The sequence below is a fragment of the Caloenas nicobarica genome, chromosome 3 (assembly GCF_036013445.1).
Source record: "Caloenas nicobarica isolate bCalNic1 chromosome 3, bCalNic1.hap1, whole genome shotgun sequence".
NCBI classification, from domain to species: Eukaryota; Metazoa; Chordata; class Aves; order Columbiformes; family Columbidae; genus Caloenas; species Caloenas nicobarica.
Window position 1 is genome coordinate 93,912,032 of NC_088247.1, and position 126,576 is coordinate 94,038,607.

The window sequence follows — 126,576 nt, forward strand, 5'->3', positions numbered from 1 at the left end:
CACTGATGGGATAACAGTTAATACATTTTATAAAGGAACTTTTACATTTATGACCAATTTCTTCTCTCATTTAGATATATGATCTTGAAGTAACTTTTCTGTCTTTGATATGTTTGAAGTTATAGCAATCACCAGAATTTGGTTGTGTGTAGCTATGACAGTTAGATCAAAATATACAAAATGAGTGGTCTATATGAGAACTACATATAAAACTAACAACACATTGGTCTCAAATAATTTTAAAAAATCTAATTTGAAAAAAAAACCCACCTCATATAGCATTAAGCTGATCATTATTTTATAACATCAGGCAGGTTTTCCTGCCCATGTTTATGCATTTGCCAGAGAAATTAAAAGAAAGATGTGGCAATTTTTTTCTTTGTCTTTTAGCGTTTTATTTCAGACCACTGAAAGATAAATTAAGCTGGTGGAAAAAGAGTTAACATAATGATGTCGTCTTTTATTTGACTGAATGTTTAAGCATGGTGCTACGGCTGATGGCAGCTTGTTTAATAATGCAGTACATCGCTTCCTAAGGGGACAGGGCTTGATCTGAAAACTGAATATGGTGCACTCTAAATTCTCTTCCCTGAGGAAGGCTGACTAACTGATAAGTGCCATGAGCTAGCACAGGGACTGATTCTGTCAAATCAAGCTCAAATGGAAGGCACAATGTAGACTCTTCTCAAGTCTTAGTGAAGTAATTTGAGCAGACATTTGTGACATTAGACAGTGCATCAACTATGGAATGCTGTAAAAGTTCACTGTCTTACTACAAGGTGGTCTTTAGATGACAGGATAAAGAAATCAGTGCAAATTTGTTAATGTAACAACTTGGAAAAGCATGCTAAAAATGTCACCCTATTGGGATATGTGATAAAATGTATAGGGAAGTGACTGCCAGTTGGGTTTCCTTGTGAATCCTTCATTAGAATTCATGTAAAAGACACAAAAATAGGGAAATGCAATGAATATAAAATTGTATTAGGTGCTATCAACTAAAATTCTGTCTTCCCTGAACTAAAAAATTCCAATTGACAGCTGAAGCAAGCAAGCAAGAAAATCCATTGTTCAGCTGTTTATTTCTCACTTCGGGATTATAAAGAGATTCTTTTAGTTAAGTCATTAAATTCAAACTTGCAGTACTGAAGTCCTTGAACATCTTGTCTAAATGGGCAGTGAAGAATAACAGTCTTTAAAGTCAGGAAGAAAATTGTACAGGCTAAGAAGGAGATAAAACCTGTTAATGAGACATAAATAATATGATAGCGTGCAAGGACTAACTTTCAGCAAAACAGCAAGAAAGACTGGAAACAAATGGAAATTCCTCAATAAATAGAATAGAAAATGGCAGAAAAAATTTAATTTCTCACTGGTCATTCATGTCTGCCTAACCTTGTTTTTTTCTTCAAGTAAATAATGGTTTCTGCCCATAAGAGCTGAGGAAAATCTCTGCCAGGTTTCCAGTGAAAAATTTGACAAATTGCTACCTGGGAAAATTGAGGATGAAATTAGTAAAGGAAAACATGGTACTTAAGGAACCGATCAAAGACGGCATAATAGCAAACAATGTCAAAAATAAGCATTTCAAGCTGGAGAGAGGTTATTAGTGGGTATCTTCCAGGATAATTTTAAAAAAACTTTGTCAAAAGTTCTGTGACCTTAACACAGAAACGACAGAGTGCTGATGAGATGGGTTGACAATGCTCAGCTAAAAGGTACAGCAGTACAAGAAGAGTCAGCAAGTCTTAGAGAAAGACCTGATGACTGCAATAATAAAACTGTGAAGAAATGGTACTTCACAAAATGCAAGAATGCACATTTGGAGATTAATAACAAAATCTTTGTTGTAAGGGGAAAAATCCATCACCTGGATAAGGAGAAAGATTCTGGTGTAATGAGTGATCACAGGAGGAGTTGCAGGTGACAACCTGATGACACCGTGAGAAAGGCAAGTGACACCAAGCTGGTATCAGATGAGATTTTTCTGTTGAAGAACCACTAATATCATTGTGCAACATAGCCGGTGAGACCCTACCTGGAAGCTTTAGGTGACATCTTACTATGAAGCTTTCAGGTCACCTGGTTCAGGAAAGAACTCCTCAAACTGGAACAGTCCTGCCAGAAGAAGCTATCTGATAAGATAATATGAGAAGAGAATGACCTGTTGAGGCTGATTACAGATATCACTTTCTTTTAAGAAATACATCGATTGGGTGCAGAAGGAAAAGACTTTCCATTTAACCACCATGACAGGCCAATGAATGACTGGCTGCACGCAAGCCAAGGGGCTGATGGAGAGAGAAAGCTCCTGTGGAAGTCCAGTTCTGGAATGCAGCTTCTCATCTGAGTGGTGGAAGCAAAAGGGCTGTTTCCCAGCATGATGAGTTTTGACAAGATCAGGAAAATAATGATGTCATGTGGTACTTCTGGTCATGTTTGATGTGAAGACATAGGAGGTCCTTTGCTTACATTATCTTGGGCTGTATGGAGCTCTACAGCACCATTTTTATCAGTAGTATGCTCAAAGGTACAATTTAGGCCAGTGTCTGAGAAGTGTCCTCAGCCCAAAGTACTATACAAGTAAATACATTAATAGACCTGTACTAATGGACCATGGGGAGAATTTTAAAAGGCATTCGGCACCTGTAGAACTTTACAACCACTGATATTAATGGCATTAAATAAAATAATTTGAAAGAGGGATCCTCAGCCACCTTGTTCTGCAGAGACGGAGTAAAGATTCAAGCATGCTTCCAATGCAGGTGACACTGACAACTTTTATAACGAACTCCTATTCAAGCTTTAAATCTTGGAATTCTACATCTTTAGTGTGCAAAACCATCTGGTTTTAACCACTCTGGTGATCCTAACCACTTTGAATCCAGGGAAGACTCAGTAAATCATAAAACCTTTTAGGAAAAAGAGAGATCTATAGTAAATCTAGCCTTTCCATTGATAGTAGAAATCACCTGACTATAGAACCATGTGTGTATGGATACACTGAGAGGTGGGGAGACAGACTGAGGGAGGGATGATCCGCCTGTTGAGTCTAATTATTAAAGGTCTAACTCAAAGCACCTACAATTAGTGATACTCATAAATGGTAAACTAGAATGCAATAGTTTAATTAATATAGATAGTAAGTCACATGAGACAGGGAAAGCTTTGTTTCTGCATTGTATTGTAGAATAGTTACTAATATATATTTCATAAATTAATGGAATACATATACACTCATTACACTAATTTTATTTTGTGAAAACAGTTCAACTATACAGCACTTTTGAGACTTCCATAGATGCACCAGGTAGTATGATCAGATTAGCCTGGCTAATCTTCTGAAGGGAGTTGCCCTACAAAAACTTTAAATAATTATTTTCGGAATAAGCATTTATATTAAAATTGATCAAGTTTTCATTGCACTCAAAGCCTTCCCATCAATGAGTCTGAAGGGACAAATATTGAAATCAATAGCCTTTAAAAAAACCACCAAAACTCCCCTATCAAGCATTCATGTGGACACCTGAAAACCAATTTGATTAAGTAACTTTACTATGGGGCTCAAACTCTGCTGCTCAGCTTTTACTTTAATGCCTTCTTCTTCTTAGGTCATCAACCCAATGGAACCGAGTTCTGTTCAGCCAGACTGGAGGATACTCAGTAATAGCTTATTTAGGAAGCTAAGGGAAAAACAAACAAGCAAACAAACAAACACAAGCAGCTTTCCAGTTAACCAGGAAAAGATGAGGAAAATGCAGTACTATCCAATTGGAGGAACAACAAGGTGGGAAAAAGACATTCTGGTTTTTCAGGGACTGAGGTGGTGTCTCTGTGAAGCAATATGAACCAGCTTGTATTCCACATCTTGAGGTTCTGAAGCAGGATTCACTGGAACTGTTTTCGCTGTTTCATGGGTCACATCTGTCCTGCAAGACCCACTAGCATTTGCAGCATGGTCTTAGTATGAAAAGAATAAAATAACCCTCAAATGCCAAACATTTAAGATAGTAAGCTTTCATACCCCAAAAAGCTGACAGACCAATTAATTACATTGACACAGAGGTATTTTTAAGACAGACCACTGATAGACATGAGATTTAAATAAAGCAGAATTAGTTGTACACAGACCCCTGCTTTCTGTCTTCATTAATTCATTTACTTAATTCTGTTCATTCCTTGAGACACAGCATTATCAGTGCCAATGCTCAAAAGTAAATGGTCAGTTTCAGGTAGAGCACTGACTCACATCTGCAGCAAGGTGCTTGAGTGCTGCAAAATGAACCGTAAGTTACCCTGTTACCCAGCGTCAGGATTTCCAAGGATTTTTCAATTACATTTGGAAGTACCTACATGGCAACTGGTATTAGTTGAGATCAAACTTTGGATGCATCTATGGGCTACAGTTATAAAGGGGTCTAGTGTATGGTTCTAAATGCTTATTATTCATCAAGACTGCAAAATCTTTTAACATCTCATGCAACATCCCTCCTTTGGCTTTTTGCTTATGAAATATGACTTTTCCTCTTGCACTAGCAAAACTGAGTATCTGCAGCAACAAGGAGAACTTTTCTCTGCCTTTCTGTTTGTAATATTGTGTTGGAGGTACAAGGATATGGGCATTTTAAAATATTTATCTGTCTACTTAAGATAAATGTTTTTAAATGCATATCTAGAAATTTGGAATGGCTTTATCATCAAAATATAAAATGTTCATCATTTATTTTAGAAAGTCATCCCAAAGTTAAGTTCACCTACAATTGTACATTATTACAAATTACAAGGGTCATAACATTTCATGCACCACATTATGCAAGAAGTCTGATGATGTTCACCACAGCCTCTTGCAGCTAATGTGACGTGATTTTCTTTGAAATCCTGAACATCCTCCTAGACCACCAGTCGTCTTCCAAGGAAGAACAGTGCAGAAGTGATGACAGCATCATAAAACTTTTTCCTTACACTTTCATGAGTTTGATAATGCAGTGTCTGATAGTGTAGTGTCATTGGCTTTTGCTGAAAGAAAATGGAAGCATCCCAAAGTAATGCCAGTGGCTACGCTTGAGGCATTTTGCTTTCTCTATGCCTCAGTTTTCCTATTTAAAAAAATGTTCATAATATTCATTCACACCAGCAGGGTGTTGTAAAGCTAAATGTATTATTGTTTATAAAATGCTTTTAGAGCATCCAAGTGGAAGAATGATAGATATGCAAACCAGAACCTCTTGTAGCTATTATTCTCAGACAATTTCTGTTGAATTTATATAAAAGGAATACTGATTATTCTCAGACAATTATTTTCAAACAATTTGTTTTGAATTTATATAAAATAGAATATTATTTTTAACAATATAAACTTGGTCATTAATCATTAAAATAGAATGATGCCCTCAGATTTTTTTTTGCAAATAAGCAATAATAAATTAAATTGAAAATACATCAGATACACTTAGCCTCTGTTAAGATGTAGGTGCACGGAACATCCACGTCATACTGACGTGTTACACGAACACAGGCCTGCAGTCATCCTTGCCACTTCTTGTCAGTGGAACATGTACAAAGCTTTCTAAATGTGTGTTTGCTTTTGATGTGCAACTTTCAGCTAAGGAGAAATACATGATACTGCCCACTAGTTTTTATTTCTGGTACTTGTCTGTGAATCCTGCCAAATTCACACTTTAAAAGGAGCATCTTAATATAATTTTCAGAGCATGAGGAGACCCTCACTTCTCATTCCAGTTACATTCAAATCAAATTAGAAGAGGCAAGCGTGCTCTGGTCTGTGGGACTGGAAGTCAAACCAAGTCTGTGCTTAGCACTGCCATATATTCACTTTACAAATTTAGTCACAAAACTTTGAATTTTCATTCCAATGACCACAAATTTACTGCTACAGTTCTTGTAAGACAGATCAACCTCCTCCCATACAAAATAACAGTCCATCCCTCCCCCCAGATGTTGACATTTAGGGTACTGTAAATCAGCCAGCACCTGGGTTCTGCTTTTTGATCACTTGCACCATCCAATCCTTTCCACTCCCAGTTCGCACAAGCCCAGAATGGCTGCAGTTTGACCCAAATCAGAATTTATATTGAAGTTTTTAGTTCCTTGTAGGCCAATGTCTAAACAGATCAGGAAAATATACAATATAAACGATTAGCAACATTCAGAGTAACACAAGAGTTTCTGTAAGGTCTTACCTGGATCAGAGCTACTGGCTACTATAACACACATGAACAAAAGTGAGCTCCTCAAGATCAGATGATTAGGGGTCTGGAGCACCTTTCTTATGAGAAGAAACTGAGAGGGTTGGGTCTGTTCAGCCTGGAGAAGAGAAGCTGAGACGGGATCTCATCAATGTTTATAAATATCTCAAGGGTGGGTGTCAAGAGGATGGGATCAGACTCCTTTCAGTGGTGCCCAATGATAGGTTGAGGGGCAACGGGCACAGACTGAAGCACAGGAGGTTCCATCTGAATATGAGGAGAAACTTCTTTACCTTGAGGGTGCCAGAGCCCTGGAACAGGCTGCCCAGAGAGGTTGTGGAGTCTCCTTCTCTGGAGACATTTAAAACCCGCCTGGACACATTCCTGTGCCATCTGCTCTGGGTGAACCTGCTTTAGCAGGTGGGTTGGACAAGATGATCTGCAGAGGTGTCTTCCAACACTAACCATTCTGTGATTCTGAGTTGCGATGTTTTCAAGAAATCTGAGTGTAGAAACACCTGAATAGCCTTATATTTATCGAAAAATGTAATAATTAATGTAAAAATAAATGGGTGAACAGGACAGTTTGTTGGTTTTTTTTTTCAACCGATACACCACGATCCCACTACCTGCAGATCTGAAGATCTGGATGGGCTTTGTTCAAAACCACAACCCTTCTGGGACTCTTCATACACTTCATTAGCGATTTAGTTCTAAAAATCACCAAATCAGCTGGGCAGCAGTAATTATAATGTGCTCCAGGATTACCCTTCCGTTCAAGCTCTCAGATGAAGCCATCCCCACATGGGTGGACGTGGGCACACGTGCGCAGACAACTCTTCCCGCTCCATTCGGAAAGACCCAAGTCTGACCCTGGTGGAACGAGTGGGCAGGAACCTGTGCCATGGAGACCCTCTCCCCTTGGAGCTGGAGAGAATAACCCCCTGCAGAGTTCTTAATTTAAAGAAGTTTAAGGGGAAACCAGTAATGAATCAGAAGTAAACTAAGAGAGGAGCTGTATTTCTTAGTCCCCAGCCTTTTTATGTATTTACACAGCAGGGATGGGCAGTGACGGCTGTGAAACCTTGTGATCCACCCCAGGCACTAGTGACTTGGCACCATATTACTTAGTTTTCCCTAAGACCAAATGAAATGCCTAAAAATAGCAATGCTTGCCAAAATGTTTAAGTTTTTAGCTTCGCTCGGTTGTCTCCACATTCAGACCTCTTTTCTTCTTCTGCCCTATCCCTCTGATTAGATTACATTCCTCTTGGTTGTGGGAGCGGGGATTACGCCTGAGCTGGGAACTGGAGGGAATACAGTAAAGCAGTCTAAAGGGGAAGGGGGAATAATTCTGACGTTTCTCCCAGTGAAAGCAAGCAGCAATTGACCAAACACGCTGTACATCTACACTTGGTGCTTACACGCTGGGTGAAAGGGTCAGCCCTTGATCTCTCTGTGTTGCCTTATTGCATTTCCCGCAAGGCATTACCTTTGTTGACAGATTCCGTCCTTCTCATCAATGAGGACTGTCATCTGGTCCCTCAGGCTACGCTCTTGACTACTTCAATTGATCGTTTAGTTTGCTTTTATTTCTGGATGCCATGTTATCACTGTAGCCAGGATTTTGTATGTGCATATGAGTATTATAAGAAGTCTAAATCATAGCTCCTCAATTTCAAAAAATAAACACAAATAATTTAAAAAATAAAGTTGTCCAAAGTCCTCTAGCTTTTCTTTCGATTGTGTTAAATGTTTCTAAACATTACATCCTTCATTCTCTTCATTCTGCTCCCCTCTCCCCTGTCATCAAGTAGCTCTGAATGACTTTCAACCTCACTGCCAACTACTGTAAAAAGAATAAATCAGGTAGCAACTGGTTTCAGCCGAAGTCTACAGTGATTCTTACTGGCATTGCAAAGCTTACTTGAATTCACAGGGGGCTTAAAAAGCACTGAGATGGCAGAGATTGTTGTGGCAGAAGCAACTGGAAAATGTCCTGAGATTGAAACACAGACATATTAACATCACCCTTGTGGACGCTAATGACTTGCACTTTAAAATGCCAGAGGCTCATACTGCCAGCTAAAACAAAGAAAAAACACATTTTCAGTCTCCAAAGACTTTAGATCTTCCCAAACTCTGAGGGCAAATTCAGCCATAATGTATTTTTGCAGTAGAGCAGGGCAGCTCATGCATGCCACTGGGGGAATCATTGCCTGGAGTTGCTGTAGGCACTGTAGTCGGTATAGCTAAATAAAACAGCAGCTGAAAACCTTCGAGAGGTTAAACTAGTAATGAAGCATTCTATAATGCAATGCAATCAAATCTAAACAGTTTGAAGGCATATCTTGCTGACACTCGCAACCCTTGTCTTTCTCACTGAGATATATTTAAGGAAACGACCACCAAACACATGGATTTCTGTGAGGGCTTTACAACTGAAATTGACACATAATTAGAAAAATATTTTAATCTTTTGATGAAATAACCATGTCTTACTTAAAAGAATTCCTCATCTAGAAATGTCTAAGAGCTTACTAGTAATGGCAGATTGGAAACATTCCGAAACTGTAAATGTTTAAAGAGCTCTACTCGAAGAAATGGAAAGGTAACAGGAAAGGAAGACAAACAGATGCTGACAATAAGAAGAAGACTAGGAAAACGCTTAGAAGCAAATATTTGGAATAAAACGTAAAAAAAGGACCGGTTTGAGCGGGAAAATACATGTAGGATAGGAAAAATACAGAGGCCAAATTCATTCTCAGTATACATCTAATGATGAACCAAGCCCAAGAAACTTTGAGTGGGCTGGAGAAAAGTAACTTTCATTCTTTTTTGATGCTTTTTAATATGTAAAAGAAAAAAAATGCAAGTTTTATTTGCTTATATTAGAAATGCAAGCCACATGTGCTTTTTTCTTCACAGATTCCATGGACGGCTAAACAAGCAGGGCAAGATTTGTGTGCTATATGAATTGCATTAAACCTGAGTAACTGAGAAAGTAATTTATACCTTGCCTAACTGAAGAGCTTCTTCTTAAGGACAAAAAACACCAATCAACTAATGTTACAGTGTTTTCTTAGGGTCCTATTGCTACGTCCAAAAATTAAACAAAACATCTTCTTTTATAAATTTTATGATAAAGCAAAAGAACTAAAATAAAAGGGCTTTCTTTTATTTTCAAATTCCATTTAAAGTAATTCCTATAATAAAGTAAGTCTGAAAAAAATAATGGTTTGTCAAAGTCAAGTGAGAAATTATTATAGAAGAGGTGAAAATGCATGAAGATATAGAAGGAAAACTTTGTATTGTTGTCCATGTATCAACTATTCATAACGGAATTTGGTGTTGATAAGGGAAACATGTTTGCTCAATGAACTTCTGGGTCTGCACACCACAAATGTTTAGGCACATCACTATCCTCACATACATCTCAATAATTATATGCCTCAGGTACATTAAAGCCAGTGGCTGGAGTTGTCAAGTGAGTAGTTAAAAAGGCGAAAGTAAAATGTCAAATTGTGAAGCTTATAGGTGAAAATTAAAACAAAAACAAAACCCAGACAAAAACAACTAAATTCCTCCTAAAAATGAGGAAATAAAGTGTAATTCAGGGATAAAAAAGTAACATACACACAACTACAGTGCAGAAGAAAACACTTAAATTCTGATGGCTAATATCGGGGAAAAAAAGAAAAGTAAGAAATGAACTTGCCAAGACCCTTAACATGAGGGACCAGCTCCATTCCTCTTTTCACATTTCTTGCCAATAGGCAAAACCTTTACTGCTGGAGTCCTCGCGCATTCCAACTGTGCTGCTTCTAAATTCAGATTCCAACAAGTGTTGGAAGTGGTCTTCTAGGTTAAAAAATTAAGATTCCATTTGTTCTTGTAAAAATCTTTTTTAAATGCTTGAGCTTGAATTTTGTCACATAGAGATAACCTTTGCTAAAAACTCTGGGAAGATGGAGACTCTTGACCAAATAATGAGTTTTAGCTGTAAATGAACCTGCAGGAAAGCGGGCATGCTGTAATTCTAGTTGGTCTTTAAACTAGGAATGAACAAATTATCCATGATTCGAATACAACCTTGCCAGAAAAATGTATAGTAGTACTGAACTGAAGCAAGTGAAGTATTTTAAACAAATATAAATGCTACTGAGTTGATCCATAAGTCCTTGCATGCCCTAAAATGCCAGTCCTTACACTGAAGTTCTACAAGGACCAGAAACAAAACTTTGGGCCATAACCACACAGATTTCTTTCTATGTTTAAACTTTTTGTCAGAACAGAGGATGTAAATTTAAAGCACTGTATGTATCACCAATTAAATCTTTGTGGAGTTCCCTTTATTCTGTACAAAGAATGTTTCTACTCTCAGTTTAAGCTTTATATACTTCAAGGAATTCTTCCTCCAAAATGAAAGTTTAAAAATGTTGATAAACGATATCAAGCTTATCTCCAGAATTGCATTCAATGCTGAAAGGAAGCACAGTAAGAACTACTAAGAAAGATCATTCCGTGTAGCCAGGGAATATCTAACACAGGAACCCAGGGTACGGATAGCTAACAGTCAGCAGCAAGATCCTTCTCTTCAGTTGCCCTTCCAGTCCCCAGCTAAGAATCATGAAAATGTTCTACTTGGCCTGAGCTTTATAAAGCACTGGAACTTGTCAGCAGTATTAGCAGCAGTTTTAGTATTGTTCTACTAAAATTTGCTCTTAAATAAGAACTGATATATCACTAGATCACATTTTAAATACTGAATTTAATATCTAACTTTAGTTTCATGAGCACTTCAAGACAGGATAAAATAACATCATTGCTAAAACAAAACATCCAGCCACCATCAGTCTCTTTGCTTTCCATTTCTGTGTAGGCTCACTCCTTGTCATCACCTTGTGTTGGCACAAACATTTGTGTGGCTGTGCAGTGTGAAGGACTGGGGAGATGATCTGGCTTAAAACTAACCCAGACTGATACACCCACCTGGTTCATCAAGCAGCTACATAAACATTTGTGTCAGCACAAAAGGATAGTACGGGTGAGGACTCAGAAGCAACATACAGGTCAAGGGAAATATTTCTAATATATCCTTCTTGCTACCTGTCTCAGAGGGTTTCTCAGCTCTTAGTGAGAGATTGATTCCCCCCCAGATACCAGACATCATTCACACAATAGTCTCACTCTTTGATACATAGTCCACTGCCGCAAACAGAACAACCATTTTTCTATGTATAAAGATCAGCCTAAGCTTATTTATTTGATTAAGAGACAGGAGCTAATACATGCACACATCGAGTTGATCACAGCACATGAAGGTGTTCTCAGCACCAGCAACATTCTTCCCACCACCTAGTGCTGTCCTGACCCACATGGAGAACATTCTCAGGCAGGTCCCACAAAGGGAACTCCACATCTCCAGGGAGGGTGCCCTTCTGAGAGAGTCCTCTTGAGCAGTGACCACTCATTCCAACACATCTGAATTTACGTGTGCTGAAATAATTTGGTTATTGTTCATCTATACCAGCTGACAACACGATCCAAATAATTTTGTAGAAATGAGCTATTTTCATCACCTACTGCTGCCTTATTTTTCTCACTAATTCAGAGAGGGATTTTTCCTTTACATTTTGTCCTAAGCTGAGAATGATCTCTATATAACCTCACTAGATTATAATTTATTTTGGTAGCTATTCCTAGCAGATGCATTTTGAGTCTTACTAGCTAACCCATTCTGAATTTACTGCTGTCGAATAGCAATCATTTTTGAATTGGTGTCACTAAGTCAAACGCTTTACAAAAGTGGGCCAACACAGCAGTCACTTTTATCAACTAGATCCTGTCAGAACAATATCAATCTATTTGACAAGGCCTAATTTCTGTGAAATCACGCTGGTCAACATTAACTGTATTCTCAGCATTTAATTCTCTATTGAAGTCCATCATCAGTTGACCTGTTACTTTCTTGAAACTCCATGCCTAAATACCTGCCCTATATTTCATTTCCTGACTCAATCATCTTATCACATTCAACACCAGCAGAACATTCTCCTGGTTCTCTGGAATTTCACAGATTTTCATTTAAAATCAACATCATTAGTCTGGACAGGTTTGTTAAGAACCTCTCAAGACTATCTGTTTCAACCCACTTACATTAAAATATCGAACGCTAAAAAGTAGTCGTTTTATCTTCTTCACTGTGGGGCAAAAAGTTTTATTGTTCATATATATGGAGGCATCCAGGTTTGTTGTAAATTCCAACCACAACATCATTAAATACTTCAACATTTTCTGCACTGTAGAAAATTCTGCCTTTTCTGCTGAGAAACTGGCCTTTTGCTAACAGAAATGCTCTTTTTTCTGTCATGGAAAAATTCCTTTTCTGTGCTTCTAGGCTTAATGAGAACAGTCTCTGGGATAAGAGTTTTAATATAATGACTGGATCTCAGCCATCAGATTGTACAAGCAACCTGAAACCTTTTGACTAGTTAAAACAGAGAAATGTCTTCATTTTCAAGTATAGGTTGTTGAACATCTTTCAAAATCCATGTTTAAACCAGACAGATACGTTGCTAGCACTAGACAGCAGTAAACATACTTTTCTGCCTTTTGTTTGCAAATGTTGACTACAGAGTACCTGCATAACAAGAAGGCATCACATCAGGGGTTGGGCCACTGACAAAATCTGAATAACTGAAGATTTATACAGAGTGCCTAAACTTCAAAAAGGATTCATGCATGATTTTCACCCAATCCGCAAACCTTGCACAGTGTGCATTGTAGAGACATCTGGTCTCTTGGATGGAAGAGACATTTTCCAGTGATCAGATGTAGCCAGAAGCTCCTTTGCATAAAGCAGAAAAGTGGAAAGAAGCCTTTAGTCTCAGTTTGTCCTGTAAGTTTATAAAGCTAGACATACCATTTAAGAATTGATTATTTGGGGTTTCTTTCTTTGCTAACATCTATTCAGCTCAAATATTACAAATATGTGGGAAGAAATTCTCGCTGAGGAAGATGCAATACGCTCTTCCCTCTGAAAATACGCAACTTTTACTGGTACTTTCCAAAGAAGAGCAACAATCAAGAAACAAAACAAATGAGGACAAAGCTCTTTTTAAAATTTTATTTTAAGGCCAGCGTACAAAATCAGATTTAGTGGAGCACGAAATTCTTGTCCGAGTCACTGATTTAGTAAAATAATCAAAAAGTGTTTCGTGGCTTCATCAGAACATGTATTTGCAGAATGAATCCATGATTGTAATATTTCTTTCCACACTGCTAAAAATACCATCTCTTTTGCATGTTTCTGATTAATGCCTTTAAACACAAGTTTACAGAAATACACAAATACTTTTATGCCACAAAGTAATTTATTAGACAAGTTAGGGAAAATTAAAAGGGATTTTTTTTCAGAGAAGATATGTTTAAAAAGTTTTTTTTTTCCTTTCTTTGCAGGAATCACTGGTGCTGCACCTTGGATAGCCCAATATATCTGACTGCTATCTTATCTTGATTTATGCAGACAGTATCTGCCCTATGGGAAATAATTGAACCTTCCAGGCTTCACAGACTGCAGCTATGGGAAAATACCAGCAACACAACCCATGTTGCTGAAACTGGTTACTCTCTCCAGTTAAATGATACCAATTCCAGTCATACTAATTGAAGTTTATGAAAATAAAATCTGTTCAATAGAGTCTGCAGTATTTAATGATAAACATTTATTTTGGGTAGTATAAAAGCTGAGTAGTTAGGAAAATATAAGGTACTCAGAAACCACAAAGAGATTTCAAGCTGTTTGTTAAGCAAATTTGCAATTCACACTTGGATTTGACTCTCATTACTGAAAATTGTATCTCAATTGAGCTGACATTTTGTCCGCAATTCACTGTGCCCACACACAGGTCTAGCTAGAAAGATGTTTCACTATGAATGTGCATGTCTTGAGAAAAAATCGATTTTTTTCATGACACAATATAAAAAAATATATAAAACCTATTCAAGGGCCTAAAGAAAACATGGAAAAGGTCAGCACTGAACCTTACTTATGTTAGGTGTATCTATCGTTTTTCAAACTCAGCAGCTCTGGAGTTCAGGAGGAAATTCTTTTAGAAAACAATTAAAGACAGGGAAACAATACAAATTTTCTACATGACTAATTGACACTTGAGTTATAAGCTTTATCTTGTAGCACAATCAGTAGTTGTGCTACTGTAAAAAAAATGTAAAATGTAAAAAATGTAAAATGTAAAAAAATGTAAAAAAATGATTGTTTCTGTCCTGCCTTCACCATTGGAAGTATTACTCCTCAGTTAGAACACAGCCATACCAACATTTGATTTGGCATTTGACTAAACCAGTGGGGCAGAAATGTCCAGCAGGGATGACGGAAAAATTACCAAGAGAAAAAAACAACCCCTCTCAACGCAGATCAGCTGCCAAAAAATTTTAAAACTTTTTCTATCAGTGACTGATCTGTTTTAAAAGACACGTGCTCTCTGCCCTTCCAAATACTTGTTTACACCTCTCCAGACATTTCTGACTTCTCGGTCAGTCATGTTTGCGGCCTTACTCTGAGGGAAGATAAACAAACAGAAAAATGGGAGCTTTCAACACAATAAAAGATAATTTGACTATTGTTCATAAAAATAATAATAACATAGCTATCATTTTAGACAGCCATATCATATTTGAATAAGCTGAATGAAACTAAGTTAAATGTTGTTCAGACAAATGAGGTATTAGCATTTGTTTTAATGTTAGGGGATTAGGTTTTGCAGATTCTAAGTAGATTAACCCTTCTAGAACACACATGACTAATTGCCCAACTCCTAAAAAATATTCAGTAACCGTTAAGATAAATCAGAACGCATGTAAGAAAACCTCAAATACTTTGTACTAAAGCAGAAGCCTAGGCTTTAGGTGCTCTCACTTGATCTGTCTTATATCCAGAATTACAAATCTTTTCATTGTTTGGGGTAGGAGGAGATATGGCAGAAAGAATCAGCCAGCGTGCCCACTGATATAAAAACAGCATAAGGATTCTTATTCTCAAGTAAACCCTTTAAGCTTATGAATCATGTTTTATTATAATTTCCCAGTCCAGCTAGCAATCTGTGTGATCTCTGAATCATTCCATTCTTGTTTCCAACCAGAAGTTAAAGCATGCATCAAAATCTGAAAACGGTTTGTTACGTACTAGAGCTACAGGCAGCTGAAATAGTTTTACCATTCCTGAAATTGTCTTCTATTTTCTCCCCTCCAACACTCCTAACAGATAAACCCTGGGACATGACATTCTTTGCAACAGAGTGTGCCCACAACTAAACATGTTAAACAAAGGCAATGACAGAAGAAACACGATATGTGATGCACATGCATATCCATCCTAATTCTTACTTTGTTGTTATTTAAAAGCAACAGATTTAAGATACGAAAGGACTACTAAACAGTTACAGATTCATGACTGTTTTGCAGTTTTCAGTAACAGTACAATATGCAAATCTCTCAACTATGTGATTCACTACAGCTTTAAGAATACATCTTCTGACAAAAGCTGCTACCTCAACTTCTCATTTTATGCAGCTTATAGAAAAATTTCAGATGTGACCCAGTTATGTCACAACCATTTTCAAATTGTGATCCTCTGAAAAGTAACTATATAAAAAAAGCACCTTCTTACTCATCATATCTACTCCCCATAGATAGCCAGGATAAGATCTGCTGACTTGGTTACAAAAATAAAGGTTCTACTACTTATTAAAATTTCTACTAACCTTGCAAAACTAACATAGCTGAGGAGAACAGGGAGCTAAATTATTTTATATCTTCAGTGGAAATATTAATAACTATTTTACACTGCAATACAGCTCTAAAATAACTCATCAAAGATTTTGAGTGGGATCAAATAGCAGCAAAGGCATACTTCTGCCTGCAGAAACATTTTAACAGATACACACAATAAAGAATTAATTTAGCATTTTGTTAGAGATTAAATCACCATTGGCCTTTGGAAAGGAACTGTTTTACATGAAAACCGAGCATGATCTATGAAAATGAATGGGACTCTCAGGAAGCAATTTTCCATGCAAGTTGTTTAGTATCCATCTTTCTCCAGTTCTTCAGTTTACCGTCTAATTTGTCATTTTAATAAGACTCTTGGATATTATCCTACAAATCCTAAGATTTGGCGCACTGATTTTTTTCCTTGCTACTACTTGTTCCTGTTCCCGTACCTCAGTTTGATTTTATCACCCTACCAGACCCAGAACACAGCAAAACAACACATAATACCATCAAAACCATGCAGTCAGGCTTCTATAAATTCTGAGATTGGCTTAAACTTAAGCAAATTTACAGCATGGATAAGGGGAGCTTTTTTTTTGATGAGGGGAAGAGAGGAAACACTTGACTCCTGAGAGACAAACAGCTCCCAAAGGCACCTGAAAAATAAAATTTAACCTTAAAAGTCCATGAAAAAAACACCTGTATCTTCCCAGTATGTTCCTGAAAGTGAGCTGTTCTTACTTTCACCTTCTTTCTGGGACGTGGACAGCAATCGCTTTTCCATCCACAGTCAGCAGCCTTACCAGTTACTCAGTTACTGTCATCTCACAGATTTCTCCTTCCTTTCTGTCAAACTACTCTGTTGTCATCCTTCTCCACCTTCCTTCTGAACGTGTTCATCTGTACCGCCCCCATCTCACTTCTATAGCTCTTGAACTTCCTACTTCATTTTCATTCTCTCAAAATAAAACCTGACTAGTTCAGAAAACTTGTTGACTTGAATTTTATATGCAACTACAGATTTTTTATGGAGAACCTGCTTTGCTGTATGTTAGGCAACACTGGCCAAATTACAAGACCTGAAAGACACTTATGTGTTAAAAGCTGGAGGCGATTTGAGATCCTCAAAAATATTACAGAGAAGTAAATTTCGTTATTATCAGCATTAAGCAACTCGAACTCTAAAAAATCACAAATTTGTTTTAAGAAACACTCTTTTAAAAAATATGTTTTCTCTACATTTATCAGATGTTCTCAGGTTTAAGGTTTTTTTTTCTTGTTTTTTTTGAAATGAAGCTGAAATATGCATTTTCACATAATCTGAGAAGTATTAATAAATTCAATAGAAAAATGTGAGGGTTTACAATAACAATCCTGTGAGTATTTTAAGCTGATCCCACTTTCTCCTCACAGAACAAAATGGAAATGAGATATTAAAAGTGCACAAAAACGTCAGCAAGCGTGAATTTAGACTTAGATTTTCATTAATGACACAGAAGAGTATCTGTATATAGATATATCTGTATCCAGATATACATGTAAACATGCAGAGAACCACATTATTTGTTATCCTTCTGGCTTTTACTGTCTGGAGAGTCATCTGTCGCAGAGGCTCTATTTCTTCAGCCTGAATTGCATGCCTGAGGCAAGAGGCTTAAGCCAACACTTGCAGTCAGGTTTGGAGAACAAGCCACAGGCAGGTGTCGCGGTTGAGACGGACAAACGACACAGACCAAGTTCTTCCAGGATGAAAGTAGCAGATGCCATTTATTGCCGCAAGTGCATTTTTATACAGTTTTACCAATTCATGTGTCTTTTCACTATTGGTTACAAGTTACAGCAATAACATCTCATTGGCTAATTTTGCTATCATCAGTGTTACTCTTCCACTCCCTTCTCTCTCACAGGTACATTCCTTCTCTCTCATGGGTACACCTTAATATCTCTGGATGCTCCTTTACTCCCATCTTTCTCACAAGTAGGCCTTAATATCTTCAAGGCTGATCTCTGTCCCCATGCCCTCCGTCAGGGAATCCACGGACCCACCGTAGTCCCCCACAGGCAGGAAAGGTCACTTTTTGGTTTCTTTGTCATGTTCCCTCAAGACATATTAAAAATGTATATTCTTCATACCAGAACCTCTTCAGTCTGAAATCTAAGGTTTCCTTACTCAGACATCAGAAATAAATTGATATTATTGATATTAACAATACAAATATATATGTATCTCACCATCTTCAGTCCCAAGGCCTACCTTCCCCCAGACCTCAGGTAAACATTCCAACCTAACCTCTTCATGGAAAACCTTCCTGACAGTCGATTTCCCAAGATGAACAGAGCCCCTAAATGAATGTTGGGAACTATGTTGCCTGTCCCCATTGCATGACACAGAACACGCACCTTGCTGGATTGTGACCTTGGTAGGAGGATGGATGTTCCTGTCTTACTGCACTGGTGCCATCCGCACAGAGCTGCCTCTAGTGGAGGCCATGTTAATTTAGGGAATGGGGGACTCTGGGGGATGCATTTATATCGTGATTTTAACTTCGGAGTTTAAGATCATCCAAAGTCAAGTGTGGAATAAGCTACTTTTTTAAGCTATTTTGTGCACTAGGGGTTTTATTTGAAAGACAGGAGAGTGAATAAAAAGAGTTTTAATTACTGCATGGCATTCTACCTCTTGCTTTCGTAATTTCCATGTCACACTTCAATTAAGTTTTAAAAATTATTGAGAAGTGTTTATGATAAACTCTCTATGAAATGAAACCTTACAAGTTCCAGAAAAGGTAGTATGCATGTAGGCTACATCCATCTATTACCTTAAACAACCAGAACCATCCTGTGGCCTTCAAGCCAACTGGAAGAGTTTGGCCAGAGTCCTTACTTTCAAATCCTCCTGCTCGCCAGAACTGCGTGGCCATCACCAGACTGTCTACTGGCAACAGCCCCAAGCTGTCTGGTGCTAGCTCCTCAAACTGTGCCAGGCAATTGTCTGGCACAGGCTGAAATTGTTGTAGAAAATAGGAATTCAATAGCAGAGACACAGCTCCAGAGCCCAGGAGCATAACCTGACACTGCTTAAATATTATCACTATGGACAGGCTACTGGGAATTATTGACAATGGGAATAAATTGCCTGGGCAGAGTGAATCCAGCCCAGAAACCTGGAGGATGTGGCCTGTTTAGAGAGGGTAAAAACCAAGAAGTCGGCAGAGGATTTCTTTTGCCAGTGTGGAGCTTTCTGTTAACTATTTACTTTGGTTGCAAGACCAACAAACCATGTTTCCTTGGACTGCTTCCTTTTCCTGGTCCCTTGTCTGCCGCACATTTTTTCTTCCCATCTCAACCTGGACTCATTCACATCTCATTTCTCAGTTGTCCCTTATGCAGCTGACCACAGCTTTTCCTCTGTGGCTTCTACAACTGCTTCCTTTCCCTAGAGCATCTTTTGCAATCCTCCTACTTGGATGAGTATCTTCATATTCCTCTTTGGGTATGTTTGTGCTTTTGGTCTTTTCTGTATCTTTGGACCTGCATCTCTCATCTGTGGCTAATCTTTCTACAAACACAGCATAGCTACTGCACTGAGGACTCACAGATCTATCGCAAGCTTTTTGTCCATACTGAAATCCTGGTCGCTCATTCACATCCTATATACGACTCAACTCAAACCTGGCATGGTTAAAATAAAGCTTTCACTCTTCAGCTAATAACCCCTCCTGTTTTTCAGCTACTACTAGTGACATTATCAAACGATGCTTTCTCTAGATTTTCGCATATGAACAGCAATAATTTTTCTCCATGAATAGCATACCTGATACACATTTCCTTCACCCAGAGAACTACAACTCTCACCTAGACTCCGTTGATGTGTGATCTAGACCCCCCCATCCATGCAGAGAACTTCAGCAAATACAATTTCTTAAGTCTACTGCTTCAGGTATGTCACATTTTGAATTAATTCCTTGGGACCTCCTTTCCTTTTCACATCAAACAGCTGCCTTTACAAAATCCTATCTGCAACCCCTCAGTCAGCACTGAAAAGACAACTCCTCTCTGAGCAGCCCATCACTTCAGATCCTGTTATCTACTTACTAGGTTTCCAAACACCTTTGCATTTTCTTTGTCCTTTGGAGGAATTCCCAGTCAGCATCTATTCTAGCGTTCTCCTTCAAAACACTTCTTAAAATTGTTCTTTACTGATTAAGTAGCAGTAAAGCCTCAGCAACAAGAACCTACTATTATGCTGACCAATGTAATCTCATTGCTTTCCTTTGCTCTTTCCAGTCATTTGCTTCATCATTTCTGGTCCTTATTGTAAGCAGTGTAGACTTTTTTGCATTGTGTCTTCAGAATGAGCTCCCAGGTGCTCTACTCCATAATCAAGTTTGGTAAGCACATACCTAAGCCAGCCTAATAATTACCATGAATGCTACTAAGTTTGTACTTGAGTTAAAAAGATCTTGGTCTTCCTTATTAAGACTGAAATCTGTATGCAGCAAAACACGGTAACACTGTGAAACAGCAGAAGCAATGATAACCAGTAACACTGCAAATATTGTCTTACTAGCTGCAGCTCATGCCTTACAGCTCAAATAAGAAGTCTTGAGCATCCAGAACTTTCATATAAAGCGCAGAAGTGAGTGTTCCTAACTTTTAAAAACAGGGCACTTTGCATCTTGATGAGGAAACTTCACAAGTCTTACCAAGTAAAGCGTAATAGGAAATAGCCGATTGCAATCCATCTGATAAAAATCATTCTCTTTTGATTAATAAACTGCCCCCTGGAGTAATTATTTGCCATCTATGGTAAAAATAATTACATGGGTTTTGTATGGAAATATGTGCTTACAAGTGCCTAATTTAGTGTTTTATGTCGTGGGAACCACTTTTAACGTGGAATGCCAAAACGAAACACCAATGCAGACGGCATCTTAGTAAGCATAGCCACGCTCAGGCAGAGATTTACCATTAAAAAGTTTTTAATTGAGGTTCTTCCCTCTGCTCTCACTCCCATTTTGTTCCCGGCAGGGAGGGAAGCGGCGGATGACGCCATTTCAGAGGCCCCTGTCAGGGCTGACCGCCAACCGCGGCTGCCCCAACGCAGCCACGCCGGCATTGCTTCCTTCGGGCAACAGGTCAAGGCAGAGCCTGCCCGATTACCGACGAGAACACACTGAGAGGTTTTTCTACCGCGTTCGCTCGCCGCCTGCCGCGTTTTCAGGGGTGCGTGGGACACCGCTCCGCGCGCGGCCGCTCCGTCCCGCCTGCACCCTGCGGGAGCGCGAGCCGCCGCGGGCGCCTCGCCACCCACGTGACGTCCTGCCGCGAGCAAGGCCGAGCCGGTGTCCGCCACCCGCGAGACCGCCCAACACCACCGCCACCTCTGGCAGCACCGAACAGAAAGCGCGCAAAGCCACGTCAGCTCCCGGGAGTGCCCGTGCTTCCCCCCGCGCCCACACCTTCTTCCCCGAACAGCTAAGAGAACCCTCCCGACCGCCTTCCGCTGGAGCAACTCCGGGTTGGTTGCCGACCGACCCAATCCAAGGTTGCGGCTGCGCCGCCGACCTTGCGTGGAATGTCCCATCGGTGGCACGGGGTGGACTTGAAAGCGCGCTGGTGCCTGAGCGGGCCCATTCCGAGAGCGGAGCCAGCGACGGCCCCTGTGGGGAATGGTTCCGCCCGATACGTCACCGCCGGCGGCGGAGCGTCGGCGCCTGCCGTCCCCTCGTGCGCATGCGCGGTAGGGGGGCGCCCGCCTCACGTGCTCCTTCGCGTCTGGCGCGCGCGGCGGTCATGGCCGCGCTGCTGAGCTCCGCCGGGCGCCTTCGGGCGCTCTGCCCGCGCCTCCTGCCCCTCCTCCGCCAGCCCGCGGCCGCCGCCGCCCGCCCGCCGGCCCCCTCCAGGTGAGACCCTGCGCCGCGGGGCTGGCCGGCAGGCCGCTGGGGCGGTGGGGAGCGCGGCGGGGCCGGCCGAGGCGGCGGTCCTTGTGGCCAAGGGCGCTGCTGGCTGGGCCGCCGCGCGCGCCCGCAGCCGTCGCCTCGCGGGCGCGGGCCCTTGCGCGCCGTCCTGCGGGGCTGCCGGCGGGAACCCGGCGGCCCGGCCCGGCCCCTGGCCTGCGCCGCAGGGACAGCTCAGGGGCAAAGGCCGCGTCCCTCCGCACGGGTCGTGGGTCGGCGAGGGCGGCCCGCTGCTGCCGGAGCGCCGCTCCGCAACGGTGCCTCGTCGGGGTGAAGCGCAAGCAGAGCGCTTTTCTCTGTGTGGAGAGCGAGGGGCACTGGCCGCTGGAGGTTACTGCTGTTGTAGGAAAAACTGTGCAGAGGGGGAGTCGAGGAGGAGGGTGATAAGCAGTGATTGACAGTGGGTAACCCCACAGTTGGAATCTGGGCTCCTTCCCCGTGTCTGTCAAGACTCCGCTGGGCCTGTTATCAGGAGGAATCTCTTAATTCCTTTGCTCTGGTTCCCCATCTTCCATCATGCAGGTAGGGTGGAAAACTCACCCTCACTGTGTACATGCCTGTTGCTGCTTTGACCATGCTAACATGTGGTTGGTGCCCTGTAGGAAGTTTGGAGAGACATCCCTTCCTTAACATGAGTACTCTTTTTTTTTTTTTTTTTTTTTTTTTACATTAATAATGTTAGTTCTAGTAGAGCTAAGCTTTCTTCCCAGTGGTGGTGCACTACAGCTCCACATTTGGGATCTTTTTTGTTTCAAGCACATACCCTTTGGATGTAGAAGTGCAAAAGGCTCAGCCTTGAATACGTGAACAAACACGTCAACATCCATGTTTATAGGAAACATACAATATTTCAGGGTTTTTTTGCATGCACTGTTTATTTAATAAAGCACGAGGGTGATCTTAGCATTCTGTTATATAGGCAAGCTAATTGTTTCCATAACATTTTCCTTAATTACTTGTCCTTAGAAGGAAGCACCTCGTACAGCTGGTAGCTATGTCAAAGAGTTTGGTATTTACTTTTTGTATTTCATGTAGTGAGTATGCTGTTACATATACATGAAGTTTTGTGCAAACTTTTTTAACACTAAGGGCTACTTAATTGCTAGCAAGTTCCCAGACTGCTTGTTAATGACTTCCGAACCTTGATGGGGTTAGATTTTTGGTTTCTACTCTGTCCCGTTTCGGTCTTAAAAGGAGGAGTTGGGAATGGGTTGAGATGCTTAGCTCTCATTTGTGTCAAATTGCTTGCTGTGATTATAATTACAGTTGTTAACTAAAAATTTGCATAAAATGAAACAATTAAAATAATTTTACATAATTTGTAAAAATAAATGCCTAGCTAAATAGAAGTTTAGATCCATCTCCTCCAAGGATATGAATGTTTGCTCTATTTCTTCCAGTGTTTGCAAAACCTAGTGAAGATTCAGTGCTGATGGGTGGGAAGGGGAGATGTGCTTCTGGTGTGTAGAAATGTCACCTGACAAACTATTCAGATAGCAGCCAATGTTGCCATTAGCTGTGAAGGTGGGAAAAAAGTACCAGAATGTAGATTTAATTAGTGTTATTGACTGAACTTGAAATTAATCTCTCATTAAATGTCCAAATGACGCTATAGACAAATTTTTGCATAGAATCTGAGAATAAAAAAGCGTTAAATGTACACACTGAGTTTTATGAGCTGGCATAACAACTCAGTGTTACCAAAGGGAGAAAGTTCTGTCCTGTTTTGCTTCTGCCTTATTATAGCTCTCGTGGTCCCTCTAAGTCAATGTGACTTTATTCCTGGTAGAAAACAAGAACAGTTTTCTGCCATTCTAGATAAGTAAATACATTCAGCAGAGGACTTGTTGAGTTCCAGAGCTGGTTCAGGGGAAGGAATGGGAACAGAGGAGAGTCAGCAATAGAGAGGTCCCAGATGGGAGTTTTGCCACCGAAATAAAGGAGTTGTTGTGACCTGCACTAGCTTTAGTGCTTATCAAACCTACTGTGAGCTGATTTTATTCCGTAGCCTGACTGAAGTCTTACCTAAAAACGATACAGTTTTCTGCTGGCTTTAGCGGTTAAAGTGTAACAGGTTGTTAAATGCTAAAGTTGGTGTGAAGGATGGAGTAGACCTGTGCAGGAAGGACCAGGAACTAAGAAGATGTCTGCTGTATGCTTGGCAACAGGACCATACATTTAGTGAGCAACAAATCATTAATGAACTTTTCTACTTTGTGGTCATTCAGCTGACTTTTGTTTTCCTCAACTAGAAGCTTAATTTCCTAAATTAGTTTGTTGCAGGAATTAATATTCACTGAAATTCACATATGACTTGATGAAGGACTAACAGTGCTATTTTTTTCTAGAAGTGCGTTTCTTGAAAAAACTCGAAGAGTGCTTTATGTGATAATAATTTGGCACTAACAGTTGTGGTTTTGTTGTTGTTGTTATTTCTTGACCCCAATGATACTTTTTTCTTGTGCCAAATTATACTTTTCTATATTTTCAAATATATTTGGGGTTGTATGTGGGAAGGTTTAGTGATCATGCTGAAGACTCTAATTCTCAGGGCTAGATTTAGTTAACTGTGAGACAGGTGCTTGGTAGAGAACACATTCACAGGGAACGGCAGTTGTATTTATTTCCTAGAGTTTAGGTTTCGGTCTAAAATGTGAGTTATTTTGGAGTGAGATGGAGCAGCGTACCTGAATTTATGTGTTTTTTCTGTCTAGTAATTTCATTCCTTAGATAATTTTTCACCTAAAATCTTTGTCTTACTGCCCCTTTACTATATGGGTTTAGGCATCCTAGTGCACAAGCGATACTCTAGGACCAAAGTGTAAAGCAAAGGTAACATTTCTAAACTGAAATTGCGCACATAAGCATATAATCTCGCTTCATTTTTTTCCCTTAAGTAAATTAATTGCTGTATTTTTCTACTTAAGCCTTAGTTTCTGGAAATAGACCTCTTTCGATGAACTGGAATGACATATGGACAACATTTAGACTTAGTGTACTTGCTGAGATGGTGTTTTGAGAGGGAAATGGAGTCTGCTGCAGTAAATTCCAGAGAATATTGATAAAGGTCTGATTGGAATAGTGGGGAAAACCCCCCACAGTTTTAAGAGTAAATCGATAACAAGGAATAATCCGGTATTTCACAGGATAACTGGGTAAATTACAGTATGTTTACATGTGCTTAGTATAGTTGCTTTAGCATTGAACGTAATAAAGTCAGTTCAGAGACAGGTTTAAGACTTCCATTACAGTAACGGTTGCAGAAAAGTTGCAAATCAGTTAGTGTCTTTAGAGATGTGAAAAAGCAACCATTCACATTCAAGCAGAGATTTTATCAAAGCATCATGTTGCTCTGATTTTAATCTAAACTTCCAAAAATGGGTTAGGACAGTAGATGGATATCCAATTGCATTGGATGGTTGAGAAGCATTTTATAGCAGATCAGATCTAGGACAAATTTACTATTTCACTTGACTACCTCTAGTACAAAATGTAAAATACGCTATCTGTCATCACCCTCATGACATGCAGTTATTGCAAGATAAATAAGCTATGGCAGACCAATACAACAAACTTGAGATCTACAACAGCAAACTTTAGCACTGGACTGATTTATGTGGTACAAATTATTTACTGGAACTTTGTTCATAGAATCTTCAGTAAGGGAAGAGATGCTTAAATTTGCTGCTAGTAGCTGGCTGTCAAGAATGCTGTAACACATCTAAAATCAATGAGTGTTCAGAGCAGTTTTTGAGTAACATCAGAATATCTTTTTAGGACTTTATTCTACATACTCTAGATGATTATTTTATGGTTTGATGCTACAGTGTGCTCCTGTGGGAAGGTTAGTGTTGGGAAGAAGGGTATTGCTAGACTGCAAAGAAAAAGTTTTCTGACAGCTTGACAGATTTCATTGGATCAGGTAAGGATCTGATGAACTCTAGAAGGGTGGGACCACAGGCAAAAGGAGAAGAGGGAACCCTGTGTGACAACTGTGTGATATTAGATTGATGCAGCTGTATTGCTGAACTGCCTTTTCAGATGTGCGAGAGCTAGGATACTCATCCTGAAATTGACACCCCATCTGTCTTCAGAGAAAAGAAGAACATTTAGGCTTCTAAGGCATAGTTCATGAAAGTATAGCTGAGGAAGAAAATCAAGTGGAAATTCTACGTGTAAGTCTCTCAAGACATCTTTGGTTTTGCTGTCACTTCTTCAGTTTGAGGTTCTCATCTCTGAGTTTAAATGTCAATTTTTGGGACTGAGGAGCAAAGCGCATCTCCCCAGACAGGAAACCGTACTGTAGTGAAACTTCTGCTTCTTGCAAGATCTGTGTTCCATTCAGAAGAGTGGTTGCTGATAAAGTTGCAAAGAGGGCACCATGTGCAATGGTTTTCAAGTTGTCCTTGTAGGGACTGTTGACTTTTGGTACACTGTGGTGTGCTTGTACAAGATTGAAGCATGTTGGTGAGATGGGACAGAGAAAATCCTTTTAAAGAATCTTGTTTCAGATTTGAGGGGGATTTGATTTGAGTTTTGGGTAAGACATTAAGTTAAAGCCCCACATGATTCATGGTTTAATGCGTGGTACCTTTTTTTTTTTTAATTACCTGCAAACAAGTTGCTTTTGTCTATTCACTGTCATACTCAGCAATCCATCACCAGTGGACAAAAATGTAGAACTGAACGCTGAATTAGTTTACATTAGCAAAATGGTAGACTTAGTGGGCTTTAAATGCAGCTGAGGCATTCAGTAGAGTTGCTTTTTTGTAATATGAAACAATGTACTGTCATAGTAAAGTTTCACAAGCTGCACTGGTGTTATCATTGTTGTATGTGTTTTAGTGATTGACATAAAATGTCCAGAGACTTCTGAAGAAATAGCGCCAAGCAGAAGTTTTTCTGCTTTACTTCTTGGAAATCACTTAGGCAAAGTTTTTAGATATTTTCCAAGAACTTGAGGTTTCTCAGTCTATATGGAAAAGCATAATTTTTTTTTCTCTTGTAGGATCCTACTATATCTCATTGAAACAAGGATGCAGTCACCTGAATGTTGTAGCCTTTTTTTTTTTTTTCTTTTTTGTATGTGACCATAGCTAAGCTGGGGGAAATACTGTTTAGCAGTCACATGATTCCTGCTGGGATCTCAGGTGGTATATTTAGTCTTATATTTAGTAAATTTAACTGATGTTAAGTCTGTAGTGCTCTTATGTACAGTAATGAATTTCAGCTCTTTTAAGTTTAGCATTATTCACTTCGAGCATGGCTTGTATTTTGAAAACTGTTTCCTATGCCATTTGCTTGTTTGGTTTAAAAAGAATAAAATATTCAGTACTTTTCTTAAAAAAAGCATAGCAACTATCTTATTGTGGCTCTGATAAAGGAAGGCAAATATCCATATGGTCGAGCTCTGATTTTTTTTTTTTTTTTTTAAATGTTTGGAATTGATCAAGTTTTACAGGGAGAAAACTATGCTGCTGCCAGGGAGATTGTTAGAATAACCTACTTTTTCAGCTTTTGAAGGGCCAGACACTTACTCAGGCTGATGTGTTAAGATGCTTTCCTTTAGTAAATCAAAGGCACTGCCTTTAGTCTGCTCTAGAAATACAGAAAACATGTAAGTGTATGTAAGTATAGTACTAGGATACTCAAACTCTTGTAAACATAGAAATACTTCATGGGTTATCTTAGTATAAATTTCCCCGTGCACGCTTTATCTCAGCGTGAGATTTTTGAGTTTAGCTTCATCTACTTTCCAGATGTTGTAAGCTAAACTGGAGATGAAAAGTTACTGCTAAATAATGGGCAGCTGTATGTTGGGATTACAAACATGTTGTTAGTTAATCTCTCCTATGTAGGCAAGGTCTAAATTTTTAGTCCTCCAAATTCTAGAGGCAAAGCTGAAAATGGTGTAAAGGTGCAGTTATGTAAAGGCTCAGATATGGGAATGCTACTTCTAATCTTGTGATTGTGGGTGTAGGAGAGAGGTCCCTTTGTAGGACTTAATATATCCTTTTGAGCTTCTCTGGGTAGGTACGAAGAAAAACAGTTCTGAAGCGTAGTAGGGTGAAATTACACATGTTGGGGAAGAATCAGGTTGCTATTCCAAACAGATTTGAAGTTTATTGTGGAGCTTCATGTGCTTGCAAGTATAATGTTTCACATGGACAAAATCTGTAAATAATGTTTAATAGTAATGGCTGAAAGTAAATACTTGGCACCCATTGCAGTCCTCGGAGAAGTGTCATGCATTTGGCTGTGTAGCATAGCATTTAGTTCTCAACAAAGTTAATAAAAATAATTGAGAAAAATATGGTTACGTTGTAAGAGAGTATAGTCTAACATCTAGCACTGAGGCGGGATCAGCAGTGCTCAAGCCACGCATGATAGCTACTTTTTTTTCCTCTCTTAATCTTATTTTGTAAGCTTCCAAATGAGAAAGTTTGACTGTCAAAGTATCCTATTCTAATATTTCATTACAATTAATTTTACCAGTGTGAATGCCTGATGGATTTGGTACAATTGCTTCTTTATTTGGAGAGCGGGATGGGATAGTTGAGTCTTTTAAACCTGTCGGGGGTTTTTTGTGAGTAAACACACCATGACAAGCAGAATCATTATCTCTGTATTTTATTATATCTCTATTGCTTTACTTAGGAGTTGAAGAATTTAATTTTTCCTTTTTGCCGTGTGATGTTTCATGTTTAGTGGTGGCTTATTTTCAGTACTTTTTTGATTTTACTGTTGTCTAGCAATTGTACACTGTCTTATGTTTCTACATGTGTTTTTTGTCCAAAACATATGACATTCTTTGGTCTGTAATGAAGTGCCTTTTTGTTGGTTTCAGACCACTTCATCAAGTAATCAAGATGATTTGGAAGTCTAAGCCTCTTCTTTTAACAGTTTGACATCATTGTGGTGTCATCTACAAATTTTATAAGTTTATTAAGTCTTATGTTATCCAAATTGTTTAATGAAATTATTGAATGGGCGTGGGTCATGCCGGTCCTGTCCCAGTTGGGTCAGGGCATAACTTAGAGTACCACCAAATATGTTCTCAATTGTGCAACAAACCCTGAACAGCACTTTTTAAAAAATTTGTATTCATTTATTTATTTATTTTTAAACAACTACTGCACCCATATTTTTGTGATTTAAAGTACATTGTATCTCCTTGTTTTGCTTCTGAGCTTGTCAGGTAACACGGTGCCAAAAGCCGGTATATCACTCCCTATTTTTCATTGATTGGGTTTCTTTTTTTCCCAAAACTTTAATGAAGTTTTGAAAGTAATTCCAAAGGACTGGAGATTGAATAAGGTCCATTAATGTGTCTTAAATATAACATATCTTAATGTTTCCAGAAATTACTTAGCTCATTCTTCCCTATTCTTACTACACCCCTATCTCCTTGTTAACCATTTTACCATGACTAAATTTTAAAATTTACATAGTGTGGTTGCAATTAACATTTTTTGAGAGATAAACAGTGTATGATCTGTATTTTTTGTCTATTTTAAAAGGTATGTGCATCCTCTAAAATCATCTTTCTTATATTTATAATCCTTTCTTGCTGCCTTTATGTGACTTTCTAACTGAAATGGTTAACATGGCCTTCTTGATTTTTATTCTTTTTTATTTCCTGTAACTGTGCATTATTTCTCACCCTCTAAAAATTAAAGATGAGTCAAACAAGGTTGTTAAAAGATTCCTGATGAATGGATAACTGTTTTGTTTTGTTATCGACTTTTTCTGTTTCATGGAGAGGTTGAGCCATTGGTATCAGTTTTCAATAAGTATGTTGTCTGTTGCATTATTCTGTCCTTTATTGATTGCCTGAAATCAAGTCTGATACTATGTCTCTTTGTTTGTTAAGGTTTTGGTATTTTTGAAGCTATCTTTCTGTTATGCTCAATCTTTCATCTTTTAGAATACTGAACTCTTAGCTTTTTTTTTCATTTTCTCCTAAGTTTTGTGTTCTTAGTTGGTTTGTATTTCGAAGACCCAAATTCAAGACAGTAGATGCCTGTAGCTTCATCCAGCTTTTGAAGCCATGATTATTTTTAATAGATTCTTTCTATGGGATTGGCATAGCATTACACAGTACCTTAAACCATGCTAAAAGTGTGATTTGGTCAAATGCTGAAAGCCTAGAGATAAGTTACACTTGAGTCTTACCTTAGATACATTATATTTCAAATTGATAATGGTAATTTAGGTGGATGCCAGTGAAAGTTGAGAGTTCCTCAGGTTGTTTTATACTCTCATACGCCTTTTTCCCCATCTGTCTAAAACTGAAAGTGACTCCCATGTTGCCATTCCTTAAGATGTCTTTAATCAGTATAAGCAAACAGAAACACCAGCACTACACTTGATATTATCTGAGGGGATGGGACTAAATAGAAATGCCCAATTCTGCTCATTTTCCAGAAGGTGAAGATAGTGTATACAAAAAACACTTCATGTAAGAGTATAATAATTTACAGTATGCAACCATAGTGCTTGATATAGTATAAAATTCTAAAGTTATGTTTTAAACAGCATCATGCTAAACACTAATCAAGGAGAGTTTAGTAACAGATGAAACTTTAGAGTCCTTTCATTCTGTTACCCAGCAGGTTTTGAGTATGCATTTACTGTTTTTATCTTCATACTGAATTTGATGGAGCTACACAAGTGCTTTAAAATCTCAGTGACTTGACACATAGAAAATCTTACAAAGACGGCTTTCTTGAAACAGTACAGGACTTAAGCTAGGAAATGTAGATATCGATTAGGTTATAGTTACGAGTGTGCTATATGGCATAAGATCTTATTCAATAAATTACAAAATACTATAAAACAATAGCAAACTTTTATAGAAAAAGGCATTCCAATTCTAATCTGAAGAACATGAGTTTTGTCCACTTGTGCTTTGATTGTTAATGGAAATCAAAGTGTGAATTTCTGTAAATCCTGTGTTGCTGCTTGCTTCGAAAGCATTTTTTCCAACCTGACTTGAAGTATTCTGAAAAGCTTTCAGGTAGCCTTTTTAATGGGTATACAAGTGTGAATGATACAATTTTCTTCGTTTATCTATATCTTTAAGGAAAAATAACTTGCAATCATTACAGTTTCATTCTTTTAGCTATCCAGTGGCTAGCTCATACTTGAGTATTGCTATTTATCTGTTCTTAAGAGCTTATCTGAGTTGTAGACGTGTCATTTGATTGTTACACCCAAGAGGACTTAAAATTTAGTATTTTACTGTTATTCTTACCTTGTACTGCAGGATTTTACTCTAATTAGTCTAATGATTTCTATTTTAGGGAAAGTACCTTGTTTCTGGTTATATGATGAGGTAGGAAGAGAAGAGGAAAAGGAAGAAATGAAAGAATCAGGGCAAATGACATCCTTGCAAATATTTCTAGTAAGGGATAGCATTACTAGTAACAAAAAAGTTTGATAGTGTGAATCTAATGAGCTGCTTAAAATGAAAAGTGATGTTTCAGTTTCTTTTTTTTTTTTTTTCCTAGTTCTTCTGATTTTGGCTACCTATTCCTAATCTATTTGTTTTATCTGGTTCATTCTGGTGGTTTTTGGACATCGTGATCTGTTTCCACTCTAACCTGATGGAATAGTAATGATTTTTTTTTTTTGTTAGAAGTGGCTGAACTGATATTTTGCCAGGTTAGTGAGTTAAGTAAGCTCACAGAGCGATCAGAATAAAATGAGTGCTAGCCCAAAGGAATCACTGGGCACTTGATTCTAGGAGGAGATAGAACTGAGACTAAAGGAGGGGATCTCTCCTTTTTGGCAGTCTTTTTTTACTTCTCCAGTTGTTTCTTCCTTGACCTTTCCTTAGCCAAATAAAATGCACATAATTTGCTGACCTCTGGAAAATTCTTCAGGAGGAATCTTGAGGGCATTGGGCAGCATAAAATTTGCCTGGTTGAAAAAGTTAATGCCAAATGAAGTTCCTCATTGCTAAAGGACTTTAATGCCTTCAAAAACCAAACAGATCTTCTGCTGAAGTGTTTTCACAGCTGGTTTATTTAAAGAATTTTACTCCTAGAACTTACAGCTTGCTCAGTTATCAGATCAGCATTTCAAACAGCAAGGTAAAACGGTGGTCTTTGCCTGCTTCCTACTCACAAGAGGCAACCAAATATTATAGTAAACCACTGGTCTGTTTTTTCCACCACACTGATACACACCACTTCAGATGATTTTTCTGCTATTTAGCATCTTGCTGCCAGTGTTGCTGAAACACTGAATTGCCAGCAAGCTTTTTCTCCTCTAGTGGGCTTCCTGTCCTAGGGCCTTAAACAAGCACCGGTTGGTGAGAAACCAACCAGCAGGTATACCTGTGAAAAAGCTCCAGGTGTGGAAAATTGTTTTGTAGAGAACACCAGCACTCCTCACTTTTAGTTGGCCATTTCAACAAAATGTGCAGCCATTACTACACGGGACTCCTGGAGGATCTGTAACAGTAGGGAGTACAACTACTAGTTTTTTAAAACTAGTCTATAGAGACTTTACAGAAATTCAGCTGAAGAGCTGGCTAGAGAGCCAGAGACAAGGGGGAGGGCAATTTCAGAAGTTGCTCAATCTTCTTTTTGCCATCCAGCACATATTACTTCCTTCGTACAGGATTCTGGAGGAGGATAGTTTATTTTATGCAGTTGTAAGGCCAATTGAGAACAGACTTCCAAAAATGCTTGTGTGTAATGAGAATTTTACCTGCACAGGCTGTTCGTAATTTTGCTATGGCACAAATATTATTTTCTTGTGTACATCAACTTGCTCTTTTTAAATTTTTTTAAAATTGAAAGCTCTTATTGTTTTTCTAGAAAAAAAGAACACTTTCTCATTATGTTTCTTGTTGTCATACTTTATTTTGAGAAAATAAATATTTAAACAAACCCCCATGTTCATGTTTGGTTTACATCACAGGATGGCTGCTTCATGCTTGTTAATGTAAATTCTGAAGAACAGGACATGATCCTGTTGTTCTTTAAGCTATTGTTGTCTAAAACAGTGGCCTCTTCATTAGTTTTTGTATATTTTAATTGAAAAGAAAGGTATGATTTGCCGTGTTGTGGAAGAGATGTCTGAGTGATTTTTCAAAAGCATGTGAGAGTTTTTGTGAGAATCTGATATGGGACAATAGACTTTTATAGCACTTGGATGACTTAAAAGTTTTGAACCATTTAACTCATGAGAAACAGTTGTCACTGAGAAAAGACACTGAAATCACCTGCATTTGTTGGCTTATACCAATATGGAATGTTTTTTGAGAAACTGTTCATCAGCAAGAAGTAGAGTGCATTATCTTTTTGATACTGTGTGACTAGTGTTGTTGCAAAATGACTCACAGAAGTGTGATCTATTTGTTTGTTTGTTTTTATTTATGCAGAAATATTCTGTACCAAATAAGGTTCCTTACAGTTGCACCTCAACAGGAGAAAAGTGTTAAAGAAGAACCAATTTCAGAAATTCAAACTAGACAGACCTGGCAGTTTGACTGGGCATTAAATAGACTGGATAACTCTGTCAGAAAAACCGGCCGCATCCCTAAAGCCCTTCTACTAAAAGTTTTCAATGAAATATGCAAAACAGGTAAGTTGCTTCCCGTTAAAATACAAGCTAAATTTAAAGCTGCAATATGAGGATTCATCAAACCAAGGAAATTATTTGAAAGAGTTCTGATTTATATTTTGTCATTTAGTGTTGTTTAATCTGCTGCATATGTTGATGATCAGACCATAAATGCTTTAGAGATGTTATTTTACTTTGAATGCACACATTTACTTTTTTTTTTGTCTTTGGGAGTTTATAATTCTTTTAAAAATTCATTGTGCTTTTAAGAAATCATATTGTCTTGATTGCTGTGGATTTTTATCTGGTAATGTTACACCTTCCTCATATAGCTGTGCTGTGAACTCTGAACAGGAATCATATCTGTCTTACGGAGCATGTTTTTAAAATGTCTGTAATAAACCAAGCTGTCCTTAAGTGGCTGTTTGTTTTAAAATAGAATCTTACAGGGAAATGTGGAGGTGATCCCCAAGTTCCCCCATTCTATGGTAGCTGTGGCTATTCAGGACAAGAAGGCTTTATTTTTTTTAATAAAACAGAATTAAACAGCTGAGGCATTGTTCATCCTGACAGATTTGATACCCCTTTGGCTAAAAAAAGCCAGGCTACATTAATATTTTGCAAACCGGGTACCACAGTTGTTGAGGCTTTGTACAAGTTAGGATGAGTCAATGGAGGTATTTGCTAAAAATACTAAGTACTACTGCCAATATCTATCAATGACAGCATGTATTGTTTTGGTTAAGTTTTAAACTTTGCGGTGTATTGCTCTGGACTGTTACTGGCTTGTACACCTGGGATTGCTCTTTCAAAAGTTTTGCAGTTCACTGTCTAACAGCTGAGTCTTCAATTCATTTTCTCTTTCTGTTGAATTTAGTTTTTTCTTTGCGCTTGTAATATCCTTTCTGATTCTGACTGCTTTGTGTTTTTTAGGTATAAGCTTATAATTTGTGAATGTGGGTTGGCAAGAATTTTATGTCTCTAAGCTTATCTGCAAATCACAAATCTTCTGATCTTTGATTAGTTACACAGTTTTTAGGAAGCCATGTTAACAAAAAGATTGTTTATAGTGGTTTCCTTTGGCTATGTAAGTATGCTTAAAAAAACCCCATAGAACTTCACAAAAGATTTAACTAGGATGCTATTAAAATAAATGACAAATATTTCCATATGAAAAATGCCGTCTTTTATTAATAATGTTGAAAATAAATTTAGCAAGAAGTGTGGGAGGTTAGTTACTGTTGATTTCTTTAAAAGATTTGCCTACATTTGTATCGTTCTTCCATTCCTAATTATAACACAAAAAATGCCCAAAGAAGGTGCTTGCTGTAGATCTCTTGTCCTGCATCTTTCCGTACTCATACTGCCAAATCTTTTTCTGTTTCTTTTGCCTTGTACTTTGTCACTGGTGTATCACTGGCATCATGAAACCAGAGATGTGTTGGCACTTTTATTGCATGAATTAATCGCGTGCAGAAATTTAAAAGTTAGTCAAGCATTACTTATCTCACTACTCCATTATGTCTTCAGAAATTCAAATCCCCATTTGCGATTTGTACCTGCCCCCTCTGAGTGTTTTAACTTATTTCTCTTCTTTTCTCATTGCTTATTTTTTTCCCCACTAATGGCTGTGTTTCTTCCCAGATGCATTTACTCTATATGAATAACTTTTCTGCAGTAAATTGTGCTCTTCAAACATAGTTTACAGTAGTTATGTGGTATCCTAGATTTGCTGTTCCTTTTCAGTACCTGAAGATCTAATTCTAGACAGTATATAGCTTTCTGCTATTGAGGTTTTTTTTACTTTATTTTGCCATTACTTATAGCTGCATAGCTGTTTCTAGTGATCATCAGCAGCTGGAGATATCTTTACTGGCAACAGTTCCTGCCTCTGCTGGGCTATACACAGTTCCGAAGTGTTGGCGTGATGATTTGGAAGTGACTTACAAAGCATTAGTGATGCTTCACATTTCAAGTGATGTTGGAGGTCTGAGTCTTTCAAATGTGCATGTATGTCTCTGTTAGAGATAGAAAATGGTACAGTTTTTTTTAGTTATGTTGTATGTGAACATTTATCTTGCTCCTTGTTAGATGGAATTACTTCTGAAGTATACCCTTCTCTGTGATAGGAAAGGGATAGAAAACACATTCTTAAAGTTTCCTTCACTGTTCTCTACATGTAAATTGTCTGATTTCTATTGAGCATGGGCAGAAGTGGAAATGGAAATTGAGATGTGGAATGTCTCTGAATACCAATTTTGGAATAGTATGGAATTGGTATGAAGTATTTTGCCATTTTGGATATATCTTTCTGATAAATTTCTTTGTTAGGATGAAATGATCTTTGGATCTCAGATTGGGAAATGAAAAAGTACTAGATCACCTGATTTTGGTATTTTGTATTGTACTTTTTAGAATTTCTGCTCAGCTGAGCTCATTATTGTACGAAATGACGTGTTTTATTGTGAATCTTTTTCATGATAGCACATGATACTGTCATTTAATCATTTGGGTATCCTGTTCAGTAAAAATCTTCAATCTTGAAGAAGATTCTTTTCTGTACAAAATGCTGAAGTATTTCATTGGGTCAGTCTCGAATCTTTTTTCCAATATTAAATGCAAGATTATTTATAAAGAAATTTCTGGTTGTGTTCCACTTGCAGAGTATCCAGGGAGTAATCAGACCTTGCTTTTGTTGCGAAGCTGTGGTGCTCTTTTACCAGAGGTATTGTCACCTGAAAGAACAGAACTAGCCCATATGATATGGGACAAGATGAAAGAACTGGGTAGGTTGGTTTTGTTAGTCCCTCTATGTGCTTTAGTTACTTTCTTTGTAATAGAAAGCTGAATGTATTTTAATAGTGTTTAAATGCTAGGTTATAACAATTACTGAATAAATGCAAGGTTTATTTTTCAGGTGAGACCTATTTCCTATTCTGGGAGTTATACTGACATCTAGGGGTGTTAATAATCTTAAAGATGTTTTTTTGTAAGAGATGCTTGAATTTTGAATTACTGAATTTTGATTACTGTAAGAATGTATTTTTATTTTTCTGTTAGATGATATCTGGTGTCCTGTGTATTCCTAGTGCTACCAGCTATTTTATCAAATGATTTTTTTTTTAAGTTAGTCATTCATTTGTAGATGTTGCATAGGTGAACTGCTTCTTGGTAGTAATACTGCTGAATCTATAAAATGAGTACAGCTGTGGAATAGCATGCACATAAGCCTTGATGTTACTGTGCTCTTGTTATGTGTTAGCATTTTATAAACAGATGTGTGCTGTTAAATAGATGTCTGATATTTCAGAAGTGGATAAAAGGAAGCAGTCTGTTAACACATAAAGCTCACACACAATAAAACTGATATGAAATTAATTACCCAAGAAAGGTATAAACCCATGTTCAATTTAGAGAATCTACATTCACTGACTGTGGTTGAAATATTTCCTTAGGTGCCGTGTATGATACAAGCCATTATAATGCTTTACTTAAAGTCTACCTTGAGAACGAGCATAAATTTTCTCCAACGGAATTCTTGGCCAAAATGGAGAAGGCTAATGTGCAGCCCAATCGAGTAGGTACCCTTATATGGTATCTTCATTCTTAACAGTAGTGTCCATTTATTGCATGGAAATCATTGCCTTACCCATTTTGTCTTCTGCAGGTTACATACCAGAGGTTGATTGCCGCTTATTGCAATGAGGGTGACATTGAAGGAGCGAGGTACTCTTTCGCATTTATCTTTAAAGGGATTTCCACAAAATCAGTTTCTCATATTCCCAGCCATTAATGGTAAAAGTCGTTTCAGTGAAATCTTACAAATTGAGCAAAGCAAAGAGGAGATTTAAGTATATTTTAACCAAGGTCTGAAAAACAGTTTCTCAGAGACAGCTGGAATCTACACACAAAATAAAAAGTAAATGATAGACCAGTGTGATCAAATCAGATTGTATTCAAGTTGCTCAGAAAATAACTTTTGTCATTTCTAGAGCCAGCGTGAATAAGTGTGAGGTTATGAAGGTTACTGCCTATGTAAGAAAATGGCTACAGGGAAAGGTATTTGAAAACAATGTGGGCTAAAGAGCAAATGGTAGTAATTCTAATTTTTGTTGTTGTTACACAGAGCTTGCTGGTTATCTAATGTTTTAATTTTAGCAAGATTAATTTGCAACTTTGTGATTGCTGGGTATGAGAAATAAGTAAAAGGAACATAAAAATAATAAAAAACCCCCCAGCCCTACCCTTGTGTCTCCATATTTCAGTGACAAATACAATTCATCTGAAAAAATGAAAATGATCAAATGATGAGCATGTTATGCAGCATCCCCAAATGTAATTGCTCAGTGACATCAGGATTTGGGTTGGTTTGATGATAAAGTACTTGCCCAGCAGAGCAGCAATAGCTTGGTAGTTTATATTTTCAAAGGAAAAAAAAAATCTAATCATTCATTGTCTTGTATTTTTCAGTAAGATTCTTGGATTTATGAAGAACAAAGATCTTCCAATCACTGAGGCAGTATTCAGTAGCCTTGTGAAAGGTCATGCAAGATCAGGGTAATGTTTAATACCTTTTCCTTTTGCTTGCTTTCAGTTTTACTACAATGTGAAGTGATACTGTACAGAAAAATTACAGAATAGTGCGGTGGTTTTGAATAATAATGTGTAGAAGACTGTCTTTTTATACACTTTTCCAGCAAAACAGGGCTATTTAACGAAGTAGATTTTTCTTGTGTCTGAAAATCTTGAATTTAAAGATGAATTACTGTACTTTTGTACTGTTTGAAAAGGAATTTTGCTGCACTTAGTTTTGAACTTTGTCAATTGTTAAAAGTTGAAAGAATATTCTAAGTAATACAGTAGTTAAAAGATTTTCACTTTTGACCTTTCAGGATTTGTTTAGTTAAAATAAGTTTCTCTATGCTTATTGCAGTCTTTGTTTCCAGTTCTAATTAATTTAATGAGGAAATGTGGAAGTCGCAATAAACATTATTATGATTAAATCCACTGATGGTCTTTCTTTGAATTCTTTTAGAGATATGAAGAGTGCAGAAAATATCCTTTCCGTAATGAGGATGGCTGGTGTTGAACCAGGTCCAGACACCTATTTATCACTTCTGAATGCATATGCTGAAAAGGGTGATGCTGACAGTATCAAAAAGGTATTGCATGCTGGAGTTTAAATACACTTTGTTTGATCTTTTGTTCAATTTAACTTCAGAATGCTTTCTACCCATGCAGAAGGAATAATACTGAATTTTATAACTTGTTTCTTTGTAGTCCACAGCAATTAAACTTTTTTTTTAATCTGAATAGCTGGTTACCTGAAAGCAGTCGTATACTTTATGAAAAATACTTCTCTTTTGATAGTTGCTTTTCACTCTGAAAAGATGTGTTTGCCAGTGAATGATTTAATCATTCAGGGTTTTTCCAAGAGACAAATAGTGCATGTGACAGATTTATACATTTATTTATAAAAATAAATGAAAAGTAAACCTTGATTATCATGCTCCCATTTAGCCATTCTTTGGTTCTCATTGAAGCCAGAGTCTTTCTAGTAAAATTGAATTTTTTTTGAGAGTTCATACCAGTCACTTAGGTATTCATGAAGTGTGGAAAAGATAATATTGCCTTAAAGCCCTTTGTGTAGCTGGTTTTTTTTTTTCCAAGTATTCTCTTATTTTTTTTTTAAATCAAATAAGTATTCAGAAAGGAATGAGAAAAGAGAATAGGTTTGAGTTTAGTAAGTAGTATCAGATGGAGAGGGCCAAATCAAGGAAGAGGATGTGGGAAAGATAATATTGTTCTGTGACTTACAAATTAAATCTTCATCAGCCAATCTTGTTCCAGACACTAACAAAAAGTTTGATTATTCTCCCCTTTTCAAAGTAATAATTTCTTTTGAAAGCCATCTCACAATGGGAATACTTCAGGTGTTTTCATATGTTATTAGGTATTAGAGAGAAACCATTATATCCCTTTCATCTGTCCCTTTTTCTTTTTACAGTCTAAAGATGTTTGAGGCCGTCTCTATAGATCTTTGGTATTTGCTTTACCATATTTGATGTATCTAAACCCATGGTTTTAGAAAAGAGAAGAAAACCCCAGCTTTTAAAATTTTAATTCTAATGTATCCTGTTTTGAGTCGCTTTGGAGTTTATTAAAGTTAAATTTACTTTGATTTACAGACTCTAGAAGACGTTGAGAATACTGAAGGATATCTTATGGATAGGATTTTGATGCAGGTGATTTTTAGCCTCGCCAAGGCTGGATATCCTCAGTACATTGAAGATATTAAAAACCGCATAAGATTTGAAAGGGAATTAATTCCAGGTAGGTGCTTGGTTACTACAGCAGTGGTTGCTACTCAGAGTGGAGAAGAAGGTGCCTTTTTTTTTTTTTTTCCCTCCAACAATAACTATGTTACCAAACCCAATTAATTTTGTACTTTTCTCTTGGATACTTAAGGAAAACAATATTTTTGCTGTTAGTTTGTGGATTCATTTATGTTGCTTTAGATCAAGTTTTATAAAATTTAAATATAAAACATTAAAACATTTTTCAAAGTTTCCATATAGAAGTTAATCTATCACTTTTTTTACCTTCTAAAATTAAGATTTTATAGGAAAGCAGTAAGTGTGATGTCCTTTCCTCAAACAGCACTCTTGTAAATCTTGTTGTGACAGCTCTTTGTGAATATCATAAAAAGGGAGACTAAACACAGAATATGGTTTTCTTTATCTACAGTTAAAGTCACTTTTGGATCCCAGTATATGTAATCTGATTGATAACTGTTAATTATACTTCATCCATTTTTTTCTTTTTTTGACGTGTCTAGAAATGTGGTTTTCTTATTTAGTATCCTGTCATGTTGCAGTGGTGATGCTTCTGTAATTTTTGTGTGGTCTTTAAATTTCAATGGGAAAAGTCAATTTCATTGAAGAATATAAATAATTGTAGAAAAGTCTCAAATTTGATTGGCTGATCAAGTTTAGAAGTATGCTAATGATGCTTGTAAAACATAGTTGCATTCCTAGCTTTCATTAATTTTAGGAGTTTAATGTGAAAATAGTTACATGCACTTTTAAAAGTTTTGTTCTCTGTTTTTCATTTGCTAGATACAATGAACCTGTGTCTGACTCTGATAACTCATGGCTTCGAAGATCTAAGTTTCCAGATTTTGAAGTCTTTTAGTCACTTATCACGTGATAATACTGACCAGGGTAGCTTCTTCTTGCAACATTGTGTAAATAGAGATCTGGTATGCAGAATATTAATACTTTTTTCTTAATACACTAATAACATTATAATTATTTAGTTTAATGCAACTGTGAAGATGGAATATGGTATATCTTTTGCACAGTTCTTAAAGAATAAATGATGTTTTTTAGTAATTCACATCAATTTGCATAGTAAGTTGAAATTCACAAAATAATCATGTTTGGTATGTGTAACATTAATTTCCTAAACCTTAGAAGAATCTGATATTCTTAACGATTTGAGAAATTGAAAAATAAATTTTTAAAATTTTTTGCAGCCTATGGACAAGCTGAAGCAATTTTGTAGTGAGCTAAAAGAAGCAAAAATGCACTCGGCACCGTTACCGTTTGTTTTGCGTTGCGCTTTGGAGACCAATAAATCAGGTACTCTGCTTATTTAGTTATTTTATGTATCCTTATTTAAAGTACATGGTCACTGTTTAATTATCTTGCAAATGTTTTCAGCCTTGGCCATTGATGTGATGAAGATGATGAAAGCGGAAGGCTTGCCACTCAGACCTCACTATTCCTGGCCACTGCTAGTTGGGTTCCAGAAAGAGAAGAATCTTAAAGGTTAGTTATCTGATAACATGCTCCTCCAGCTTTATGGAAAACATAGTGCACAAATCTTTATTAAAACATATGAGATTCAGCCGACTCTTGAATGTAAATGAAGACCTTGCTGCTTGTCTTAGTTTGTTACCAACAGTTTTTCCTTCAGAAAGACTTTTATTTGAAACCTCCTTTCTTACTAAATCATAGTACACTTCTACAAATTTAAAGTCTACCTTTGCACAGAAAGGTATGTGAGAGTAATTCTTAACTCTTGACATTCTTTCTGCCTTCCACTGGTTCTTTTTGCTGCTCATTACCTTCTACAGAGTTTAGTCTTAAAAACCTGAAATCTGAGAGAAGCATTTAAAGGTAAGGTTATGTTATAATAGCTTTCCTGGACTGCAAACCCAGTCCTTTTTTCAAGCCAACTTCTTATTATCTACCTGATAAACCAGATGCCAGTTTTGTTACAGTAATAAAAACTGCAGGAGAACTTACATTGCTGAATGTGTGAGCCTGACCTGACAGCATACTGATTGAAGGACACAAATGCTCAATCTTTGGGATTCTTAAGTAGGTTTAAGCATTTAGCATACTTTCCCCTGTTACACATGGGGATGTCTACAGGATATGAATAAGAATTGAACAAATATTAAATTTTAGAGTACAGTATCTAATTCTTTGGTTTGCGTTATTGGTAATTCAGAAAGAATGGTATTGTAAAAAGATGCTTTTAACAGAAGTACTTCCCCCTTGGGGAAACAAAAAACTGTCTTTTTCATCTTATCTCACAGTATAATGTGCTTTAGAATGAGATGCAGAGTTGTTAGTGTGACACTGGGTGACAAACAAAATGCACAAACAAAAAAAAAGTGCTTTTAGCAGACTCTTCATATCGCAATTTTATCTTAAATATACAGTCACATTCCAGTTTGGAAGAAATGCTGAAACAAGTATTCCCTAATTGTTTCTGGCTATAAAAATGTCTCAAGTCTTTTTCAAAAAGCCTTTGTGAAAACAATATTCAGTTTTTATTAACTCCTTAGGCTCTGTTCCTGCTAGACTACTTCCCAAGTTTATCTTCTCCCAGGTTTTCAAATGCTTGAAAGTTCTATGATATTTTAGAAGTCTGGCAACGTCATTTTAGTTAGGTCCTTTGTGACTTCCTTAAAGCACCATGTTGCCAAATATAAGTAAATTGGAAATCAGCGTCATACTTCTTTTTTGGGATGCTGCCTGCTGAAAAAACATGCTTTCTGTTACTCCATAGAAAATTTCACCTCTCTAACACAATTGTAAGTGATGTTGAAAGTATTTTTTGACTTAGACTTAGCTCCCGAATCTGAAGCTGTATCTGACCGTCTAGAGAAACTTCAGTTTCAAATCTCTTTGGTCTTTGGCAAGGTCAAAGGATGCCTTAATTTGGACTTCTACTGTGGAAACAGACTATACTTTGGCTAGTAGTTCCTGCTGGAAGTCGTGTAAGCAAATTGAGAAGAAAACTGATGAAGGAACTCTCAATTCTGCCTTTCTGTACCATTTTCTAGAAAACCTTTCTTTTCCTATCTGCAAAGGCATTATGTATGTAAACCTCTGCATGGCTGTATGATAATACTGTGGATTTGCAAACTCATTTTTCTAACCTGGTACTTAGTGTCCAAGTTTGAATTGTCAAGCAGGAAAGTTGCTACTGTGTGCATACCTACAAAAGTCAGTGATTTTGCAATTCTTAAAATACAGAAGATATCTAAGCAATTTTTTCTGCAGTGAAGAATCAGTGGAATTATTCTTGCTGCAATGAAGCAAGTTGTCTTGTTCTTTCCCACGTGTAAGCTCACATTCATTTTTTAAATTTAATAATAAAAACTGAATAAATAAGATCCACTATCTAAAACTACAGTTGATAACACTTGAAGGAAAGTAAACAGGAGGAAAAAGCCCACCCACCCTGAAATTGTTTCTTAGAAATAATAGAGCAAAAGATAATGCTGCAGTGAGAACCTAAAGGTGACAGCAGATAGTAAATGAACAGAATAATGCTTTCTAGCAGCAAAAAATAATAGACCTGTGTGAACAAAGGTATAGATAGACACTGTATCACATCTCATACCAAAAATGAGGTAATAATTCCTTTCTCTATGAAGTGGTAATGCCCAGCCTAATGTGTGTAATTTTGCATCTCAGTATCGGTAAGGCTGAAAATGGAAAATAATTTTGAGAAAAAACTATTAAAAATCTGATAAGATGTAGGCAGTGGACTAAATAACTGTTAAAGAACACAGAATATAAGCAACAACCTATCTACAGCTTCAGGGTACAAGTGCCTGAATCAGTATGTATAATGTGACCCAAACAATTAAATAACTTGTAGCAACGTTTAATTATATGTTTATCTGATGTTTATTATAACAAAAGCTGATACTGGATATCAAAGGAAATTCTTCAAGTTGTGTATTATGGAATTGAGTTAGAAAGAAAAATAGCAGTGAAGTGGTGCATAAGAGGAATCAAAATAAGCAAGGCAAATTTTAAATGTATCATAGAGAACTAAATCACTCTGAAATAGCAAACAGCTCTTTTCAGTCATTTTACACAGGCAAATAATTTCATATGGGCATACTTGCTTGCATCTGTTATGTAAGATGATAATTACTTATTTCCATAGTATTTATCTAAGTAAATGGTATTAGGCTTTTAGGAATGGAAAATGCTTGCAGGGTTTAAAAGATCAATATGCAGTGAATCTGAAACTGTTGTTGGCATTGAGATTCATTTTGTATCAGATGATATAGTAAAAACAGGAGGGTCCAGTATAAATAAGCAAATATGTTTGACTCATGCTTGTTACTGAATATTTTATAGCTCCCCTTCATCTTTTTATAATCATGTTAGTTATTTTCAAAGACAGTTTTTAAAAGTCAATAGCGTATTTCAATTTTGTTTTCTACAAAACTCTTGTTATACAGGCAAAGCATGGTTAGTGAGTGGTAATTCAATTTTTATTTTGTGAAATAAGAGGCTAAGTCCTGAGAGGAATTAGAGTGGTGATTTCACAAACTAACTGCTTGAAATACTGTTTTATATACAGACTTTTGTGGCAAAGAACTTTCTGGATGCATCTGAAATTAGCAGCACAGCAAGAATATGTTAAATATTATGATGCCTTCCTGAATGCAACCTCACTTTTTGAAACGAACTTTATTTTTCTTTCCTTAATGAAGCCCAATTTTACTGCCCTTTCACATGTAGAGCTGTACTTAACTACCTTAGAAATTTCCCCCTGTTCTGACGAGACTGTTTTCGGAAGAAGGCATGACTTATTGTGAGAAACTTAAGGAAATGAAAGGTGGACTGAAGTGCAAGTCTCACTTTTCGCTTCTTGAAAAGCAGCAAATTGCTCTGCTCTACCACAGAAACATTATGACCATCTTGTAATTCATCTCTTCTGTATTTGTTCTTGGATGTACTGATTCGAGGCTGAATCTATTCTGTTGGGGTGTTCCAGTGCTGTTTCTAGTACTGACAAAAAGGAGAAGTGTGGCTGTGTTTTATTCCCTTTTTCTGTCCTCTTTTCACTTAATTATTTGATTTTAGATACTCAGCTCCTGCAGTCCTTACAAATCTCAGCCCAAGATTTAAAAAAATTGTTCTTGGTCAAGCAGGGAGATGGCTGGAGGACTTCACTGTGGGTTTAAGTCATACCCAGTCTTCTGGATCAGTTGTCTCCAAGTGGGGTGTCAAAGGCAATCTATTTGGGTGTGAGTGGGCTGTTAATAAATAAAGAGTTATTTTTAAAATAGTGTTTATTTCGTCTTCATCTCATTTTTTTTACTTTCTGTTTTTGTCTATGTTTTATAGTGTACATAATATATCAGTACAGTGGTACGTGTACATAACTTCTAAATCAATATACATGTATTAGGGGTGTGTTCTTGAAAAAGTTTGAGACACCAATGTTCCAGGTAAATATAAATGCACTTTTGTCTCTTTTTCAGTCTGCTCATTGGTTTGAGGAGAAATAAGAGACTAGTGTATTTTCCAGTATGAGGAGTAAAGAATTTCTTGAAGTCCCCACACATTATGTACAGTTCCTGTTTCATGCATATATTTGAGAATTTTATAGTATTTTGATTGAAGTGAGAGTGTTTTATTGCTTTATATTGTGGAAGATATTTACGTGATAATAAAGTAGTTCTCTCTGTGAGGTAGAAAATGTCTGCAAAATTGTCGATGTTGGTTTTCGTTTACTTTCTGCGCCCCCCCCCCCCCCCCCCCCCCCAATTGTACATGAGCCATTTTAGCAATTGAGAAATGTGTGGCAGCATTTTTTTTTAAGTTTGCGATTAATTTGGCTATGTGCAGCATTGTAACTGATATTCCTCCTTAATCTTCATCTCGCTGTTGTGCTGGTGTTCTGATCTTCATATATGCCCTTTTCTGCTAGGGATCTGCACCAGGTCACGTGTTTTTGTGACAAATGTCTACTAGGGAATGGGGATGCTCAACAAACCTGTTTTCTACTCTGTTCTAGATAGAAATTAGAACTCCTATCTCCTGAGCTTACCACACCTTATTCACTATGGTATCTAGTTCTTGGTCTTCAAACTGCTTTCTAGTGAAACAGATACAGTTATTTTTTTTAAAAGGTTTCAGCATAGAAGGACTTAATGCATTTTCTGAGAAGCTGAAAACATGAAGTAGAAACTAGCTGTCAAAATTTGAAAGGTATCAAGGAAGACTTACTGTAATTAATTCTTTATTCATATTTTTGCAGATTCGGGCCAAAATTGGAGTTTTGTTTAAGGCAAACTCTAACAGATGATGCGACTTTAATCTAGTGTGACTTGCCTGCATGTATTTTCAAGTGCTCAAAGGGAATTCACATTTGATTATTTGCACCATAGTGCACTGCATAAAATATTCATGGAAGTGTCACTTTTCCATAGGTGGCACTCCAGGGCAAAGACAGGGACTTTGGGAAACTTTACATTTTTAAAGTAATAAGTATGAAATGCAAGTTGAAAAAAACATATGCTGTTTGGTACTGGTGTCCTGCAGCAACTGACAAATCATTTTTAGACCAGCAAAAAATGGTAATACCTGTATTTATTTTGACAGAGGTTCAGAGTTTGCTAGCTAGGGTTACTGTACGAAGTTTCTGCAAATCAGAAGAGTGTGAGCAGTTAAAAAGCATGACATATGCTCTCAAAGTCTACACTCTAATTGCCGAACTATTAAGATTTGGTATCTGTTGTCTTCAAATGCATATCTACAGTAGTAAGGTATGGTCTAGTTGTGTGAATTGATGTGAACCCTGTAAAAGTTACAATGTAGCTCCCCTGGGGCTTGGGAGACTAACCTATCTCTGAACTTCCGGTTGGAAGCTGATGTGTTGATAATCAACCTTATTTGCTTACAAAAATGTGGTTTGTTTTAAACAAATCAAGAGGCAAATTTTGAAACCTTGCCTTGCTAATCAGGGTTGGATACTGGGAACAAAGCTAAGAATGTATTGTGTACTGAAGAATGCGTTTGTGTTTTGAATTTGATAACATACGTTACACTAAATTTCAGATTTGTTTTTTATGCACAATAATATGGACTTTTTGATCTATAGCTCTAGAAGATGTTTTGCAAACATGACGAAGAGTAACTGTCATATACTCACTATGTTAGAAAATAACTTTGTATACTAGCAATTTCCAAACTAGCCGAGAGTTTCATGTTTTTGATAGTACAGCACAGAACAGGAAATTTAGTAAATCTATTTTATGTTTCACAATTAAGAACTTCATTAACACCTAAAATAAAAATGCAGGATTTTACATGGCAATTTCAAGGAGGGAAATTGAGGAGACAAGTCCTTTTTTTGAAAAGCAACATTTATTTTTAAATGTTGAATCTCAAGTTTTCGTTTTTCTGAGATGCTTAGTCTTACCAATTTTGCCTTGATAGGTATCTTTGAAGTCCTCAAAGTGATGCACGAGTTGGGGGTGGAACTTGATGCAGAAACATACACAGATTATGTTTTTAAAAATTTTGCTGATAGTGAAACTGCCCGTGACCAGCTGAAGGTGAGTTTACATTTAGAATTCATAAAAATGACTATTGCATGGCATATTTTTGTATGTTCTCTGTGAAGGCTTTAGATCCCAGTAGTGCTCTAAACATTAATTTGGTGTGATGAAGCCTGTTCAGAATATTTAAATTACTTGGAAACAGTTGTTGCACTGGTGGTTTGTTTATGGTGTCTTTCTCCTGCTATTCTTTCTCCTTTTCAGAGCTAACTAAAATATTTTGCTCAAGACTTACTAGCTTTCTGTTTCCTGAAGTGGAAAACGAAATAAAGTAATGACATACTTTTTTTTAAGTAGGGCTTAGAAATATGACAACTGTTTCTGGTGATTTCACTACAAAAGCTGGATAGTTTTTGATCAGTAGCAACTTACTTGTCTAGCCATGTAGGCTTTTGTAGAGCACCTTCTATGTTCTTAACAGCTATCAATACAAGAATGCCAATGTCATTTGGCAAGGAAGTGTTTAAAAATACAAAGTATCAGAAAGTCTTCCTTGTGAGTACTTCCAATGACTGATTGCTTTATCTCTAGAAAAATGACTGCCTGTTTGAAAGTGTTGGACTTTCTGTAGCAGAAATAAGATATGAAGCAGCACATGGAAGACTGAACAATGTTCTTTCTCTGTGTAAGTATTTTTCATGTTGGATGTTACTATGTACTTGGCAGTAGTGTTGATCGGTTGTAGGCTAAGAGATTTACGTGGATTGATATGTGAGGTTTAAAGATATGTAGGAAACTTGAGCAAAGGTTTTGTTATGTGAAGTCTGCTATGATGAGATGTCACACTGTTTAAAACTACAAATTGTGGATACTGTATCACTGTTAAATTCTTTTTTAATATTGAATCTGGCCATAAGATTTACATGCAAGATATTTCCCAATCACAGTTTTGCTGGGATTGTGATAGGATTATGATCCTCTCAGAGGGCTTAAGGAAACAATTTGCCTTTCACAATGACCCTTAAGTCTTCGGTGCAGGGATTGTTTTTGTTTGCAGCATCAATTACAACAGGACACTAGCCTTAGCAGTATGGCTCTGAAGTACTACAGAACTGTTAATGAAGGAACTAGCTTTGAAGAACTGATTGGCAGTGAGGTTAACCTGAGGATGCTCTGCGGATCTGTTGGTCGTAGAAGTTATGTGTATAAATATGATGGGTTAATTAAGTGATGAAGCTGTAACAGCGTGAATTAATCACTTTTTAAGAGTCTTCTCCAAAGACTGTTCTGATACTCAGTGCTTGCAAATGTTAGTAAATGTCATTGACTGAGTGGATGGGATGGGATTATTTGCTTGGTTAAGTAGGAAATGTATGTCTTTCTTCGAAATTTAAAACAAATACAGATTTTATTTACCTAGTATACTGACACAATAATAAAACACGTAAATTTGGACTAAATCTAATACAGAAAGCTCTGTTTCCTAAACAACAGTTTTATTTGTCCAAAGCTCAGGGAAAAGCTTAAGCGGTCTTTTGCTGCAATTATCATTAACTTTTATTTAATGAATATAGACATATATACTCCATACACCATGACCCTGGGAAGTGGTTGTGTTGAAAATGAGAAAATTGAGTAGTTACTAATCAGTGATTTATCAATTGGATTTATCAATTGGTGAATCTTTAAGATTCACCTTACATTCTGCCATTATTTTATTTGCTCTTATTACAACAGAAAACATTAACCATGCAAAATTAAGTACTTAAAATAAATATTAATTTTGGGGAGGAAGAATAACTATTTACTTTGAGCAATGAAATTTCTTTTGGAATGTGAAATAGCTTTTTTTTAGCCTACATTAAAATGTAGACTCATCCCTGCACACTCATTTTGGTTAACTGAAATAGTCAGGTTTTAATGTGTTATAAGACACAAATATGCATATGCCTGTTGTACAGTAAATGTACGTGATATCAAAAGTATGATACAGGTACGTATAGTAGGCTGCATTCTGTCTTACTGTGATGAAGTTAGTCTCACATCGTGTATTATTTAGCTGTTGTCTGTGTGTTGAATTTAAATCTTGTAGTGGAATTTCTGTTTACAAAGACTAGGGTTAATAATTCATGGAGACATACAAAATTTCTTTTGAACTTGAGCTTTAAAGAAAGGTACTCTCATAAATAGTTTACCAAGCTGAAATGAATGCTAGTAAATCTAATTAGCACCTATGTAATGATAAGGCACAGATATTAAACAGCTAATATTTTTTTTTTTTACTTGCCTTCTCTTGCAGTATTACAAAGAGGGAAAAATAGATGCAGTATGGAAAATAGTTCAAGATTGTCTCAACAGTGTAGTTGAGGGAGGCAAAGGTTGGTTATTAATACTGGCTGCTATCTAGGTGTATTGATTCAGCTTCTCATACCTTATAATGTATAGATTTCTGCTACAGACAAGATGAAAACTACGAAACATCAGTTGAGGAATCTGGGTGCATAAGTCGACGTACATGAGAGCCGCTTTTTCCCTTTATCATGCTGTACCGTTCCACTTCATTGTCAGCCTCTTGATTTTTCTCAGACTTGTTTGTTGCTAAGGAAACCAGGTTGCGGATTGTCAGCAGCAGCTGAGCATACTAAGATGCTTTTCTGTTCGTCTTTTTATGAGCAAAAAGTTTAATATACCACTGGAGGAGCATTTGTATTGAGCATTTCTTGAAACCAACTTTACTCGAGATTTTCAAACTAAAATGAACGTTCCAACATTTAGAACTTTTAATTTTCTAAATGCCTAGACGTAGACTAAGGAGTGGTTTTAGCATGTTGTTTCTGCCTGTCATTTCCCAGATTCCTATAGAGATGGTGTTTTTATTTCATTTATCTCCTACCATATACCATATTGCAGCCCTTGCTGAAAGGGCCCCGTGCATACAGGTTTTTACAGGGGTTGATTCTATTGTGACAGTGAAGTCAGATGATAATAACTTCATACAGGACTTTAATGTGTCTACTACTGTATTTTTTTTCATTGCTGTACTACGGTGCTAGAATGAGAGACGGCAATTCTAGAGGAAGAAAGGAGAATGGTTTGGAATCTTCTTAGCCAAGAAATAATGTGAAGACATAGGGCATAACTGTAAATGAGCTCTTCAAGGACATCTAATTTAAAGTAATTTTACAATTTCCTTTGTCTTCAACCAGGATTGTAAATATCAACATTTAGAACTGTGTATCTTTCTTTTTTTTTCCTTTTATGTTTAACTTAATTCAGTGGATAGCACATTGGATGGAACTGCTTTTTCTTGTCGAGCAATTTACCCCAGCAGAAAGCAAACACCTAAGAAAGTGGCATTGTTTTTTTGTTTGTTTTCTCTTTATTAAGTCTTAAATAATAGAAGGCAAAATCGTAAAGCCTATTTTAAGGCAGGTATTCAGTCTGAAACAATTAGCAAACCATCCTCTGGTGGATCTTTTTTTGTTCCAATGCTAATATCTCAAGTTTTCTTAATTATGGTTGTTTGGGTTTTGGTTTGCATTTTGGAAGAAATATCTTCTTTGGACTAGTACTTACTTACAGATAAAATGCCTACTCCTATTACTAATTTGTGTAAAAGGCTAATGTATTAACTATTAATGTTAAAGGCAATGAAGAGGAACAAATCTCTCTTTTAGAATACTTGATGCCTTTTGAAATGGAGCAGATTTAGAGCTGATAAAACCAGGACTATTTCAAATACCCTGGTATTTGAAATTTTAATTTACAAAAGTATATCAGCATTTACTAAATTAATGAAATAATTCTTCTAATGACATCCTATTTACATGACCTACTGACTTGTTACAGTTCAGGGATTTTTTTGCAATGACTGTTTAGAAACATGTCTTTCATTTACAGTGTCTTCACCAAGCACACCTCCTATTGAAATTCGCCAGTTTAAAAAGAGCCTTGTTTTGGGTTTTAAAAGGTAAGGTTGCTATATGAACACCTCCTTTTTTCATCTGTAGCAAAGTTCTCTCTCTTTTTGCCTTGGTGAGCACAAGTCTGCACAGTTTTTTCCCCCCACCACTCCACGGTTGGAAATTTAAAAGTAGGGTTCCAGCTGTAGCAGGTCTGAGGAATACCTTTGTTCCTCTCTGCTCCTGCTGGTTTCCTTGCCTCTGCTGTATATGCGCATGCCTTTGAAGTATTATATACAGTGGATTAAAAAGAACTTCGCTGTTCTTGTTTGTTCTGAAATATTTGATAGTATATAAACTTCTAAGTGTAGTAAACATTTGGGGTTATATCTTTATTCACTTTTTTTGTTTGTGAACTGCTATGCTAACCTAAGATTTCCCTCAAGATTATCACTGTTAACCATTAAAGTAAAAGGGTGCTTAATGAAGATGAAATACCAGTTAGGAGCTGGGCATGTTCTTCTACATCTGATAGCTTTCTGTGCTCTGTGGTTTAATACAACTCCCAAAAGCTCATGTTGAACACCTAGTATTGTGCTACATTACCATGACTTCGTATTCACAACCATCTGGTCCCATTTTGTAAGAAGCATTCCTTGCTAAGTTGTAGGGTTATCTTAAGCTTATTCAAGTATATGTGAATTAACAAGATTTCCTGTCATTCACTGTTTGCCCCAGTCAAACATGCAGGACTGTGAATGAGGTTTTTTTTCACCTCTGGGAACCAGGGAGGACACTTAATATTATTTAGGACCAGAGTATGAAGGCTGATTTTGTTGACTAAGTTATTTCCTAAAAGTTTGTAGTGGCTATGTGATGTAACTGTGTTTAGGTTAGATACTAGTAAAACATACCTGGTGAACATGACCGAAATGTAGTAACTTCCTAGGAAATTGCGAGTTCTATCTAAATGATCCTGCTCTACTGTGGTAAAAGGAGCAGATAAAGCAAACCAGTGTTCAAATTGGGTTTGTGAACTAAGCCTTAGCTGACCTTGATATACCAGGGATAAGTGAAACAATGTTTTACATCTAATAGGGGTATCCTACTATTCCTTTTAGTACTCAGTCCCAGAATCATCATTTTCAGATGTTTTTAAATTAGAACATCAAATCCTTGAAATGCATTTTCTCTCTGTAAGTATAGATAAATGTTCAGTTGAAACAGGACTTGCACTAGAAAGGAGGCCATACCAGTGGTTACCACACACAACCAATGTTAGCATGAAATACCCCTACCGCTGGAGAGCTGTGCAGGTGTTCAGAATGTGATTTAAAGTGTCCTTAAAATGTTATCAACTTGTATCATGAAAACTAGCTGCTGAAGAATCATACTCTGCTCAAGTGAAACAGTTACTCTCCTCAGCAGTGGAACAGTTCCTACTGTTGCGATTTCAATAGTTTGTGGACATTTGGCATAGAAACTCAGGATTCTGAGGGAAATTAAGGTTGGGGTGTTTTTTGGTGTTCTTTTGGAGGGGGATTTGGTCGGTGGTGGTTTTTTGGTTTGTCGGTCTTTTGGTGTGTGTTTTGTTTTGTTTTTTGTTTTTTGTTTTTTTTTACTTCAGCTTGCTGTTTTCCCCCCCTCTTCTCCTTGCCACTTGTATGGCCTACATTTTTAAAAATTTCTTTAATAGTAATGTCTCTTGTTTGCCTGTATTGCTGCCTGGCTTCAGAAGCTATGTACAAGGTTGGGTGTGTCCGAATGTCACCCTTATATTGTTTCTGAAAGCATGCCAATTCATGTTTCCTTTTCTATTTTGAACTTAATGGCTAGAACAGCCTGAAAGTGAAGTTTGAGGGTATGATAGGATAAAATAAAAGAATATTTGTACCTTTTGTAAAGACCAGAGCAGAATTTTATGACTAAATGCTGGTCTTGAATGTTCCACTGGGCGGAGTTTAGGACTGACGTACAAAAGTACAGGATATGGACACCAGAGACACACAAATGATGTCCGTGGCAGTCTAGTTTATAGATTTCTGTTGAAGCGGCTCTCCTCTAGTAACTGCTTCGAAGTATTCCCATTCTGTCTGCCTCTTGTATCATTACTATTTCAGAGTTAAGTACTTTAGGAAATTGATGCATTTGATACGTGCAGCTCATTGTCATGCTGTCAGTGGACAAGTTCCCCCAGGAAAGCTTAACTAACCTCACAGACAGTGCTTTTTGGTTTTTCCCTCCCTTGGTCTGTGTGGACTTGCATTTGACTCATTTTCAGATACAAGTGGCAGTATCACAAAAAGAATAAATATTTCATAGGCTAACCTCCTAAATAAAATCCTAAACTTCTATGAACGCTTTAAAGTTTCTGTGCAGCTGTCCAGACTGACATTTTATTTTTCCCTCATGAGAATTATAGGAAGATAAAATAAGGTCACAAGTTTTTGTTTTCTTAGCCTTCTCTAGGTTAATGCTGCTTTATAGTTGTTGAAAAGTTATAGATTCTAGTGAGAATTTTAATGTTTTGCAAATTATAGGAATATGTCAGGTTTTTAATATTTCAGTGAACTGGTTAACATTTTAATATGTTTGGGTTTTTACACTTTAGTGAACTGGTTAACGTTTGATCTGTGGTTGTAACCTGATGATGTACAGAGAAGTGCTCTCCATCAAGTCCTGTCCTGTTTTATGAGGGGAGAAATTTGAGTTCTTCCATGTCGCGTTTTCTATTTTTAAAAATATTATCCATTTATCTCACTATAATAAACATTGTACTTTAAGAGATTTGTTTACTTTTTTGCATGGTGTAAATGCATTTATAGCTGCCTGTAGTTATCTGTCTATATTAACAAATTTTAATGCACAGTAGTCTAGATTTTTGCTTTAGCATGTTCTACATATTGAATGTTTGCAATGTAAAGTGCAACTTATTTGAATGAATTTTATTTATTTGAAATGCTAAATGGAATGAAGTATAAAATAAAAAAGGTACAATTAGGGCATGTTAAAAGATTGAACTAAAAATAAAACTAAAATATATTGTTTGCAGCCTTAGTTAACTGTTTAGCTTGCTGCGTTATTTTAAGTTATTTAGCAGAAGCCATTACCATATCAGTATAGTAAAAGGAAAAATACTTATTCTGTACAAAGTTGGTTTAAACAATATGTGGCAATTGCTGTATTTTAATTTTATTTAAATAATAAGGTCCTCACTGTTAATGATTTGTTGTTGTTTTTTTAAAAAAAGATACAACAGTAACATAATTTTGTTGCTTTTAATTTATTATCCTCTGCTGCCCTCTTCAGCTCAAATGATGTACATCTTTGGAGCAAGGTAAGTGAAGATAGTGCTGTAAATAAAATCAAGTTCTACAGGCAGTGCATGTTTATGATGCATTACTGTAAAACTGAATGCTGAGCCAAAAAATTGTAGATCTGATGAATTTGAGCCAGGCTTTTGTCAGTGACAGATGGTACAACTCTATGAAATTGAGTTTTCAAACCGGACAGTTAAGTGTAATTGTGAAAAATCAAATGTGGTGTTACCATGTAGTGTAGCTTATGCTGTTCTGATTTCTAGATCAATGTTGTTGTATCTGAAGGTGGTATATAGTTGTAGCTTCTGGACCAAAGCTTGCCGTGGTTGTGCAATCTGATGTTGTTTAATTCCCTTTCCTGCTTTCTCTAAACTTTTTTCCTATCCCCACACTAATACTAACAAAATAATAAGGCACAATTAGAATTTTAAAGTTTCTATCATGTAACTTAAAACGTGGAAGGCAAAGTCAGATAAAAGACCTGGATGAAGTCAAGGGGAAATGACTGATCATCTTGCCTTCCCTGCTATGGGCTACATGACAAATACTGCAATATAGCTTGGTCAATAAATTTTGTGGTGCGCTAGAATAGTGAAGGTGTTGGCAAATACTGCCTGGGATGTGGTTACAGAATTTATGAAGGGATGCACTCTGATTTTTGTCTTTTTTTCTTTGATACTCTACTTCCTCACTAATAAACTACTACACAGCTCGCTTATATATTTTAGATTTTGCAAAGAAGTATTGGAATGAAATGCAAGTTGTAATTTCGAAAGCCACTGATTAAGGATTTATATAAGTCAGGTAGAGGTTGTGAGGTGCAGGTTTTCTTGTGTTTTACTACCACATTCTGTTTTATGAAGATTATGGTGAGATGTTTTTGTCCTCTGTCTTTCCTTTTTTTGCATTTAAAAAATAAAAAGGGAAGGTGGGGAGAGAAAAAAAGGGAATTTCTTATTACTCCCATTATGAAATTAGTTTTAGAGGATAGTCAGAGGACTGAAGTAATGGTGGTCTGCACAAGGAGTAGTATCTAGAGTTACTTCTGCTGTTCTCCACAATGGAAGAAAGATGCATTTTGTTGTCTTCATTGAATTTATTAGTAAATATGTGTATTAATCTTCTAAAATAGGAAATGCTAAATTGGGAAATAAATACTTATCATAAGCATAAATAAATAGATACTTAGCATTAGAAATAATATCACATGTTCATTTTTTTTCTGTAATCCACCCTCTTTGGCATTCTGTGAGATTTGGTTCAGAAGGAGATCTGTGTTATCATGACTTTCTTGGTTTTTATGGTAGTTGTAGGTTCTTCTCTGTGTTGATTAATCATGGGAGGATGAGGGCTAAAGGGCAGAAGACAGCTGTAGTTTAACTGTCCACGACGTACATGGTGTTGGTAGAATGAGAAGTGATAGATACAGTCTTCCATTGCATTTGGTATTTTCTGGCTTTGCTTATCCATTTCCATTAAGAATTGAAGGTGAGGGTTCCGTTTGTTTTGCCATGACTTAAAGCACAGCCCTTTGATGGTGGGAATGCCTCTCTCTCTAACTTATTTCAGATTGCATTTGAGAGTTATGGCAGATAAAGCAAAATTCTTGAAATACTTAAAATCTCAGGTTTTAAGTAAAGATTATGTAATTGCCTTAAGAATAGTCAAACAGATTTTTAAAGCGATGCAGTTTAGGTTAAAGTATTTGTAGATAAAACATGGCAGCTCTTGGGTAAATGCTTGTTTTCCTCTGAAGAAGTAAAATCTACAAATTCCTTCCATTTGTATGACTGATGGAATGTGTGCAAAATTTAGTCAAATGCAATTAATTTTTATGGACGCATATTTTGTCATTTAAAATTGCACTTATTTATAACAGCTGTACTAGTTATCTTAAGTCTAGCAGAATATGATAAATTGTGTTCCTTTATTTGCTTTATGCATTTGCTTCTTTAAAAATAGAATTTAAAAAAAGCTTTATGTGCCAATTTCAGCCTTTTGGTAAATTTGAACATAATTGTAGCCTCTCCAGGAGCGACACTGGTTGCTATTTGCTTTAAGCAATGTCTTATGATAGCCAGCTTTCTGTAGAATGATACATAAACAGAATACTAGAGTGTCTGTCTTACTGCCATAGCTCAGAAAGCATTTCTGTTTGCAATATTTTTTTAAGAAAAACCTATTATTTACAAAAAAGAAAAAATCCTTGTATTTCTTAGTGAATTACTGTGATGTGGTAAAGAATAATACTTTAACCGAGAAATGCTTTATTATTTTGAGAATTCAATTTCAGATAGTATTTGTCCTTGCTTGCTTCTTTTGGCTGCAATGTACGATTATTCTGTCTTACCAGATAACAGAACTGTTGTACAAGGATGAACGTTATTGCCTGACGCCTCCAGGACCAACTGGTAGAGTTTCAATTTCTATGATTGTAACTTATCCACAAATCCGTTCTTCTGTGTAATGATGGGTTTGAGGGATTACAACAGTAAACACTGATTGCTTCTTTTTGAAAGTGAAATTCGAAAACATGTTGGGTAAAATCCTGATTCAAATAATCAGAGCATATTTTGTGAGAGCCATGAGATCTTTTTTTAGAATTATAAATAAATCTTGTTGATAAAGATTTATTTTTCTAAATTTATTGACCAAAATAGAGGTTTAGAATGAACACAGCATCAGTGGTTAAATAATTAAAAAAGAAAAAAAAAAAAATGCAGTTTTCAGCCTAGTTTTACCTTTAGTAGCTCTTCTGATTTTGTGAAGCAAAATGGTACTTAACATCCCAAATCCTCTACTTTGAAATAAGTATAGTGTTTTTGTATAATCTGTTTTTTACAAAAGAGGGTTTTATTCCCTCCTCTTGGGGCTGGAGGGGCAATGGGGCATGGGGAAAGCTAACCTTTGAGAAGACAATAATTGATGCTCTTCCTATTCTCGGCTACAGGACATCATACATTTTTGCACTTTTGTAGATAAGAAACTTAGCACTATTTTCTAAAATCTGTTAATCTTCATTTTTATTGGCTAAAAGGCAACTTCTTCAGTATTAGTTGATATAACGGTTGAAATATTTTTATGGTTTTGTATTGATATTACAATACTTAATGTAGATTGGTAATGGAATATAATGGGTAAAATGTACAGAATAAATATGCAAAGTGTTAGAAATCTGTTTTTTCTTTTGAGCAATGACAAAACATTTGTGGCAACTACTTGGGGTAGCAGGCAGGAAAGGGGGGGAAGGCCCTGGGCAGTACCACTTCTGTCACACAGTAGTGGAAAAAATAGATTGAAGTAAGATTCTGTACTGAAAAGCTGTCACTAGGTCTGAAAATAATTAATATTCCTTTCACTCACCAGTTAGATATGTGCTCCCAAACCACATAATCTCTATGCCTCAGTGATCATTGTTGCCATTTCAGAGCCTCTCATCAGGGTGACATCTCACACCAAAATGATTTCTTATAAATTAATCTTGATAACATGACAGTCTCGGTAATTTTAGTGGAATGCTTTCTCTTGTTTTTTTCCACAGAAGCTGTTGGCTATTTTCTTTATCACTTGATTGACAGCATGAGTGACTCAGAGGTACAGGCCAAGGAGGAGCGTTTGAGACAATACTTCCATCAGCTGAAGAAGATGGTACCATTTCATTTTTTGCTACATAATGCCTGTCCTGCCTGACATGTATCTATTAGATTTGAAATTGCTGCTTTTAAGTACAACCAGACCACTTCTCAATGACATGCAAGAGCTGGAGACTTGAATTACGTCTGAGATAATTTCTGTCAGACAAATTTCAGTTTGGTTGTGTTTCAAAACTAATATAATTTTTCTCCACCTCTTGGTACAGAATATAGTTATCCCTGCAGCTCACTGCAGCGGCATTTGCAGACTGCTGGACTCCTTTCAACTTCCTGAATTAATTAAGGTCTGTGGTTCTATAGCGATTACTTTAAATCTAAAAAATCAAGTATATATGCTCTGTGAATATATTCTCCTTTGCAAAAGAAATATCTTTATGCAGTGATTATATGTAAGCCTTCTAATCTTTCCATGATTTTTCACTGTTGAAACTGTTTTCACTTCACATGTAAAACTTTTTGAGGGGTTCATTCAGTAAGTGCTTTTTCAAGTCAATGTAATAATGCTGCAGAAAACAGCTTTTTTAACATTGCAATTATATAGTTAGCTTAAACAGTTTTAGCATGAAATGCTTAGTTAGAGATTGAACTTTTTTGCAGGGGTAGTGATAATCTTTGTCTTGCTACATTTCAGGATGCAAGGTTACTGAGTCATAAAAAATCCCTGTCTACAGAAAACATTCCAGAAGTAAGTAAATTCACAAATAGCTATGCTTGTTCTTACTGTAATAATAATGTTTGGCTATGGGTTTTAGATGAAGTGTAATCACTAGCTTTCAGGTCATGGAAGTACATTAACATTATTTAAATCTACCGTTTGAAGTTCAGAGGTTGCTTTCCAGAGTATGAGTAAAGGCTGTCCAGATTTTCACATAGACTTAATACTTGTCCTTTGAGTTGGCTGAGGTTTCGTGCCTCAGTTTCCCTGTCTGGTAAATTTTTTTTTAAAGTTCTAGTTAGTTAACAGTGGTGGTATGAGGCTTAATTCGTGCTTGTAAATTACAGTGACCCACTTGAGTGGCAGGAACCATATAAATCCATACTGCTTCTAATGGTGGAGTGTCAAGTCTTTACATCTCTGATCTGAGCAGAGTGGAGATGGAAAAAGGAAAAGCCTTCTATTCCCTACTTCTCTGAACACAAAGAACTGAGTACGAGAGAAATAGTAATGCTGACCTTTGTAGATATGCTACTTAACGCTTTTTGACTGTATTCTGACTCAAAACTTCAATTAGTATGTACTATTTAAACAGATAAAAGCACCTTAAATGATTAAAAAAATCCTTGCAGTATGAAAGAAAAGGATCATTTTGTCTGTCTTTTATTAAAGTGATCCGACAAGTTGTTCGGGGAAGGGTGTTTTTGCAATTGACATTCTTTCTGTTACCTCCACTTAGAGTGCTAAACCTGATGTGTCTGCTTTGGAGAAGAAACTAGAAAAGCGAAAAGCTGAAAACCAGCCTATTACAGATGTCTTGAAACAACTCATACATGCTCTTTGTGAAGAAGAGGTATCTTAAGCAATGCCAAGATAATTGGAACCACATAGCTATATTTTTTAAGGGATATAAATGACAGTATTATGGAAAGACATAGTGAAGCAAAGATAAGTGCAGTGCCTGAGGTTTCATGGTTTGATGCTTATAAATCAAACATAAGTGCAAAAAGCAATTAAATCAAAAGGTTAACTAATTTCAGTAACACCTTGAATGGCATGTTTTGGGGTTGCTGGAGTTTGTTTACAATAATCTGCAAAGTGAATGATAGTAACAGCTGTGATAGGTTTATCATACATGCCAAATGTCCTTTCAAGCCATGGCTCCCGGTCTCTTATATCTAGATTGTCAAGCAACTGATACATGCACTAGTCATTTGCAATTCAAATATTACTAGGTTGTTAATGCAGGGATTGAAATTCCATTTTCCTGCAGGAGGAAAGCTCTTCTGAGATAAAGGGTCTCTTGCCTTCATTCGGCAGGCGTCCAGCTGTAGTTTACATTCATTTAGTGTGTGTCTGTAATTTGTGGGGTATCACCGCACTTTTATTCAGTTTCTTGTTCAATGTGAGCCTGCCTATAAAGCTGTATATATAGGAACAGTTAACAGTTGTGCAGATGATAGCACAATATTCTCTGTTGCTAAGAATACAGTTTAGAAAGAGTGATTTTCAGCTGTCTGTCTCTCCGATTTTGCATATGAAATAAGACTAGAAGCAAACACCATTGTAAGTTCAAAGTGGTCAAGTGTATGAATAGGAATGTATTAAAAAAAGCTTTCTATGGGATCATTAGGTAGTTTCTTATTCTTTAAAAAGTAGTCTTGTGTATTTGGCAGTGTACCAGGTGAAAATTGTTATGAATTCCAAATAAATAAAAACTGTTTTAGAATTTGGGTTAATCACGTTTACGTTAGCTGTCTGGATTAAAAAAAAAAAGAAAAGTCTTACATTAAAACATGCTAGAAATATGAACATAAAGCCAGAAAAATTATTTAGAAATGTGGTCTCAAGTTAATCTAAAAGGTATTTTAGAAAAATATTAATTTCTGCAAAATAACTTTCACTTTTAAAATTTGTTAAAACATTACAGCACTGTTTTCAGATGTGATCTTATACTACTAAAAGCACTAAAGTGCTCACGCAACTGCACACTGAACATATAAGAATCATAATGTCATATTTCCTTTTCCTCTAGTTCACGTCTTTGCTTTGTTCCTTTTTTAGAATATGCAAAAAGCCCTTGAAGTGAAAGCCAAATACGAACCGGACATGGTTGTCGGTGGCTATGCAGCCTTAATAAATTTGTGCTGTCGACATGATAATGTAGAAGAGGCAATGAACCTGAAAGAAAAAGTGTAAGTACACCGGCACTGAAACATGTCACAGAGATTTATGCTGATACACAGACCTTGTTGAATTAAGTAGGTTGAGTTTTAACCCTCTCATCCATTTTTAATTAGTTTTCCCCACCAATGTATGTGCATTTAAAACAGTCAAGGGTGTGGTTTTTTGAAACAAAAAATTTGATTTGTATAATTGAACATCAGAAGCAGCTACTTTGTATGGTCAGTATTTTTTTTTTTAATTTAAAAAATATATTAAAAAGATTAATTGCTACATAGGATCTGGATATTTTTTTTTAAATTTTAAATACAGATAGTGCCTAAAATGAAGTTTGACTTAATTTAAGACTGAAGGGGGAAAGTACCTGCATTGTGTGTTAGAGAGCACCTAGAATGTGCTTAGAATATGCTGCACCTATGTTGTCTTCAGAATAGCAGTGTTTCTGAGCAACATTATTTTTAGACTGTCAACAAGCATTCTACTTTAAATTTTTATTTTCAGAGCTTTGTATCTTGGATGTGAAAATTAGCTCCTAGCTAAAACATGCTGTGTGTGACTTATCCCAGAGGAAATTCTTACAGATCATCTTTTTGTTTGCCCATTCCCTCTTTCCCTTGCAAGCCTTCTTTCGGTCTGAAGCTATACTGAATATAGAACAAGTTCTGTGTTACTTTCAAGTTCTCCTGCTCACATGCACTGACAAAGTATTTGCTTTGGTTTTTCAGTGGTTTAGCAGGCAGGTGCTCATCACACCTTGCTAGTGTTTGAAATTATGTGCCCTAATTGAGCTATGGATACCAAGAAATATGCCGCTCTGCAAATACTGGTAGTATATTAGTTTTGGCTGTGCTACCACTCTCACACAGTCCTTGTAGTGAGTGTGCGTGAAGTAAAAATTAGTCTTCTAGTGGAGCTTCACCGCGGTAGCAGGTTTTTACTGATCTGCCTCAAGTGTAGCATAATATTGCCAACAAGTGGCTCTTGGCTTGTTACAAAAAGAAACATCAGAGAAGGAGTTAATTTTAAAACTTCCAGAAAAAAAGAAAAAAACCACATAGCAGAAACTTCAAAGTAGTAGCTTTTAACTTGTTACTATAGGCAAATAGTTTCATATTTTTCATTGAAAAGAATGTAGCCCTAGCCCAGCCACGTGGACTTTTTTCTTCCCAGTCTTCTGGGCGATACCCTATTTTATGCAATAGCTCCTAAATAAATAATTAAACCATTTGGCTTTTTAAAATATAACTTTTGGGTTTTGGGGTGAGAAGGTATGTGGATAGTATTGTCAAATCACATTTTGATGTTGCATCTTTTAAAGTCTATTGGATTTTTCCTTTAATACTTATTATAACTTTTAGCTCTCAGTGCTGTTGTTTTGCTATGTAGTTTTAAAAATAAATTTCGAAGCTGAATCCGTAAAATGTGTGCTTCTCTTGATAAAATTCTTAATGTTTTAATTTCTAGCTTCCCTAAGAATTCACCTGTTGCTCTTGACACTGGAAAATACGTAGCACTGGTAGAAGTCTTAGTAAAGCATGGTAAACTAGCAGGTAATCTATTTGCTTTCATTGTGTGTTTCTGCTATATAATAAAGGTATCTTGCCTCAAGAATAAAAATGTGAGTTGATATTAATGGTATATCATGTCCTGAAAAGTGCTTGAACATTTTGCATACAAATTTGCATGTGAATTCAACCAGAGATGCTTGGACAGTGCAGGCCATTAGTTTTAATGGATTGGCAAGCTTGTCATTTACATTTGCACAGCTCAGTGCTTTTTGCATTTCTGCAGCTAGTTTTTATTAGCATTGCTGTTTGGATTGAGTTTGAAGATCATGACTTATGGCACAAATTGCGTATGTGCCTAGACTAATGGCTTTGTTTTTGCTTAAGAAGGTCTGAAGGCTGAACATAAAACCTGTAAACATAACCTTCTCGTAAGAGCCAAGTACTGCAAAAAAAAAAAATCATTGAACTTTTTATAAAGTATGTATTTTCCTATTGGTATTCTTTTATGTGTTTGTTATTGAATTTTAGAGTCAGTTTGTCAAACTGCCCAGAAATTTTGTTTTTTAATGAGTGTTCTGCAAACTACCTATTTTGTATTTCTAGATGTTTGCATTAAGCTGTTAGCTCTTTAGTTTCTGTAATTTAGTCTAACATAATTCTATAATGTACACGATATGGTTGATCTTTAAAAGAACTCTCGACTGTCATCAGCTTAAAAGGTGACTCTGAATATTGAGTTTTATGATTTTGTGGGAGACTTAAGACCATAAAAATGTAGTCCAAGCCTAGACACAAAATGTTATGGTTTTATATAAAACACTATACAATAAAATAAAAAAGCTAGTTAATTTTTTCTTGTAAGGTCTGTCTTTGAAATTTGTCTTGGCTTCTTATTAAGCTTACTGTTAGAAAAATAATAAACAAAGCTGATGTTTTCCAAATCATAATAAATCAGATCATGACGACCTCTACATTAAAGCAGTTTGAAAAGATCAGCTTGCTTTTAAGAGCATAAATGTCCCTCAGAAAATAAAACAATTAATAAATGTAGCCAAATGTAAAGTGGTCAAAACATTCTGTCTATGCAATAATTAAGAACATTAGAAAAATGCACTTATTCTGTATAACAAAATGTTTGTTTGTGCCTTACTAATGAAGCTTAATGAACCTAATGTTTTAACATGCAGTCTGTTAGAAAGCTTTCATTGGCTCTCCTCGGCTAATTAGTATCGACACAGCAAACAGGCCCTATCGGTATCAGACCATTAGTCTGGCTGTATATACAGTGTAAACATATCTTTATTATCTGGCCTCGTGACAAGCCATCTGCTGAAGAAACAATGGAGTGATTTAGCAGATGTTAGCATTGAACGATAAAAGCATCCATTTAGTAGAATCTTGCAGCTATAGGGCAGACTATACAGGGTTATGTGGTACAGAGTGGGCACACAGTTCCTGTCTATAATTTGTAGTCAAAGTTGCAGCAAAATGATAAAACCATGCTATTGTGGATTTATAATTGTAGTCTCGTTTAGAAATGCAAGTAGTAATTAACTTGAAATCGGCATTATACGCCAGAATTTACATTCCTGCTGGGTTTGAAATGCTGTTTTAATAGCAGTTTGTTTTCCCTACATGAAATTACCTAAGGGTCTTTTGTGTTGTTTCATTGTAGATGCTATTAACATTCTAACGGAGATGAAAGAGAAGGATGTTCCTATCTCAGACAGAACAGTTGCATCTTTTTTCCGCATTCTTAATGCCGCTGCCATGCGAGGTGAAGTTGAAGCGGTGAATCGATTACATGAGACCATTGCGAACCTGGGGTTGGCAGAAACTGCTGTCCTTCATTCCCCTCTGATTACAGTTCACCTTGAAAAGTAAGCTATGTTTGGGCTTCAGGTGGAATAAGTTACAATATGATATTTATTTGTGTTGTATGACGCATGTATCCTATACACAGCTGCACATACATGTTTGAAAGTGCTCATGCATGTAAACATGCACACACGTGCGCACATGTAATACTGACGTGATCTAGGAATTGCGATGAACAAATACGTTTTCTTAAGTTAGGTAAGTCTGTTTTCATCAGTTATGCATCATGTCATGGTCTCTGGGAACAACAGCTGTGTTTTATAGTGACATCAGAGATGAAATGGCTATGTATTGGAATATCCTTATGAATTAGTCGGTTCTAAAGTCTGTTTGACAAGATAGCTATTCAGAGCATGATAGGTGTATTCTCGGCTTCCCATCAAAACAGCATTATTTTTCTGTGCCATCTGATACTTCTCAGGTGAGTTGCAGGGCGGTTGTTGAACACTGAAATATTTTTAATTCACGTAATTAAAATCATTTGTTAATGCCAATAGACTGTTATGTTGTTGAATTTAAAATTCAAAGAAAGTACTGTCTGGTTTGTCTGTTGTGCTTTTTTTTTTCCATATATACTTCTAATACCATTTAATAGAGAAAAGGAAGTACATACATTCATTCCAGCAGGCAGTATCTGTAATTCCATGTGTCATGTTCCTTTGCATATATTTTCCTTATGAGTTAATGTATGTATGAACTAATAATGATTTCTAACTAAAACTGAGCCAAGAGTCCCTTTTCACTTCCTTTAACATACGCACAATCCTATTTTTTTTCTTATGTCATTTATGTAGTTGCTGGATTTTAATGTCTTGCAGCTAGTGTGATTGATCAGTTTCTTGCAGTTTGGTTCATGTGTATGAAATGTTCTTGGCTTAAATATATTACCTAAGAAATAAGTGCCTTTTTCATAGTATCGTGTAAGTCAGCCTCAAAGATGTGCATTAACGTTTCTCTTAATGTGTAGAATTTTTAGTTTTAAATATTATGTGAATGTGAGGTCTGTATATCACTTTCTGTATTGAAAATTCGTATCAAAAAGATGTAACTCTTGGTAGATGCATGTACATTCTCTGCTGAAAAATAGCGTTTTAGTGTAGTGGTCAACACTTAAGTATACAGCGTACATCTTTTCAGTCAGCAACACTGTCTTGGTTATATCACAAGACAAGGCAGATGTTTATGAAGGTAATTTAACTGCAATCATATGTAACTAATGTGTTGGAAAAATATCTGATCTGCTTTGCAGTGTGCAGTAAGAGCAGCTGCATTTTCCATAATTGCTTTATGCACGTTGACATGCAAGCTGTATGTGGTGCTACTTGGGTTCTCTTCACTTCAGAAGTAAGATATGATGATGTAAATCAAGATGTGATCGTGTGCGTGGATGCAAAGGGGGACAGTAAAGAGTGCTATTTTAGTTTGATTCCGCATTCTTTTGGATTATAAATGTTTGGTAAAACTTTCTAAAAAGTTTTTTAATGAAGGGACTCTGAGAATAGATTTTTAAAGGAGCAAGTAGGTCCATACTGTCTAACAGTATGGCTACCAGTCATTGGTAATCACCTGTATAACTTGTAATACGTTTCATATATGTAACTACAATACAAAGTAAGGTCATTTCCTACTTTTTTACTTTTTTTTTTTTCTGCCTGATGGATGGAGAGACTAGCTTCCTTTCTCCCATGTCAGACAGAACAGAAGGGGAAGCTTTTTCCGCTTAGTTTGCTTGGGAGGCATAACTGGTTGGTGGTTGTTTTTTTTTTTTTTGGTCTTGAAGAGTTTTTGAAAGTCGTGAGTGACTGAAAGAAGTGTTAGTCGTTTCTTGCAGCAGTAGTGCTTACTATTTGCCATCCTACAGCTCAAATATCATGCTGAAATGCTGTCATTTAGCTGCAGGTCATCGGTGTGCCTCTGAAATCAGCTCTAGGGTGTTTTTTAATGTTCCACAGCAGTGGTTGTGCTAATGCTTTGTGTGCTTAATTTATTTCAAACTTTTTTAACTGCTTGTGAAGGAATCTGTGATTTACTTTTGAAGATTTCAACAATTGTAGGTGTAAAATGTTTTCATCTTCTCCTGGACATTTTTCCTTTAATATTTTGAGAAATATTTAACTGAAGTAACTAGAGAGAAAACTCATAGTAATTATTTTTTTTTTTTTTACCCTACACTAAATTTAAAGGGAACTACTCCCCTGCTTTTATTTGTATGATTTTTATTTAAGAGTCTGAACAGTTTCTCAAGATGGTGAAATCACATTAAAGATTGAGACAGTCCACATCTGGAATCTTGGTCTGTCATCCAAGGTGACAAACCTGCCTTGGAAGTATGACAAAAGTCTTAGATTCTAAAAAGGTTCTTAGATTCTAAAAGCTGCAAGGCTGTGAAGAGCTTGTACTTTTTCCTAAAATATGTCTTATTTTGAACTGGTTCTTCCAACTGGTAATAATTAGAAAAGGTTACCTACACGCCTTCTTACAATTTTAAAGACTGTAGTTTTCACTTTTACCTTGTGTACCAACTGTCAGGGGAAACCTATTTGAACATGAGCCACTGTACGAAACTGAAGAGGTTTGTGAAGCTAACCTGCTCCTGTGCTATCCGATACTTTGATAATTCCCATTTATAGGACGATAAATTAACAGGTACAGTAACTATTGATGATTTTTTTTTTTCTTCTTCCAAGAAAACTGCACAAGCCAAGTTTTGTACAACCAAAAGTAGGAATATACATCTTAAAAGCTTGGTGTGGTTCCTGTCTTTTCATTAACATAAGTTTGTTTCTCTTCTCCTTGAATAATATCACCTCTGCGAAAAGAAACAAAACATCTGCAGGTTTGAAATTTCCCAGTACCTATGTCAGAAATACTCTTAAGCAGAGGGAAGAAAATTTGCAGGTGAACTATCAAAACATTATGTTACAGACCGTATGAACAAATGTTTTGTAGTCAATAAATGCAAGCGGTTAATATTTGTATTTTGAAGGGATCTAAAGCCTATAGCTGGATTGTGTGTCTTTAAAAATCACCAGTGTATTTTAATACAGTGTTGTCCAGTAAAGCACTGTGTGCTGGTTCGTGATTAATCTTACATAAACCCCTTTTGTTTAGTTTCTTATGTAGCAGATAGAGCACGAATCCAGTGCCTAGACAATTTTTCTTCTTTTGTTTTCACAGAGTTAAATTCACCTGTGATTTTGTTTGGTGTGAATCTGTAGCGTGTACAAGATAATTGACTTTTAAATTTACTTTTAAAAATAGGCATCTTTTAAAATTAGGTGATATTTTTAATGAAGAAAAATATCTCTAGTGGGGAGAGTTTTTTTCTAATTTTTGGTAGCTTCATTTCAAATATTTGTATTAAAACTCTTTACATGTTGCAAGGAAATTAGGGATGTTTGGCTCTCTTACTCCATTATTGCAATTAGGAATTTGGCATCATGAGTGCCAAAGGACAAAAGTGTCTCATTTGCCCTATGGGGACAGGACAGTGATAAGATGATTTTTTGTCAAGGATCATTGGGTCGTAATTAAGTTACATTCATGGCTATTGCTTTTTGAAGGATGATTGGTAAATGACAGGCTTCATGTGCTTGGTACGGACAGTGTTCACTAGGGTTTTTTCTCTCTCTGTCAGAAAATCCTGTTGAGTCTGATAATGTAAATGTGGCATTTTATTCTGAACAAAAGAGCAGGGAAATGAGCTATCTTGTCTAATCATTCAGTTGTTTAACACCGACTTCCAGTTTAGACTCAATTGGCTGGAAAGCACTTGACATGTGAAGTTAGTGCTGTTCGGAACGCATGTTTGAGTAAATTTTAAAGTAAGTGACAGCTAAATTGTACCTAGGGAAATTACAAAGCCTTCAACACAGTTAATTTTTTGGGGAGGATTAGTTGTAATTGCCACACCAGTCTCCTTGAAGATTCCTTAGTATAGCAAATGAACAGAAAAACATTTAGCTCTTTCAAGAGCCTGTTCTCTTTTAACAGAATAATTTTTGTAAAGCTGATTGTACCTTGCTGAATTGACTTCCCTCTACACTAACATCTGCTTCAGATTTGTAGAGAGGGATTTGTTTTACCAGTCTACCCTCCACCCCCACCGCAGAGAGTCCCTTTTTTTCTTTCTACCTCTCCAGTGATTTCAGGTTTGAGAGCTTTTCAATCAGTAAACCCCTTAGGTAAATTGCCACTTCACTAAAGCTTTATGCATAATGTTACAGCACTTCATTCCAATTAAAATCAATATTTGGAGTCTTATTTTTATCAGGCAGACTCTCTGGTTGGGAAAGTTGTTTATTACAAGTAAAAGGGTTAGATTTAGTGCTACATTCTTGAAGCAGGAGGGGAGTGGCTTATTGAAATTGAAGGGGGATGTTATATCCATGCACATTATAGCCAGTCCTGCTACAGATCGTGTTCTGCAAACACACAGACATCTGAGTAATTTTGTCACTTCAAATAGCTTTGTGTGAGTAGAATTGCCCATGCAAATATTTTGGAATATTGTACCCACAGTATCTTGGACTTCACAGGCATCCTAAAGAGAAACCAAACGAATCCAAAAACTTAGGACATCTGAACACTGATGTCAATTCAGTTGAAAAAAATTCCAAAGCAGGACTCTTCTGGAATTATATAAGGGCCAAGCATAATACAGTGACGACTGAGGCTCCTGCTCTCATTCAAAACTAATAGTATATCTTCGTTTTTAAAAGAACAAGTTTCAATGAAAGGGAAAAATACACCTTATCTTTAAGTGGAACAGGTATTAGCCCTGAACAGATGATGTCTGTGAGTCACTTAAAGCTGTAATATCTGGCCAACTCAAAGTGAACCATGGATCACTGGTGTTCACATTTTAAATACTATTTTGTCCAGACTGGCACTGGAAATCACATTTTTCCAACCTGGCTATGGGTATATGGGCTTTAATTTTTTACTTGATCCATATTAATTAAATAGTAATTTTGGACTAGGCTTTTAATGTGGTAGTGTAGTAAGTATCTTTTGGGAAGATAAAAGGATGTTTGACAAGCATAAATTCGTACAGAAAGACTGCCAAATATTTTCAAATGTATGGCTGTTTCTTAGCTGAAAATCCTTATGTCGAAATAGCATTTTCTTAAAATGTGAAAAATCTGTTTTGTGCAGTACTTTTTTTAAGTTAGTGAATCATAACAGAAAACATATCAAAGTGTTACCTATACTCGAAATCTGAAGCCTACAGCAAGTTCCTAATTTTCATTGGGCCTTTCTGACAGGATTGTAAAAACTGGTTACAAAACTAGTTGCTCATACTTACTTGGAATAAATTCCAGTTTGTGACAAGTAAGAAGTACTACAGATTGTTGAACAGATCATATTAACTGAAGTACAAGCGTAAGCTTGGTGATTTTTTCTCTTTGCAGTAGTGGTACAATTTCTTTGTAGAGCCTGAACTTTTATACCTTTTATTTTACAGCTGCTGTTGCCAGTTTTATCATTTATCTGATAAATGCTGTTCTCTAGTAAACTGTGGATGACTGGTTGCTTGAATGCAACAGAACAAATATATCAGATTTTGAAAGATTCAAACCAGATGTCTAGTAAATTAGTGTGTAAGATACTGACCTCTTTAAATGCAGACTTGTTCAGCCACCTTTGGAGCAGTAAGTACCAGTAACAAATACAATATTTCTATTTTTATCTCAGTTCTTTGCTGATGTTTTTTCTCTGCGTATACAGTATTAATGCCTTCAGAAGTACACATTTAGAGACTAGAAAACTCTTAATGTTCCTGTTTGAATGACATTCCAATTATTCGTTCATTTATTGATGGCTTTGACCTAAAAACAGTCACTTTAATCCTTTAGGAATACAGCCAAGAAAATACTATGGCTGTTTGAGCATCAATCTGTAAAGCTAGATTTATCACTGAAAACTTTAATTTGAATATATAAATGTTGTTGTGCCTCCTTAGAAATGGAGTAGTTTTCTATAAAACTGTTTTTTTAGATGTTAACTGAACACGCATCTAAAGCAGGAGAAAAATACTGATTATGTAAAGCTTTATATCTGTCTATGGTAACTACCATAGTATTTCTCTTTTATGACAGTAATCTAGCCTGCAACATCTACTTGCAGTTTTGAAATTAACCTGTAATTTAGTCTTCACCCCAAATGACAAAAATTCAAATGACTCCATGGGGTGCCAGAAGATGCACTGTAAACAGGGCTCGGTAAGGGGGATAAGGTAGAAATCCGTCATCTTAGGTTCATTTTCAGAATGTCAGTATTGCTGAACAAAATTAATTCTTCTTCTGTATTTTACTCTTAAAATTTTTAAAATATTAGCCTAGGTGAAGATAGTATATAGTAGTCTAGATAATTCATTCTTTGAAAAAGCAAAATTTGTGCTGCACAAGAAATGCAGTGTGAGGAGAGGACATCTGAATTCGGCTTGTTTTAACAGTAATATCTTAGTTTGCTAAGGTTCAGTCGATCAATAACGAAGTTGTTTCAGGAATGCAAAATGATTATTTCACATCAGTTTTATTATGGCCTTCAGCTGCTGCTGATAACTGGGGACTGGGATGTTGTGTGTGGTGGTTTGGTTTTGTTTTGGGGTTTTTTGGGGGGATTTTTTTTGGTTTTCCTCACTTGCCTACTTCTATCACCCTTTATTTGAAAAGTCTTTTGAAATCTAAAATTCAGCCTTCTTGATGGTTTGGCTACTTACTGTATTTTGTGCATGTCATCTTAGTTTGTTTCAACTTCAGTTTAAGCCTTCCCCTTCGAAGAATATTTTTTTACCAGTGGTTCAGTAGTTGTCCTCTGTTGGTTTTGGTTTGATTTTGGTGGGGTTGTTTGTGGGGTGTTTGGTTTGGTTTTCTGGTGAGGTTTTTTGGTCTTTGTTTTTTGGAGATTTTTTTGGTGTGTGTTTGTGGGTTTGTGTTTTGTGGTGGTGGGGTTTTTTTGGTTGTTTTGTTTTGTTTGTTTGGGGTTCTGGTTGGTTGGTTTTGTTTTGTGGTGTTATGTTTTTTCAGATTGGGTTTGTAATCCTTTGAAAAGGGGTCTGCAGCAGATGATTTAGTTTTGTTAGTTGCACAATGTAGAATGTTAATTTATATTTTGTTTGATTGTTTTTGACTTTCCAGTTTTGCATTTTAACTACTTCTTGAAGGTGTATATGCTGTATATGCAAATAAAAAAGTCAGCAAAGGACTGGGATAACGACAGTGGAAATATTGTACTTGTTACTGCTACTTACTGCTCCAAGGCTCCTGAATAAGTGCAGTTAAGGAAGTCAGCATCTTGTGCACTAATTTACTGGTACCATGAATTATATGCTAGTGCCATGGCTCTGTGTGACATGATAGCCAGCATAAAATACATTTTGGTACCCTAATATATTGTTGAATTAATTGTAAAAATCATATTTTTACTCCTGAAAATATACATTGGATTCTGGCCTTTATATAGAATGGAAAAACACTAGCCTGGCAATTTTGACAAAATGGAAACCAACAGATGATTTGTAGCTAGTCCGTTAAGGTGTAAAACAAGCATAAAGCGATCTAAAGAGCTGTGGATAACCTAGTTAACTCTGGAGATCTATACTGAAATAAAAATGCTGTGGAAAAATCTTAAAGAGCTTAAAAATTGAAAATGTCTAAACAGACACATTTGGAGGTAATGTGCATTTACTTTGTGTAATATAATGTGCAATTGTGTGTAATATAATGTGCAATTGCTTATTAACAAGGAAAATAAAACTCTAAAATGCAAACGGAAATTTCCGTAGGATTGGGGTTTTGTCACAATAATATGTCACAGAACTTAAGAATTTTACTTTAAAATTGTGTCCAATGATGAAGAGTGTTCACACCTTTGGTTAATTTGTAGTGAACAATGGTCATGCAATCAAAAATTATACAGCCAAGAGGTTTAAGCATAAATCTGTAATTATGTTTTCATTTCTGTGTCTCTCAAGCGTACATGGTATTTGTTTGTAGGAGAACTTTACCTGTTATTTAAAAATAACTGTAGCATATTGGGGAAAAGAAACCCCAACACTCTTGGATTATAGACTACTGAATGAATTTTCCTTAAAACTTTCAAGACTAAAATGGATTCAGCATGCACCACTCCTGCTTGGAATATTTGATTGGTTTTATTCTTGTTTTGTTTCATACCACAAGGGATGACATGCCTGCAGCCCTGGAAGCTTTAATCAACTGTTATAAGAAGTATGGTAAAATTCTTCAGCTTCATAACATCTACTGTAGACTGATAGAAAAAGGAGACGCTGATCTTCTGCAAAAGGGTTAGTTGCACGTAGTCAGATGTTGTCTGGTTATATATGGAGTGTTTCCTGGAGTCTCTTCTTCCGTGGTTCTTATTTCATTTCTTTCAAATGAAAGAAAAAGAAATTTTGTGTGTTTATATGTATAACTTTAAAGCAATTAAATGATGCCTGGGTTCTTCAGATTGAAAATTGATATTAATTTTAAATGCAGAAGATAGTGTATCATCAAGCTCTCAAAGATTAATGCTGGTACTTGTTCTATCTACGTATATTACTATTAAGAAAAAACTTAATAGTAACACAACACAATAGTAAAACAACATGTGTGTTTCAAATAGTTGTGCAGTTAATAAATCCTATATTCTCACTCTCTACAAGTAGAGAATGCCAATATATAGTCTATTTTGTTGAATGTAATTCAAAATATAGTGCAGGTAAATACAAAAACATTAAAAATATGCTCAACTGCAAATCTACAACAAATGGTGTAATATGTTGTAATTACTCTGCGTGTTTGAAAATTTATTTCCCTATAGCCTGTTCTTGGAATTTTGCGATGCTTGGAAAATACTAGTATTAAGAATATCCGATGTACATATTAAAATGCTTCAATATTTTTAGTAAATTAATGAGTTTTATTCTCTCTTTAGTTTCAGACTTTATAAGCAGAGAATATGGTGACATGATGGCTCTTTATGATCTCTTCTTCGCCTTATTGCAAACAGGAAAATACAAAGAGGCCAGGAAGGTCATTGAGGTGGGATTTTAACTGTAGTACTCTAATCATGCAGCTATTTAGGCTCTTAATTAGAAACATTTAAAGTTTCTAACCTTTAATTAGACTTGTTCTGATTCATGTTAATAGAATTCAATCCCAATAATAAAAACCTCGACCAGCTTTATTTTGTATAATTACAGTTCAGAAGAGAGACAGTCTTGTATGTTGAAATTGTTTCCTCACTTTTTCAAATTTGCTGTTATATATCAAAATGATATTTGCATAATAAATATCGGATTGTGGAACAATTAAATTAAACTGGCATTCCTGGGTGTAAAGTTGCTAATCCTCTTTCCGAAGGAATTCTTTGTTCTTAAAAGCACTGGAATTTAATTTGCTGCAGACCATGCTCAGATTTATTTGTAATGCTTGTCTACAAGTTAATCAGCCAAACAAGCGCTGTCTGCTACTGTTTGGCATTTAATTTAGCATTTCTTCTCTCTCTCTCTTTTTCAGGATAGTAAGCAGCTTATAGGAAGTGGTAGGTGACAAACTTGGTCTATTTAGGATTAGTATATTTTATCTAGACTTGATTGAAATTGTGCTTACTGAAATTGATAAGTCAAAGGGGCAGCTGCAGAGTCTGCCCAGATTGTGATTATTTTTCTTCTTAACACAGTTGTATGTTTTTAAAATGCTGCATAAGTTTTCTGGTTAATGTGTGGAGGGGGTGTCTTGCAGAAAAAGTAATACTTTATCTTCATCATTTTTGTGTTCTATGTCTACACAACTCTGTAACCTAATTTTTTGTGGTTTTTTCCATCCTGAGACAAAGTATGCTTTTTTCCTAATTCCCACTAGCATATCTGAAATACCAGTTATCGTCACTTCAATCATCTAATAGAATTCTTGCATTTAAAAAGTCTTAACTGAAGATCTGCTTGTTTGTCTGTGGTGGAACAATACTGTCCTGCTGCAGGCTGTGTGGAAATCGCTAAGCACAGTGTTGAAGCATTGGTATTTTTGTTCTCAGAGGGCTTTTGCGGCTCCAAGTCTTAGAGTACAGAAGAATAGAAATATCAGTATCTGACAGAAGATGACACTGAGCAGTTAAGTTCTTTTGTAGGGATTAAAGCATACAGGAGAGAAAAGGATGAATTCTGAGTAATTGGAAGTATAATTAAAGCTGAACGAATAAAACTGGTACTTGGTGTGATTTAGCAGCTGTTTCTTTGATACTGGCATTCAATTTCACAAAACTTATATTGATGGCTACAGTTCAGCAGTCATGAGCAGGATAGTAAGCAAATTATTAAATTGTTGGGGCTTTGAAACTTTTGTCATTTTCTTAATAGGTTCCAAATTATCTCTGCAAATACTCGGTATTTGGTGATTGATCATAAATTATTAGTAACCACAGACACTTCAGCATAAATCTGAACATGTGATAGCTGGAGACTGGTTTTCCTGGCTTTTTATACCATGTAAAGTAGATTTTCCTGCCCTTACCAAACTTGCATGAAATATGTTTTACAGTTTTGTCTATGCTGTTGAGATATCTGTGCTGGTTTTAAATTGCAGAATTTTTAGGTGTATAGGAATTTAGCTAGGAATAGTATGTATGTATTTTACCAGTGGATAAAGTGACACAAAATCAATTATTATATGGTGCGTTATATTTTAAGTATGCTTTTATTATGTAACAATATGTTAAGTATTTTTCAAAGAAATTTTTGCCACAAGGAGGAGAAAAAAAAAATCCTAAAATTGGCATTTTTCTGAAGAAGAAAATAGCTTTACTTGTTTAAAACCATGAACAAGTTACTATTTGCTTTTTCTGTTTGTTGGGAAGTCAAAGCCTTAACAAATATAGTGTGGAAGATGGAGCACAAGGTGTATGTGCATCCTTTTCTGTAGGCCAGCGGCTTTTGAAACTAAATTACCTATTTGTCATCTGAGATTGTTTTTCATCTTTTCCTTTCTTGTGAAATAATATTCAGTAAAGGTGACCAGTTGGTGCCACCTTCTCATTTTAGATGCAGTTGCATATTAGACATAGATTACCTTTCAGCATATGCTTTTATCATGTATTGCTGATTATGGTGGTCAATTGATTTTACTGATATAATTTGTTTTTAAAAGTGTCTACGGAGTTAATAAAGAGTATCTAAAAGGGTAGTAATGAAGCTGGAAAAAAATGTCCTTAGGAACTAGGGAAATGAAGACCATGGAGGATATGGCTGTTTAAAAGGGGCTTCACTCGTTGGAGACCTCTGTCTATGCTGGCTCTGGCTATTTGTAGAAATCTGAGGTACACTAGATGCTTACGTGAAACTTAGTGACAAATACTGCTTTGAAAAACTTGCAAATGAAAGCCCCAGCAATAAGAAAATAACTCTTAAATCTTAGTTATTGGTAAAATACAACTGGATGACAACAGTGGGAAAGGAAGAAGGGTAAGATTTAAGTGAGATTATAAAAATTAGGTCAGAGTTGTGTATGTCCATTATCTGGTCACAAATATGTTGTCCATGCATATATATGTAAGTTCGTGTTGTGGGATGTTGTCATAGTGAGGAAGCCGAAAGCTCTGGGGCTCATCTGCTTGCTGGAAGGACAGCAAGACTAAGCAGAAAATGAGAGTATAGAACACAATGAAAGGTGAATAGAAAAGAGATGAGGCAAAGAATGCACCTGATGGATACCAGAACAAGTAAACTGAAGCATTTGGTGGTGTGAGTCTCTCTTGAAACAATGATAAGTAGAAGAGAAGCTGTAATTGTGAAGTTTGTGGGGGGAAATGCAGCTAAGTTCCAACGCCTCACAGCGTTGGGTTGATAAGGTAACAGTTTGCAGTGTTGCTAGGCTGCTTTGTGAAGCTTTTGAAACTGTTTGCGTTTGTTCTGTGGCAGGTAGCTAGAGAAGAAAGCCTCTCTCGGAGACAATACCTCTAAATGAGGTAGCCTTGGCTGCCCTGTAAAATAAGTCTATTTCATTGTAGCTGTGCCTGGAGATTCCTGAGCCCTTGAAGTTATGCTAGTAGATGCTCCTTTGCTTTCCACTGGGAACAAGTTCTGCTTATTGGATGCTGTAGTACATAAAAGTGTGTTTTAGTCTTCAGTTCTTAATTGCACCTCAACTGATAAGTTCACTTTTGTCTTGAGTCCTTCAAAGGTGATCATGTCAAAGCAGAGTTGGCACATCTCTCTTCTCACCCCTTACTTTAAGGTCACATACTAGCTTGCTTTCCCTTGGAGTGGCACAACTTGACTTCCGTCATCAAATGTAGCTCTGGTTCCTTAGGATTTTTCCCCTTACTTGAAAAGGCAGTTTAATTGCCTTTTTTCCTTCAATTTCGTTTTTCATAAAAAAGAAAATTAAGTGACTACATTTTTACTTAAATTAAACTGCATTAGGACTAATGTAGGTTAAAAGAGAGATGAATTTTCAATAAATAGGATTAGGGGAAAAAGTACCTTCTAGAAAAATGTTTCTTTTACCTATCTTCTAAAATGTTGCCTTATTTTGAAAATATCTAATCAGATTTTCTCCTGGAGAGAGATCTTATGTAGTTCTTCATATGTGTTGCTCCAGGTAGTAGATTGGAGAGTCTGGAAGAGTTGCTTGGGCTAGTATGCTTTTAAATCTGGTATATAAATGGAAGAATTTTCTAGAGCCTAGTGCCCAAATCCCTCCAATCCACAGCTTCTTACCTGTTGTCAGAACTGGACAATTGGAATTCCCTTATGTCTACTCAGTTGCTGACTGCCACTTTATTAACCTGATCAAGCTGATGGTCGACAGCTGAATGGAAATGAAGGTCATCCAGGAGAGTGGGAATGAAAAACAGAATGTTACACCACCTTGGAGGAACCTACTTCCTTCCCCCTTCACCTGTTATTCTGTCATTTTTATTTGCATGCTGCATGGAGGTTTAAAGATTTCACTACCTAAAGAAGTTCGAATTTGGTTGTTGTCTGTCATTTAGGTCCAGTTTTAATTATTTGGTCATCTCTGAATTTTGCACTGAGATCTCATACTCGCAGCTGTTTTACCTGCATGATGATTGAATATTTCTAGACTCTCCCTTTTCCTTCATTTATTATTCGTGCTGAAAGCAGTTATCAAAATACTCTCTGAATCTGGGTGTCTTTAAGCTCATGTCCACACTTGGCTCTTTCTGGTAGAGTCACAAGATTCATTTGTCATTAAGTACTGTAACAGTCCTGCAGCAGAGGTCCAAGCAAGCCATTCTATAAATCTGCTTAGCAAAACTGTAAACCGTGCTTTCATTAAGTAGAAATTAACACTTTAGACCTATGGCTAAAGTATGCAAGGCTTTAAACTGGTGTTAAATCCATTTCTGCACTGTATTGATAAAATAATTACAGCTTACACTATATGTCATTGGACAGCAAAATACTTCTGTAAAAGGTCACTGGCATTTTTAGTCAGTAGCTTATGGACTCCTCTGATGGGAACTAGGAGTTGGTAGAGATGTTCAACTGTTTTTTGTTGTTTGACAGACACTTCTTGAAATCTCTCTGGATCAAATCACATCAGCTATTAAATTAAAATTGTTCCTACAATGAAAGAGTAAAAGCTCATGTTTCTACCCTGTAGTTTTACTGGAAATGGAGGCTAAGAGGAGATTACTGTATTTGGGATATAGAGAAAGATCTCAAAACTGTATTGCAAAATTTTTTGGTAGAAGGCCAAACTGTATGAGTTTGCTACCACAAGAGGAACTTCCCTTGAAAATGGCAATACATGATGCGTGGCTTCAGAATTCTTTTAACTAGATTTTAATTGTGATACTTTTCCTCATCTTCTCTCATACTAAGCATATAATTTATATTTAATAAATATATCATGCCATATGTTGCGTATCTCAAGACATTTATGTGAAGAATTGAGAGACAAATGGTTGTGAAATATTTTAATGAAATGTATTCAGTGTGAATAAATGCAAGAAAAGGCATTTGCTGCTGAAATTCAAGACCTGACAAAAGAACTGTTTTGGGCAAGTTTAGTGTTCAGGAATATATCTATCAACAGATGTCACGTTAATTCGGAAGGTAAATAGAATTAAGCAAAGAATCGTGACATCCACTGTCAGCAGACCTCAAGATACCAGTTGCCATTGGATTTAATCTACCATAAAAACAGTGACAATATTTCTACTTGATATTGAGAGATTACAACCTTCTTTCTTCCAGATTGCTTTTCTAAGAGTCTACATCATAAAATTGAGTCTTGCTGGAGATAAACTATTGGGAGAAGATGCTTGATTTGTGACAGCAGGATTTAGTTTATTTTTTCGTAATGTGTAATTTAATGAGGGTTATATCTAGTGTCTGAATCTACCTACAAGGACTTATTTTTGGTCCTTTTAAGAAAAGAATGGAGGTGATTAGAACCAAATTTAGATGTTTGTGACTGTTGAGTGCAATTTGTATTAGATAATGGTGGTCTGAGATTGAGGAGTAGTGTGTAGGGGGTGTAATGGCTTTTAATAGAGTAACTGTATACAACTGAGAGGGAGGGGAAAGGATGAAGAGCTTTTAGGCACGCCCGCCCTATAATTACAATAAAAGACTATATTTTTTGCTTTACTATTGAGTCCTATGATTCTAATAAAAGTATTATTTCTCCTTATGAAACTGGGCTGTGATACAGCCATTAGTCAAGTTCGGTTTTGTGTCTCTGCATATGTGCATGTCTGTATGCGGGTTAATAAAAAATCCCCAGTTGCTTACTAGTTCAGTGCACCTTATTTAGAAGTTCTTCAATACTGCTTTCTTAAAAGAACCTAAATTAATATGCTTCAAATAAGCAAATTTGATAAAGGAGATGACTGCTGAACAAGTTGCTTCTGGAAAGGGAGAGGGTAATGTGTTTGGAACATGGGATCATGGGAAGACCTGTGCATCCTTTCTTAGCTCCAGGGACTTTGTGTTAGAGAGAAGCTACTACCAAGTTTTATAATGTTTTTCATTCGTCATACAACATAAACCCACATTCCAGTGCAAAGAGCAAATATTTGCTCTGTTTTGAGTCCAGAACATCCTTGAAGATTTTGTTTTGAGCAGGTTTTTTGCATATTTTGGATGTCGCCTTTTTTCCAGCATGATTATTGTTTTGAAGCTCTCTTGTTGTCTAATGATTTTTTTTTTATAGTAATACTTTACTGCATAATTTATCTTTGAAATCTTACTTGTAAATGTAGGATATTCCAATAGTACTGAAACATAAGTCAGTCTCAGTTGTCATGAGTAAAACTGAAGTTGTAAAGCTCTTTCCTATTTTTATTTTGGTATTTTTGGAAAATAATCAAGTTTCTTTACTTTTTTTTTCAATGTCTGCCTAACATAAAGCAACATAAATTCCTGTTTTAAGTGAAAAAAATCAAGCCTTTACTATTTACTCAACAGATTAGAATCCTGTTGGTAGAGTCAGTCTACTATGTAACTGACAGAAGCTTCAAGGCAAATACATACTTAAGGAAAAAACAGACAAAAAAATCTCAAAGCCAACAGTAAAAACTTTTCTGGTGGAGACTATAAGCTTTGTATTTTCTTATGATGAACAACTGCTGCTTTTAATGTAAAAATTAACCCAGTAGAAGTAGGCTAGTTGCTACTGTGGGTAGGTGTAGGCAGAAAGGAGACCATGAGCTTGAGTTGTAATCACTCCCAAAAGGAGAGTTAGGAGGCTAAATCTGTATGTGTATGTCCCTTTATGTCTCTCACTAAATATCAGATAGTGCAAGTAAAATATCAAGTACGCTGTAATTGAGTTGGTTTTGAAGGCATTAGCTTGCAGTGGAGCAACTCATAATTTTCAAAACTCTGATGCTGCTTTAAAGTACTTGCCCTCATTATCAAACATGAAAAGTAGTCGTATTTATTGTGTTCAAGATTTCATACAGTTATTGCTTGCCCAAAAGGTTGGGCAAGTGTCTGGGTCTTTTGGATGAACTGCTCATTAAGTAAATCAATATTTATGGGTGTTGGGGTGTGTTCAGTTATATACATTTCTGGACAAAATTGCTTAAAAAGAACAAAAACATTTACTCATTTTTTAGAGAAATTCCATCTTAGTTACAAGCAGTTTGCAAGGTTTTATTTGGTTTAGAAAGAATAAAGGGATGAGGATATCCTGCTGTGCCATCACCAAAGAAACAATTTTTGAAATCCACAAGAGCTAAACTTCTTTCAAGGTGGAGAACGAACTTGTAGAAAAAGTGTTACTTCCACTGCCTGCCATATACAGACGTAGCTCTGGTGTTATCCTGGTCAGACAATGACTTAAAGAAAAGCTGAGCTAGAGAGAAGTACTATTTTTTATTAGATGGCTGATATGTTTGCAACAGGAAAGATACTTTTGACGCATGGATTATTTTTAGTTTTCTCAGTCTTTAGAGCTACATCTTTTATAAACTTCTGGACTGTTGCGTAAAAGTTGGTGTGTTCGGAGCCAGTAATCAAAAGAGTCTTCTGCGTTTCCTCTACATCCCTTTATAGTAGTTTACTTATGTTATGCTCTAAAGATTATAATGTAGGAAATACAGCAAAATGGTGTACTTGTTTAATACATATGAACACATTTAAGATTGTTTAAAAAATAATCTTAATGTAAATGTTTTATCAGTATTTTTTAAAAACTAATGCTTTGCTACTTGAAGGCGAAGGAGTTTTTAACAAGAGGCAAAAATATAACAGAAGTGTAAGATAATTTTAACCATCTCATCTATCAACTAGACTTAGATGGCCACGTAAGGTACAAAAACTTTATATCTGCATATTCGTTTAACTTTCTGACTAAGCAATACACCTACTCTTTAGTAGAAGTGAGGACTTTTGACAAGAGTTTTAACATGAGGGAAGATTCAAGCATAGCATACAGTGTTGATGTCATAGAAAACTGTACAAGTAAGCTGCCATGCAAAAATATCCCAGGCTTCATTGAAGCTGCATGGAATTTGTTAGATTGCCATAGACATTTTTGTGGAATCAGGGAAAAATCTGTCTTTAAATTAAGAACTTCCCATCAAATGTTCTGTTTTCACTGATGCTTATGTTAGAGAGAGCTGTTAGAAATGACATACATCAGTTCTTATAGCTCTCTGTTCAAGGCTGTCTGTTTGGAGAAGAAACGCATTTTCTTTCAAGACATTGCTTTGGCATCTAAATCTCAGTAACTGGTTCTGGTATTGGTAACATAAGTCTGTTATGGCTGTTGATATAACTCATCATGAAACATTCTTCTTCCTTTAGCAGCATTAGCTGTCTCTTATTATTACTGGCTTTTTCAGCTGCAAAGAGAGGAATGAATGGATCTACCTGTCCAAAAAATACCATCAGGAAGTGCTGCATGGATGGCATTTATAAAATTTTGCTGTTTCTTTCCAGTATGTTTGGATTGCTGATTATAGTAGAACTGTTTCCCTGAGAAGAAAATATAAGGATTTAGGAGAAAACGTAAAACACTTAAGGAGGGCAAAGTTAAACTTGGTTAGAGCTGGTGTGTTATTTACAGTGAAGTTGCACCATGGAAGGCTAGAATAAATTCTACAGAATAGGTAACAATTATTTTGCCAACCAGTGCACAGTAGTGCTTTGTGGAAGAGCAGTGTTGGAAGGTTGAAACAAGAGTGTCATCCATCTCGTGTCATGTGTATGCCAAGTGGAAAACACTTCTGCTGGCTTTTAAATAACGATGCATCCTAAGCCAGCGATAGCAAAAGTGATACTGTTTTGGGACATTCTCAACTCTTAGTTTTCTGAAAGTCCTTTTTGAGTAACACCACAGGGTTTCTGGTCTGTATGTTGGTTTTTGTCATTTTTCTCTCAGTAAGTTTTGTGTTTAAAGAGAAGAAGATCCCTTTAGGCAAGTAGAGAGAAATAAATACTTTCCGTATGTCCTATGTAAATTACTTAACTTTTTTTTTTTAAAAAGGGTGGGGTTTTTTTTAAATTAAAAACCAATATTTGTCTATTAGCTGAAACAGTTAAAGAACACAAATGTGAACAAAACTTGAATATTTATATCATTATCTAAAAATCTGAAAAAAAAAATCAAATATATTTGTCTCTGGCAGGCCAATATTTTCCCAGACAATCTGTTTTCTTTCAGCTGTAATAGTTAAAAATTAGTTCAAATAAAAATGTTACTATAGAAAAGATTTTTCTGGTGACCAGACCCCTCAATCACCTGTCTGAAGTGACTGGTTCTAGAAAAGAGGAGAACAAATGAACAAATTTCAGTCTCTTAGGGCTGTTGCATTCACATGATTTTTGGGTGCTGCTTGGCAAGAGTTCTTCTAAAGATGCAGCATATTTTTTCCCCTTCTGGTTAGTTTTCCTTTCTGTGTGTGAAGGTATAGAATCAGTGAGTAAGTTAGTGGAGGGTTGAATGTTGAGCCTCAGAAAGATAGTAGCAAATGTGTGAACAAAAATACAGAATGGTTTCTATAGGAGATATGACTAAGTAGGTGAGTTCTGATTAGTCTGTAGAAGAAACAGTGTAACAGGGAATTATTATATATACCACTCATGAAATTAACATGAGATGGAGAGGATAAAGAGAAATAAATTGTGCATTGTCTTCCAATGAAGCTAATAGAAGCTAGGCTGAAAACAAACATAAAGTAGTAATATTTTGGTGGTTTTCTGCAGAAGGAAGTTGAGGCAACCCTTTGCCGAAAGATCTTAGGAATGATAGATCTTACAGGGTTCCAGGGGTAACCAGAAAAGCTCATGTGAGAGAAATCACTTACTAGGAACAGTGTGACCCACTGAACCTCAAGTACTTGAAGGGTGACAGAGCACTGTGGGGGGAGTATTGCAGGTTTTCTGTCACTCTATATTCTCTTATAGGCACTGCTATGGAGAAGATAACAAGCTGGATGAACCTTTGGTTTGGTACAGTGCAACGGTTTTATATTCCAAGAGAATGTAAAAGCTGGAAAACCTCCATGTTTAGTTTATGCATTGTATGAATTGCTTGAGACTCACAGTATTTGTTTCATTCTTTAAAGCAGTAAATATCTTATAAAAATAATAAATGATAACAGGAAAAAAAAAAACAAAAACAAAAAAACCATTAAGACTCAAAAATAGATTTTTTTTTTTAATCCATTGAAACAAGCAAGATAAAATACTATATGAGAATTTGGAAGAATAATTAGAGTAACAGATTTTCACTTTTTTATTTATTGCTTGCATTTTTTTATTCTGTATTTTAGTGTACTGTATTGTAGAAAGTCTGCTTCCTGCTAAATGCAATGTTTAAAATTCCCTAAGATGGTAAGGGATAAGCTACATATATGGACTATCAGGCAAGCCCTGGAGATTTAGTTAATCTGACCTAGATGTTCTTTTGATGATTGAGACCTGCAGTATGTGAAAACACTTCTCAATTTCAAAATGAAACACAAGGATATCTGTTGTATAACTCAGCTGTCCTTGTAGTGACAGACACATCAATCATTTCTGAACAGGAAAGGATTTACTATAAAAAGTTTATAGCTTTGTAGCTGTTGTGTTCATTGGCATTCAGATCAGCAATGATATTGGAAATTGTAAGTGAATTCAGCATTTGAATTTTACCATGTCCTAAAGAGGATTAGCTACAAATGCAGGCAACATACTTTTTTCTTTTTCATTTTCAAGAGCCTGTTGTGTAAGATGTTAATTCTTGACTTAGTTTTCAGCATATTTTATGTGAAACTGCATGGTAGCTCTTAAAAGAGCACTGAACCAGGTACCTGTAAACATAAATAACTTTGGGGAAAAAACCTAATTGGGAAAAAAGCAAGTACCTGGAAAGCAAAACTGTGTTTATATATACCACTTTTGAATACGTGAGAAGCCCCTGTTTTTCTGTAACTCCTTGATCTGAGACTACTTTTGTAGTACAGTTAAATGCATAGGGAAGATGGTTCATGTTGAAGAACTGTGGGGTTAATATCCTTTTTTTAAAACAACCTTACAATGATTGCATAAAATGGTTTGGCTTATCGGTGGGATTATATGACCTAACATACACTGTTTCACACATATTTAGCAAATTTTAACTGGCTTGACTGAAGATCTGCATGCTGGTTTTCTTGTGTGTGATGAATTATTGCAGAAGGATGTAATAGTAATAATTCTGCACTTGGAAAATACAGGAAAAGGAAATTCTGTGTTAAAAAGAAGGTAAATTGACTTTTTCAATGGTAATTGTTTCCACTGTTTGGAACTGAGACTCAATATTTCTCAGACCTTTTTGTTCAAACTACCTCTTCTATGCAAAGTGGTGTTTGAATTTTGGAAGCTGCACTTCATGTTTAAAAAGTAGCAAGTTCTTATGAACAGCTAAAAGCCTTCAAGAGTCAAAACACATGTTTCTCTGTAGGGATGAACAGGCGTTTCCTTGGAATCACTTTGAGCTCTAGTAATGTGAATCTGGACGCCTGAAATGAAAGCAGAGTCCTCTCTGTAAACGATCCTGGTGCTAAAACAAGAGAGTATAAAGCAAATTCAAGGACTTTGGCGGAGGTGGGGGAGGTTAAGAGGTGAAAATGATGGATGCTTTGCCCACAGTTTTTTTGTATCCTTTTTTTTAGATATGTCACACACAAGTACTGGCACGCCTGTGATGTGTTCGTTTAAGAACTTTGAATTTTCCTATGTTTAAGAATTTCTTTAAGTGGAGGAACAGAGACTTTTATTATGGTCTGTGGTGCTGAGAAGGCACAATGTGTTAGTATGTACCAGATGGAGTTCCCAAGGACGGAAACCTTTTTGAGAATGTGTATTCTGTAGCTGTAGCCCATTTGAAACAATAAGGAAATTAATAAGTAAGGCACCTGGGAAAACTAATAACAGGAAGAACTATGGCATATTAACCATCATACATCAGTTCTTCCATGTACATGCTCTTAAGGGTAAGCCTTTGTTCTGTTCTGGGCAGGAATTGCCTCTCACAGTTAGTACCCCTGGCATCTGCATTGGCAGTGAGTTACAGCTGTAACAGGTACTGCTTCGTAAATAGCTGGTTTTCGTACTGAGCAAGAGAAGTCACTCTCTAAAAATACTATTATTTTTAGGTATTAATAGTTGTAAGAAAATGGCTAATATTAGCAGAGAAGGGGTACCAAAATGGTGGTGGTGTGGTTGAGAGGCGTGGTTTTCTAGTTGCAAAGACATTGCAGTGATGTTGAAGACGAACATTTCATTGTGTAGACAGTTTGGAAACGTTTGGTATAATTCTTTACCATGAGTAATACAAGTGATTACCATGGGTAGTGGCAATAATACTCTATTACTGTGGTGATAGAAATGATTTAACATTTCAGTTTATCTGAAATGTATTTTCAATCAACTCTCTTGGCATTGTTCAACCAACAAGGAAAATGTCTTGAATAAAATGCCTGCAATTTTTAAGTCGCTCATAAATGCAGCCTAACTTGATTATTTGTGAGCTTGTGGTCTTGTTCATGTTTCAAAAAATAAACAAGAACTATGAGCTTTTATTATGAGCGTATGTATTATGTTTACTTTGCTTTAGAATGTTCCATGTGAAGTAATGTTTTTTTTCTTCTGGAAATATTTTACAGACTCCTGGCTTTAGAGCACACTCTGGAAGGTTGCAGTGGTTTGCAAAAAGGTGTATAGCAGGTAATCAGGTATGTGGCTCATATCATGTCTTCTATGTAACTGTCATTTTATTCCAAGAAAAATTGTTTTGAAATATTTCATTGCATGATTTTTATGTTTGTGAAAGGCCGAGTGACAGGCTGATGAGGTGAACTTAATGCTCTGTGTAAATGCCGGTGTATACTTAAATAGAAATATTATTTTAGCTGAATGCACACAGCATGTAAGTGCACATATATAGAAAAATAATTGTTTGGCTGAGATATAACTCTGTTCTTCCTTCTTTCTTTTAAAAGATGGAGGCTTTGGAACACTTGGTAGAATTAACTCAAAATCTATTTGAGTGTGATAGAGATGAGATGTACTACTACCTTCTTCAACTCTGTGGTAAGTGAGCTTGTGATCTTTTTCATGTTGTAACCTGTTTTCTTTTGTGGTTGGAGACAGGAAATAACCCTGAATTACAGAGGAGTTTTATACTGATATGCAATTAGCCTCGATACCGTTTCTGAGATACCTTGCAGGAGAGAGACTACAGGTTGTTTTTACCTGCAGACCTCAACACTTCCACACAACTTCTGTAGTACAAGTCTTCCAATCCATGCTATTGTCTTGTATCCTAATTTCAAAGTTTACTCTGCTTTGATTTTTTTATATGCTTCAAGAAGAAAATCTGCTCATTTGGTATAATCTTCGTAACTGATAAAGATCTAGAGCCTTCTGTAATTGGAACAGTTTTTAAAGTCTAGAAAAAACATTTTGTGTTTAGAGCACTAAATAGTAAATTGAGGCATTAAAAAAGCATTACGGTGAGTGCTATGTACTTTGGTAATGCGTATGTATATATTAATGAGCCATTACAGCAATTTGATGTGTTTGGTCATGGGAAAACTTGCATTTGAGCTTGAAGTAGTTGTAGGCTGTTCCCCATGTATATTTTTGGTTGACTAGAACTAGTGATGTTTTAATGCTAAATAAAATACTATTCAAACCCCCTTCTTTTCCTATGGTAGTGAAAGAGGCTTCTTCCCCATTGCACTTACCACGAGCAGAAGCAATAAGTACTTCCACAGAAAAAATGACCAGAGACTCCTTGGGAACTTTGTTGCTTTTCATTTCCTGAACAGCCTCAGAAAGCTTCAAAACCTGAGAAAGCTTTGCCCAATTCTGGCTTTGCACATACTGGTTCGCCATCAAAAATCAAGTAGGCCTGAAAAGCAATCTTGTCTGAACAGGGAGGAAGCCTTCCTATTTCTGCACTCATCCTGTTCACCTCTGCAGTGACTAAGTCTGACAGTGTGCCTGCTAGGAAGAGAATCTAAGATACAATTTATCAAATTTTGTCATGCAAAATCTTCAGTCATCTTTCAAAAGACAAAACCAATTCCATCTATTCAAAGAAGTGGAAAACATTTGTGGGTGTCCATCACCATAGAAGACAAAAAACATGCGTATACCTGCTTTCCACCATTTTAGATTATCTATCAAAGCTTCCACATGCACAAGTACGGTAGAGTGTTGTCATTGTGGACTTAAGCCCTAAGTTCAGATCTGCTCAAAACTCATCTTCTTTGACTTCTGCTCTTACTTCATCTCCTCTGGCCCCGTGTCTCTATTGATGGCTGAATTTGCTCTAGTTGTCAGCACCTCTTTTAGAGTTGTGGAGCCCCAAACTGGACACAGTTCCCTAGATGTGGCCACATTAGTGTCAAACACAGGGATAAACACATGAAAAAGTGTTAAGACATTCTCTGTCCCACTCTGCTAACTGCATAACAATCTGCTTTAAAATGTTATATGCAGTATTTCATCCTTAAAACCAATTGTTTTATTAGATCTTAGGGTAGTCACCAAGTTTGCTGCTGCTTCTAATAAGCTGAAGTGATGGCAGAACCTTGTTGAAAGTGGGCTTGGATCTTGAACCTGCCCAGGTATATATCAGTGTGTTTTCCTAAACCCATTGCTGCTCCTGGACAGAAGAGAACATTGCGCTGTAACATTCCAGAATTGCATTGCAATATTGTTTGCAAAGCAGTATATACTGCTTTGAAACACCAACTTTATAACAATTCCAGAGAATATCCAAGTGTGTCATGCTGCTTCCAGGTGGCTGCTCCACCTTTTCCTTGTGTTATGACTTAGTCCGGTGGAGCCTGAGCTACAGAACAGCTGAAGTTCCTTAACTGAACAGTGGAAGAATAGCCGAAGGGCTGCTGTTACAGGCTGAGATATTGCCGTGTGAACGATTCATTCTGTCATCCACCTTCTGACTCTGCCTTCTTCCCTTGCATCCGTTCATGTCTGTGATTCTGAATTAAACTGTGGAACAGAGAGATTACAGCTAGCGGATGTTGGGGTTAGGTACCTGCCAATAGGACCTACAACTAGAAGTCAATACTATTCTAGTGACTTAGGAGACACAGGAAACCAGCTGCTCTATGTAGTTAAATAGTAATTAACTGTTTTCTTTCACAAAGTCCAGCTTTCTGTTTGTTTGCAGTTTTGTACAGTGATGCATATATAAATTGCTATTTTTGTTGTAAACAGTAGAATTATTCTGTAAATTTGGTACCAATTTATTAAGTTTTTTCTCTTTCAGAAAATTTGTATTTTACAATCTTCAGATATGCATTTTTTTTCTTAGTGAAAAGAGAGCCTGAAGGCTTAGAACACTTCTTTGATTTGAAAGTGGTAAACTTCTGGGATGTAGATGTTCTAACTCAGCAGCAATATAACCAGAGGATTTCATTTCAGGATGGAACTTAGAAGTGGTACCTTATAGCAGGCGTGTCAGACTCATTTTCACCGGGGGCCACATCAGCCTCGCGGTTGCCTTCAAAGGGTCGAATGTAATTTTAGGGCTGTATAAATGTAACTACTCCTACATTTATACAGCCTGCCTTAGAGTGTTCCATGTTTTGTAATAATTTAGAATTTTTTGTAATTATTTTTAGGATTAACAATCAAGAATATTAGAACTGATGAACTAGGAGAAACACTTCTGTGATATTTTTGGGTTGATTTCTCCTTCATTTGAAAATTCATAGTCCTTTTCGGTTTTTTCCTGTTTGCATCTTCTGGTGGTCGTCTGTGTATTAGAACTAGTTTAGAACTTTTGAAATTGATGATCATACGAAGCAGAAGTACATGACTAATTGAAGAACTATTTTCCAAAGATACCTTCTCTTGAATCACTTTAGATATGCATGTATACTCTAAATGTACTTCTGTCTGAAGATTTGACCATTGTTTCAGAGAACAACGATGACTGGAAAAAGGCTGAAGCTATTTGGACTAAAATTCAAGAAGAAAATGTTGTTCCTCGTGAGAAAACACTAACCTTACTGGCTGATATACTTGAGAAAAATGGTCAGGTTGTTCCATTTGAGGTACCGAAGGTAATTGAAATTTAGCTTTCTTAGCTAACAATACTTTTGGATAGGTTTCTTTCCATTGAAAAATGTTAACAGATAGCATTACAGTAACTTAAATAAGTTTGTTTGTTTTAAAGGTTAGATATGAAGATACCGGAAGTTTAAGTGCTTCTAAAGTGGAAGAAAGAAAAATAAAAATGCTTTGCAAGAAAAACAATGCAAAAGGTAAACCGAAAACCACTATTCTTTTCCCCTTCAGCATTAATTTTAAGATTTTGAATAACTACAGAGCAACAGATGCTTGCTGCTGGTTTGCTGGCATGTTAGGAAGGGTACGTGATCATGTTACCTGCCAATATTCTGCTTCAGAAACTGATATGAGAGAGATATGCTAAAATATTTAAAGTGTCATTAGAAATGCTGACTTTTAAATGTATGTTTGAAAGCCAGTCTGTGGGGAAGTTACCAGTTTTAAAATTACCAAAGTATTGCTGCTCTGGAGTTCACTTTTTACTGTTGGGTTAACACTGTGTTCTAGACTTTCAAATGTATCCATTAAACACCAGAAACTAAAGTTATGTACAGGATTGATGCTACAAAAATACTGCTTTTATGGTTCTCGGAAAATTGAGCTGTTTGGTCACAAGTTTTATGGTGTGAGACATGAGAAGTGTAGTGAGAAGAAAGATTAATATCAAGTGAAATAGCTGTGACACGTTTATGGGAAGGCAATTACCTATTAAAAGAAGTTGTTCAGAGATTTTGTTATTTGCCACTGCTGTTGAAGTCTTAATGAGATCAGGGATGGTTCCAAGTGTACTTCAGGTACCTAATTTAACCTACAGATTTGGCAAAGAAGTTAACTAAATGAGATTAAATGAGGTGGGACTATATTATGGAGATAATAGTTGCTCTCTTCCTATCTGGCTTTTATTTGTTAGTCTATTACCTATTTGCTGAGGTTGCAAGGCGGTTTATTTCTATAGGAAGGGAGGATTCAATGTGTTGCATAGTCTCTTCAGTTTCTTTACAACTAAGATTAAAGTTGCCCAGCTTGGTTTCCAAAACTCCTATGCCTCTGGGTGCCACTCCACAAATAAAATGGCCTGACTGAGAAATCACTTCAGATCACTTCTGCTGTGAAAAACTAATAACTCTTCTGTGAGAACTTCCCTGCCTCAGATAAAAACAGAATTACCTTAAAACATAGGTATTTACCTTTGTATATGGAAAGGAGGAGTGTCAGTGTAGTACTGTTGGCTCAGTCTGTGTGTAAGTCATTGGAAATGCATTTGTACCCATCTCATCCCGAAGCAGCGCACAGCACTACTGAGCCTTTCAAGGAGGGGAGGAAATCAGCCCATTTCTAGTTTTTGCCAAGGTGCAGAGCATTTGAATACTCTGGAAATCCTAGTTTTCTTCACCTGTACTATGACAAATAACTGGATATCTCCCTTGAAAGCAGATTAGAAAACAGAATTAAATAGGTTTAAAAAAATTAATTCTGCTGAATGAGGAAGATTTGTAAATACAAGATGCCTAGTTATTTTCTTAGTGTCATCAGTGTATTTTACAGGTTGATTTTTAAGCTTTGAGTTTTTAAAAGAAGAATCTGTCAGTCGTTCACGCAGTTAACTTACGTCGTTAGTGAAATGACCCTACAGAGTTATTCTGTTGCAGGAGCACTGATTAGAAATCTACAGCGGAGTCTTGATATTCTGCATAGAGGGAGTCCAATCTCATGTATATGAATTTAAGAATCATATGTGTTATGGCAGACATAATCTGTTCAGGAAATCCTTTGTGCTGGGAAGTTTTGGGAATCTAAAGAAAATATGAGAAATGCAGAAATATTTTTCACTGAAAAACCTGCAAAATTAATAGAATGTATTTTATAACATTATTCTTAGAAAAGTGCCTTATCCCACTGATATCATAAATTATCAAGTGGAGAGCAGGAGAAAACTAAATATGCCTTGGACCTTGCAGAGAGACTAGTTTAAAACAAAAATAAAAAATGTAACTGCTTACAGTCTATTAAGATATTTTATATTTAATTTATCAGTAAATTGTCCCTGCATGTTTCTTTTATTTAAAGGTGTTGTATTTGAAAGGAGGTGGTCTTGATCTATTGGGAATTAAGGAAAAAAAGGCAAATGTTGGGAAACAATTCCTCTCCTGTTGGGAAACAGTTTATCTTTGTCTTAAAAAGACTTATAAAAACTAAGTCGTCACTTTAATGTAACAGTATAATGTAATTTTGATGTGAATGTAATAGGGCAGAAGATAACTTTTTATCAACATCCTCTTTTTGATGGGAAAAAGATTACCTTAATCTAGTTATGTAACTAATTTAATGAATTTACCCACTCTGACACGGGGGTGTTCTGAAAATCTGTGAGGTGCTTGATTTATGCAAAGTCATTTTTTCATTTTTATCTTCCTTCCTCAGTGTGAGAACTTTACTCCAGGGGTTCATGTTACACATAGCCAAAACAGTGGCAATTACTGAAGCAAATTTGATTGCCTTGAGAGCTGAGACTTTCCTGGCAAATTGTCACTTTTATAACAGATCTTTCTGCTTGAAATAGCTAATATAACAGTATGATTTTAAAACTAAGAACTTTCTTTTCTGAATGCTAATATACTTTAACAATTTTAGATGCCATCTGAAGAAGTAATAAGCGGATAATACCTGATCCGGCATATGTCTCAATTTGAGACTCATCTAGCTCGTCTCCAAACATGCTACTTGCACTGATGCAAAATAAAGTATAGAAAAGAATCTGCATAGGATAATCATTCTGAGGTGAAGACTGACAGCAAAACAGCCTACAACAGGAAAACAAAACTAATACAAAGATTTTTAGTTCTTCATTGAACTGGGCATTACAAAAGAGATTTCAATATATTTCCTTGTAGAAGGAGGTCTTATATTTTGTGGACTGTGATAACTGATGGTAACATATGCTCGACATCATATTCACTGGTGGCAAGGTCCATTCCTGTAGCCAACCAGTGGAGAAAAACATTCAAACACAGGGCAAAATCCTAGGTCAGTCCAAAGACAGCAGAGCTTTTGCAGGAGTCTACAAACATAAGGAGTTTTTTTGCTTTAAAAAATAGAATTTGAACAGGCTTTCATGAGCAGAAAGAACAAAGCTATCACCAGTCAGCTGCTTTTTTGTTAATTAAATAATTAGTTACACTTGTAATAGATTATCAGTGAAAGGGGTTTTGTTATTGTTGAATGTGATTGCTAGTCTACTGGTACCTCAGATTTCAGAAAAGCCGAAGAAAAAGATGTCTTTCCCACTGAATTTAATTGTGAACATGCTATGAGCACTGGTGTTCAGCATCTGAGCAGGCAAGAGAGTTCAGCACATTGCAACAGGTCAAGCTTTAACCTCAGACCTGTAGCTAAACATGGTGAAGGATTTCAAAACCTTTCTTGTGTCATCCTGTTGTTTTATTGGTCTTTTGGTTGACAATGCAATTACTGTTGTGATGTCAGACATGAGTCATATTCTCTCTCCACCTCTCTCATGTCTCTCCGTGTCTCTTGTATACATGAAACTCAGATGTGGATTTTATTTTTACTGTGATATACTTATCTGTTTTCTCTGTTCATATAGATGTATATGTGTGTGTGTATATTTAATATAGCTCCAAGTGTCCAAAGTAGATTACAGATGGCAGTGTTAATTCTGATGATTGACTCAGTGTAAGACTTTGTGTGTTGTAAATAATATATTTTATGCATAGTTAGTTTTATGCCTGCATTTCAGGATGTTTTTATGGATAGTCTTTGGTTGAAGAACTTTAAGACTCAAACCAAAAGGCACATCAACAGTTTTGGTTTGGGGAATGCCAGCTTAAAATTCCTCAGCACACTGTAGTGAGTGCTATTAGTGTGATGCTTCTTGTGACAATAAGATTCAAATGAGGTGCCGTCATCTTTGCTTTCAAAGTATAAGAAAGATACTTAACACTTGGCTGTGAAATTTGTAGTGATAGTCCAAGTGTTTCTGAAAAGTTTTGAAGGTTATTATGGCTATGATTTGAATTAGCTAAGGGATTGGGTTTTGTGTCTCATTAAATGAAGCATGGAATCACAGTTTTGATGTAAAGATCATTTGTGGTTCTTAACACAGCTTTCTAGAGTATGTTACAGCCTTTATAGCAGTTTTATCTGCATGTTTATAGCTGTATAATCTTGTTTCAGAAAAATAAATGACTGAAAAGTGTGCTTATCATTTTTTCCCCCTTTTTGGTAACATCCTTTCATACACTGACAGTTATTGTGAATGCATGAAATAAAACTGTTAATCAGTCAAACAAATGCAGCGTAGTTTACTTGTTAAATATCTGTATATTTGTAAATTGTATGTTTTGTATAAATCTTGTCGTAGCCAAATAATTTGATCTCCCCATATTGCAATCACCTCCTATATTATTTGTTAAAACACTGTTGTGATCATGCACCAGACACTGTAACTATATACCCCAGAATTACGTGTTGCTTTAAAAATCCTGAGTCTTCCCCTTCTAACCAGCTGAGTTGGTATTTAAGCAACAGCCACATATAGAAAAAGAGCAGCAGCAAACTTTTTCTTTTGTGGAGGTGTATGTCAGTTTATTGTTGTAAACAAGCAGTTTTGAACAAGCTGTAGCCAACAGCTTTGGGCTCAAAGGTGTAAGCAGAGGATAAATAGATTTTAAAAGGACCTTTTCAATGAACAGGTGATGTATTTCTATGACCCACATCATTGCTATATGACACTTCATTTTGGCTTTTTTTTTTTCTTTTTTAGAGGCCTACAATGTTTTCCTGAAAATGCAAGGAAAGAATGAGTTTCATTATCGTTCTTACAGCATCCTTATAAAAGCGTTGTTAACACAGAATTGTCTTGAAGAAGCCATCGAAGTAAAACACATGTAAGACTTTTATGTGTTTCGACAATTTTAATTGTTTAGTGGGGGCTGGTTTTAAATAATTTCAGGATGATTTTCAGGTAAGTCCTTGTGGGAAAACAGGTCATCGTGACTGGTAATTAGGAGTTATGGTAAGAAATATACCAGCATTTCGTAGAGTGATATGCCAGATATTAAAAAGATACTAGAGTGACAGTATGTATTGCTAATAACTCATTTCAGCTAACAGTGTCAACAAATGTACTTGGCATCAGAACTGAAAGTCTCCCCTTCTGGCAGTCTGCCTTGTCCTCTTTAGAGCAATATCCAAACAGACAAGATTCCTTCACTTAGCTGCCCGTGAGCCTTCCCCTCAGTGCCGGTCCCCGCTGCTGTCCCCCCCGCCCACGCTCCCTGGCAGCTGGCTGCCTGCCACATGCAAAATGGTACATTTGACTCGGATGCCAGTGGCGAGGAGATGACCAGAAACCTAAGATCCAGCTCTTACACTTATGAAATAAATCCAACCTGCTGTCATGTGTCATTAGAATCACTGGAATCAAATTAACTTTCAGTGAGTTGTATGGTACACCACTTGCTTTAATTATTGCCTGTACTGTGTGTTCTGGTCAGATTATAGGCTTCAAAGTAAGAGTGTTACTACTCATCAATGTAGAGGTAAAAAGAACAAAAATTTAAGGAGTTCAAGTCATTCAGTTTCTTCAGCTAAAACAAGAACAGTGGTTGTCATCAAGAGTGTTCCCTGAGTATAGTGAATTTGAAAGTGCATGTAGGTAAGATGCATAGGGGACTATGAAAATTAATAATTTTTAGAGTCAACTTAGTTTTTGATGTCCAAGAACAGTATAGTGTAAGACGATGTTTATTATTTTCATGTTTTCTTAAAAGTGTTTAGACAGAATACATTGAAAAAGTATTTGAGTTCTGCATTCAGAAGAACAAATAATGTTTTTTCAAATAGGTCTCAGTAACTGGACTTGATGCTAAGGAATGTTTGTGCTTGATGGATATATGGCTTATAGCAAGGAAAAAGTAAAACAGTTTATCAAATTAAGCTCCCTGAAATGGAAGTAACCGATCAATCTTTGTAAATAGAAGATGGAAAGGACATGTTTTAGAAGTACAAAGAATATTGATAAAATTTAGGTAGTTTGTTAAACATTCACAGGAAATATTCAGGTATCAAAAGGTTTATTGAAAGATTGTTCAGGGAAAAAGTTTGAAACTTCCTACTGAGGATTTTTACATGCATTGACTGCTTCCCTGCTGTGCACCTTAAACACACTTCTAAACAAGATGCCCAAAGTATTGCATATTATCAGCAGTAATTTGCAGATTGGTAGAGCAGAAAGAATGGTGGCTTCTTCCTAGTATATCAGTGATTCAGAATTCGCACTTTAGATAAGTATTTCAGTGTGTAAATTCAAAATGAAGGGAAAAAATGAACAAAAATTTTAAAAACTGAAAGAGTTGCAGATGTGTTTTAAAGGACTAAGCCTCTGAACCTCAAGATACTTAGGAAAAAAGAAAATAGGATTTAATAATAGGTTCTCTTCTTTGTCACTGGTCACAGCCAACCGGCATAATAACTCCAGTGCTTTTCAGAACTTCTACTCCATCTTATAGTGAAGAAATTCCAAGTAATGACATTCTAAGAAGCCTGTAACAGCTCACTGTTGCATCAAGACAGAAAATGCTTCATATTGGTGGTGTTCACGGTGTTTATCTTCTATCTTTTTTCTAGTAACAAAATCATGCTTACATTAAGCATTTTCAAAAGTCTGTAAGTTCTACATTATTCGCTGAAATAGAGAAAGTGATTGTGTGTACACATGGTTGAGGAATAGCATATCTGTGTTTTTCGCACACATTTCTGCATGCTTAACAGTTTTACCAACCTCATATTACAAAAAGATAACTCCTACAAAGCCTAAATGTGTGCAGTGGCCTGAAACTTCTGCAACTCCTAATATTTTCATAAAATAAAGGAAAGCTGCCTTCATATATACAAGCTAACATCTTTTCCTTTTTACTCTGCTTGAAGCCAAATTTGAAATGTAAATAATATTTAGAGAACCTTAGTATGAATATTAGCATAGGCAATAAAATACGTATTTTTAATTTTAAAAGGTCAGATTATTTTATAACTTCCCTCTTGTTAGCAGAACTGAGAAACTTCCATGAGAAAATGATGTGGTAGAAGGAAATTGCACTCCTACTCTGCCTTTGGAAAAAAAGAAACAAACCCAAACATCCCAGAAGGTTACTGATCTGTTGGTCAACCCAAGTATAATTGCTCTGGCATTCTAGCACTGTTTTGAGGAGTATTTACTTCATTTAGTCCAAGAAGTTTTAAATAGAAATTTAGAAGTATTGGAATGATGGATTAGTTCTGTAATAGTAGCTAACATCTATTTAATCACACTAAAGATTGGAAGATTGGAGAAAGTAAATCCTTTGTTATATGTAATTTACAGTCTCATGCATGAATTGTTGACTTAAGGGCTTTGACAGATGGGACAAAGGGGAAAAAAAAAAAGGCGGAACTGAGCAGTGGATGCTTAGGCAGGGATTAAGAGGATTGGTTGGGAGAGTAAGAAAATCCTGAGTCCAGTGACTGCATTTGTGAGCCTGGGAGGCTGAAAGTGACTGAGAGGATAGTCATATTGTGTGCAATGGGAAGGATTTTCTTGGGATTGAGGAGAATAATTTAGCAATGACCCTGCTTACCTCCCAATCCGCTCAGCCTCTAAGTTCAAGTAGGTAGGCTGCTCAGTTGTTTGCCACAAGATGATCAGTGAGGTTTATCTCGATTGCTGATATGGTAAATGGCAATGCCCCCCTTTTCCATGTAGAGATTTTGTAATCTAGAAATGAACATTTGTAAAGTTATCCTTCTATATTAAAAATGTGGCTATATGTCATTTAGGAATGGGAACATTTTGTAGTATAAGATCTATGGGATTGCTGGCTAGTCTCTCTTGACTAATTTCCAGAGTGTTAGAAAAGCTTTAGCAGTGTTATTAAAGATTCTCTTTGCTGTAGATACGTGAAGTTTTGTATTACAGGAGATAAAGAATTGGTAAGCGAAATAAAATTTGAACATGGGTAAGGCAGCAAATGGGGTATGTTCTCTTTAAAACCTGTATACATCTAGATGACAGAAATTTGAAAATTAATCAACCAAATGATATGGTGTTAGTTCATAATATGCTTTAGTTTATGTTTAAAATATACAGTGCTGAAAATAAATGTTTCATTTTTATTGCTGAAAGAATAGTTTTACATTTTATAATTATGGTGACTATTGAAAAAAGAAGAAAAAGTATCCAGCTTAGGATACAACAGAACAATGCAGGGCATGCAGTTATTTTAGTCATCTAATATGTCAGCATTCAAGAATCTGAACCGATTGTTTAAAAAAAATCTTGTACTTTGTTTCTTTTGTTGCTCACTTCCAACTTTGTCATCTGTCAGAATGCAAAAAAAAAATTATCCTTCTATAACCATTGACAGGATAACACAAAAGCTGTCTCCAGGTCGATATTTTGCAGCAATATTTTTAACATACGAACAGTAGTTTTTATAATTTCACCTTGGTGCTCAACCATTTATTATCGTATCAGAAGCATGTCAGTAATTCCTTTCTAAATGTCTGCTTCTTTTAGTGCTGAGACCCACATCAAGGGCTTCACACTGAACAGTGCTGCCAGCAGCCTCCTCATCATATCGCAAGTTAGGCGGGATTATTTGAAAGGTATGTCACAATGCTTGACCTTTACGTCACATTAATGCCTCTGCAGATTTTTCTTGTAACGCCCTTCGAATACTTGGATAAAGGAGTCCATTTAGCAAATTACCTGCTTATCAAGAGCCTTTTGTGGTAGCTGAGAGACGTAAATTACTGTACATGCATTTATAATACAGCTTGAATATGAATGTACTTGTCATTTGACCACTTAGTCCAGTTTCCATTCCATTTAACACAAGATGGGTTTTCTTAAGATGAATCACAGCTCTTCAGACATGCAAAATTTGTGCTCCAGAACGAGAGAAAGTACAGGCTTTCAAGTGCGTTAAAATTCACAGCACAAGTCATTTTGCTTTGGAAATTAACATACTTTAGAGCATCTGAAACAATTCCCAGCAGTTGTTTCTTGCATATTGTGTTGGTTGTGTGAGATATCACACGAGTTAAATTGACTGTTAAATGTGCAGGATTGTGCACTAAATGATTATAATATTGGTTTTAAAACTTAATCAAATACTTTTTAATGGTTCTCAATACCAACAGTAACAAAATACTCAGTTTGGTTTTCTTTTTAATTTAACGATGATGACAGAAAATGAAATGGTGGCCGAAGAGCATGTAAGGGTACCCAACAAGATGGTGGATAAAGTTTGTAGTTGTGTTGTTTTAGTTCCCATCATTGGTTGTTTTTCAGCCCAGAGTTCAGCTCCACGGTGTTACATTGTACTTACTTAGTTGTTCTCTAGAACTCTTGTGAAAGGAAAACTCTGCAAGGACATAATTTTACATACAGTCCTGTGTCTCTTATCCCTGTGCAAGCGTAAGTACACTGTTGATATGTATTTTTGTCAGTACCGTTAAGCGTTAATGCAGCTATGTCCAAAGAAAATGTATTACAATGAACTGGATTTTGCTTGCACACCAGAAGGCATACCAGAAAATCCATTTTTGATTCTGCCATCGGTTAATTTTATTTCACTCCATTAGGCATAGCTGTAGTAGCCCATACCTATGTAACATCAGCCACATTAAAATACTCTAAAAGGAACATTTAGATGCATCTTGTCACTTATACTCCTTCCTGCAGCTGATAAACTCGTCTTCTTTCAAATTCCTTCCCTGTTCAGTCTCCAGTCTGAGGTCATTGCCAGGTGTCATTGACTGAAGTATTTGCGGGGAATGCAATTGCTTCTCTCACTCTTGGCAAGTCTTAAGTTTTTGCAGCTTGCAAGTCCTTCACCTGACATTCCTGTCTGATTTTATTCTGATAAAGTTTCTGCTTTTTCTTGTCCAGTGTGCCATGAAGTTTTCCCAGTTCCTCCTAAATATTACAAACCAAAAATCTTCCCTTCTTCAGAACATGAGTGATGTTTCTGTATTCTGCCAATATTTTGTGCTAACTACATGATTTCTTTTTAGCTAGCATACTGAACTCTCTGCCACGTCAACCCCTCTCCCTTGCTGTGCTCTAAAAGTGTTACTTTTTGCATAATACAAAGTTTCTCAAAAGTCTGTGGAACTACATTGGTTGGCAAAATTATATTGTCCTTTATCTTGTGCTTTGAACAAGCTTTACCTTGGTAATTTAATCGATTAGTCAGACTTGATCCCTGTTTCTATTTTAATTTGAAAGGTATTGCTTCTCTTTTTGTAAGTGAAGTCTTGAAAATGCAAGCTACTAAATATTTCAACCATTCTGGTCATTTCTGAGGCTCATAGATGACACAAAAAATTTTGGGACAGTCTTTTTGTAATCTTTTGGTGGTGAACTCCATTTGACCTACATCCTGTGGTGGCTTTCACTTGCGTAAAACTTGCTGGTTTTATTACTCCCTCATACAGTTCACCATCATTCTTTGCTGTGTAATGTGATGTAGTTAAAAGTTTTTATGTAGGTCCCTGAGTAAACTCATAAGAGCTCTCTGTAATATCTTCTAGCAAGAACTTGGTAAAACTCAGGTTACTTTAAAGAGTCAGAACTTGGGTTTCACAGTATGGAATTGGCAGGGCTTATAGGAAAGCCTTTTAATAGATAAATGGTCGGTTTCCACATAGTTACATGCTTTTAAGTACTGAAAAATAAGGGATTAAATTATGAATTCAGATTAGTACTAATGAGTGCTTTTGCGTAAGGAAAAAAAGAAAGATACCAGCAGAATTATCTAGTATGCTACTAGTACATAATTTCTTGCAGTAGTGCTGCACACGTGCAGCTTTCAAATCTTTGTCTGTCCTTGTTCTTGAGAAGGCTGCTCATGCTCCATGCTGAAGGGAGGTCTGCCCTTAAGTCAGGAGAGAATTTGAACTTAGCATATGTTTTAAGTTTGCTTTTTAAATTTTGGGAATCTTACCCCTGATGCCTTCCTCCTTTTTTTCCCCTCTAAAAAGAAAGGGGGGTGGGTGCGGAAAGAAAATTTGCCATGAAGGAAGGTTGGGCATACAGGATGTTTTTTCTTCCTTTCTTTTAAAAGGGTAATATTTGGTTTCTGCAATACCTGCATATTGAATTGGAATGTTAATGCTGTGGAGTTCAAGTGGGTGTGTATTATGTTAGAAGTGTTATCCCTTGGTATTATAATTATTATCTGTTATTAATCCTGCCTGTGCTGGTAAGGAGTAAGAGATTTTTAGCAGAAGGGCATGTCTTTCTGTGTATGTTTGCTCATGTCTAGTGTAAATTGACAGGAATTCTGGTTAGACAAGTGAGTGTGACTGCACCTGTGGTGGGTTTGGGGAATTTGTGGCAGATGGACAGGAGATTGATTTTGTGTGGTTTTAAGATAGGTAATTGCTTTAATTTTAGGAGTTCTTGAGGTAACTTTCCAGTTTTGAGTTAATTTTTTTTCTTGTATGGAGACTTCTGTCTGATGTTTTTATTTTAAAAATTAAATGTTGGTAAACAAAGTTTTGGTGCACACTTAAAAAGAGAAATCTGAATACTAGACTTCAGCAGTTTCAGTAATGAGTTACGTTTTTAAACTGTATTTGTTCTTAAGTATGCAACATTTTTGGTTTTTAGTAAAGAAAATTTATTATAGTTTGAAGAAAAAACAAGCCGAAAAGGTCATGACTTTAAGGTCATAAGGGAGGATGTTTATGACACAGCAACTTTCCTTGAGCTGGATACTAAAATAAATTTATTAAATGTTAAAAGTATTCTAATACTTTTTATTAAGCAAACATTAAAGCATTTTAACCTGAATTACTGTTGAAAGTTTTTGTGTGTGTATATATTCAAGTTATGATTCACTATAGCAATTTTGGGTCTTAAGTTCAGCAAGAGAATTATTTTCTGCACATGTTTTTAAAAGGCTAGAGTTAATGATACCAGCAGCATGATTGCCTTCTGAACTAAAATCAGATTTCCTTTTCCCTTATTTCTTTACCATCATTAGATGCCATTGCTGTTTTAAAAGGAATGCTTGACAGCGGCATGTTGCCCACTAGACCAGCAGTTACTGTGCTCATTGAGACTCTGGCAGAAAAAGGAGACCTAAAGAACCTGCAAGCACTTGAAACCATACTGGATGACACCACAAAATCAATTGGTATATCTGCCTCACTAATCCCTAATGCTATTGCATTGGCTCATACTAAGAAGTAAGTATTTCTAGGACTGATATATGTAACTCTTTTCTGCAGAGTGTTGGGAACCGCTTGCATTATACATTTCATTCTGTTTCCATTCTTACATTGTCCTAGATGTCAAAATTCTGGTCAAGTTGAGCAATGTGCTGTTCAGCTCTATTCTGGTGTCGTTTCCTAAACACACTTGGGGTTGAAAATAATTTAATGAAATACAGGGGTAGCTATGAAGCACTGGGGAGAGCATGAAGTCTTTTCCAGTGGTATAATTTAGCTTTGATACCTTCGTTCTAACATTTTACACCTCATGTGAAGTGTTGTCCTTGGTGTTAGATCAAAAGCCCTATGAAATCTGAATGCAAAATTGATATATTTCATCATTACAAATTTAAAAAATCTTGGAACTTAGCAGTACAGATTATGCTTATACTTGTTTGGAAACAAAAATCAGCCACCTGTTCCAGTAGTTGAAATGACAAAATATTATTGTGTTTACTCTCAAAACGTGAAAGCCAGAAATACATCCATGGAGTGGTTTTAATTTTTTTTTGGTCAGAATTATAAAAAGTTGTCTGCTATGCTGTTTTAGGCCGTGGTTTCGAACATAATAATTATCCTCACACTTTGAGTATCCTTTGATTCAACCGTTCAATTCAGTATCATGTTCTGCCTAGCATTTTTGGTTTAGTCGATACGTTGGTAATGTGCTAGTTTATCCTTTGTATAAAACTGTATGGGGGGAAGCACTGCTGGGACACACTGGGCACACTATGAACTTCTGAAACATGCTTTGCAGGAACCAGTCTTCAGGAATCCTACATATTCTATTATTTTATTTCAAACCGGTTTCATCAGTTAGAGCTCCTTTGTCTAACTTGGCAGGAAAGCTGTTGAACGGTGTAGTACAACAGAGATACCTGATTGCCTCAGGCATGCCAGACCAGAGAGAATAGTCACTGAAGTGTTTGGAACAGCAAGAGGACTTGAACTGAAGGAGAACTGTTCAGGCCAGTGAGCTCTGTCTATAAAGGACTGGTCCTGTAAATACGTAGATCTGAGTGGTCCTTGGTACACGGTTCTAGTGCATTAACTTTTGCCTAAATTAAACATTCCAAATAGCAGAGATACATTAGGATTTGTCTCATAAGCTGCATATTTTCCTATATTTCCATGTCATAAAGGTGTTGCAAAGTCATGCCATGTTCTTAGGGTGTAGATTGGTGACAAAAATAAATAAATAGCTGTATGCAGGCACAGGTTATTTAAGCAGCATCCATTTCTTTTCCCATACCAAAGCTAGTTTAGATGCATGAAAAGGCTTAACAGCAGCGTAAATAATATGCGCCTTATATATTCTTAAATATCTTGCAAACTGTACCTTGAGAACCATGAAAAACAGATTCTTACAAATATTTTTAATACCTGTTTATTTATTGGTAGATTCATGTTTCTGATATACTTTTCAAAGCATTTTTCATAGGTTTCAAATGTACTGTGTTTCTGTTTCACCTAAAAGTATTTATCATGCTCTGATTTCTTTTTCAATTAAATTAGTTTTTAAAGTGGATGGATAAGAGATGTTGTCATTTGAACTTTTTAGAACGCTGGAAGTAGAGTTAACACTTTGGTGAATACTTTCTGCATTATTTTATTAGCATTTGCTTTACATAAGCTTTAAGATTAAAAGTGTTTAGACAAAGGTACTGACCAAATGACAGTTCATATTGTCTTTTGCATCCAAAAAGGCAGGCATAGGAAAAATCAGGTAAATAATTAATTGAATAACATGAAAAAATACTTGAGTTGCATGCATTAATTATTCAGATACCTTCTGTTAATGTTTTTATTTTACCTTGTAGATTTGTAGAATACAGTCTCCTAAAGCAGCTAGTTGAACTCTTCTTTCTTAGTGAGGTAAAAAGTGTGTTAAAATTACTTAGGCTTTGTACAGGTCAAAGGTCATTAAATTTTTATTTATAGGTTAATTTATTCATTTTCATAAATGGTTTTGCTTTTACAGTATCCAAATGAAGTCATAGCTACTCAGACATTCCTGGGATATATAACCTTAATGTGGAAAACAAAAACTTTAATGTAATTGCTTCTTTAGGTTTAGAAATCTTGATTTCAGAAACTAAGCCAGTTCAATCTCTTTTCCTAGCAATGACCTTGATGCTGCTGTGAAATACCTTGAGCCTCTGCTTATCTCTGGTGCACAGAATCCTGATCAAGCTGTCAAAAATATTTCCTATTTGTTAAGAAAGGTGTCTGAGGAAGGATTAGAACCAGCTTTGGAAAAATGTAAGTTAATTGCAATGATATTTAAATATTCTGACTAGACAGAGTTGTTATGAAAGAGCTATTACATGTAAAACCTGCTCAGTCAGCATAAATCATGCCTGTGAAGTTTACAAAAGTGGCTTTTCAATCAAAGATTTTCCTTATGTACCCATCATTTTGCAGTTGGCGTGATGGCAGAACGACTGGCCAGTCAGTTTGGAATTTACAGACCTGTCACAGATCTTTTCCTTCAATATGTCAGTGCAGACAGAGTGGATGATGCCAGATCGCTGATACAGGTAATGACATAACATGAGAGGTACAGAAATGCTTAGAGCTCTTCAAAGGTTAGCTGAGAAATTGTCAAAAAGAGGTGTTGAATAGCATAGACTAGTACTAGTCTGCTTTTACAATGTGAGTTGCAGTAGCACAGTTTAGACTATACCAAACCATGAGCTAGTACGCTAGTACTAATACAGGTGTCAGAGTTGGAATGGTTTTTTCTTCTGACAACCTGAAGGAAATAAAGGAAGACCTGTATGGTCCTTGAAATTCCATCCAAATCAAATATTCTTTTACAAGTTTTCTGCTAGACAGCAGTTGCTTCTTGCAACTTCTCACATAATTTCTTTAAGTGCTGTAAACATAATAATATCATACAACTGTACAGGTTGCAAGCCAGAAGCAAGCAATGTTTGCTCTTCGTGGATCTTACTTCGCTTGTTTGCTGTAATATTGTTTATGCTGCATTAAATGTTTGTCAAGAGCTGAATTTGCTTTCTGCTCACTTGACTATCATGGATGCATTAAAAGGCTGGTCTCTGGGCCACAGTCTCAGCTGAGTTAGCAATCTTCAGGGAAGATTCGTGCCGTTTGGACAGAGCTGAAGAGCAAGCCGAGCCAGAGGTGGGATGAGCTGTGGGCGATGGGAGGCTCATCCCAGCAGGTGGCAGTCCAGCAGTCACGCCAATTTGGCATTTGGCAGGTTCTTCTGTGTCTGTAGGCTCCTGCCTCAAACTGAGGCCTCTCACCATGTCCTGGTGGTGCTTACTGCTCATTTACCAGTTTCCAAGCATTTTAAGCTGTTAAAGAAAAAGCTCTGCTTCATCCATCAGATGCTTTATGATATTCCAAGACCATTTTTAAGAAGACTGCATACCAACAAATGTGTTCAGTTACTTCTGCTACAGTGTGAGGCGTATTATCTGTATATTCCCTGCTCTGGAATATTACTTTGTTTATTGCTTTGCCTAACTGGTTACCTGAGTATTAAATTAAAAGGAGACTACAGTTTTGATATAAAACCATCTTGCTGTATAGCATGAAACATCAAAATGAAACAAAATCTTTAGTTATTTTGTTCTTCCTGATTTTTCGATTGCTCTTCGATTGAAATGAATGGAATTGAATGAGTGAATAAAAATTGGTTCCAATTTCTTGCTTTTGTGAAGATAGAGGGGTTTGCTTTTTTAAGTAAAATCTGCACTTTCCTACAACTTCTTAAAACCTAGGATAATTTCCATTCATATATCCCTAAAATTTCGTATTACAATGGCATCCTACTGTTGGAATTAAATTCATGGCTCTATGGCATACTTGAAATAACATTCGCAGGTAAGCTGAAGTTGAAACTTCTGTGTATATGAGAAAATCTGGGTTTTATATGGTGCAGGAAAAACTTTGTTGTGTTAAATGTTCTTGCCTGCTTTTGTGGATCAGGTATTCCACCAATAGGCAACTAGAAGGTAGTAATAATCACTGCCCATTGTTTGTTATTTTCTTGAAAAGTAAACCACAATCTGAATTAATTATTTTGCTTGTAGTAATCTGAAATATTAGTATACCTACAGAGAATCCTTACATTCAAAAATGCATCTAGGAGTCTATTTGAAAGTTCAAGAAACAGCAACAGTGTCTTTTGTACTGTCTGGAGGGAAAATGCTTTTACTGACAAAAGTCAAAAGTGGTTTGATATTTCAGCATGAAAGGGGTTTGTGGGAAACATATCTCCAACCAGGCTGTCTCTTTCATTTTAGAACATCCTTATTTCTTGTACTGACAGTAGGTGAGAATGGCTAGAATCAGTTAAAAAAATGCTGCAAGCTTCTCCCATGAATGTTTCGCCTCTGTTTATCACCATAAAGCAATTTTTTGTCAGAACACTAGAGGTACATTTTTGTCCCAGTTTGCCTGATAGAATGAGGCTTCACACCTTTTCACTTGGACCTTAAAAAGCTTGTCAAACCATATTATACATACTGTACATTCATAATGGCATAAATCAAAATTTATTTTTTGTGTATGTCTAAACCAGTAATTGAATGTAGTAAATTCATGGTACGTGTATTTTTATATGCACGTAGTCTCTTCTTCCTGTGCGTTTTGGTACTGATAAAATATCTTACAGCTGGTAAAAAGCACTGTGCATTGTAAGAATTTTAAGAGTGACACCTTTGAGGACCATACGCTAAAATATTGTCTTATATTTTTTTATTTTGCCTTTGTTTCTAAAGTAAGTTTTTTTTTTTTTTTATCTGGTCTGTCTCAAACTTTTTTTAAGTTCAGCTTCTCTCTCTCTCAAACACTGTCTATTGCAGTGAAAGCCTTTTATAAAATAGAGAGATTGAAATCAGTCCTTTGTATGCATAAGTGTAGGTAATTATACTTTAAAGAGAACTTGCTTTGTACATTTTAATTTTTATAAAGAAACGAGCAGTTATCTCCCTGACACCTTATTAAATGTATAATTAACCTTATGATCCCTAGCTCACTTGTGAATGCTTGGCAGTATAATTGGAGAGGAACAGTGTTTCTCTTTTTCATTCTTTTGCAGTCCTAAACCTCGTTTTTGTGTTATGTTGAAGTATTAGTTTAGTTCTTTCCCCTTTTGTTTTAAACAAACTTTATACCTACCATTTTAAAAACAATGTTTACCAAAACGGGGAATGAAATGAACTTGTTTCCTATATTCAGTGGTGTCGCATTTTCTTTTTTTGAATTAATGGTCAATTATTTACCTTGTAAATAGGTAATGTATTAGTATATTATTTTTTATATCTGTAATTGGAAATTTTCACCTTAGCCATTCTGTTTATTACTAACCTACTCATAGCTGCTACATTATTTCTTTTTCTTTAGAGGTGTGGTGCATTGGTTGAAGACAAGAGAACTTTAGTGAGTTTTATGGCTAGATCAGCATCTAAACCTGGACAGGTATAATGTTTTTAAATTTATATAATTGTATATGTAGCAAAATACTATTACATCAACCTTTCTTGAAGTGGTTTGGATCTTGAACTTCAGAGTTGACAGCTTTATCAGGTTTCTTGGGGAGAGGGGAGGTTAATTTGCAAAGCTGGTTACAATTAAAGGAACAGTTTATTTTATGGAACATGATGGTAAGGAGAGGGCATAGTTAATATTTTTCTGTTATTTCAGTAATTTCTTGCATTTTCGATGTTCTGTCTTATATCCTACAAACATTGTGCTTTAATGTTTTACTGCACTATCCACTTCAGTATCGCATCCCGAAAGTACTTATTTTGTTGGCTACATTGTATGAATGCAAATGCAAGATAAAACCTCAGCCTGTCTCTAATAATACAATGCCTCTATGCTTACATTAAAAGACACATTTCATGTTACTTGTTAGGGTGGTTTGGGCATGTATCTAGTTTGAGCGTCTCTTTAGATTCCTGGCTTCGTGCTCATTCCCTGTAATTCTAAATTCTCTAATTCATGTGCCTGCTCTACTCCTGTCCCTCCCTTCTCATATGCCTCCCTCAAAATAAAAATTAAAACATAACAAAACAAAAAATGACAAAACAAAAAAACCACACAACACACAGACACAAAAAAAAATGCTCAGGAGACAAGCTAATACACAAACTAGAATAGACACTTTTCAAATGAGGGACAATGCACATTTATGTTTTGTGGAAATTGCCATTGAATACTCATAGATTGAAAGTAATGATGATAAATATGATGATGATAAACACTGTCTTTCAGTGTCTGTAGAAGAAATTTTAAAACTTGAAATTTTCTGGCTTTTCAAGCCGAAATTTTCATCACACATAGAAGTTAGTAGTATGTGATAAAGATGTTAGTAATTTCTGTAAACTTCTTTTAATTCAAGACCTGAGAGATTTTGAAACTGGAATCAGAGGTTGAGGGAGGGAGGTTCCAAATTTAAGCACATTAGTTAGTGATCTAACTTCTTGTAAGCACTGATATAGCTACCATTGACCTCGAGGTCAATGAAAGCTGCTGAGTGGTTTGCATTTTTTTAAAATTGGTTGAAATCCTGACATATTCTCATTAATACATTAATTGCTTCCTTCAAAAAAAAACGAGAAACTATAATAATGTTTATGCTTCTTGAGTATGGGTTTTAGTCCCATATGTTGTTTTATTTTGCGCCTGATTTCTTTGGCAATTTCTTATCTGCATATGAAATTTTGGAAAGGAAGGGGTTTTTTTTGTCTGCATTCAGCTGCACTGTCTTTTCCTTGTTATCAGTACAGTTCATTTCGCTTAAAAGTCTGAAATAATTATTCTAACTTGGGCAATTTTAATTGTTCTTTAAGATTTGAAGTTAATGCTCTTTTTTTTCTGTGCATTAAACTTCATAGGCAAAGAAGATCGAGACACTTCTAGAACTGATTCCTGAGCATCTAGATATGGAAATTGCGTACCGCTACCTCATGAGATGTTATGGTAATTCACTCTCCTTGGAATAGTTTTTTAGTAGGAACTCTTGAGACATTCAGAAAGGTCATTGAAACCCTTAGAAAGGGGAGTAGGATCTACACTGCATAACTTGCTTTACGGTTTGAGCGACAAAGAGGTGGGGGGTTTGTCTGGGCTCTGTTGGGTCTGTACACTATCCTAGCTATTAGGTTGGAAAAGCAACTAATTGACCCAAGCCTGGAATCCTCTACAAAAGGAGCTGTATTAGATTAAAGGACATTACTACAATAGAGGCTAAGTAGGGCATTCGTGAAATAAAAAGGAATCTACCCTAACCCATGGAGAGAAGTACTGTAGATTTTAAAATGAATCTGGCTTTTTTCCTGAAACATGTAAATAAGTATATCGGTTCCTTTTATGTGTGTATTTCAAAATCATAATTGATTAGTTCTGTCAGTAGTGTGCAAGGACCTTATTGTTACTAATGTAGATTTTTTTATACCTGTTTTAATTTAGACAAAATGAATACTCCAGATGCCTTCATTTGGATTCATTAAATAGTTGAAGTGCTAATCAGTTCTCTTTATAATTGATGTCCAAGAGGAGCAGCTCTAAAAAATCAAGTTGCTTCTTAAATATGTCTGTTTGCAACACTGACTCTTTAAAAAAAAACCAGGACATACAGCCCCTATGGCAACACTCAGGTGTAAACTTGCGTCTCGGTGCTGTAGTGTCCTTTGCCGTGTGTACTCTGATATGGTCCCCCAGTTTTATTATAAAGAGTAGCTACTCTTCATACATGTATTACAAGCAAAAAGATATAATGACAGAAGCCCTTGTGCTCCAGTCTACCACAGAGGAGATAACTAGGAATAATTAAGTAGAACACTTCACACCCAAGTCTGAGGTATGGTGTTTAAGGAATACAAACTTCACTGTATTTTAATCAACTTGTAGAAGTTGTCATTATATCGTATCTAACTTAGTCAATTCACTTGCTTAGTAATGTTCAAAACAGCAATCCCTACCAAAATCCTGTAGCTACATAGTTTCATTCACAGCAGTAAGTTTTCTAATGTGTTTTTATGAAACAAAAAAACGCCCTTTTGTCACCAGCATTGTACTTGCTGTTTACAGTATCACTAGCCCTTTACCACTTTTACCTCAGTAAAAATTCCATAAGTGAACCAATCGATTTTTTTTTTTTTACAATGTTTTTTCCAACTACGTCACAGTACAACAATTTCATAAAGAGATTGCAGAGAATCAGTCACTTGCTCTGTTATACCTAAAACAGTGGTTAGCTTGTATTCAACCTGAGAAGCCCAACTGTATGTGAACAGATCATTACTGTAGTTTCTTCAGGCAGAGGCGTAGCTGGCTCTTAGCAAGTTCTAGAGGAGACTGTCAGTACCAGTATGAAGAGTTTAAAAGCTGTTCCTTAGTTACTCTGTACAAGCATCTCGCCTGTGTGAGACATCAATTCCACTCCAGTGTCGGGTAGATGAGTACACATCAGTCACTTGACCCACTTTACCAGGGCTGGGTTGGATTAGTCATGCTGGGATATCTTTGCATTTTCTATTGCATCTTTTTGTTTTAAGAGGAAGTAAGGTGGTGTCCTAGTCTTAGGATTTTCAAGGACATTTGCTATATTCTGTTGCCACCATATGTGATATGAACAGACCTATACATGTGAACAGCAATTTAGCTGCCTCTTTGCCTCATCTCTTGCATTTTTTATACTATCTGCAGTGCTGCGTATGTTAGTGTCATTCGGCTGTTAAAATGATCATCAGCAAAATATTTAGCACAATGGACATTTAGAAGACTGTGCTTAGTTTGTGTTCTAGCCAAGAGGGCTAGAAATAAGATCTTTTATTTAAAATATTTTTGTTTTTTTCATTTTACAGTTAGTAAGCATTAAAACATGATTTCTCATTTTGGGCCCAGTCCAACCTTGTAGTATCATCATTTTCTAGAGAACAAATGATTCTCCTATAAGGCTCATTGTTACTTTCAATTAGTTAGGAAGGGGAGTAAAAGATGACAGAGGACTATTAATACAATTGGTAACTGTTGCTAGTTATCAAAATAAATGGACAAATAGAATTGATGACATGTTTAGCAAAGATATAGTAGAATATAGATGGCAGCTGAAAAGAAATCTGATCGTATATCAGACATCAACGACTGAAAGAATAAAGGGGCATTTGTTCCTTTTGTTGTTCTGAGATATGATCCACTGCCAGAACTAGATTTCCTTCGTCTGGTGAGGTGCATAATCATTTGCTGTAAACCTTGTAGAAAAGGAAGTGTGTAAAATAACATTTGTGCAGTCCATTAAACACAATGTAAGTATTAGCTCGTTTGTTTGTTTTCCATAAAGAAAATATATCTATTTTAAAGAACTAGAAAGTTGTTTCTGTTAAGCTTTCATTAAACCATCACTTCGTGCAGTCTCTGCAGTAGCCTCCCACATTCAAAAAGGATCTCAGCCACTTGCCAGATGTGAGTGGGAAGTTTCTCTTCATGAGAGACACAAACTATCCATTTCTGCATAATTAAAGCTTTTTTTTTCTTTAAGAACCATTGGTTTTGCAGCCCCTATGATTGTGAAGATGATGTTTCCAAATGTGTAAAAATGAGAACCTGAGACAGCTCTCATATTGCAAGTGTAGCTCCCACACTGCAAGTGTTTGTGTTTTCCCGAGCAACAAAATGAGTTTAGCTGGGCGTGATGTCTTCCTTGTTCACAAGATGCTAGGAACGGTCGTACTGCTTCTAGGACCTTGAGGACAACAGTGAAACTGTCAGGGGTCACTTTAATTTCATCCTGATGCTTCTCAAGCAGCAGCAAAATCTATGGTTAAGCATGCATCAGTGTAGAAGGAGGAGTTTCTCCCCTCTCCTACTTCAGAGGAAGGAGAAATTTATTCCACTTGTGGAATAAATGGAAGTGAATAGTGCTTTAAATAAAAGAAGAATGGATTAGTTAGAACCTGTTGCAGGGGATGCTGCCTTTTACGAACATCCAGCAAAATGTTATTGGTTACCTAAGCAGTTAAGGTTTGTCATAGTGTTAGTGGGTCAGCAAAAATTTTCTCCTGCTCAGTGGGATGAAACGGGTTTTTCTTTGTGTTCTGAAATGAGCATCTCATTCCTGTTTTCTTTGTTCCTTTAGGTTATAGTTTTGATGTAGCCAGCACCAGTAACCTTAACAATATTTTGCCCTTAATTAAGGGAATTGAATTCTGTTCTAGAGTTCTCACAAGCTGAACTTGGGTGGCTTTTGTTCTAGCTTTTGTTTTTATTATCATTTGCTTCAGAAAGAGACGTGGCTCTGTATCTTAGATCCTAGCATGATGTGTTCTCACTGTGCAGCTCCTACTCCTTTGTGGTTCCAGCACCTTCTTGAGGGAATTGATCATCCAGTCTCAAATAAAAAGGAAAGCTAGAGAGTCTGTATGTTCTGTTGTCTTATGTGAATCGTCAGTAGGATATGACGAATATCCAGAATGTTCGGAATATTGTATATTAAAATATTGGTAATATGTTTTGGCAAGTAGTAGGAATGCATGACATCATGGAAACAGGTGAAAAGAAGAACACCTAACCACTAGGGGTTTTTTGGTGTTTATTTTTTTTTTCCTCAGAATTGGATGGGGATGTTGCTTCTGTAAAGGCTGTGTATGAGAAAATAAAAGCAAAGAATATACAGCTGCACGAGCTATCTCTGAAATCTTTAGCCGTTTTTCTGAAGAAAGCAGGAGAGCCTGTCCCTTTCACTGAACCCCCTGTGAGTATTTCCTAATTAAGAAATAGATCTGCAGAACTGTGTATGTTCAGTGTTAATAAAACAAATTGCATGAATAATTACGTAGGGATTAGATCTCTGCAGAGGCTCCTCAAAGGAGGCAATGCATGAAGTACTGTGTGTTGTAGGAGCTGTAGTAATCTTGCATTGGATTTGACTTAAGGTAATAAAACCTGTTGGGGCTTACAATATTTAAACTACCTGATCCATATCAGGCACTCATCTACAGGTGTGCCTTTATCAAATGTCCTTGGGGCATTTATCTAAACACTTGAACTTTCAAAGGCTTATAGAATGTGTATTTCATTAAGAATTAGTGAGTTTTCGTTTTCATTACCTGTTTTGTATCTAGAACAAATTGCTGCTTTAGTAGGATGGGATTTTAGAACTGTAGGAATTATTTTTCTGTTGCAGCTTTGCTTCTAGCTGCCTTGCCAACTGATATATGCAACTGCACAAATATCTCTTATTTGAGGGTGACAAGTGGCATGACATGAAATCTGTCAAGACTGTAAATAGTTCTTTCACATCATTCCTTTGACTAATAGTCTACTAGTACCATTTTAGCTAAGCAGACTTCAAAGAGGATATTTCCCCTCTCTAAGCAAACTTTTTATTGCCATTTTCTAGACACTTTTTCTATTCTAAAATAAGTGGTTTTCTATAGTTCTTTAAAAACCTGATTATATGCCATTTTTCTCAGTTTGCAAAGAATTAGAGAAAATGTTGGCATAAAATGTTTGGTTTAGCCTTTTAACAGCTGTGCAGTTTTTTCCACAACCTTGACATAATTTGTAGTCTGAATTTTTATTTGGACTGTGTAAATTTAAAATCTAGAATGTCTGTTTCTTAGATGTAGCTAGTGAAAATAAGAGTGTTTTTTGAAAGTCACTGGAATGACTCATTTTCTGATTTCCCTGTTCAATTTTTCTCTAATGCAGCGTAGTCTTTAAAAGCGTCTCATATTTTTTTGACACAATTGCAGATTGCATTTAAAAAGTATTTTCATTTTTTAAGTGAAATGGATTATATTATTGCATTTTGTAATAGAAGCTTCATTATGCATTTTTGGCAAGGTTTCCTTTTCCTTTTATTCTCTCTCTCCAGTATTTCTCTTAATTATACAGACTTCAATACAGGTCTAGTTTCGTATGACAGGGAATAATAGATTTTGCTTTTGTCGGGACATAAGACTTTGTTCCAAATTAGTAAGTTTTCAGTTGAAACAATGTTGAACTTGTTTATTCCACTCTATTTATAGGAGACTTTCAAGTTCTATGTGGAAAAATTGAGGAAAAGAAGATTGGAAGCATCATGAACAGATGGTCTTTTATGCTTTAATTGTTTATGAAATTGTTTAAATATTACATTCAATAAAAATTTAAAAAGGCATGTTGTTCTGTGTAATTTTTAATATAAATACTGTGTTTAAACAGCACTTTCCATAGCTCTAATTGATAGAAACAAGCATTAATAGAAATGCTATTAAAACCACCAACGAAATATAAAGATGCAGCTTTCTAGGCTATTTCTGTTTTGATGTATTACCTGCTATAACCTGAACTGTATTTGGCTCATGTTGATTCACCAAATTATATGTATATCAAGTTGCTAGAGGGTTATGTAAATGTAACTTAAGCAATCTGTCCTGTTTTTTGTTGTTCTTTGCCTGGTCAGTGTACTTCGGGGTGAAAGTAGAAGAGTAAAGAACATCATCTTCAGGATTCATCTGTATCTACACAAAAAATAAACACATCTTTTTTTAGATTTCTCCTAAATGTACTTCTCTTTTGTTAAGTATCTCATTAGGGCATTTGATATTATAGGTAAAGACAAAAATACTTTTACCTTGTGCAGGAGCTTGTGTGTTGTAGTTTTATAGAATCATATTGCTAGTCCAGTTAACTTTATGGATACAAGACCTGCGTATCTATGAAAGCATGCCTCCTAAATAAAGGAATGCACATTATTTGCAGGGTAGCAGTTTTCTTGCTAGGAGACCGACAGGCATGCTTTATTTATATAATGTGGGAGTAAACATACTCTAATGTAAAGTTTTACAGTCCAGAGTTGTGGGATCATGAAAATAAGACATGGAGAAATTACAAAGAGGAAGCGATACACAGAAAATACATCCATCATCTCTGAATAATGGTGGAAACTCAGAAATACACACCTTGGTGTAATAAGTGGAATATGGTGCCTGTGCAGTACTTCCAACAGGTTTTAATGAAATTAATCATAGAAATGAAATGAATCATGAAAGCTTGTTTCTTTGTGTTTAATAACTTCGTTGATTGATATTTACATTTTCAGTTAGGTAACTTTATCTTTCATAGGTTTTCCCACATAGGCAACACTCTGGTAGTTAAAAACTCATGTCTGCACACAAGGTTTTGGTGAAATCTTTAGACTTGTACAGTAATCTGAATGTGTCAAAGTTAGGAAAAAGTTGGGGCCTAAATTTTTAAAGTAAAATTTCCAATTCATTAACTACGTAGTATATCTACAAATACACAGAAATTTCCTGCTGTACTCAAAAAAATGAGATAACTAATGAGAGCGGTCAATTTTGTTTTCCAAACCAACCGTATGAATTCTAACTATGTCTGGTCCGTTGTTGGTGTGGTTTTATGATGACCTTCATTATTTCACAAGCCTAGAGTCAACATGCTGCACCTACGTGGCCCTGAGCGTCTGGCACCATTGTTCCTGGGCTGTCAAGATAAGGCATTAACATTTGAAATTTCATTTATTGACTTAATGGTTGTGTGCCCTATCTGAAAGCAAGCCTGGGCAGTGCTCAGTTAGTTTCATTTTGCAAATGGAGGTGTTTCTTTTTTTTTCTACAGCTATAGCTACGTTACATGCATTTCAGTGTAATAGCAGCATAATTGAAGACTGTGTCAACTAGTTGGCAACCCTTCCTTTCTCTAGTGCCACAGCTCTTGTTTTTAGAGGTCATCTCATGAATCTCTCACAGCAGTAGCCGTGTTCCAGTGCGTGGAGTCACATCTGAGCATAACCAGAGGCCGTGGGCCTGTTTGCTTGTTGAGCTAAGCTGGCACGTAGGGTAAGGCAGGGAATATTACTGGAAGCAAACACCAGGTCATCGCAGAGGAGGTTAGTTCTGTAGAGCTGAATTCTGACAAGGAGGTTCCGCCAGGGAAGGGTTAGATTGGATATTAGGAAGAATTTCTTCATGGTAAGGGTTGTCAAGCACTGGAACAGGCTGCCCAGGGAGGTGGCGGAGTCACCATCCCTGCGTGGGTTCAGATGCAGAGATGAGCTTCTTGGGGACATGGTTTAGTGCCAGTGCTAGGTTAATGGTTGGACTCGATCTTGAGGGTCTTTTCCAACCAAAATGATTCTATGAATATCTTGTGTTCATGGACCAGGTGACTGGCAGGTGCTGGCTCCATTGTTAGTCTGTGCTGTGACACTGGCAGGTTGTGGTTGCTGGCTGCTGCCTTTCGAGGCACAAAAGCAGCACTCGGTGCTGCAGCCAGGTGCGTGGCTGCCTGATGCTGCTGCCCATGTGGGAGCTCCGACCGTGCAGGATTAGTACTAGTCAGCATCTACACACTTTTCTTCTAACATGGCTTGAACTCTAAGGGAATCACAGAATGTTAGGGATTGGATGGGACCTCGAAAGATCATCCAGTCCAATCCCCCTGCTGGAACAGGAACACCCAGATGAGGTTACACAGGAAGGCGTCCAGGCGGGTTTTGAATGTCTCCAGGGAAGGAGACTCCACAACACAACCCCCCTGGGCAGCCTGTTCCAGTGTTCCGTCACCCTCACTGAGAAGAAGTTTCTTCTCAAATTTAAGTGGAACCTCCTGTGTTCCAGCTTATACCCATTACCCCTTGTCCTATCATTGGTTGTTACTGAGAAGAGCCTGGCTCCATCCTTTACATATTTATAACCATTAATGAGGTCACCCCTCAGTCTCCTCCAAGCTAAAGAGACCCAGCTCCCTCAGCCTTTCCTCATTAGGGAGATGCTCCACTCCATCATCTTTGTGGCCCTGCGCTGGACTCTCTCCAGCAGTTCCCTGTCCTTCTTGAACTGAGGGACCCAGAGCTGGACACAATATTCCAGATGCGGTCTCACCAGGGCAGAGGAGAGGGGAAGGAGAACCTCTCTCCATCTACTAACCACCCCCCTTCTAATACACCCCAGGATGCCATTGGCCTTCTTGGCCACAAGGGCACAGTGCTGGCTCATGGTCATCCTGCTGTCCACCAGGACCCTCAGGTCCCTTTCCCCTACACTGCTCTCTAATAGGTCATTCCCCAACCTATACTAGAACCTGGGGTTGTTCCTGCCCAGATGTAAGACTCTACACTCGCCCTTGTTGTATTTCATGAAATAATGCCCTATGATTTCATGGTTGGAGTTGTGGGAACGGAAAGTAAACTTGATAGCCCGTAACTGAAGAATATAAATTAAACTCTTTTCAGCTGTGATATTGAATGACCTCATGGAAAGTTATGGGCTGAATGAGGCGGTTGCTGAGCCAGTTAACTATCAGTGAGGCACTGCAGGAGCATGAGACCCAACGGTGCCAGGGTTTTGTGGCAGCAGAGGTGGGGTAACGGGTGAAAGTGCTCGCTGACTGCTTGCAGTCGCGTTGCGATAGCCCTGGCCTGTGGAGCCTTGTGGCAGAGTTGCGGCAACAGAGATTAGTCTAAGGATAGGGAAAGGCTGCTGGTGGAATATTTCTGATTTTCTGTTCCAGTAAATGTTTCGTGTACAATTAAGGAATGATTACACAGAGTGCAGTCTCTCCTGTCTTTAAAATGTGGGACAGTGAGGGATTTGTGCCACTCTGGGACACAATCATCTCAGTCTGAAATAAGGTTATACTGGGAAGGTTTTGCAGAATCGGCATTTGTGCCGGCTCTTCTAGAACACGCTTGAAATGATAATATTTCTTGTGCACTCGTGTGCTGAGACTTGATTATTTCAAGCATGAAGAAAAATGTGGTTTAGAAGGTTCATGTTTTTTGACCAAACGGGTAGGCAGTTTCATTATTTTTTTTCTTCGTATTCAAAAAAAAGAAACCTGTAAGATGACAAAATGCAGAATGGCAGTCTTGCAAACTTGTCACGGTGATTTATTAGTCCAGATACCAAACGTGCTCTGTCATACTGACCAGAGCACTTACCCCTTTAAAGCAGAAAATAATTATTTGCCACCGGCTAGTGGATAGCTGGGATTGTGCAAGACCCAGAGCAGGTGCCACGTCTGTAAGATAGGAGTGCACTTTTCCAGAGGCCTCCGTGGGAGGCTGAGGGTGTGCTGACATGAAATGACCTGACATGTTACCGTAAAAAGCAAATTGTGTGAGCGTGTATGTGTTTGCATAATAGTGCGTCTTGATTGGGGTTGAGAGGACTGGAAAAAGCTTGCTGCTTGAATTGAGATGACTTCATCTCACTTCTGTGCCCTGTGCCACATTACGGACTCACCTCTTTTCCCCCACTCCTCTTGAGGTGGGGGCAGGAGGAGGGTGCTTTTTGGGTTTTGAGCTCAATATGGGAAAAGTTTCCTTGTTAACTACCAATATAGTCATTTCGCAGCATGATAATTACATGCTGTAGTTCTATCCTTACCTACCAAAATAGTTCGTTCAATTCATTGTCTCCAGAGACCCTTTTCTACAGCAAGAAATGTAGCTTGGTAGGTTAGTAGCTGTCTTTAGACTTTCTTAATATGTACCCACTGTTGAAAATGGAGTAGCTGAATGGATCGTGCCTTTGGCAGTGACAGCTCAGAAGGTTTTTATAGATTGAATGCCTGAGTCAGCAGGATTCCAGCTGCAGTTTACAGTAACAAGGAAGGATCATAACAGTAAAGGGGTAGGATCACGAATGCACCTATTGACAGAGAAATAGAGTGGGAACGTGCTCACCAGCGTACTCCTGTATTTACTGCTTTTCTCAAAGGGGCGATGCCTCCAGACTCTCCAGGAACACTGCAGAGGAGGAAGTGACAGAAGTGATGGATGTGTGACCAGGAGGTTTTGCTGTTCAATGTGAAAAACCTGTCAGCATCTAGAAGGAATGTCAAATTTCCCGCACCAGTATATTGTTGCTGTAAAGGTGAAACAAGTGAGTGCGTAAGAAAAAGCTGAGACTGTCATTGAGTTTAGCCTTTTTTAGCAAAGATTTCTCTGCATTTCTTGAAATTTCTTCTCATAATTTCTGTGTAACCTCAACTGCAAAAAGATACTCCTAGAATGGCTGCAGCCTCTGGTGGCTTGCCAGTACTTCTGTGAATCAATAATCAGAGGAAACCCAGTATCCTTTATGTTAGCGGCTCCAACTGAGACTGTAATCCAAGGGCATCTTTTGGAGTATGAGTGTGCAGATCCTCAGCTACAGGAGCAAAGTTCTGGGTTTCCCATTAGTTATGGAAATAAGAGCAAATACAGAAGTTTGAGGATTGAGTTTTCTCTGCTGTTTCCTGTAATTAAGAAAATGAGATAATAGGAACTGTCTTATGCAGTGCCTGCCATAGATGGGGGTTCCACATTGATCTACTTTTAGATAGAACTGTTAATGCAAGGTTTTTCTCTTATACTTTTAAACCTCTAAATTACAATTTGCTAATGCTTCACAATTTCGCATGTGATTACCCTTATAACACCGTGATAAAGCAGCCGTATCTATAGAATTGCTGTTGTCTGCAGCAGTAGCTCCAAACCTCTTTGTAGTTCTGTGTCTCTTGTAGTTATTTCACTCGGCTATAAGTGCCAGTGAACTCAGGATTCAGAAAGCGACGAACCTCAGTGTCTGACAGTGAAAGTGATGAGTCCTGAAAACCAGCAGCAAATTTTTCTTGGTTTTGCAAGTAGTTTGCTTCTGCTGTTCTTTGCATAGTCTGTGAGACCAGGGCAAATCTGAAAAGTGGAGTTATGGGAAGAGTTGTAGATAGTGGAGATAAATCTTCAGGAGAGGAGGGTGGACTTTTAAATAGAAAACAGTTTGGGCTGGAGGTAAATCAGGGGCTGTGGACAGGACGATGCTGGCCAGGCTGCCCTCCTTCGAGGTTGCTGAAAAGGGCTCCGAAAGGCCATTTTGCTGGGTGCTGAGATTTTTATTTGTAGCAACAGGGCTACGAAAGGTGGTTGTCAAAATACAGGATCGTCACAGAGGATCTCCGAAGGGATAAGAAGTACTGGGAAAATACCTAGATGGGAAGGATGAGAGTTGGTATTGTGGGTGGCCATAAGAAGACAGAGCTGGCAGCTTCAGCGTGATGCCTTAGGCCTCATTGGGTTTGGAGTGAATGACGGTGAGGGGAAGGAGCAGCCCTCGGCTCGCTGGCAGCTGGGGTCGATGGCACGCCACTGTGGGTCTTCGCTTTTCTCATGGCTCCCACTCTCTTCTCCTCAACCACTTCTCCTCGAGGTTCACTGGAGAAGAAAGCAGTGGCAGCAGCAAGGGCTGCTGAGGTTGAGTTGGTTGCTAAACCCAACTCGATGGAGGAAGAGGCTGTGGAGGACTGATCAGAGCTGCCAAGCCAAGCCTGGTCCTCTCATGCCTTCCCAATATGGGGAGTCACGGTGGGACTGTCCTGTAATTACAGCTGGGTAACTGAAGAAACAGGAGCATCATCATGTGCCAGAAATCCCCAAGGAAATTTGTTGCAGCAGTAGCCTCTTAAACCTCACATTTCTCAAATCCGAAAGCAGCTGTAGGAACAACTGTGTTATTAATGAAATTTAGGGTGGTTCTGAAGATGAGTATAAATACGAGACAGTGTTTAGCATTGGAGCTGTTACAATTTCTTTGCATGTTCTGATGCTGAAGTTGCAGCCTGAGGTGAGGCTCCAACCAAAGTGACTGTGTTCGGTTGCTGAGCCTGTTACCCAGCCGTACTCTGAAAAACTTTCTTGCTTAAACAAAAAATAAAACAAGCAATCACCCTCGTTATTTGCAGAGTTCCCTTCTGTTCCCTCAGTTTGTGCCAACTGCAAATCTTGATCATCTCCAGCAATTGTCCATTTTTAGGGCCTTTGGAACCCTTTGTATATAAAATTATACTCTAAGAATTGGAAATATGATAGGAAGTGTATGCTCATTGGAAAATCCATTAGGAGCCATATATCCATAGGCTTTGCTTAAACAAGGTTTTTGCTTTCCTTCATGATTTTGTTGACTCAGCCTGTATTTCAAACATTAATGTTCAAAGTGAGAGAACTGGTAATATCATGTGTCACACCTGGTTAACTGTTCGGCATTCCATAGAGGGGAGAAAAACCCTTTTCTAGTGTGGTAGCTAAATATATATATATAAAGTTAAACTAATTTATAACATTTTAAAAAACACTTCATCTTTTATCTTTTTTATAGTCTTAATGACAACCGTATTTTTCATCATCTATAGTACATATGAAATATTGTGCTCCAATTGTTTTTATGCCCAGGAATACAATTTCTGCATTTGAGCGTCTTTCTCACTGTCATCAATAACATTATAAATTTGTCTAAATTCAGCAAGTAAAAACAAGGCTGAAAACTATGTTTTATACCACTAGCTGCAGGGAGCATAAAATTACGGTAATTTGTGGCTTTACTATTGTCACTCATATACAAGAGTTTTTTCCAGGGGAAATTTATCATGCGCCTGGCACTGAACATACTACAAAGCTGCAAGGTGATTTTTGTAATACAAAAGCACTGAGAAATTCCTTATGAAGTATGTAAAGCTGAAATTATTCATTCACCTTTCTTTTGTCTTGCTTTTAGAAGGGACCAAGCCAAAGCAAGTGTGTCCGAGGCGTTTGGCAGTGCTGAGCTCTGCTATAATCAGACAGCGCGCTCTTCTAGGTAACAATAATACTTGGCCAAAATGGTTTTTTTGCATGATTATTAGTAGCTGTGGGCGCAGGGGGAAGGTGGGGAAGCAGGTGCGTGTGGTGTGAACAGCCAGAGCCACCCTGTGCAGAATGTCTGTGGGTGTGGTGGGATGGTGCTGGCTTCTTCACTGTTCTTGCCGGCCTGAAGTGACCCTGCAGCTCCATAGGGGGTGGCAGCTCATGCCTGTACTGCTAGGGATTGCAAGACAAAGAGTTTTATTAAATTATTGTATTAAGGGAATACTAAAAGAGAAAAAAAATAGTTGTTGGGGCTCTGCCTTTCTCAGCAGGGGTCGAAATCTCTTGGGGTGATGGCTACCCCAGGTTTGACGTCCGACTTACCCACCTGGAAATCTGATGACTGCCTTGTGTGAGGTGGCATCTTGCAGCTGGGGGCAGCTCATTAGGGCAGCACATGTCCCGGTTTTCAACGTTTTCGGTTTGTGCAGCACGCTTTGGTGTTGCCCGGTTTGGAACTGAATTTTTTGGCTTTGTGCATGTCTACAGTTATTTGAAGTACTGCCACAAGGTGATTAGCTATTTTTAACTAAGACTAGTAGATTTGGGTGTTGTTTGAAAAGCAATCATTAAGATAATACTTGATTCTTTCAGGGCACTCTTCTCAGCATCATGACTCGCATCCCGAGAAGGAAGATGTTTACTTGTGTTAGGGAGGAGCTGCTGGTGGAGGCTGGACCGGCATAGCAGAGGGGCTACTTTTTTATTTTCCTTCTTTCTCAGTGATCTTGAAGTCTGTTTCATTTTGTAAAGTGTCTGCTGCTGTTTTCTAAACTCTTCCCGCAGTAAATTGAAGTGAGCGAAGGCACTGTCTTGAAGAATGATGATGTTAAATGTTAAGTAGTACAGTTGTATGTCACCACAAGGCTCTGTAGGTTTTGGGTTTGGCTATTTGTGAATGTTCATAGACTTCCAGTTACTATGCATTTTCTTGAAAATTCAGTACTGACGTGGTAGATGACTGTCTCGTGGGCTAATGTGCTTGTGTACAAAATATGGATTATTTTTGAGGCAGGTGGCATTATTTACTCACTGCGTAAGTTCTGACCAGTGCTGTAACATTTATGCCTCTAAACCCACTTATTAAACATGAAGAATCAAAGTGAGGCAGAAACAAGACTGAGATTTGCCAGGAATCTTAGCAAAATCTGATTAGAGTCTTAAAAAGGAGCAAAAGGTCCAAATGTGGTGTTGATGGGAGATGCTGGTTCTGGAGCCATGATGTGAAGGTTGAGGGGGTCTGTTAAGTTGCAATTTCTTAGCACTGGAAGCATTGAAAGTATCAAACTGTGACCATGAAAGCAAAATAATGCCAAGAAAATTTGCAATTCAAAATAACCGTAAGTTTGACTTAATGACAAAATAAACATCAACAAACAGTTTTATAATTAATTATATAAATTGGCAACAGCACTTTTATAAATTGTGGATCTAGATTGCTTTTTAAATATTCCCTGCAAAAAAAATGTGACCTATCATAGGCATTACAGTTGTGTGTGCCTTACATATGTAGGTAATCTGTTCATGCAGATAAGGATATTAATATGAACACATGCACGCTATATATGTATATGCTTTTTAGAGCTCATCAGTTCTTAAAAGGGTTAAGTGGTTTTAAAATTACCTCAACCCACTGCTTAAACATTGTTGCCTTAATTAATAGCTGCTAACATATGAAGGGCTTGTCTTGGCTCTCAGAATATTAAAAAAAAAAAAAAAAAAAGCAGCAGCATGTCACAGAGCTCCATGTACACTGTTTCTTGTCTACTGCCATTAAAATTAATCTTTGTGGCTAAAACCCAAAAGCTTTGTTATTTTTGGTACAAGTGGACATACCAGCACCTGAAATTTCTTACCTGTAGAGTCTCCTTGTGTAGCATATTATCTGTGATTTTTTTTTTTCTTTTAAAGGAATTTATTTCGTGGAGTTTTTTAATTAAAAGGGATGGCTATTGATACTTGTTACTGATTTAGCATTTCTGAATGTGTTTTGCAATGAACAAATATGGGATGAAACTTCAAACAGCTACTTATTAATTTAGCTTAGCCAGAGCGAAAGCTAGTCCTTTCCAAATGACCAGTTAAAAGTATTTTGGAGAGCCACCACTACCCACAAGCCGATATGCAAAGCAGTGTTTCTATAATCTGTTTTCCAGTGCTAAAAAAGTTTGTCCCTTTTGCCGAGTGGAGAGACTGCATAAACTTGGAGTGGAGGCTGAGGAAGAACTTCCAACCTCTCCCTGTAGTAAGTACTTTAAGTAATAAAGAAAAAAATTTCCTATCTGTTTCTTTACAGATGAGACAACACCTCTAGTACACAGAGGTGTTATAACAACATCCAGTTCTGTTGTCCACACATTGCTTTATTTTTTTAGTATCTACGTAACCAGTACAGATTTTACTTTTTCTGTATTTGATGAATTTTCCCGTCAAATATTGTCATTGGTTGTATTTGACATTCCCGTCCCAAACTCGATGTGCGTGCAGACTGAAACCCCAGAGCCCGTTGCAGCCAGGTTGTGCACCAGGCGCTTCACACTGCGGTTGGGCAAGACAACTTGGGAACTCTGCAACCAATTCAATGTGGTGCCCCTTCAAAACCAGTTCTGCATTGACTTGGGTGCCCGTGGTAGCAGGAACTGTGCCCTAGGGATGTGGAGATCTTTTCTGAACCTGGCCAGGGAGGAATAAGGAGGGCAGAGACGGCAGCGGGTGAATCCTGGGGACGGCGGCGTTGTGGGAACCAGCGGGCAGTGATCTGCTCGCACGGCAGCTCTGCCTTACCACGGCACTTCACGCTGGAACAAACTGAACATCGTCATGCCTGGGATGGACGGTGCGATGAGTTTTGTGCGGTGTCTCTGTGTGCAAGCTGCGGTTCTAGCTTTGGTTATACTCATAGAGGCAGCACAGGCAGGAGGGCACACCAAGCTGCTGCTGACACAGGAGAGTCCAAGGAAAAGGAACGGCTACTCTGAAATTTGAAAAGCAAAGCCATGCTGAAATTAAATTATGATATTTAGCCTTGGTTAGAACTCCTGGTAGGATTTCTGTTCCCTCACTATCCACTCATTTTTGCAGCAGCAGCAGCAGCTCCACCGTGGAAGAGTGAAACCTTGCCCACGCACAACTAACACAAAGCAGGACAGGAACGTAGAGGCCAAAGCACACGGCGTGATCTGTGCTGGCGGAGGGGTGCATCATTCTCCCTAAACCGGTACCGTTTTTCAGCTCCTGGTAGTGCGAGTGGGGCAGGTTGTGTGTCATCCACCCACTCTTCCCTGCGCTCTTCTCCGTACACAGCCCCACGGCATGCTATTGTTAGGCACGAACGCTAATTGCTGGTGTTTCAAGGCTCCTATCTTCTTATTGCTAAAGCCTGTAGCAATAATCACAGCCTATATTCCCCATCTCTAGGCATCAAGGAAACAAGATATGATCATAGGCAGTGTGCTAATGTAATTGTGGTATATAGAATATGAGCTTTTTCTGTGTAAACACAGGCCTGGCCACATCCTATGATAGCTCTTCCTACACTCCATAGGATGCCTGTTCCCAGGCTCACCGCTCAAGTCTCCATTATGTATACATCTACCCTTGTCATAACAGCACCTCTGAAACACTCACACCGTTTGGTCCTGCTGCATAATGTTAAGAGGGTGGAATTTTAAATTAAAAAAGGCTGTTTAAGTAATGTCAGCAGCCTGACTAATATCACAAAAGGAAGGAAATTCAAAGTCACGGCTATGGTATATTCTTATCCAGATGCCTGAAGATTTCTGTGCATGACAATGTGCCCCTAAAATTCAGAGCTGTCCCTTATGTCTTTAATTTCTCCCATTGAGTCTCTCCTTTTTTTTTTATTAAACATCAAAGTAAATTCACAACAGAGAGTCAGCCTAGAATTTAATCCTCTAAATACCTTGAAAATAGAGGTTTAGACTAGAAGTACCAATATATACCCTTAAAACTTCAGTGTAATATAAAAGAGATTCTAATCACAACAGATCATTACAAAGAAGAGTAAACCACTTTAAAAAAAATTAAATGTCTTAAATATAATAAAAAGGAATAATTAAGAATCAAACAGGAAGCCACTATTCTGACAATTTAATGATGCTGAATTGGACTGAAAGAATTGGCTTTGCCATTAAAAGGCAATGAAAATCTGATAATTTCAAAATGGCACTAGTATCAGATCAAGAGGGGTTTTTTTGAAATCAGATACAACAGAACCAGAAAGAAATGGTAGAATTCACCTTAGAAGAACCTTGGAGTGTTTTGGATTGCCACTGCTGTCTGGGGCTGAAGCTGTTATTTTATCAGACCTGCTTAACATCTTTAGACTAGAGTCTTCCTGGGAATTTATTATCACATGGAACCAGTGGAAAGTCATGTGGCAGTCCTAATTGCCAAATGGAATAATAAAATATTAATGTTCTTTCATTCTTATTTCTTTTAAAAAGGGATTTAGATAATAGCATCCAGGGCATTATTGCCAATTACACTGGGAGTTTTTCACTGTGTGCAAACATGTAAATGAAGGTAGAGTAAACAATATGCTTTGGGTCTCTATTTATAAGTGCAGAGATATGCATCCAAACATTTAAAATCAAGCAACCTAATCTTATAAAATGTTCTCAACAACTCTGCACCTCATTTGCACGTGCACTTACCATGACTGTGTGTGAATTACAGCCATTTATCTACTGTTACTTGTTTTCTGAGCATTTGTGTCTTATCACTGAGCATAACTAGGTGCACAATTACAAGCATTACAAGCTTTACATCATTAGATTTTTAATTATTGGAGGGGCAGGTTGGTAATTTCTACCTGAGAATCTTAGGAGTCAAACTTGGCAAGTTGCTGTGATTTGTATTGCCAGGGAGAAAGATGTGATTAATAACAATCAATTGGTGTGTATTTATACTGTAGAAATAAATCCAAGAAGGTGAGATAAAATTATCCGTTAGAAGAAATCATCTGTACAGTGGAAAAATAGCCATTTGGGGCATCATCGGCATCTAACTGGAACACTAAGGGGAAACATATAAAATACATAAGCAAGTAGAAACAGCACAGAACGGGTAACAGTTGTGTTTTCTGTCCTTGCATGTTCAACCAA

At 36.8% G+C, this 126,576-nt stretch overlaps 1 protein-coding gene across 1 annotated transcript; it reads left to right on the forward strand.

Moving 5' to 3' along the window:
• The first annotated feature begins 21,761 nt into the window (after nt 1–21,761).
• Nucleotides 21,762–114,323, forward strand: LRPPRC (leucine rich pentatricopeptide repeat containing). The gene is made up of 38 exons (XM_065632123.1): nt 21,762–21,904; nt 33,354–33,556; nt 36,199–36,321; nt 36,991–37,112; nt 37,203–37,261; nt 38,006–38,092; nt 38,571–38,697; nt 39,724–39,868; nt 40,654–40,796; nt 41,073–41,178; nt 41,260–41,367; nt 47,305–47,423; nt 47,958–48,051; nt 51,267–51,336; nt 54,578–54,605; nt 56,942–56,999; nt 58,130–58,236; nt 58,448–58,525; nt 58,873–58,926; nt 59,636–59,749; nt 60,961–61,091; nt 62,545–62,630; nt 64,264–64,468; nt 72,653–72,777; nt 73,410–73,516; nt 86,085–86,153; nt 86,421–86,511; nt 89,380–89,522; nt 89,636–89,723; nt 94,313–94,436; nt 98,102–98,190; nt 101,580–101,784; nt 103,931–104,070; nt 104,233–104,348; nt 107,188–107,262; nt 108,684–108,768; nt 112,398–112,540; nt 113,820–114,323. Exons 1-38 carry the CDS (start codon nt 21,795–21,797, stop codon nt 113,874–113,876), a joined length of 4,134 nt encoding a protein of 1,377 aa, XP_065488195.1. The 5' UTR covers nt 21,762–21,794; the 3' UTR covers nt 113,877–114,323.
• Nucleotides 114,324–126,576: the final 12,253 nt, after the last annotated feature.

Excerpts from the sequence above, each read along its gene's own strand:
- LRPPRC (XM_065632123.1), top strand. The coding sequence starts at position 21,795 with ATGGCCGCGCTGCTGAGCTCCGCCGGGCGCCTTCGGGCGCTCTGCCCG. Across the intron at positions 47,424-47,957 it reads CTGCCCGTGACCAGCTGAAG|AAAAATGACTGCCTGTTTGA; the intron begins GTGAGTTTACAT and ends CTTTATCTCTAG. Across the intron at positions 58,927-59,635 it reads CTACAGAAAACATTCCAGAA|AGTGCTAAACCTGATGTGTC; the intron begins GTAAGTAAATTC and ends ACCTCCACTTAG.